Below are 101,530 nucleotides of genomic sequence, written 5' to 3'. Positions count from 1 at the left end.
TGATTTTGTGGTAATGGAGATTTGTTGTTAGCGGGGCTCTTAAGCCCCGCTTTTCTCGGTCGCCATCTTCCCGGAAGTCCTTTGATTCTGTTTATATGATGAATTACATGAATTGATTTTTGTATATTGAACCTGCCTTGCATCCCTGGGATGAACCCTATCTGGTCATGGTGTATGATTTTCTTGATGTGGTTTTGAATGCATGTTGCTAGTATTTTGTCTAATAGTTTTGCATCCAAGTTCATCAGAGAGATAGGCCTGTAGTTTTCCTTCCTTGAACTGTCTTTATTCGGGTTGGGTATTAGTGTGATGTTGGCTTCATAGAATGTATTTGGGAGAGTCCCGGTTTTTTCTATTTTGCGAAATAGTTTGAGAAGTATTGGGGTTAGCTCTTCTATAAAGGTTTTATAAAATTCACTTGGGAAACCATCTGGTCCTGGGCTTTTCTTTGATGGTAGGCTCTTTATCGCTGTTTCAATCTCTTTGATTGTTATTGGTTGGTTTAAGTGTTCTATATCTTCTTGACTCAGTTTAGGAAGGTTGTATTTATCTAGAAGTTGTCGATTTCCTCCAAATTTTCCATTTTGTTGGAGTATAGTTTTTCAAAGTAGTCTCTGATGATCCTCTGGATTTCTATACTGTCAGTAGTAATTTCTCTTTTTTCATCTCTTATCTTCATAATTTGGGTTGATTCTTTTTCTTAGTTAGGTTGGCTAGTGGTTTATCTATCTTGTTAATTTTTTCAAGAAACCAGCTTTTGGTTTTGTTGATTTTTCTGTATTTTTTTATTCTCTATTTCATTAATTTCTGCTCTAATTTTAATAATTTCCCATCTTCTGCTGGCTTTGGGGTTCAATTGTTCCTGCTTTTCAAGGGCTTTGAGGTGTGTCATTAGGTTATTTATTTGAAGGTTTTCTGTTTTTCTTATGTGAGCACTTACTGCAATAAATTTTACTCTTAATACTGCCTTCAAAGTGTCCCAGAGGTTTTGATATGTTGTATCTTTATTTTCATTTGTTTCTAGAAATTTCTTGAAATTTCATCTCTTACATCTTCTATGATCCATTCTTCATTCAGAAGTGTGGTGTTCAGTCTCCACATGTTTATGTCGTTTCTCTGGGTCTTCTTATAGTTGATTTGTAGTTTCATTCCGTTATGGTCTAAAATGGCACAGGGAAGTATGTAACATTTTTTTAATTTGCTAGTGTTCATTTTGTGTCCCAGGATGTGATCTATTTTGGAGAAGGTTCCATGAGCAGCTGAGAAAAATGTAAGCTCCTCTGTAGTTGGGTGAAATATTCTATATGTGTCCAACATGTCCATTTAATGGTGTTCTTTAGTTCTGAGGCATCTTTACTGACCAGTAAAGATCTTTACTTCCAGTCTGGAAGATCGGTCTAGTGTTGTGAGAGGTGTGTTGAAGTCTCCCAGTATTATTGTGTTGGGATTTATGTGTGACTTCATGTCACAAAGAGTTTGATATATGAAAGTAGCTGTACCTATGTTTGGGGCATAGATGTTGATTATTGTTATTTCCTCTTGCTGGATTATTCCTTTTACCAGTAAAATATGACCTTCTTTGTCTCTTCTAATAAGTTTGGGTTTGAAGTCTAACTTGTCTGATATCATAGTTGCTACTCCTGCTTGTCTTTGAGTACCATTAGCATGGATTACCTTGCTCCAGCCCTTTACCTTGAGTTTGTTCCTATCTTTACTTGTAAGGTGTGTTTCTTGTAAGCAGCAGATGGATGGATTCTGGTTTTTAATCCATTTTGCCACTTTATGTCTTTTTATTGGGGAGTTGAGGCCATTTACATTCAGTGTGATTATAGAGAGATAATTTTTAATCTCTAACATGTTAAGATCTTATTTGTGTTTGAGATACTGTTTATTCTTCTTTGCTTAGTTGTCTGCTGGATGGGAAATCTTGTTTCTTTGGTTCTGTCATATATTACCTATTTCTTCTTTGTGGTTAATCTCCTTTAGTATTTTCTCTAGTGCTGGTTTTGAAGACATAAATTCCTTCAGTTTCTGTTTGTCATGGAAGCTTCTTATTTCCCCATCTAATTTGATAGAAAGTTTTGATGGGTAGGAAATTTTTGGCTGGAAGTTGTTTTCTTTCAGAGTTTGGAATATGTTACTCCAAGCCCTTCTGGCTCTCATGACTTGGATTGGGAAGTCTGGAGTGATCTAATTGGTTTGCCTCTGAATGTCACTTGGCCATTTGCTTTTGTTGCCTTTAAGATTCTCTGCTTGGCTTCCACATTGGTCATTTTGAAAATTATGTGGCGTGGGGATCCTCTTCTCTGATCCTGTCTAAAGGGAGTTCTATAAGTTTCCTGGACCTGTGTATCGACCTCTTGCTCTATGTTTGAAAAATTTTCTGTTATTACTTCCTTGAAGAGATTGTTGATCCCTTTGGTTTCACCTTCTTTTCCCTCCTCTATTCCAATTATTCTTAGGTTAGCTCTCTTAAAATGTGCCCATATTTCTTCAATGTCAGATTCCTGCTGTCGGATATTTTTTTCTAAATTAGAAACTATGTGTTCATTTTTGGAGTGATCATCTTCTAGAAGCGAGATTCTATTCTCCATGTGGTCTAATCTGTTGTTTATACTTTGAATTGAGGCCTTTATTTCAATGATTGCATCCTTTATCTCTTTTTGACCCTCTGAATTCTTTTCGAAAGTCCTCTATTATTTCTAATGTTATTTTCCTGAGTTGATCTTCTAGAGATCTCTGAATTTCTGTGTTATCAGGTTCTGATGTTGTGGTGTTGTGGGCATTCATTGCTCCATTGTTATTCCTCTTTCCTATGGTTTTGGAAATTTGTGCCTTCTCTGGGTTCTTCCCTGGGTAACTACGACTTCACTTAGCATGCTCTGGATCTTGAGTCTGTGCTATCTCAGTCACCACTACTCCTTTATTGGGTTGTATCGCAAAGTCAGGGTGTCAATGGAGGCTGCTTGAGACCGTGGGGGTGGGTGCCAGGCTCGACGTTCTCCTGCAGGGAGTTGTGACTATGGTGTGATACCTCTGCCACCACCACTCCCCCACTGGGTTGGACTGGAAAAATCTCCGACCCAGAAAGACTATCTGCACAAGTCCCTGGGAATGCAGTACTGGGATTTCTCCTCTAGGGGCCACAGTTTGACTCACGTTTGTTGAGTGTGCTGATGGAGATGTAGTGGACTCGGTGAATTCACTGCTGCCACTACTGTCAATATGGCACTGCTGTTACGACCTCAGCTGAGAGGCTGGAGTATCCCTTCTCTGGTTTTGAGCTCTGCTCTGAATCTCTGCAGAGTGTGCTCAGCTCACTGTCTTCCCCTCCTCTCTGGAGCCTGGTGGGTTGTTGAGTACGTTGGTCTGAAGCCATTCGGAGCTGCGTTCTGAGTCCCCCTCCTCTCTGGAGCCTGGTGCTGCGAGGAAAGATGGTGTCCACGCGGCTCTGTGCCACGGCTCTGGCCGCAGCACTGCGGACTGGTTTCTTTCTGGTGTCTCGTTTTTCCAGCCCTCTTTTTCTCTGTCCCTTGTATTTACAGTTTTTGTTTCTCTGCTGATGGTGTTTTCTGGTTATGAAAGGTGCTGATTTTGCGGTAATAGAGATCAATTGTTAGCAGGACTCGTAAGCCCCACTTTTCTCCGTTGCCATCTTCCCAGAACTCTGTTTTTTCTAGTAATATCTTACTAAAGGAACAATGACAAAAATCTGAACCCGGACTTCCGGGAAGATGGCGACCGAGAAAAGCAGGGCTTAAGAGCCCCGCTATAAACCAATCTCCATTACCACAAAATCAGCGCCTTTCATAGCCAGAAAACACCATCACCAGAGAAAACAAAAAAATCACCAGGCTCCAGAGAGAAAGCAGACTGAGAACAGAGTTCAGAGCCACAGAGGAGATACACTGGCCTCATGCCTGAGGACGCGGCAGCAGCGGCGAGATCACCGGACGGCTACAGCAAGCCGAGGTGAGCTGCTGCGGAACAGCCAGGCGGGATTTTTCAGCGCAGGGAGCATCTAAAGCTCCCAGTGGCTGAGCTCAGCACACGCTGCAGGGACTCAGAGTGGAACTCAAAACCAAGAAGAAATAAGCCAGCCTCACGGCCGAGGGCGTAGCAACGGCGCCATATTGCCACCGGCGGCAGCAGCAGCGAATTCACCGAGTCCAGTACAGCTACATCTGTGAACTCAAGAACAGTGAGTCAAATTGCGGGCCCCAGAGGAGAAATCCCAGTATTGTACTCCCTGGGACTTGACCCAGTGGGGGAGTGGCGGTGGCAGAGATATCACACCATAGGAGAACGTGCAACCTGGCACCCCCCATAGTTTAAAGCAGCCTCTATCGACTCCCTGGGTCTCAGACTCTGTGATACAACCCAGTAAAGAAGTAGTGGGGTCTGAGATACTACAGACTTGAGATCCAGAGCACCTTAAGTGAAGCCGTAGTGACCCAGGGAAGAACCCAGAGAAGGCACAAACTTCCGAAATCATGGGAAAGAGGAATAACACTGGAGCAATGAATGCCCACAACCCCACAACATCAGAACCCGATAAAACAGAAAATCAGAGATTTCTAGAAGATCAAATCAGGAAAATAACTGTAGAAATAATAGAGGTGCTTCGAAAAGAACTCAGAGAGAGCCAAAAAGAGATAAAGGATGCAATTAATGAAGTAAAGGCCTCAATTCAATATACAAACGACCGATTAGACCACATGGAGAACAGAATCTCGCTCTTAGAAGATGATCATTCCAAAAATGAACGCATAGTTTCTAATCTAGAAAAAAATATCTGACAGCAGGAATCTGACATTGAAGAAATATGGGCACATTTTAAGAGAGCTAACCTAAGAATAATTGGAATAGAGGAGGGAAAAGAAGGTGAAACCAAAGGGATCAACAATCTCTTCAAGGAAGTAATAGCAGAAAATTTTCCAAACATAGAGCAAGAGGTCGATACACAGGTCCAGGAAACTTATAGAACTCCCTGTAGACAGGATCGGAGAAGAGGATCCCCACGCCACATCATTGTCAAAATGACCAATGTGGAAGCCAAGCAGAGAATCTTAAAGGCAACAAAAACAAAGGGCCAAGTGATATTCAGAGGCAAACCAATTAGAATCACTCTAGACTGCCCAAACCAAGTCATGAGAGCCAGAAGGGCTTGGAGTAACATATTACAAACTCTGAAAGAAAACAACTTCCAGCCAAAAATTTCCTACCCAGCAAAACTTTCTATCAAATTAGATGGGGAAATAAGAAGCTTCCATGACAAACAGAAACTGGAGGAATTTATGTCTTCAAAACCAGCGCTAGAGAAAATACTCAAAGAGATTAACTACAAAGAAGAAATAGGTAACACACACCAGAACCAGAGAAACAAGATTTTCCATCCAACAGACAACTAAGATTGGTTATCTGTGGAGATTCATCAGTTATGTTAGTCTGTACCATTGCAATCATATCCAAGAAATCACTGCCATTTTCAATGTTGTGAGGTTTTATGACCCAAATTTTCTTCTAAAAGTTTATAGTCTTAAGATTTATATTTAGGTCTTTTATCTATTTTGAGTTAATATTTGTATATGGGATTAGGTAAGGGTCCAATTTTATTCTTTTCCATGTAATTATTATTTTTCAACAATATTTAGTTAAAAGATTATTATTTCCACCACCAAATGTTCGTGGAAACCTTGTCAAAAATAACTTGACAATATAGGGAAGAATTTAGCTCTAGGCTTGTATTTAACTCCAATGGTTTATATATCTGCCTTTAGAACAGTACTACACTGTTTCAATTATTGTAGCTTTATATGGTTTGAAATCAGAAAATATATATCTTCTAGCTTTGTTCTTTTTCAAGATCGTTTTGGGTATCTAGAATCCTTATTCCATATTAGGATAGATTTTTTTCTGAAAAATAAATATATAAATATATGATAGTTTCACCTAAAAAAATAGAAAAAAATATTCTCTGGTAAGAAAGAAAGCAAAAAGAAATATTGAAATGTTATCTTTTAAGTCATCAAAAGCTTGGTATCAGACAAATGAAACTCTTATGTGAGATTATCATTGTTAATTTTGGGTAAATTGCTATAATACTAGATGTCAACCACTAAGCCAAGCATGGTAGGGAGGGATGGGGAGAGAATGGGGTGGGGATCGCGGAAGGGCTGACTGGGTGATGTGTGCATGTATGTCTACAAAAGTTTGTATCCCACTATGATGTATGAATACAGTGCACCAATAAAAAAATAAAATTAAATTAAAAAAAAAATAGTGGCCACAGATGGCATGTAAGCCAATAGGTACTGTTGTATCCCAGTAAAATCTTACTCTATAAATGGAGGTAGACTAACTTTGGCCAGGGTCATTTGCTAACCCCTGTCCTAGGGAGTCAGGAACTTATGGTTCTAAAAAAAAAAAAAAATCTGAACCCTATAAATCAACAATATTTGGGTGAAAGAAAGACAGAAGGGTGGGCGTGGTGGCACACACTTGTAATCCCTGCGTTTGGGAGGCCGAGACAGGATGATCGCGAAGGTTCGAAGCCACCCGTGCTGGCTTAAGATACCCTGTTTCAAAAATATAAAATAGGTCTGGGAGTGTAGCCTGGAGGTAGAAGGGCTTCCAGGAACCCCAGTACCACCACAAGAAAGAAAGATAGAAGATAACCTCTAAAAGATAAAACAAAGATTTGAGCAAAGATTTTAATAAATTTTTTTTATTGAAAATAAATGGTATACATTTAAACTGTACTTGGTGCCCTCTCCCCACACCCCATTTCCCCTCCCCCCTCCCAACAATGATTGTCCAGGGTAACCATGCTCTATTCATACTTTTACACATGTTTGGATGTAGCTCCCATTAATCAAGTTCAGCTGTCTTCCTCTCCTATCTTTCCATTCAAACTTTGCTGAGATTTCCCTTCCATTATTTGGAGTCCCTCTGGTATCCCCAATGCTCCCTAGTTTGGGCATACTAGAGGAAACATATGTCCCTTCTCCTTCTGTGCTTGGCTGATCTCACTTAACATGATGCTCTCCAGGACTTTTCATCTTCTTGCGAATGACATGATTTTGTTCTTCTTTGTAGCTGAATAGAATTCCATTGTATTTCCCATAATTTTGCAATCTATTCATCTGTTGTTCACTATGTGTGTGTGTGTGTGTGTGTGTGTGTGTGTGTATGTGTTAATGAGGATTGAATCCAGGAGCATTCTACCTCCGAGCTATACCCTCAGCCCAATTTTACTTTTATTTTGAAACAGGGTCTCCTTAGGATGATGAAAGTCTCACTACTTGCTGGGGCTTCATTGAATCTGAGATCTTCCTGTCTCAGCATCTCAAGTACTGAGATTATAAGCGTGTACCACGCCTGGCTGCTCATTTTCTTTCTTTCTTTCTTTTTTTTTTTTTTTTTTTTGCGGTACTGGTGATTGAAACCAGGGGCATCCAACCTCCGAGCTACACTCCCTGCCATATTTTTTATTCTTTATTTTGAAACAGGGTCTCACTGAGTTGTAAAGGACCTCACTAGGTAGCTGAGGCTATCTGCGAACCACGATCCTCCTGTCTCCGTCTCCCAAATGATGGGATTACAAGTGTGTGCCACCATGCCTGATTTCTAATTTTTTATTGTCATCTTCTAGCTGGATTATTAATCCAGAGACATAAACCCATTTTATTGACTTAAATTAAAACACTTTATAGCACTAGGTATGATTTCCTGAGCCAGCAAAGCTCTAGTATTTTCATAATCTGGTCTTTAATACAACCTATGAAGTAGCCCCCTCCATTTAATATATACAATTAAATAGGCAGAGCCAGGCGTGGTGGCAGAGCCTGTAATCCCAGTACTTGGGAGGCTGAGATACGAGGATCACAGGTTCAAGGCACACAGCAAGACTCTCAGCAACCTAGCAGACCATTTCAAAACATAAAATAAAAAAGGCCTGGACATAGCATGCCCCTGGGTTCAATCCTCAGTACCCCCCCACACACACACACTGAAGGAAATAAAGAAAAGCAGAGAAACCTGACTTAGGCAGAAGTGTAACTCATAGTCTCGTTTTCAGCGTCTAAAGCCGCCTCTAGTCTGTTTTGGACTTCATTTCCACAGGGTTCCCATGAAAGATGAGCATGGGCTGCTGCTATTTAGATCATCACAGTGATCAAGAAGACAAGTTCAGTTGTGTGAGTGCATATGGTCCTGCACCCGTTACAGTGTTTAGTGTTCTACCTACTCCAGAGTTGTAGGCAACGGGGCCATCCCTAACAACCCCCTTCCCTTTCTGTTATTCTCTTCAAAGCTCATCTGATAGGATGATGGTATCTTTCTATAATTATACAGAAACCAAACAGAAAACTTCAGAGGCTGGGGCTGTAGCTCAGTGGCAGAGTGAATGCCTGGTTTCTATCCCTAGCACTAGAAAGACAAATGAGTTTGTGGGAAATAGGCAATTATTTCCCTTCTCTAACTTTTCCTGCCTTCTTTCCCTCCCTCTTCCTTCCTTGTAGTGCTGGAGATTGAACCCAGGGCCCCACAAATGCTGGGCAAGCTCTATCACTTGTACTGGGGATGGAACCCAGGGGCATTATACCTCCGAGCTACACCCCCAGCCCTATTTTTTATTCTTAATTTTGAAACAGAGTCTCACTGAGCTGCAAAGCGCCTAAGTAGCTGATAGCTGAGGCTGTCCACGAACCGCAATCCTCCTGTCTCAACTCCCAAATGCTGGGATTATAAGTGTGTGCCACCATGCCCAGCTCTCAAATTCTTAATTTATAATCATTCTAGTATCCTTAGGAAGATCTATTTACCAGTTTACAAAAAGGAAGGGGTAAAAGGCAAAATGTTTAAGAATTAGTAAATGCCAGAAATTAGATATTATTAAAGTCGCAAAACTGAATTACTATCAAAATTGAAATGTGTCATATAAAAAAACATGAGACATCAATAATGCAAAGACATTTATTTATGAATGAATGAATATTCAAATACACTGAGGATGAAGCTCAGGGGCAGTCTACCACTGGATTATACCCTCAGGTCTTTTTATCTTCTGAGACCTGATCTCACTAAGTTGCACCGGCTGGTCATGAACTTGTGATCCTTTTGCCTCAGTCTTCTGAGTCACTGGGATTATAGGCATGTGCCACCTGGTGCATAGACCTTTAAATAAGAAACTGAAATCCAACTTTCAAATATTTTATTTTTAGTATTTTTGAACATTTTAATACAACAAAGATATAAAATTGTATATATATATATATTAGTTAAATCTGGATTTAATTTAGAATCAAGTTATTTATTTATGTACAATACTGTGCTTTAAAGTATGGCAACCACAGGAACTTTCACATCTTCAAGTAATACTAGTTTCTCTGTGGACAGGGAGACTTTTAGGTAGAATTTTCAAAATTAAACTTGCCCACTTTAGTCCAAGCGAACAATGCTTCCCCATTGAATACCAATTTTCATTTGCTTTGTTCCATATCAGAAATACTTCATTGCCCTAATGGCTCATAGATTCTCTGAATAAAATTATTAAAATTAGACATATTAAAGATGACATTACTAGCTGATAATATCCCCTGGCTATGTTCAGCTCTTGCCAGAATCCAGCAGTTCAGACTGAAACAGACTTGAAATCACAGCACTGACTGTATTCTTTCTCCTGCCATATCAGGCAGTTTCCTTACTCTGAGACATGTGATACATCAGTTACTTTACAGTAGAATGTATTCTAAAAACCAAATTACTAGTAGCTGAAATAATGGCTTATAGATTTCAAAGATATTTGCACTGAACTTTTACACAAATTAATAAATCAGGTTAGTTAAGTGAAATTAGTGGTATGTGATCAGAGTGAGGTGAAAACGGGCCCAAAACTTCCAAACTCATTTTAGTCATTCAAACCCACTCAAAAACTTCAAAAACAAGAAACAAAAACCAACTCCCACCTCCTTCCATCCTTACTGGTCACCTAAAGCATTTTCACAATTCTCTGCTATACAGGTCTAGGGGTAATTCAGGTTAAACATTTTACTCACATCCAATATCCAACAGCCAAGTAATGTTTGCACTAAAACTGACTCTGTTGGCTTTGAAATTAAATAAAACCAATACAGTTCAAGAAAGCCATGAATGAACTGTTCTAAAAGAGTTTTCTTATCCTAAATGTCTGAATACCTTAAAGAACTAAAAAATGACTATAATTACTTTTTAGGATGGGACATTAGTCCACAAAGACTATCAATGAGTTGAACATGGTTAACATTCTTAAGCATTCTGGTCTAGAATTCATTAAATTAATGATGAAACTGCCTTCTGGCTGAACACAAAGGTTAGTGTTATGAATATGACTTGGTGAGGGCATGAGTAACACTTTCTAAACAGATTTTCTTAGCAGACTGGTATCAGCTATTACAGAATTTGGCCCCTCCATTCCCCATTTATAATTCTTTAATTCTTAGTCCTAATTCGCAGGCAGGTAAGGAGTAGGGAAGGTCACCACTCACAGAGTCAAGAGCTATGCTGTCAGTGACTCTCTGGGCCAATACTTACTTAACTGACTGGTTCTAAGGTCAAGCTCACTGCTTTCAGATTTGCAAGGATATTAATAAACAAAGTCAGCATATAGAAAGTATATTTTTGTTCTAGCAATTCTGGTCAGAGACAACTATCAAGAAAATGGCCAGGTTGAGAATCTTGCAGCACAATTAAAAAAGCCCCCCCCCCCGCCCAAAAGTTTGATTAAAAGCAAACTTGCCTTCTTCAAAACCTCTAAATCTTTACTAACTTCAATTACTTTTCAATAAACTACTCTATCTGGTCTTTTTTAAAAAAGAAAAAAAGCTGGGTGGGACGGTGCACATTTGTAACCTTAGCACTTAGGAGGCTGAGACGGGAGGATCATAGGCTGGAGGACAGCCTCAGCAACTGAGACCCTCAGCAAATTAACAAGACCCTGTTTCACTCTGTGGGTATAGCTTAGAGGTAGAATGCCCCTGGGTTCAAGCCCCAGTCTCTGTCTGTCTGTCTGTCTGTCTGTCTGTCTCTCTCTCTCTCTCTCACACACACACACACACACGAGACGGGGAGAGAGAGAAAAAGAGAGGAAGACGAGAGGAAGATGAGAGGAGGAGAGGAGAGGAGAGGAGACAGAGAAAGAAAAGGCAACAGTTTCAGGAACATAGGAAGTGTATTGCGGATGTTCAATATAATCTTCAGTTTATTTCCAAACCCAAATATTCGGCTCATTCTGCACTAAACTATGGATGTAAGCCTCTCACAAGTCTGCAACTGCAGAAACAAATTCAAAGTCAAGCTAAAAGGTAAACCTAAGGCATATAGCTTCACCACCCAGCCATATTCATAACCAAAATATAAACATAAATTCTATCTTTACTATAATTAAAATTTGTTTTAACAGGGGAAAAAAAGGCTAAAAATCTGGAAATTTCTGCACATAACAAAACAACTACAATATATCGTTTTCATGTTTTAGAAAAACTGAAAATGACGCCGGGCGTGGTGGTGCACGCTTGTAATCCCCGCGCTTGGGAGGCGGAGACAGGAGGATCGTGCAGGTTTGAAGCCAGCTGCGTTGGCTTAAGAGATCCTGTTTCCAAATAAAAAAATATAAAATAGGTCTGGGAGTGTAGCCCTAAGGTAGAAGGGCTTCCAGGAACCCCAGTACCACCAAAAAAAAAAAAAAAAAGAAAAAAAGAAAGAAAAACTGAAAATGATTTTGTCTTAAAATTTTCCAAGAAAGAGACCTGGAAATTATTAATCTATGTAAACACTGCTGTGTAAGAGTTAAAACAATACATTACATATCTATCTACCTTACTGTCTTCTGCAAGACTGAAATGTTACTCTTCAACCCTCATTTAGTCTTTGTTAGGCTCTCTCAATGTCACTAGCTTTGTAAAGTTAGTTGTCTTTATTGTTCTATTTTGTTCTATAACAGAATCCATAAGAAAGAAGAGTAATATTAGGATATTTGACATTATAAGCTATTTAACATTTTTAAGTTAATGTTGCCACAGACTTTTGAAACATTTTCCCAAAGTCAACATTTGTCCCTCCTGAAGTAAATCCAGTCTTATTCTGCCATTTAGAAAAAATGGCAGTAACATATCTTTTGACCTTAAGTGTCAAACCACTCTGAGCATAGGAAACATCTTTTACTTGTCATGATTATACAATTTCTTTGGATGAACTGTTGGCTTCCCTAATGTATACACCCCCCACTGACTGGGGAGAAAACCCAGGGCTGCATGCAAGCAAAGGGTTCTACTACTGAGTTGTATCCCCAGCCCAGACAATGGCATTTTTAACCACAGCATGTAACAGAATCAGTAACTTTAAGTGTAAGATTCTGAAGATTAAAAAGCATAATAAAACTTGAGTTGCCTTGTGTCATTTCTCAAGTGAGAAATAAAAAAATAATGTTCAGGACAGACAAATTAGGGCCATTCAGGACTAGCTAAATCTGTTTATATAACGTTCCTTTCCTCTCCAATTAATTCAGGCTCCTCTGTAGTCTATACAGGGGTGGGACTATGACTCAAAGTGTAAAAATAAAACATTTCATTTAGATAAGGAAGAAATAGACTTTAGCTCTGGCCTAATTTTAGACCTCATATGTTAGCACCTTTTCTAATTCTTTGTTTAAATGGAATGTAGAAACTATAAAACTAATATTCTAAGTGACTAAGTTCATCAGTTGTGGGTCAATTTCCAATTCCACACCATACTGTCCTAGCTACTATGTAAAGTCACTAAAAATAAAGTGACAAATGTTATCACAGGGTGAAACTACTTAAGATACTGCATCTATATGGTGTTATAAACAGTAGTTAAGTTATATCATTTCCTGACTACCAAATTAAGACTTTATAGAAAGAATGTATGTACACAATTATTTTTAAAAATAAAGAGCAACAATTCTTTTTAGTATCCAAATATGTCTCAGCTATTTACTTCTGATGGCCAAGATTGAGAAATTGAAGTTAACTCTATATCTACCACCTCCTATAAATTTCTTTTCAAAGAAAAAATTCTTTGCATGCACACTTCCCTATTTACTGACATAAGAGCTTTTAACATCTGACAAATATTCCTGTTTGGCTCATTATATAACATCATTAGAAACAAAAAAACAAACATTAAATTGGTGGTCGTCTGTCTAATAATTATAGCACAAAGTTGTTCCAGGTACATATACCACTAGAATTACACCAACCCATTTTTATGAATATAGCTATTTTTCCCTCATAAATACATACTGATTGTCACACTGAACCCTCAGAAGAAAATAGGAACTGCATCTTTTGTTGTATCTTTGGTGAAAAATAGAGCCCTATTTTTGCATTAATGAGAAGGCCAGTGGCAATCCTCAACAACAATGTATCACCCTGTGCGCAGCCCCTTTCATTCTCTTGTTTCAGACATGCTGTTTGCTCAGTATACTTTTATTAAAGATGGTTCAAACAGCAAAGAAATATTTGCTGGTAAAACAAATGACTTTCTAGACCAATATAGAGATTTTTCAAACAACATGTATTGCTCACTTGATAAGGTTTTTTCTTTTGAAAATAAGGAGTGTTAAATTTTTTTAAACTAGAGCCCTAGTGAAAATCAATAAAAATCCTTCAACCAGCAAACTACCTAAATTGATTTGCTTATGCTCAATAAGCAAACATTCAACAGGCAAGGGTAACAGCCTGACTACAATTAAGCACTGAGTCTCCCTAAAGTCTATATACGCTCTCTGTTCAAAGGTAAGGACTCTTGATTGTTCTTTCTCTTTGTATAATCATAATCATAGTCTTGCTCAGAACTTTGTCAACATATAAGTCAAAATGCAACATATCCAGGACAATCTAGGGGAAGAATGTGAAGTTTTTCATTTCAACAACTACTATATGAACAACAAACTCATAACTAAGATACATTCTTCACCCAATTAATCTTTTCATTATTGCTGGTTTTGAAAATGGCCAACAATATTCATTAGGTACTGTGCCGTTAACATTGCATTCAAAAAAAGAAAACATGGGAAACCAGATTCTTGCTCTCCTGCTCTGCTGATATGCTCTGGTATTGGCCAGAGTGTGGTAGTACAAAAAGAGTCTTGTTGTGATATAAAAGGCAATAAACACATCAATGGAATAATGTTCATGGGCAGCCAAGATGAAGAAGATTCCAAAGAGGTTGAGAACCCAGGATAAAGTGTGCAAAAAATTCCAGCTCCTTGGTGTATCTGGAAAAGGACAGAAAGATGATTTTTAAAACCACATTCCCAGCCAGGCAATGGTGGTGCATACTTGTAATCCCAGTACTTGGGAGGCTGAGACAGGACAGCTTCAGCTACTTAGTGAGACCCTCCACAAGTTAGTAAGACCTTATTTCATAATAAATCACTAAAAAAATAGGTATGGGGATACAGATCAGAAGTAGAATGCCCCTAGGTTCAATCTCTGGTACCACACACCTAAATAAATAAATAAATAAATAAATAAATAAAACCATGTTCCTTCTAATGTCGCTTAGTTACGCGTTTCTTAGGCCAGGCTATTTTGCCCATTCTTCATAGGACTGACTACACACTTCTTAAGTGTGTAGTCCTCCTATACAACTAGCTATCAAGATGCATGAAAGTACTAAGAGATACTTACATTCAGTGACAAAGAAATTCAGCATAGTTAGGACAACTGTGTGACCACTGAACATGTAATCTCCACAAGTGTGAACGCCAGTCAGGGTCATACCAAAGCCACTCCAAATGGCAAAGGCTCGGTGTAATTTCTCCCATACACTGCCATATATCTATAAAGAAAGCAATGAAGTGTGCTTTAAATATTTACAGAGGTAAGAGCTTCCCAATATTCATTCCCATTTAAATCCAATTCAGGAATAATTTTGAAATAAGACCTAAGCAAAAACCATTCCCCCATCTAATTAATTTCAGGTACACTCAAGAATGGGTGGTCAAAGTTTTACTGTACTCAGAAAAATTTATCACTGTAATTAAATCTCCTTTATAGTAATTAACACACACACACACACACACACATACACACACACACACACTATTGCTGGGCACTGTGGCACATGCCTATAATCTCATTACTTGAGAGACTCAGACAGGTTCAAGGATAGACTCAGCAACTTAGTGATACTCTCAGCCACTAAGCACAACCCTATTTCAAAACCAAAAATAAAAAAGGCTGGAGGTGAAGCTCAGAGGTAGAATGTCCCTGAGATCAATTTCCAATAACCCCCCAAAAGTCAGTAACGCAAAAATATCCAAGTTCTTTATTTTTATTTTTGTGCTCTTTCTTTTTTTAAGATACAGCTTAAAGTCCTGGTTCTCCAGCCTCAGCTTCAAGAGTAGCGGGGATTACAGATATATACCATAACTTTTATCTTTGAAAAACATTTGTTTTTTGGTGGTACTGGGGATTGAACTTGGGGATACTCTACCACTGAGCCACATCTCCAGCCCTTTTTCTTCAATTTTTATTTTGAGATAGGGCCTTGCTAGTTGTCCAGTCTGGTCTCAAATTTACAATCTTATTGCCTCACCTTCCTGGGTAGCTGAGATTACAGGAATGTACCACTGTGCCCAGCTTTATCTCCCAATTTTTAATCCAACATCACAGTAGTGTTTGTTTGACTATTCTTGCCATTAAGAAACAGTCTATGAAAAACTGGGCATAATGGTATATGCCTTTAATCCCAGTACTTCAGAGTCAAGATAGGAGGATCAAAGGTTTGCCAGCTTCAGCAATTTACCAAGACCCTGTTTCAAAATAAAAAAAATTTTCAAAAGGGCTGAGGGTGTAGCTCAGAGGTAGAATGCCTCTAAATTCAACCCCCAGTACAAGAAAGAAAGAAAGAAAGAAAGAAAGAAAGAAAGAAAGAAAGAAAGAAAGAAAGAAACAAACAAACAAACAAACAAACGCCGGGCGTGGTGGCTTGTAATCCCGTACTTGGGAGGCAGAGGCAGGAGGATCGCAAAGGTTTGAAGCCAGCCTTAGCTGGCTTAGGAAACCCTGTTTCAAAAAAAAAAAAAAAAATGTATGTATGTATGTATGTATGTGTGTGTGTGTGTGTATGTATGTATGTATGTATGTATGTATTTAGGTCTGGGAGTGTTACCCAGAGGTAGAAGGGTTTCCAGGAACCCCAGTACCACCACAAAAAAAAAAAAAAAAGAAAGAAAGAAAAAAAAAAAAAGAAGGAAAGGGAAATAGGTACACATCTGTAAGCCCAGTACTTGGGATGCTGAGACAAGAGGATTGCAGAGGTTCAGGGTCAGTGTGAGGTAATTAGCAAGATCCTGTTTTCAAAATAAAAAGGGCTAGGGGTATAGTTCAGAGGTAGAATATCCCTAGGCTTAGTCCCTAGTACTGTGTGTTGGAGACACACACACACACACACACACACACACACACACACACACTCCCTGACAAAACAAAAAAGTAGGCTACGACAGAGATCAAAATCTACCATTCAATACCTATTTTCCCCGTCTTCATGGTAACAGAAATTCAAAATATATTTATGAGGCCTTGAACTCAGCCAGAACACTGCATCGCCCAGGCTATATACAGTTCAGTGTTGGTCATATGATAGTTATGTATAGTAAGATATAAACAAAAGTGTAAAGAATTTCTGGGGAGGTTATATATAAAGAAAAGAGCACTCAGAGTGATCTTTTCTACCATTACCTTTCTATCTTCTAGCCTACACTCAGACATGACACCTGATACTCTACCTGCCATCCTGGACCACAAAACGGGCTTGAGGATGATGCAAGCCAAGGTTGGGATAAAAGAGCAAGAAGAGAAGAATTACGAGTGTCTGATGCCTCCACAAAGCTATCACACTAGATCTGGAGAACCTTTCAGACTTCTTGTACGAGAGAATAAATCACTGAATTTTTATTATACCACACCCATTTTGAATTTCCTGCCACCAGCAAGCAAAACTAATCACAACTCCCACACATAAATTTTAAAAAGAAATTCATTTTGAGGAAAGGCTTGAGAGACAGCTATTTAAAAAGGATCACTTTAGCCGGGCGTGGTGGCACACGCTTGTAATCCCCGCGCTTGGGAGGCGGAGACAGGAGGATCTTGCAGGTTCGAAGCCAGCCGCGCTGGCTTAAGAGACCCTGTTTTAAAAATATAAAATAGGTCTGAGAATGTAGCCCGGAGGTAGAAGGGCTTCCAGGAACCCCAGTACCACCAAAATAAATAAATAAATAAGGATCACTTTAAAAAAGGGCATTTAAGGCATAACAATGATAAAAGTTGCTAAGATTTTATGTCCACTTACTACATGCATAACAGGCTGCTAAGTTTGTTACATGTTATTGTTAATCTCCACAACAACTAAATAAAATGATTTGCTTTGCAGAGGAGGAATCCAGCTTAGAGAGGTGGTACAACTGATAATTAAAAAGCCAGGACAAAGTCGGGCTTGGTGGTGCACGCTTGTAATCCTAGCATTTGGGAGGCTGAGACATGGGGATCGCAGTTGGCAGAGAGTTTGCAGATAGCCTCAGCTACTTAGTGAGGCCCTTTGCAACTCAGTGAGACTCTGTTTCAAAATAAAGAATAAAAAATAGGGCTGAGGGTGCAGCTTTGGGGGTAGAATGCCTCTGAGTTCCATCCCTAATACCAGCAAAAAAAAAAAAAAAAAAAAAGCAAGCCAAGACATGAACCCAACATGTCCAAGCCTGAAGTTCAGGGTCTTAACCATTCTACTATGGTTAATAACACCAAAAAACAATCCCATCAGCTATCTTAGTACTGGTATTATAAGTGTGCACCACCATACTCAGCTAAATGTTATTTTTGAGGTACTGAGGGTTAAACCGAGGGACATTCTATCTCTAAGTTACATCCCTAACCCTATTTTTTATTCTTTATTTTGAAACAAGGTCCAAGTTGCAGAGAGTCAAACTAAGTGGCTGAGGCTAGCTGAGAACCTGCAATTCTCCTATCTCAGCTACTAGGATTACAAATGTGTGCCACCATGCCCAGATGATTAGGGATAATTAGTTAACTATGCTAACTAATTAAAAAATCTAGAAGAAATGGATATATATTTCTAGACATTTATGATGACCTACTAAAACTGAACAAAGAGAATATAATTTTTGCTAACATTAAACGAGGAACTAATGGAATGCACAGCTCCAGTGGGCTGTGCATCTTTTTTTCTTGGTGGTACTGGGGTTTCTGGAAGCCCTTCTAACTCTGGGCTACACTCCCAGACCTATTTTTTTTTAATATATTTTTATTTGGAAACAGGGTCTCTTAAGCCAGCACGGCTGGCTTCGAACCTACACGATCCTCCCAAGCGTGGGGATTACAAGCATGCGCCACCAAGCCCGGTGGGCTGGCCATCTCTACTCATCCGCTTGAGCCGGGGCTGCCAGCACTGTGGCCCCTTGAGGTCCCCAGCAAAGAAGCCAATGACTTGATATGAAGTAAGTGGCTGCAGATTTTCAGCATCTTAAGCAGTTAGCACCTCGTGTCAGTTATGACAGAGATCCCAGAGATCCAATAACCAACACACTCGGCCAGAACCAGTACCCATGACAGAGTACAACCCACGTTGACCTCCAGAGACCCAGAGTGGCACTCGACATTAAGTTAAATACGTTTCTCAGTGAGAGACCACCCAGTGTGGCTTCAGGGACTCCTGTGGCAAGCGATAGACTCACAAGGTCTGAAACTTGGTGGTCCACCACTGAGAAGGTTAGGTTGGAGGCTGCTGCTGAACACAACAGAGGCACAAGAGAGGCCCCTAGTGCCCAGGGCACAGTACCCACACAGGCTCTTTAGAAACTGCCCCAAGATTACACTGGATACCCACTACCAGTATGGGTAGAGAGAGGCAAGGGCCTGTGGAAAGCAGAGTTCCACACATACACTGGGTCCATTCTCAGTGACATACTCCGCCTGCACAATCAGACAGAGACATAGAAACGAGCCCCTTGGAAAGTGTGGAGACGCAAGCCAACAGCCGTGATGAGAGGCACCAGCAGGGATCAGGCACCTTGCGCCTATACTGACAGAGAGACACCAGCTCAGGGTCCTAATCACTGCAGGAAACCCAAAAGTGGAGCTTCAAATGGACATCACCAACAGAGGTCACTGAGCAAATGAGAGCGCTTGGACCAAGGAGACATTAAATGGCTGAAAACATCCACACAGACCTAGGAGAACTATAGAAGTCAAATCTGCTTTGTACTTGTATATTTGCATGACTGTTATTGCTGTTGTTTTGGTTGGCTGGTTGTTTTGCTATTTTCTCTCTGTTTGCTCTCTTCCCCATTTCTTTTACAAGCTTCCTCCCTCTTTCATATCTACTCTCTTTCCTCCAAACTTTTTTTGTCTTATATTCAATCTATTTTCATATCACTATACCTAAATACTCTATACTGACTACTAGAATCCTCCTACATACTATCTCTCATCTCTACCATATACTACCTTACTACACTTAAACTCTTATTCAATTTGATCATACTCTCTATCCTATTCCCACACCCATCTTTCCAGCTCCTCCCCCTCATCCAACCTTCACTACTGAATACAATACAACTTCCCCTTGTATATACCTGCTGACACCTCTAAACACCTACCGCTAAGATTGAACCAGAGAGGTGAACTGCAGTAAAGAACTGCCAAACACTAAGAATAAACTAACTACAACTGATAGAAGGAAATACCCAACAGCCTGCACATCCAGATCTCCACACTTGGGAGGCGGAAAAAGGAGGATTGCACAGGTTCAAAGCCAGCTGACAGAAAGAATATCTGACAACATCTGAAACCCATCAATGCCACAGCTGGCAGAAGGAACCCCAGAGTAATTGCATCCCAGTATTGATGATCTACAGGTAGAACAACAAGTACGGTGATAGCAGACATAGTCCTTCAAGGTTAGTATCAAAGTGTGAGTAGTGACTGAAAGCATCTCTTCCAGCAGTGATTTAAAGCAGCACCTATCAATAACGACTCACACCCGAAGAAGAAGATGCTAAGAAAACAGAAATACAAACCCAAGAACTCTGAAAATATGAGAACAAGGAATAGTGAGGAAATAATAAATTCCCACAACTCAACAACAAAAAAATCCTAAAATCCATGAGGAAGCACAAAAATATTCAAATGGCCAAAGCAATCTTGATCAAAAGAAGCAAACAGAAGGTAGCACAATATCTGATTTCATGACATACTTGACAAAAATAGCATGGTAAACATAGAGACTCACAGACCAATGGAACAGAATAGAGAACCCAGAAATAAATCCACACATCTAATTCCAACTGATTCTCAAAAACAGGCACCAAAAACACACATGGAAAGGATAGCTTCTTCAACAAATGGTGCTGGAAAAACGATATATCCATGATAATGCAGAAGACTGAAGTTTACCCCCTATCTCTCAACCTGTATAAAAGTCAACTCAAAATGGATCGAGACCTGAATATAAGACGTGAAACTCTGAAACTACTACAGGAAAACAGAATGGAAGCACTTCAAGATATGTACACAGTCAATGATTTCCTGGTTAGTCCAAAAGTATAGTGAACAAGCAAAAACTAACAAATGTCACTACATCAAACTAAAGAACCCTGTACAGCAAAAGAAACAATTAACAGAGTGAAAAGAATTATAGAATGGGAGAAAATGTTTGCCAGCTATTCATTTGAAAGGGACTAATGACTAATATCCAGAACTATAAAAAATAACTTGTAAATCAACTTTAAAAAGTGAGCTAATAATCTCCATTGACACGTCTCAAAAAAAGAAATACCAGGAGGTAAAAATACGTATAAATGCAAAACAAAACTACAATGAGATACTATCCCATCCCAGTTAAAATGGCTATTCTTGTTTAAAATGCTGGAAAGCATGTAAAGAAAAAGAAACCCTAAAAAACAACGTCGGTGGGAATGTAAGTTAATATAGCTACTATGGGAAACAGTTTGGAGGCCCCTCAAAAAACTAAAATTAGAACTACTACATGATCCACCTACCCTCTCCTGGGTATATATCTCAAGAAAATGAAATCAGCATACAAAAGAGATGTTTATTGTGAAACTATTCACAATAGCTAAGATATGAAAGCAGCCTAGATGCCTGTTTATAGATGAATTGATGAAGAAACATGATACACATACACGTGAATATTACCTCACCATAAAGAATGAGATGGAGCTTGATGTGGTGGCACACACTTATAATCTCAGCATTTGGGAGGCTGAGACAGGAGGATCTCTGTTTACGGACAGCCTTAGCTACTTAGTGAGGCCCTTTACAATTTAGCGAGACACTGTTTCAAAATAAAAAATAAACCAGGTGTGGTGGTGCATGCTTATAATCCCAGCACTGGGGAGGCTGAGACCAAAGCATCAAGGTTCATGGATAGCCTCAGATACTTAGTAAGGCCCTCCGCAACTTAGTGAGATCCTGTCTCAAAATAAAGAATAAAAAGTAGGGCAGGGGGTATAGCTCAGAGATCAAATGCCCCTGGGTTCCATCCCTAGACCCCCCACACACAAAATTATAATAAACTAAAATAATCTGGGCGTGGTGGCGCACGTTTGTAATCCCTGCGCTTGGGAGGCAGAGACAGGAGGATCGCACAGGTTCGAAGCCAGCCGCACGTGCTGGCTTAGGAGACCCTGTTTCCATATAAAAATGTAAAATTAGGTCTGGGAGTGTAGCCTGGAGGTAGAAGGGCTTCCAGGAACCCCAGTACCACCAAAAAAAATGATAAAATAAAATAAAATAAAAAGTATTCGTTTAAAAAAATAAATAAGCTGGGCGTTGTGGCGCAGGCTTGTAATCCCCACACTTGGGAGACTGACACAGGAGGATCACATAGGTTCGAAGCCAGCCTCAGGTACTTAGTGAGGCTCTCAGCAATTTAGTAAGACCCTGTTTCAAAATAAAATATAAAATAGGTCTGGGGTCGGGCGTGGTGGCTCATGCTTGTAATTCTCGTGCTTGGGAGGCTGAGACAGGAGGATCACACAGGTTCAAAGCCAGCCTCAGCTGGCTTAACAGACCCTGTTTCCAGATAAAATATAAAATGGGCCTGGGAGTGTAGCCCAGACGTAGAAGGCACTTGGGTTCCATCCTCAGTACCACCAAAAAAATAAACTAAAATAAAATAAGTCTGGGGTATAGTACAGCTCAGAGGTAGGAAGACCCTGGGTTCTACCCCAGTACTATCATAAATAAATAAATAAATAAATAAATAAATAAATAAATAAATAAACAAACTAACTAACTAACCAACTTCCCCATAGTTTATATGCCTTTTCTTCCTCCTCCCTTTTTTTAGTACTGGGGATTGAACCCAGGAAGGACATTCATTCTACTTCTGAGATATACCACCAGCCCTTTGTATTTCTTTATTTTGGAAGAGGGTCGTGTTATTGAGAGTCTTACTATCTTGCTGAGGCTTATCCTTGAATCTGTAATCATCTTTGTCTCAGACTCCAAAGAACAGGTATTACAGGCTGTACTACCATGCCCAGATTATATTTTCTTCTTTTGAATCTCAATCAATTCATATACTATTTGGGGAAAACTATTCTTACTTTATACCATGTACAGAAATAGATTCAAACCCGGCCGTGGTGGTGCACACTTGTAATCCCAGCATTTGGGAGGCTGAGACCAGAGGATCGCAGTTTGCAGCCAGCCTCAGCTACTTAGTGAGGCCCTCTGCAACTCAGTGAGACCCAGTTTCAAAATAAAGAATAAAAAATAGGGCAGGGGCTGTAGCTCGGAGGTCAAATGCCCCTGGGTTTTATCCCCGAGACCTGAAAAAACAAAGGAAGGAAGGAAGGAAGGAAGGAAGGAAGGAAGGAAGGAAGGAAGGGAGGGAGGGAGGGAGGGAGGGATTCAAAATAGATTAACCCATGTAAGGCCCAAGATTTCAGTTCTATATGGGACAATAGGACATAAGAATGTAAAGTTTATTTATCCATTTAGTTTTGGTACTGGGGATGAAACTCAGTGGTATTCTACCTCTGAACTACACCCCTTTTTTTATTCTGAAACAGAGTCTCACTAAAATTGCTGAGGCTGGCCTTGAATATGCAATAGTCCTGTTTCAGCTTCCTGAGTACTACTAGTATTATAAGCACACACCACCATGCCCTGCTTTTTTAACTAAAAAGATCCAATTCTTTTATTAGACGTTACCTCCTATAGCCATTTGCAACACCGCAGTCTTTACCCAAAGGATGTTTACAGTTGTTATGGCCTAAGTTGCAGCATACAATTCAACAATGGAGTTAAGACCATAAACCAGTCAAACAAATCTTGGAGATCTGTCAATATAACCATATACTGACACAAAGAATGGGGTCAATATATGGTTATATTGCCTTCTTGATAAAATATTTAATGTCACTCCATACAACCTACTGAATATATGCTAATATTTTATGCCACTCGATAAACAAATGTTAAATTAGGTTCTAAATGTTTCTTCTCCCTAATTTCCAAAATAAAATTTGAGCCATGAGTGGTTGGTGTATGTCTGTAATTCCAGTACTTGGGAGGCTGAAACAGGATTGAAGGTTTGAAGACAGTCTCAGCAAGTATTGAGACTCTCATCAACCTAGCGAGATTGTGTGTCTTTTCTTTGAAACAAGGTCTCACTAAGTTGTGGAGGGCCTTGCCAAGTAGCTGAGTAGCTGAGACTGGCCACAAACCTGTAGTGCTCCTGTCTCAATCTCCTAAATACAAGGATCACAAACCTGCACCACTACTCACAGTTCAGATCCTATTTCAAAATAAAAATAAAATAAGGCTGGGAGTGTAGCTCAGAGGTAGAATGCCCTTGGGCTCAATCCTGAGTACTACACACACAAAAATAAATAAATAGCCGGGCATGGTGGTGCACGCTTGTAATCCCTGCGCTTGGGAGGCGGAGACAGGAGGATCGCATGGGTTCAAAGCCAGCCGCGCTGGCTTAAGAGACCCTGTTTCCAAAAAAAAAAAAACATAAAAAATATATAAAATATATACATACATACATACATACATACATACATACATACATACATGAGATAGGTCTGGGAGTGTAGCCTGGAGGTAGAAGGGCTTCCAAAAGAGAATGCCCCTGGGTTCTATCCCCAGTACCAAAAAATAATAATAATAAATAAATAAATGTATGTTTGAATTTCTTCATTTTCATGGCTTAAAAGGAACTTAAGAGATGAGAGTCTTACTATGTTGCTAGCTTTGAACTGGCAATTCTCTCAGCCTCCCAAGTACTGAGATTACCGGCATGTGCCACCACACCCAGCTTATGCATTTATTTTTGTGGTGCTGAAGATTGAACCCAGGGGATTTCTGAGCTACACCCCTAACTCTTATTTTATTTTTTTATTTTGAAGCAGGTTATCACTACGTTAACCCGTGCTGTTCTCCGACCTGATATCCTGTCTGATCCTTCTGTATATTAGGATTTGGACATGCACCAATGCACTCAGCTATGAGCTTTTAATTTTTCATTTTTTCATTTTTATTTTTTTGGTGGTACTGGGGTTCCTGGAAGTCCTTCTACCTCCGGGCTACACTCCTAGACCTATTTTTTTAAATAAATTTTTATTTGGAAACAGGGTCTCTTAAGCCAGCACGGCTGGCTTCGAACCTGCGTGATCCTCCTGTCTCTGCCTCCCAAGTGTGGCGATTACAAGCGTGCACCACCATGCCCGGCAGCTATGAGCTTTTAATTTTTAATGTACACATTTCTATATAATTTGAATTTCTACAATAACTTACATAACTTTATAATTTTAAAAATTAGAACTGGGCATGTAATCCCCATGCTTGGAAGGCTGAGACAGGGGGATCGCACAGGTCCAAAGCCAGCCTCAGTTACTGTGTGAGGTTCTCAGCAATTTAGTGAGACCCTGTTTCCAAATAAAATATAAAAATAGGTCTGGGAGTATAGCCCGGAGGTAGAAAGCCCCTGGGTCCCACCCCCAGTATCACACACACACACAAAAAAAACCTTTTCCTTTTGGAAAACAATAACTACAAAAAGCTGCCAAACAGCTCCCCCCCAAAAATATTTTTTTTCCCTTACATTAAATCTTAAGTCCTATTAATCAGTCTCCCTCCCGCTTTCTTATAGCTCATTCTCCTCATTCTTAATACCCGGAGAAAGTCTGTTACCTTTCAGCTCAAGAGTGTTATTTTTAGCTCTTGATCTCCTTTGGCTACTTAATCTTTCCTGATTGTCATGTCAGCTATTTGTATTGTAGTATAGGTACTGACACCTAATTTTGTTTTATAAACATTAAAGTAGCAACAAAAGTGTTAATACATATATATATGAATATTTGGGAACACAGAACTACAACTCAGAGGCTTAGAAAAGTAGGATAATAAATTCTTCTGCCTAAACTTAACCAATCACAACAACCAATGTTGTATATCAAGTATTGGCAGTTTTCAAGTTCTTTATGAAAAATTTTAAAATATTCAAAGCCTCTTTTTTGTTCTTATCAGAATAATTTCTCTTCTCTAAATTTAACCAGAGGGGATGGTGTACAGTATAGCAAAACAACAAGCTACAAAGTACAAAACAAAAACAAAAATTCCACGATTATTTTGTATATCTCAAAAAGAGTTTAGAGTATTTGGTACTCTAAAATGTAAAAAGACATTTTAAGTGGGATATGCTCAAGTTATAGCATGATTTAAAAAGGAATGAGGAGAATAATGAAGGGACCAGAGCATGCCGGGTAAGATGCTGAGGACAGTAGGAAAGGGAAAACGGAAGGGAAAGGATAATTATTTTATTGATTACTGGGGATGGAATCCAGGGGCATTCTACTTCTGAGCTACACCCCCAGATCTATTTTTTATTCTTTATTATTAATTAATTGGGGGAGGTTGTACTGGGGATAGAACCCTTCTACCTCCAGGCTACACTCCCAGACCTATTTTATATTTTTATTTGAAAACAGGGTCTCTTAAGCCAGCACGTCTGGCTTCGAACCTGTGCAATCCTCCTATCTCTGCCTCCCAAGCAGGGGGATTACAAGCGTGTGCCACCACGCCCGGCTTGTTCTTTATTTTGAAACAGGGTCTCACTGAGTTGCAAAGAGCTTAAGTAGGAGCTGAGGCTGTCCATGAACCACAATCCTCCTGTCTCAGCCTCCCAAATGTTGAGATTACAAGTGTATGTCACCACGCCTAGCTGGAAAAGGATTAATTGAAAGAAATCCTGTTCCTATAGCTCCACGATAAGGAAATAGTATCAAAAGACAATAAATAACTGAAAGATGGTCTGGCTTTTTTATTTTGTAGTCTGCAGATTGACCCCAGGGGCATTCTATCTTTAAGCCACACTCCCAGCCCTATTTTATTTACTTGGAAACAGGGCCTCACTAAGTTGGTGAGAGCCTCACTAAGTTGCTGAGGCTAGCTATGAATCTGTGATCCTCCTTTCTCAATCTTCCAAATTCTAGTACAAGCATGTGCCACCATGTCTGGCTTGGCTTAAAATTTTTACCAAATCATCTTTAGAAAGTTATTAGATATTATAAATATCCAAAGCACATGTGAATAGTAATAGCAAAATCTTAGCCCTATTGTATATATTGTGCTAACAACTCAACAAGACAAGAAAGAATGATAAAGGAGGTAGCAGACTACCTTTCCAGTGCACTGCAGGTGCTGTCCTGGCACGGAGAGGGAGGTCACAAACATGGTAAAGCAGCGAAGCAAGAATACAGTGCCCATCAGACTACAGAGCCTTCGCAGAAGGATTGACCTGTGAACAGAGTTACCAAAGGGGGGAGGGGGAGATCAGAAGAAGAAAACCAAAAAACCCCAGGCATCCAGTGTTTACCTAAAGGGAAAGCAAGCAGAAACACCACTAGACTCTGAGGAGAACAGAATTTTAGAGACCATCTAAAGCATCCAACTGAATTCTCTTCAATGATAGAAGTATTCTGTAACTACACAAATAAGCTATCTACTTAAAATAAATATAACTATGGGATTGAATTTATATTGCATGTCATTTGAATTAATTTAAATTTCAAGCCAGGCATGGTGGCGCACACTTATAATCTCAGCATTTGGGAGGCTGAGACAGGAGGATTGCAGTTCAAGGCCAGCCTCAGCTACTTAGTGAGGCCCTTGCAACTCAGTGAGACCCTGTTTCAAAATAAAGAATAAAAAATAAAGCTGTGGATATAGCTCAGAGGTAGAATGCCCCTGGGTTCCATTCCCAGTTCCACAAAAATAAATAAAAATAAACTTCAATAGCCATATGTGGCTATGACTATAACAATACAGACCTAAACTAGAATATCAATTTAATGTTAAAATATGACTAAGAGAAAGAGTTATTCGAGATAGAAGCAACACTAATCAGCTTAGTGCTAATTCTGTTACTCGACAACTGCTCAGATTATTTATAAGAGGTAAAGTTAATTATCTGTTCCAAATCTTTTGACCATTAATACTACTCACTGGTTAATGGCAGTAGCTGATATTCATTCTAATTTTTCCTAAGTTAAATTAGAAAATAATGGTTTTTGTTGTTTTGTCTGCAGTACTGGTCCTCAGTAGAACCCAGGGGCATTCTACCTCTGAGCCATACCCCTAGCCTTTTTTTTTTTTTTTGGTGATACTGGGGTTCCTGGAAACTCTTCTACCTCCGGGCTACACTATATGTGTGTGTGTGTGTGTGTGTGTGTGTGTGTGTGTGTGTGTGTGTGTATTTTTTTTTAATTTTTTTTTTTTTTTTAATTTGGAAACAGGGTCTCTTAAACCAGCGAAGCTGGCTTCCAACCTGCCCAATCCTCCTGTCTCAGTCTCCCAAGTGCGGGGATTACAAGCGTGCACCACCACGTCTGGCACGGCAAGACCCATTTTTTTAGACAAAAAATAAAAAATAAAAAAGGCTCTGGGTGGCCGGGCGTCACGCTTGTAATCCCTGCACTTGGGAGGCGGAGACAGGATGATCGCGCAGGTTTGAAGCCAGCCTTGCTGGCTTAAGAGACCATTTCCAAATAAAATACATATATATAAAGTAGGTCTGGGAGTGCAGCCCTGAGGTAGAAGGCCCCTAGGTTCCATCCCCAGTACCACCAAAAAAAAAAAAAAAAAAAAAAAGGTCTTGCAAGCTGGGCAAGATCGGTGGCTCCCGTTTGTAATCCCAGCATTTGGGAGGCTGAGACAGGAGGATCATGGTTTGTGGACAGTCTCAGCTACTTAGGCCCTTTGCAACTCAGTGAGGTGGGGTGAGGTGGGGAGGGGAGGGGAGTGGGAGGGGAGTGGGAGGGGAGGGGAGAGGAGAGGAGAGGAGAGGAGAGGAGAGGAGAGGAGAGGAGAGGAGAGGGTGTGTGTGTGTTACTGGGGATGGATCCCAGGGGCATTTTACGTCTGAGCTACACCCCCAGCCTTATTTTTTATTATTTATTTTGAAACAGGATCTCATCGAATTGAAAAAGGCCTCACTAAAGTAGCTGAGGTTAGCTGTGAACATGCAATGCTGGGATTACAAGTGTGTGCCACCATGCCCAGCAACCTGTTTCAAAATAATTACAGGAGTGCAAGACCATATCTGGCTAAGGTTAGATATATTTCAAACTTTAGTGTAAACACCTGGAATACCCCAGGAGTCTGCTTTTTTTTTTTTTTTTTTTTTTTTTGTGGTACTAGGGATGGAATTCAGTGGCATTCTACTTCCAAGCTATACCCCTAGCCCGATTTTTTATTCTTTATTTTGAAACAGGACCTCACTAAGTGGCTGAGGCTGGCTATGAACCTGTGATCCTTCTGTCTCAGCCTCTCAAGTACTGGATTACAAGCGTGTGCCACCAAGCCTGGCTAAGGAGTCTGCATTTTAACAAACACCCAGATGAGAATAATGAAAGTAATACAAAAACACTTTGAGAAATACTTTTACTAAGTAAACTTTATCACTTGCATTTAACTTGCCACTACTATGCTAAATCTGCCAAGGCTTCTAATACGGTAAATTCTTTCTTGTTTTGAAGAGTAGATAAATTCAAATCCTTGTTTCTTGTGAGGCAAAGGTGACCAGAAGGCAGTTGTGGTATACATGTTTTTAAATGACCCAAGGTTATAAACAATCCAACACTGCTACAAAAGAGAACAAAATAGGGCAGAAAGAGGCTCAATATGTCTTCAAGGTATGACAAGAATTGCATCTTCACTCTTTCTTTTCACCTTGAAAGCAGTGAAGTAATTGCTGCTTAGGACATAAAGCTTGTGGCTGTGGTTATTTACCTCAAGCACTTCCTGCTGAGAAAGGATCAATTATTACAAGAAAGTATCTTTATTCTGCTCCAATGTTCCAAAGATAAAGGACAGTAGCTAACCACAAATTGTACAATTCTAGAAATCTTTTTCTTCATAGGACATTATTTATAAAGTAACTGCTCCATTAAAGGAGAAAAGGAGCCTCCCTTCCCTTATGCTCCCCCCCCTTTTTGAACACAGAAGCATTTTATCTCTGAGCTATATCTCTAGACCCATTTTATTTCATTTTTTAAATTTTGAAACAGGGTCTTACAAGTTACCAAGGGCTGACTGTGAACCTGTGATCCTCCTGTCTCAGCCTCCCAAACACTGGGATTACAAGTATATGCCACCACACCCAGCAAGGCTGAGACTTTTGTGGATCAAATCTCAGATACTTTTCTTTGTTAAAAACCATAAAGTCACAATTAAGGATATTAACCAGGAAAATGCAAAGGAAGGGACAAAGCTTGATGACCTAACACAAGAGAATCGAGCCCTTTCAGTCTTTCAACAGAGTAAGGAAGGTACCTGTGCTTGTGAAGAAGAAGAACCAGAAGCCAAATATAGCACAGAACCATGCCACAGACTTCTGTCATCGCAAAGGCCCATGGGATTCTAGGAACACTGGAAAAGAAAGAAAAATAAAAAGAGATAGATGGCATCCTTTTCAATAAGACATTCTTTAATAATGAACTTAAAATTGATTTATAAAATGTATTTGTTTCTTAGGAGATATTTGGAGAGCTGGAGGGAAAAAAGTTTTATAAGTGTCCTATTTACCAGAAGCTGCTTATTATCTGACTCCCAGTAATGGCTCTCTTGTAAAGATGAATCCTTCTTTTTTTCTTTCTTTTTTTTTTTGGCATTGGGAATTGAACCCAGGGGCATTCTACCTGAGCTATACTCCCAACCCTCTTTTTTATCCTTTATTTTGAAACAGGGTCTCACTAAGTTGCAGAGGGCTTCACTAAGTAGCTAAGGCTAGCTGTGAACCAGCTGAGGCTGAGCCAGGAGGATCACAGGTTCGAGGACAGCCTCAGCAAGCAGTGAAACTCTCATCAACCTAGCAAGCCCCTGTTTCAAAATAAAAATAGTAAGTAGTGCTAAGAGTGTAGCTTGAATGTAGAATGCCCCTGGGTTCAATCCACAGTACCAATAAATAAATACATACATACATAAAAATAGTTTCTGATTTCTTCTTAATACAAGTGTGTAGACATTCATAACTGAGTCAGCACCAAACTATGATTAAATTTCTTTTTTGAGCCGGGCGTGGTGGCGTATGCTTGTAATTCCAGCATTCGGGAGGCTGAGACTGGAGGATCTTGGTTCACGGCCAGCCTCTGCTATTAGCAAAGCCCTCCACAACTTAGTGAGAGAGACCCTGTTTCAAAATAAAGAATAAAAAATAGGGCAGGGGGTGTAGCTCGGAGGTCGAATGCCGCTGGCTTTCATCTCCAAACCCGCAAAAAAAAAAAACAAAAAAACTTTTTGTACAATTTATTATTTTTTTTTTGGTGGTACTGAGGTTTGAATCAAGGGGCACTCTACCACTGAACGCTTCAACTTTCCCAGGTCTTCTTACTATTTATTTTCAGATAGGATCTCTAGCCTCAGCCTCCTGAGTAGCTAAGATGACAGGTGTGTGCCACTGTGTCCAGCAATACCTCTTTTTTCAGTTTGCTGTTTTCTGTGTGTTTATCATCAGTTCATCCCCAAACTATTTTACCTGGCTCATCAACCAGCAAAATACATTTGAGATTCATCCACGTCATGTCTACGTATACAGTTCTTTAGCCATTCACTGCCTGATGGATATTTATGGTTATTTCCAGCATATAAAGATTAAAGACCACAAATAGAGCTTCCTATGGACATGTTTTCATTTCTCTTGAATAAAAACTTACAAGTGGAACTGTTAGGTCCTATCTTAAGTATATGTTTACTTTCTTAAGAAATAACCAAGCCAATGTTAAGGCATTCCATGTGGTGGCACATGCTTGTGATCCAAGCACCTGGGAGGCTGAGACAGAAGGATTACAGGTCCGTGACCAGCCTTAGCAACTAAGCGAGACCCTGTTTAAAATATAGAGAGATATAGATATAAATCTCTATCTATATATATATCTATGTGTGTGTGGCTGGAGGTATAGCTCAGAGTAGAATGCTCCTGGGCTCAACCCTCAGTACCACACACACAAAAAAAGAAACAAATAACTATTCTCAAAGCTCAAAGCAATTCTACAACTTCCCATGTCTACTAATAATTTATGAGAGTACTAACCTCATCAGGATTGGTAGTGTCAGCTTTTTTATCTTTCTTTTTCCTTTTTAGCAATTCTAATAGGTATGGGATAAGGAAAGTAATTTTGTTGGTGGTGGTGGTGCGTCTAGGGATGGAATCCAGGGGCATTTGACCTCTGACCTACACCCCTTGCCCTATTTTGTATTCTTTATTTTGAAACAGGGCCTGACTAAGTAGCTGAGGCTGTCCACGAACTGCGATCTTCCGGTCTCAGCCTCCAGAATGCTACGATTAAAAGCATGTGCCACCACACCTGGCTCTGGGAAAGTAAATTTTTTGAGACTTGAAAAATTGCAGATATCCTTGTCTAGCTGAGAATTCTAGGTTTCTAGGTTATTTTCTAACAGAATTTTTTTTGTGTGTGTGTGTGTGTGGGGGTACTGGGGATGGAACCCAGGGGCATTTTACCTCTGAGCTACATCCCTAGCCCTATTTTTTAGTCCTTTTATTTTTGAAACAGGGTCTCACTGAATTGCAAAGTGCCTTGCTAAGTAGCTGAGGCCGTCTGGAAACCACAATCCTCCAGTGTCTGCCTACCAAATGCTGGGATTACAAGCTTGGCCTCACAGAATATTAAAGGCATTATTCCACTGTTTTCTAGCTTCCAATGTTGCTAGAAGATTGACGCGATTTGAATTTCCAATTTTTGTATGCTATTTGTTTTAAGAAGACTGTAGAAGCCGGGTGTGGTGGCACACACTTGTAATCCCAGCATTTGGGAGGCTGAGACAGGAGGATCGCGGTTCACGGACAGCCTTGGCTACTTTAGTGAGGCCCTCTTCAACTCAGTGAGGCCTTGTTTCAAAATAAAGAATAAAAATATAGGGCTGGGGGAGTGGCTCAAAGGTAGAATAGTTCCATCCCCCGTACCACACACACACACACACACAAAAGAAGTCTATAGAATATTTCACCTACACCCAGTGCTCTATGGACCTTTCATCTCCTATTTGACACTCTATGCTTTCAATCTAGAAAGTCCCATCCTTTGGTTATGGAAAGTTTCTTTGTATGAGAGCTCAGATGCTGTATTTACATTCATTTTCTGTGTTCTTTCTGGATTCCTATTAGTTGATTGTTGGGCCAATTGGATATATTTCCCCTTTCCTCTATTATTCATTTCTTTTTTCCTATATGCTAGCAATTTCATTAACTCATGTCCCAATATCATATACAGAATTGAAAACTTAGGACTTCATGAGTAAAAACTGATGTTATGACATGACACCTATAATCACAACTATTTGGGAGGCTGATGCAGAAGGATCACAAATTTGAGGCCAGTCTGGGCAATTTGGCAAGACCCTGACTAAAAATAAAAAATTAAAAGGGCTGAGGGTCCAACTGGGTGTGGTGGCACAGGCTTGTAATCCCCGCGCTTGGGAGGCTGAGACAGGAGGATCGCGCAGGTTCGAAGCCAGCCTTAGATGGCTTAAGAGATCCTATTTCCAAATAAAATATAAAATAGGTCTGGGAGTGTAGCCCGGAGGTAGAAGTCCCCTGGGTTCCATCCCCAGTACCACTAAAAAAAAAAAAAAAAAAAAAAAAAAAAAAAGGGCTGAGGGTATAACTCAGTGGTACAGCAACCCTGGGTTTAGTCCCCAGCACTACCAAAAACAAATAGTTTTTTATTATCCTATTGAATTTTAATCTTTCTTTTTTTTTCTTGCTTTGTTTGGTTTTGGTGGTACTGGAAAACTGAACCTAGGGCCTCAACCATGCTAAAAAAGTATTCTACCACCGAGCTATAGCCCCAGCTCTCATTTTTTATTTTCTAAAAGCTTTCTTTTCCTTTGAATTTATTTTAATAGTTTCTCAGTACTACTTCAGAATGCAACAACTCTTCTCTGAGAATATGAATGGTTATTATTTATTTATTTATTTATTTTTGCAGTACTGGGGATGAACCCAGGGGCATTCTACCTCCAAGCTACACCCCACCAGACCTATTTTTTATTCTTTATTTTGAGACAGGGTCTCACTAAGTTGCCGAGGGCCTAAGTAGCTGAGGCTAGCCAAGACCCCACAATCCTCCTGTCTCAGCCTCCCAAGTACTGGTATTACAAGCATGTGCCACCAAGCTCAGCTTGAATGGTTAATTTTTTAAAAGTATCATTTTGCTCCCTACTTTGTGTCACTCAATTTCCTTTTTTCTGTTTGTGTTACTCTGTTTTCCTCAAATCCTTAGTTATTCTTGACTGACCAACTATTCATCTGACAGTGCAGTACTAAAAATATAATTAGATATTTTGTGCAATTATAAATTCTAAGTACATGTGTCAGACTATAGGTTTCACTGTACTGACTGGGCAATGATCTGGTTGATTAAATGAGACTATTACTCTAACTACAGGTATGGTTATCTACTTTTGTTTTTTGTTTCTGTTGTGTGTGTTTAGGGGGGGGGGTTCTTTCTTGTGTAGGTTTTTCCAAAAAGAAGAATGTTATTCTGCCTAGAGGAGCTGAGAGGTAGTAAGGATGGGATACAAATCTTGCTACTTAAGGAAGGGAGCTGAAAATCTCTGTGATTAGTACATAGACTTTTAGCTAATTAATATACAAACATATGGCATCTTTGTTTTCATGATGTCCTTGAATCTACAGTGCCTCATACTCAACTCTCTCAAAGAATATACCATACAGCCGGGCTTAAGAGACCCTGTTTCCAAATAAAAAAATATAAAAATAGGTCTGGGAGTGTAACCTGGAGGTAGAAGGGTTTCCAGGAACCCCAGTACCACACACACACACACAAAAAAAAAAAAAAAAAAAAGGAATATACCATACTAATATTCTGCTAGAGTAGAGCAGGTCTAAAAGCTTCTGAGCTCTCAACAACAACCTCTTCCACATTTAGCTCCTATCTGCACCTATTCTCGGGTGCTGCTTGGTACCCCCTGCCTTGTGAATCTTTCTGGAGTTCTGTTGTACAAACAGACTCAATTCCTTGGGCTGCCACCCTCCGCCCCCAATCTCACAACAGGCACTTAGCTTTCTACTGTCCAGATCTTCATTATTATCACTTTTTTTGCTTTCATGAAATTATACTTTATTATCAATTTTATTGTTATTTAGTGGAGTGTTATGAGGAAATTTTTGATGCAAAGCTTTTAAATATGTATTATACATATATTTGTCTTTTTTCTGAATAGTTGGTAACTCATAGTCATCACTGTGAACATTATTACACGATACGTGGTGATGACCTCGTGGTCTACTGAGAAGGGCAGTTAAATCTTAAATCAATGTGATTTTTCCATTAATGTTTGTTTTTTTATAACACTTCTTTTCTTGCTCTTATGGTTATCAGCCACAAAATGGACAAAATAGATCTATTCATAGAAACAGTGGTTGTCAGGATCTAAAAGGAGGAAGAAAAGTATGAGTGATAATGGGCACAAGTTTCTTTGAGGGTTGATGAAATGTTCTGGAATTGGTGGCAGATTGATGGCTGTACAAACACCACTGGCTTGTGCACGTTAAACTAAATCCTTATTGCTCCACAGACTATTTTCCTTCCCTTCTTCCCTTTTGCCTTACCACAGCCGCTCGCAGAAGCTCAGTGTCTACTCTCTGAGTGCTTGAAGACTGAGCTTCTGGGCACTGTCACTCTCTAATCCCCTCCCGCTGTAATCTGTGTTCTTGCTCACTTCTATTTTCCTTTCTCTTTCTATGATTTTGTCTTTTACCCTACCTTAGAAATTTCAACTAGGTATAAGCTGAACCTTGTCATTACCAAGACTACTCTAATAACCGCAATTTCTAGTTGTCTAATTCTCATGGTGACATAGCTATATAAGTTTTTTGGAGGAAATGGTGATGCTAGGGATCGAAGGCAGGGCCTTTACTAAGCACACATTCTACCATTATGCTATACACCTAGACCCTGTGTAATAAATCGATGTGTTATTTAACAAAAAGAACCCTATACTAACCAATAATGCTGTCTTTCTCGCTTATTCCTCTAGTACCTCAACTTCAGTAATTCTGAGACCTAAAATTCACTGTCCTCCACATACCTCAGGTATCTCACTTCCCTTCTCATCCACCTGAATCCACAGTATCACTCTTGTCTACTTTTCCTTCCTTGAACTACCCAATAAAACTCCTGCTTACCCAATTCTGCCCCTATTCCGCATCTGTACCTGGTGTCGAGTGAGGCTGGTAACAACAAGCAATGCCAAAGTGACCCTGCCCTCCAGCAGGCCCTCGTGCTGCCGCCCCTTACACAAGCCTGTCACTCTCCTGCTCCGCTAGATGACTATTTACCCTCCAGCCTTTTCCTCAAATGTTCACCCTTCTTTCCACTCTGTCTGCAGAAAGAAAATAAGTGACTGTGAGAGCACTTCTTGTGCACCACCATCACATCTAGCAACCTTCTGTTTCCACCTTTCCTAACTACTATCTGTTATGGATTAACAGCCCAATTTTTAAGACCAGCCTGTCCAACCACTATGCCCTATTCCTTATTATCTATCCATCCAGAGACAAGGTCCCAAAAATGTACCTTGCTCTTTGCTCTACCATCAGTATCCTCCTCCCTCAAAGTGGGGTCATTCCTTTCATCAGTGTAACAAGCATGCTACACTGTAGCTCGTCCAAAACAAAAGGAAAAGGCACCTTTGATGCCCTGGCTTCCCTACTCCTCTGCGAGCTACAGATCCACTCCCCTAGAGATCTGATGGGCTCTTCCCCACCCTTCTCATCATTCTGTGTGGAGGGGTGAGGGGTACTGGGAACTGAATCCAAGGACATTCTATATCCCAGCCCTATTTTTTATTCTTTATTTTGAAACAGGGTCTCAGTAAGTTGAGGGGGGTCTAAGTAGCTGAGGCTGGCCACGAACCTGCCATCTTCCTGTCTCAGCCTCCCAAGTACTGGGATTACAGGCATGTATTCCCACAACCCGCTCCCTCTCAATATTTCTTTGACTAATTCTTTTATTTTGAAAAATTCAGATCCTAGTGAAAAGAAAAAGTTAAAATAAGCACTTTATATTCTTCACCTAAATCCCTCAATTATTTATTAATAATTTATATTTTGCCACATTTGCTTTATTTCATTATTTCTATACATACCTATTTACACATATGTAATGGGGGGGGGCAAAGTCCCCCATAGCAAGTTCCAGACATTGTGATACAACTTCCCTAAAACCTTGACATCTACCTCTAAGAACATGGACATCCTTTTTTTTTTTTTTTTTGAGGTACTGGGGATTGAACCCAGGGGCATTCTACCTCCAGGCTACCCCCACAGCCTTATATTTTATTCTTTATTTTGAAACAGGGTCTCACTGAGTTGCAAAGCGCCTGCTCGGATTACAAACATGCACCACCTTAACCAGCTGGACATCCTTTTCAAATCCAACATACTATTATACCCAAGCAATGACAAGTGATTTAATTAGCATTTAATACACAGTCCATGTTAAAATTTTTCTAATTATCCCAAAAATGTTCTTTATAACACTGTTTTTTCTTGATATAAAACCCGTAAGTCCATGCACTGCTCTTGGTTATGTCACTTCAATTTCCCTTATAATTGCTGCTGGTTTTTGTGTGTGATGACCCAGACATTTCTGGAGATTCCAGATAGGATGTTCCGTGTTTTTGGATTTATCTGATTGTCTTACTTGTGATTAGATTTATGTTTAAAAGCTGGGAGAGGGGGTTGGAGGGTGTGACAGCGCATACTTGTAATCCCAGTACCTGGGAGGCTATCACAGGAGGATTGCAGGTTTGAGGATAGCCTCAACAAGTAGTGAGACTCTCATCAACCTAGTGAGACCCTGTTTCAAAACAAATAATATAGCTGGGCTGGGAGTGTAGCTCAGAGGTAGAATGTCCCTGGATTCAATTCCCAGTACCACCAAAAAAGGGGGTAGGGGTTAAACCCAGGGGTATTCTACCTCTGAGCTACATTCCCAGTCTTTTTTATTTTGAAACAGGGTCATGTTAAGTTGTTGACGGTCTCCATAAATAGCTGATGCCTTGAACCTGCGATCCTCCTGTCTCAGTTTTCCAGGTACTGGCATTCCAGGCATGTGCCATCACACTTGCTAACCCCACCAATTTTTAAAACATAAATCTAATCACACGTGAGGCAATGAGATAAATCCAAAACCATGGAACAGTCTATGTGAGAGCTAATCTGGAATCTCTCTTGAGCCCATTATAATCAGACTTTTGCCCACATTAATGCTTGTCAGTCCTGATGACTAAATCTGATGTTCTAAATCTGAAGGTCAATTACTATTTTACCTGACCTCTCTGAATCAGTTACTCCTGCCTACCTTCTTAAAATATGCCCCCCCACCCCTCTTTTGGGCTTTTAGGATACTTCTCTCTGCCTTGACCCTTCTCAGTATTCTTTACTGGTTTTTTCTTACTTACCTGACCTCTAAATGTTAGAATGTTCCTGGGCTTGCCTAATCTTCTATCTCTCTTTTCTCTGGATTCGCTCCCTAGGAAACCTTATTGAGTGTTCCATCCCCCCCCCTTTTTTTAAGTACATTATTGAGAACTCAAACTTTATTCTGAAACAAGGTCTCACTAAATTGCTAAGGCTGGCCTCGAACATGCAATCCTACAATCTCAGCCTCCCAAGTACTGGGATTACAAGTGTGACCCCATACCCAGCTTAGCATCACATCTTTACTTAAGCTGCTAACTTCCTAACCTTGGCGATACATACATATATATACACACGTATGTAATATCTCAGCCTCCTAAGTACTGGGATTACAATCATGCGCCATCACAACTAGCTATATTTTCATCTCTTGACATTTTATTTGTTGTAAAGATATCTTGCTGGGTGTGGTGGCCCACACTTGTAATCCCAGTATTTGGGAGGCTGAGACAGGAGGATCACAGATTTTTGGCCAGCCTCAGCTACTTAGTGAGACCCTGTTTCAAAATAAAGAATAATAATTTTTTTTTAAAGGGCTTGGAGGTATAGCTCAAAGGTAGAATGACCCTGGGTTCAATCTCAAGAACCACCAAAAAAAAATTCAAACTTTATGTGTCTACAACTGAATCCTCAGTCTCAGTCCTCCTCCTCCTCCTCTTCCTTTTTTTTTGGGGGGGGGCAGGTCTAGGGATGGAACCCAGGGGCATTTGATCTCTGAGCTACACCCCCTGCCTTATTTTTTATTCTTTATTTTGAAACAGTGTCTCACTAAGTTACCAGGGCCTCACTAAGTAGCTGAGGCTGTTGGCAAACTGCGATCCTCCAGTCTCAGCCTCTCAAATGCTGGGATTACAAATGTGCACCACCACGCCCAGCTTCTCAGTCTTCTAAGTCAGTTCCTTCCACAACTTCCAATCTCTATAAGTGGCAACTCTATCTTCTGGAGGCTTAGATTAAAATTTGGGGAATAATCCTTGACTTCTCTTATCTCTTAAACCTCATGTCCAATTCTATTAACAAATCCTGCTGGCCCTACTTCCACAATTTATACAGGATTCAACTCTGAGACCACTCTGATATTATTAGCCTTATCCAAGGCAACATCATCTTTGGCTCGGTGATTTTGGTAACTTAACAAGATCATTGCTTTGTCAGGCTATTCTCAATACAATAACAAGAGTAAACATCCCAATCAGTAACTAGAGTAATCTATTAAATGAAAATTAGAGCACTCTATTTCTATATTTTACATCTGTTTTTACTTAGAATGAAAGCTAAAGTTCTTAAATGGTCTGAAGTCCCTACACAATCTGTATTTCTGACTCTTACGGGCCATATTCTCGCTCTCTCTCATTCTCTCTCTCAGTTGTAGGACAGGGATTGAACCCAAGTGCACTCTATCACTGAGCTATACCCACAGCCCATCCAACTTTTCATCTTGAGACAGGGCCTCACTAAGTTGCACAGGTTGGCCTGACATTTGTGATCCTCTTACCTCACCTCCCGAGTCACTGGGATCACAGGCATGCATCGCCACACCCAGCTACTCTGTCATCTTTAGGTGGACATTTTAAAATTATTTTATCTTAAAATACATTATACTAGCCGGGAGTAGTGGCACACACTTGTAATCTCTGCGCTTGGGAGGCAGAGACAGGAGGATCACGCAGGTTCGAAGCCAGTAAAAAAAAAAAAAAAAAAAAAAAAATATATATATATATATATATATATATATATACACATACATACATGTCTGTCTGGGAGTGTAGCCCAGAGGTAGAAGGGTTTCCAGGAACCCCAGTACCACCAAAAAACAAACAAACAAACAAACAAACAAAACAAAACAAAAAACCCATTATACTATAAGGCACTTCCAGAAGGAAAGACATTTTATAAGAACAAATGAGAAGGCCCCATAAAATTTTTTAAAAGATTTTTAAAATCACAAATATAAAATAGTTCTATTTGTAACTCTTATTTTTCATATTATACATACACTATATTCTTTATTATGTATTTAAAAAGAATATTATCAATGAATCCATTTGTACTATTTGGGATAACGCTAATTCATCTGGTAATATAAGAGATTACCCATATTTTCAAAAAAGCAGGATACTGTTCATCATTAATTTAAAAGAAAGAAAGAAAAGAAAAGGCAACCAAGTTTCTACAAAGATCCTTCCAGGAAACTCTTTTAAAATATGAAATGTCCAAGGAATTAAACCTATAGAAATTTAAGCAGCAGTCTTTCCTACTCACCTTTATCCAAACTCTAATTTAAGTGATTTCAAAGCATTTGCCCTTTATTCCACCAACTAAAGCAAATACAACTACAACAATAACATAATTATCATGCATATATCATCACTGCTATTATTACAGCAACCTTCTACAAACTTAGTATCTGGAACAAAACTTACCTGTCTAAGAATATATCTGGGAGTGGTGGATAGGTCTGCATGTCAGGCACTCGCTCATGGACTATAACCATAATGAAAGATGTAAACCCGAATACTATAAAAACATATATACAGCTCAGTATGGTCTTCCAGTACTCTGGGTCCAATCTTCGAACAACATGTTTGTTTTTGCCATTCATGTACTGGTACTGATCAGAATTCAAGTCCGTGATGGGTCCATCACAGTCATGTGAAAGCTCTCCATTACAGAGCCATTCTGCACTCTGAAGAGCACTGATAAACGGGGTTACAGAACCCATGGGACTGTCACTGCTGTAGCCCATCTCTTCTAAAACATCAATATGTACTTTCTGCAATTTTCGGACTGACAGCATTAACCTCTTAATGTCCCCTAGAACTTTGATTTCCAGAGGAGGAGACCGGAGATCATACTCAGTCAGTGTTAGCAATGTGATTCCATCAAGTCGGTGCTTGTTGCATAAAATGTCCACATATTCAAAAAAGCCTTCATCCTTCAGCCACACAGCTACATGCTTGGTAGTCCAACGGCGAATGCAGAGTTGATTAGGACCTGCCATTTCTTCCTGCACTGTCTGTCAAGGGAAAACAGGAAAACAAACAAAAATTTGAGTGTGTCTTAACAACTGTGAAGACCAAATACACATAAACAAAACAGAAATAGTAATTTACCTCCACTGCCCTATTGGCAGTCCTATTGGTTGATTTTTCAATAGATTAATATTCTAATAACTTTGATGTCAACCACTAAGCCAAGCATGGGAAGGAGGGAGGGGGAGGGAATGGTGTGGGGTAGGGGCTAACTGGGTGATGTGTGTACCTATGTCTACACAAGTGTTTTTTTTAATCCCATTATGATGTATGAATACAGTGCACCAATTAAAAAACCTTAAAAAATATTCTAATAACTTTGTATGTATAATCCTAAAAACAGAAGAAAGGCTACTGACCTACTATTTTTTGTTTTGTTTGGCAGTGCTGGGGATCAATCCATGGGCTTCACACATTCTACGTGCTCTATCACTGAGCTATATTCCCAGGCTCAAGACTTAACATTTTACAGAAAGATATTTCACAGTTTCTCTAGACACTATCATATATAACTTAGTTTTTATGGTATGGAAGACTGAACCCAGGGGCATTTTACCTCCAAGATGTACCCAGCTCTTTAAATTTTGTTTTGAAACAGTGTCCCACTAAATTGCTGAGGCTGGTCCTGAATCCACAATCCTTCTGTCTCAGCCTCACGCACTGGGATTACAGGCATGCATTACTACACCCAGTGCTATAACGTAGCTTAAAGGACTACTATTCAGAACAACGAAGAAAAACTTCATTTTAGTACTTCTCAAAAAATGAGATCTATAAAAGATTTGTTATATGCAAATAAATCAAATATGAAATCTCATGCTCATGGAAAAAGTAGCTCCCCACTTGAGGGGAAAATCCCATAAAAGCAAATAAATAATTGTAATTTCAGGAAACTCTTTAGATTTAACATATTTCCATCTACTATACATAAAATGAATTCTTATACAGATATAATCCTTTAAATTAGATGTAAAATTGAGACTAAAGAGCATGCACCACCACATCTAGCTATGTGCTGTAATTTTCTTTTTTTGTGTGTGTGTGTGTGTGTGTGTGGTACTGGGGGTGGAACCCAGGGGCATTCTACCTCCGAGCTACATCCCCAGCCTTATTTTTTATTCTTTATTTTTTAAATAGGGTCTCACTGAGTTGCAAAGGGCCTAAGTAGCTAAGGCTGTCCGTGAACCACAATGCTCCTGTCTCAGTCTCAAATGCTGGGATTCTAAGAGTGGGCCACCCTGTCTGGCTCTATGTACTGTATTGTATTAAAGTACTTATGATGTGCTTGTTTGAATTACTGAGATGGAACCCAAATTTTACCTCTGAGCTACACCCCCAGCTCTATTTTTTATTCTTTACTTTGAAACAAGGTCTCACTAAGCTGTGGAGGGCCTCACTGAGTAGCTGAGGCTGGCTGTGAACCTGCGATCCTCCTGTCTCCACCCCCAAGTACTGGGATTATAAGTATGTGCCACCACACCCAGTACTTATGTGATTTTACTATTTTGATCCTACTTAGCTGTTAATACTCTTTTTCTGTTATAGAACTTCCAAATACCTGGACCTATATCAGGCATAAAGTATTTCTAATACATGAAAGACAAAGGCCTATGCAGGAAATAGAGGAAAAACAACATTACTTCTAAAGTGTACCTTCCCAACAACTAAGACTTGGTTTTCTGACATTTTCTAGATCTCTAAAAACTAGTTTCTTTTTAGATGGTTTTAAAAACATGACAGGCAAGCTTCAACGCATTAAAAAATAAATGTTATAAGAACACTCACATGCCCACAACCCAGTTTGGGGAAAAATAAAAATCTGTTCAAATACTAATATTGTGTGTCTTAATCTGGATGGATACTGGTTATACAAGTATGCTCCTTTTGTGAAAAGTCATCATACCATATGCTTAGGACACCCCCCACCCCCCCGGCCCGGTACTGGCTGCAAACCCTCGATCCCCGTCTTAGCCTCCCAAGTACTGGGATTACAAGCGTGCACCACCATGCCCGGCTATATTAAACTTTGTAAAAAAAAAAAAAAAAAGTTTGCTTTAGGAAGCAAAACTAAACATTAAGATAAATGTCCTTCACAACAGAGGTAGAAGGATAATATTCTACCTCTCCTCCCAGATGATTTGGGTGCTTATCACTGCCTTTGAATGTATTATGGGATACGAAAACCTTTTATACTTCCTCAGGGTGAGGAAAGTAAAAAGTAGATGCTGCCTGCATTCTTCTCCATCCACAGGAATTCTTGCCTTGAAGATAGATATATTTACTTTTTTTAATTTATTTTTTGTAGTCCTGGGGATTGAACCCAGGGCATTCTACCTCTGAGCTACACCCCCAGCTCTATTTTAATTCTTTATTTTGAAACAAGATCTCACACTAAGTTCTGAGGCTGGCCACGAACCTGTGTTCCTCCTGTTCAGCCTCCCAAGCACTGGGATTTACAAGCGTGCACCACCATGCTTGTAGATTTATAATCATTCCTCAGAGGCAGACATTTTAACTAATATGTACCACTTTAATCATCAGAATTATTCAGAATATACTTGATAAAACTTACAGATAAATGCCATAAAAATACCAGTTATTTAACTATTCATTTCTTAATTATTAAAAAATCCCCATTCTTAGAAGGCTTCAACTCAGTTTTTCAGTCTTAAAAATTAATCATCTACAGGGTACATTTTTAAAAAACTTACTATAAAATGAAGAAAAAGAAAACTTTACTCAATTCTTTTTTAGCTATGGTATACCAAAACCACCCCAAAGGTGAATGAATTATGATTTATTCACTTTATACATGGAACTTACACATTGGCATATATTATATATTATTTCATACTATTATACAGTATGTAAAATTCTATCAAATTTTTTATTTCCCTGTTTCAGTTCACATACATAGCTAGATGGCTAATCCTACCTATAATATAATCTTTTCTACTAGGCCTGATCTGACTCAATGAGTTCATCCCTGGATATCTAACAAGCATATGCTACAAACACAGCAGCAGTTATGATACAGCAGATTAAGAGAAGCGTATCTACACAGCAAGGCCAGATTTCATTATCTTTCTCTCCTGCCACCTCTCCCTTCTCTAATAGCTTACCACCAGTGGGTTCCAAGTCACTCCCATCCTTCAGTACAGTTTCATTTCATAATGTGGTCAAAATAATTCTTCTCTTCTTTTGTTTTTTCTCCTTTTTTTTTTAAAATTTTCTCCTTTTTTTAGCTCACCAATTCTTTTCAACCTCCAAACTAACAGGCTTTGAATGCTGTTATGTTATGTTGAAGGCTTTGAATGTCTTACTGCTGGGAAATAGGAGTTCCCATACACAGAGGCCTTGAAGTCATTGAGCCTGCTGTGGGAATGCCATTTAAAAGCATGACACATTTCACTGTTCTGCTTCATCAGGTCAGTGCATGTCCTTTAATTGTATGCTACTACATAATGTTAGAGGACAGCGCTAAAATCACTACTTAGCTAATGCTGTGAAAGCGTGCATTAAAGAGATACAGTAAAAGATGATAAAAAGCTTTAAGGTCCATTTAATATTTATGTTGTGCCACAGAAATTAGAGGGAACAGAAGACTTTATTTATGTACTTAAGTATTTGTGGTACTAGGGATTCAAAACCAGGGCAGTCTACCCTGAGCTATACCCCCAGCCCTATTTTTTATTTCTATTTTGAAACAAGGTCTCACTAAATTGCAGAGAACCTCACTAGGTAGCCGAGGCTGGCCACAAACCTGTGATCCTCCCGTCTCAGCTTCCCAAGTACTGGGATTACAAGCCTGCACCACCATGCCCGGCTGAACAGAAGACTTTAAACAAAGAATATGACCGATAGCAGGCTTCATACAAATCAATAAAAGGAAGAAATGAGGTTAGTAAATATTTAAAAATGTTTTCGGCTTTAACCAATAATTAATATGAACTAAATATCTTAAAGGGGACTTCTGCCTTTGGCCAAGATGTAGTAACAAGGACCAAATTTACCCTCTGATCTAAAACAATGACATCAAACAAAATATATAGAAAAATGTTTCAAGACACTGGACCACAAACAAATCCTTGAGAAACAAGATATAAGTGGCTCTATCACCTAGCTTATTTTTTGAGAGCTTCCAAGCCATAAAAGGCACAGGATAGGAAACCCAAGTAAGGCCTGATAGTCCTTCTGAGTTGAGAAGCTGGAACTCAGTCTGGGGTGATCTATGGGACAGAATCCTAGAAAGAAGAGAGGTAAAACTACAGAACTCCAGAGGTCTGTAGGTCTCCTCACACACTGATTGATTGATGATCAGTGTATGTATGTGAGAAAACCAAGACAGAGAAAAGAATACCCAAAAGGATTTCCAGAACTCACAAAAGACCAAGAGAAATGTCTCTTCCAAACAGTCAGACTGTAAAAAAAAAACTCATGATTTAGGGGCTTTGGGTAGAGTACACAGAAAGATCGGACCACAAAAGGGAGGCGATATTAACTGCAAAACAGTGGTTCTCAAACTAATAAAATTTCCTTAGTCCCCCTTCCTCTCGAGACATTTGGCAGTCCGGAGATATTTTGATTGTCAAAACTGGGGTGAGGCATTGTTACATATATCTAGAAAGTAGAGCCCAGGGCTGCTAATAATTTTTTTTTCCCCCTGTACTGGGGATGGAACCAGGGGCAATCTACCTCCAAGCTACACCCCCAGCCCTATTTCTTAGTCTTTATTTTGAAATAGGGTCTAATTGAGTTGCAAAGGGCCTAAGTCCTGTCTCAGCCTCCCAAATGTGGGATTACAAGCAAACACCACCATGCCTGGCTGCTAATAAAAATTCTATAATGTAAACCAGGTACAGTGGCGCACACTTGTAATCCCAGTATTCAGAGGCTGAGACAGGAGGAGGATCATGGTTTGCAGACAGCCTCAGCTACTTAGTAAGGCCCTTTGCAACTCAGTGAGACCCTGTTTCAAAATAGACTAAACATAAGGCTGGGCCGTATCTTGGAGGTAGACTACGCCTTTGGTTCCATCCCCAGTACAGGAAAATTAATTAATTAATTAAAAATAATTCTACCGCTGGGCGTGGTGGCGCACGCTTGTAATCCCCGCGCTTGGGAGGCAGAGACAGGAGGATCGCGCAGGTTCGAAGCCAGCCGCGCGCGCTGGCTTAGGAGACCCTGTTTCCAAATATAAAAATGTAAAAAGAGGTCTGGGAGTGTAGCCCAGAGGTAGAAGGGCTTCCAGGAACCCCAGTACCACCACCAAAAAAAAAAAAAAAAAAAAAATCTACAATGCACAGGACTCTTTCCCCTCCCAAACAAAGAATTATTTGGCTCAAAAGCCAGACACAATGGTGCATGCCTATAATCCCAGTACTTAGGAGGCTGAGACAGGAAGATTGCAGGTTTGAAGACAGCGATGTAATTTAGCAAACCCTGTTTCAAAATTAAATATAAAAAGGGCTAGAGGTATAGCTCAAAGGTAGAATGTGGGTTAGGTCCATACAACTATACACACAAAACAGCCCTGAGGACTTAAAAAAGGGCCCACTCATTGTCCTGACTGACTCAATTTTGCTCCCGTGATATGTTCTCTGAGTTCTTCCCAACTTAGCTCAAATTCCAGGAGTAGTGAGCCCTGCAGGCCTGGATTCCCTGGAGCAGTAACAACTTCTCAGGTGGCCACCAGGACCCCCAGAACAGGACCTGAGATGATGACCAACCAGACTGCGGTTTAACCAAGACTTGACTTGTAGACTTCTTGCCCTCCTCCACTTTCCATTCTTCCCCTATAAAATCCTTAAATTCTACTACCCCAAAGACAGAAAGAGGATTCTGGTCCTCCTTTTCCTTCTCAGCACTACCATACAGATTAAATTCTCTGCCTGCTTTACCAACACTCAGCTCTCCACCAATCTAGCCAGCTGGGGCCCTGACAATCAGGCTTAAGATTATGATAACAATAAGACACTGCAGAAAGAAACTTGAAGACAAAACAATAGGAACTACTGAAAATCAAACACAGAAAAGAGAATTTGAAAAAAGAATACACTATTCAGCCTTAGAAAGGAAATAAATTCTGAGATATGCTATGACACAGATAAACTGCAGGAACATTGTGCTAGTAAAATAAATCAGGTACAATGCAACAAAACTGTATGATCGCACTTATATCAGATTAATCAAGGTCATAGCTTCAGAAAACAAAATGGCAGTTGCCTCAAGTTTAGGGAAGGGGAATAAGAACAGAATTGTCTAGTGGGTACAGAGTTTCAGTTTGTGAAGACTGAAAAACTTCTAGAGATAGATGGTGGTGATGGCTGCACACATGTGAAAGTACTTACTTATCCTGAACTGTAGACTTTTAAAATGGTTAAAATGATAAATTTGGAATTTTGGGGTGTGTGTGTGTGTGTGTGTGTGCAGTACAAAGAAACCCAGGGACACTCTACCGCCCAGCTACATCCCCAGTCCTTTTCCATCTATTTATTTATGGTACTAGGGATTGAACCCAGGGTATTCTATTTCCACACTATATCCCCAGCCCTATTTTATTATTTTTATTTTGAAACAGAGCCTCACTAAGACACTGTGCACTGGCCTTGAACCTATGATCCTTCTGTTGCAGACTCCCAAGTACTGGGATTATAGGTATGCACCACTGTGCCCGACTTTATTTTTATTTTGAGACATGGTCTCCTAAATTGGTGAGACTGACCTCAAACTTGAGATCTTCCTGCCTCAACTGCCCAAGTCATTAGGATTATAGGCATACTCTACCATGTATGACTGTTATAAAGAAAGAAGAAAAGGAGCTGGGCCTATGTGGTACCTGTAATCCCAGTTAATGTAGAGGATGAGGCAAGAGGATCGATCCCAAGTTCAAGGCCAGCCTAGGCAACCCAGAAAAGAAAAAGGAGGAAAAATGAAAAGAGTATCACCGAGCGTAAAAGTGGGGCCTGGTTCTGACCATGGCAGCTAACAGATGATCTGTTTCAAACCTTTTGTCCTCCCTCTCTCCTTCTTCCCCAACTTACAAAATAAGTACTAAAAGGGAAAAAAAATAAAAAAGCCAACTTTTTTTTGTGTTCTAGAGATTGAACCCCGGGGCACTCTACCTTCAGGTACACCCTCAGCCCTTATTTATTATTATTACTATTATTATTCTGTTTTGATACTGGGGATTGAACTTAGGGACATTCTACCTCTGAGCCACACTCCATCCCTTATTATTTTTATTCTGAAAGAGTCTCACTAAGTAGTTTGAGGCTGGCCTTGAACCTGTGATTTTCCTGTTTCAGCCTTCCAAGTACTGGGATTATAGCCATAAGCGACCACACACAGCTATTTTTACTTTTATTTTGAAACAAAGTTGATGGGGTGTGTCCATACAGCACCTAAGGAGATGCAGCCTCCCTTGGCCTGAGCGGCCTACAGCCTAAGGCAAAACTTTAAGTAAAGTGATTCAGCAGAAAAGGGGCTAAGATGGCGCCTGGAGGAAGCTACAAAGGCCTAGTTTCCCCATTCATTATGGGTGGGGAGACTGAGCAGTTTTTCCCTTTTTAACATGAATGGCTCAAGTACTGGTCTGGTATTGGCTGTGAACTACGTGCTTGTGATCTTTATTCCGATAGGTTAGGCTATTCCTCATGGGAATTCCCCTCGTGGTTTGGTGCTATATATATGAATGCTTGGAGAGAAATAAAGGAGACCTTGCTTGACATATCTCCCGGCTCCATGTGGTGATCGGGCCGTCGGTACTCATCTTCTTGCCAAGCCGCGCCAGTGTCGGGCTGGATCCCGACACAAAGTCTCATTAAGTTGCTGGTGAGGCTGGCCTAGCCTCTGAAGCACTGAAATTACAGGTATGCCACCATTCCTGGCAAAAACCAACCTTTAAATCTATAACCGGTATATCTTTCAAAGGCAAAGGTAAACCTGTAACTCTATACCCAGTGAATAGCTTTCAAAAACAAAGGTGAGCCTGTAATAACACCAAGTTTAAAAAATTTTTTTTCAGAAACAATAGACTGAATGAAACATCTTTTAAAAACAAAGATAATACCTTTTCATATACTCAAAAGGTAACTAATGTTATCAGCAGCAGGCTTGTAATATAAGAAAGTACTTCAGATTTTTTAAAAAATGCTGCCATATAAAAATATGACTTTAGAGCCTGATGTGGTAGCGCATGCTTGTAATCCCAGCGCTTAGAAGGCTGAGACAGGAGAATTGCACAGGTTCAAAGTCAGCCTCAGCTACTTAGTGAGGCTCTCAGCAACTTAGTGAGGCCCTGTTTCCAAATAAAGTAAAATATGTCTGGGAATATAGCCTGGAGGTAGAAAAGCCCCTGAGTTCCACCCCTAGTACCACCACCACAAAAAAAAAAAAAAAAAAAAAAAAGACTTTAGCCAGGTTTTGGTGGCACATGTCTGTAATCCCAATACTTGTGAGGCTGAAACAGTAGGATAGCCGGTTCAAAGCCAGCCTTGGCAATTTAGCCAGGCTCTCAGCAACCCAGTGAAACCCTGTTTCCAAATAAGAAATAAAATCAAGCTGGAGGTGTAGCTTAGAGGTAGAATGCTTCAGAGTTCAATCCCCAATCTCCCCCCGCCCCAAAAAAATATGACTCTAAGCTAGGCCTGGTGATGCATGTTTGTGATCCTAATATTTGGGAGGCTGAGACAGCAGGATTGCAGGTTCACAGCCAGCCTCAGCAATTTAGTGTGGCCCTCTGCAACTTAGTGAGACCCTGTTTCAAAATAAAAAGGAGGCATAAATCAGGAGCTGAGCATGGTGGAACAGGCTTGTAGTCCCAGTACGTGGGAGGCTGAGACAGGAAAGGATTGCAGGTTCGAGAACAGTCCAGGAAGTAATGAGACTCTCATCAAATTAGAGACCCTGTTTCAAAATAAAAATAAAAAATAGGACTGGGGGTGTGACTCAGAGGTAGAATACTCCTGAGTTCAATCCCCAGTACCACAAAAAATAAAAATAAAATAGGGCTGGGATATGGCTCAAAGGTAGAATGCCCCCTAAATTCAATCCCCAGTAACACACACACACACACACACACACACACACACACACACACACACTCTCTCTCTCTCTCTCTCTCTCTCTCTCTCTCTCTTCCTCTCTCTCTACTCAAAGAATGAACACTAAAAACACTAACTGCATGGATGGGTGCATGTGCATGCATATTCTTAAGATAATTTATTAGGCAGGGGTATAAAAAAGGGCAATGGGATATTGGATTACATTACTAAGTAAAATATGTCTACAACAGTACAAAAACTGAGAGAAATAGAAAAATACTAGTGGCTACTATAATAATACAGTAATAGTTAATAAGCAGCCAGGTGTGGTGACGCATACTTGTAATCTCAGCATTTGGGGGCTGAGACAGAAGGATTGTGGTTGGTGGACAGCCTCAGCTACTTAAGTGAGACCCTCTACAACTTAGTGACCCTATTTCAAAATAAAGAATAAAAAATAGGGCAAGAGATGTAAAACTAAAGGTTATAATCTAGATTTCTAAAGGTTATTTTATAATGATAAAGGAGTACCTTTATCAAGAAGACAAATAAATCCTAAGAGTATATATGCCAAACAATAAAGAGCAAAATATGTGAAGTAAAGCTGGCAGAAGTAAAGCTGATAGATGTGCAAGGAGAAATGGGGGAATCCACAATTTTAGTTGGGAGATGTCAATTCTCCTCCCTCCGTAACTAATACAGGAAGCAGATAGAGGTTCACTAAGAAAACAGAAGATTGAACTGATAAGGACTGAGTTAGTACTGACTGCTAATAAAAGTAGTATTAACTGAAAATCCTTTTTCTCTGTCTCTGGGCTGTCAACAAAAGCTACAAGGCTGACCTTGCCAGTTAAAAGCAGGCTGTTTGTTAGCTGGGGCCAGATTGTCATAGCAACTAAGAAAAGATGCAAAACACTGAATACTAAAAATATAGACACCTGTATTTGGAAAGAGTTAAGCAAACCCTCACAAAAGTTTAGACCAAGTTAAAAGATGAAAAAGCAAGCTGCATTGACCTAATATTAATTACTAATAACACAAAATAGTTAAAGCCTTAAAGTCTTTGCATTTTAAAAAGCTACATTCCTGGGTCTTTCTTTTCCTTATTACAAAACAGGCTTTCAACACAGAAAGTAACTGCTAGCAGACAGAGATAAGGGATGCTGAGACTTGCCCAAGGACTTAGATGTCAGTACAGGCTTTAAAATTTAAGAGTAAAAATAAACAAAGTACAATGTGGGCTTCTACCCCTGATCTTCTTAACTAAGTGACACATTTTGATCAGTGATGTCAGATGTGTCTGTCCTTGTGAGGGTGAACAAAGGCTAACAAAAAGTCTAACACAGCAGAGATAACTGGCAGGCCGGCAGGATAGAAAGGATTAAAAAAAATTAATTCCTATATAAATACTGAAAATTTGAAGCCAACAGTGTCTCACTTCTGAGGTACTTCATCATGTCTCTCTGACATGGTGTTTTCCTTGCTCTGTCCTCCCCCTCCCTTTCTTTCCTGTAATAATAAAATCCTGCTTAAGTGTTTGCAATTGAGCCTCTTTGACTCATCACTTTCTGATTCATAACATTCATCTGAATGAGGAAAACAACCCACTGCACCATTACAAACCCATAACGCCATTGGCTACCCAGCTGGAGCTTGACAAGGGGCTTCACAACTGTAACAGAACAATGCAACTAAGATTGAAGAAATAGATAGAAAGGAGACATTTAAAAATATATAACTTTTTTGTGTGTGTCTGGTACTGGGGGTTGGACCCTGGGGCATTCTACTCTGAGCTATACCCCCCACCCCCAGTTGTTGTTGTTTTTTTTTTAAACAAGGTTTCCCTAGGTTGCTGAAAGCCTTATTAACATTGCTGAAGAAAATGTAACTTTAATATAGAAGCCTGTGGCAAGGCCTGTCAGACCTATAATCCTGTTAACTATACTCGGGGGACATATCAAGAGGAATGGCCTTCTGAACTATTCAAGAGAGCAATCTCCTGAGGCATAGCTGGCAGTCCTTGCTTAGTTTAAACTAAATGGAAACCTACTGATAAGACAGTGAAGGTCAGGACCTGGAGGGCGGCCAAAACACCCTAAGTCATCTTGTGACTTCCCAACTTGTTCTCTCATTAGCTTCCTCCTTATGGAAATCTCCTAGAAAAGAGCCCTGCACTCCCAAATAAGTTTCTCTCACTTTTGGAGTGGCTTGCATTTTCCTTTAAGTGTGTATTTTTTACTTTCCTAAATAAATCTATGTCTCCCTCTGACTGGCAAGTGCGGAAATCTATCGGGTAAACCAAAGACCCTGCTGATTCCAACATAAGGAATCACCCCTCCTCCTGTGACATAACCACCTGAGCAAACTGACACTGATAGGACTCCCTAACCAACACAAGTAGAATATAAGCATGGCATGGTGGCAGATGCTTCTAATCCCAGTACTTGGAAGACTGAGACAGGAGATCACAGGTTCATGGCCTGCCTCAGCAACTTAGCGAGGCCCTCCACAACTCAGGAAAACCCTGTTTCAAAATAAAAAATAAAATAGGGTTGGAAGTGTAGCTGAGAGGTAGAATGTTCCTGGGCTCAATCCCCAGTGAGGAGGTAGAAAAGGAGTAGGCAGGTAGGGAAGAGGCCTCCGTAGAAAAACTTAATTTCCTGAGGGGCGACGAATACTAAATAACTTCCAAGGCTCCTAAAAGAGACCAGCTCTTCCAAGGTTCAGAGATAAGAATGACCAAAGCTTGACAAAACCATCTGTTTACTAATCAACAGACCCAGGAGACATCACTGGAGCAAGTCTAACACCTCTACTGAAAGGAGACCCCTCAAAGGACATGCAAATATCCTATGTAAATTTTAAAAACTGCCTCCCAGACTCCAACCAACAGAGGACATGCAGAAATATATAAACCCCTAGACCAGTCACCGGGACAGTTACCCACTTTGGGAACCCCTCCCCTTGGGGAGCTTCTCTCTCTCTCTCTCTCTCTCTCTCTCTCTCTCTCTCTCTCTCTCGCAGGTCGCGTTAGCTTTGAGAAGGTGGGGTGCAATTGAAGGCACTTGGCCCGGGATACACTTGGTAGTGACCTGAAGTCCTCTGCTGGACATCAAGGCCGACCAGGGCCCCTAGGGGTGACCTGCACTTCTTTTCTGGCAGATCGCGTGGACTTTGGGAGAAAGCAGCTTGTAACTGAAGGCATTTGGCTTGGGCTACCCTCAAGTATTGTCCTGAAGTTAACTGCTAGACATCATAGTCCTGACAGCCCTTAGGGGTGTTCGGCAACTTTTCCCTAATCCCTGCTGCTTCCAATAAAACTTTTACTCCCTTCCGGCAGTCTGCAGGTGTCATTCTTTGCAGACAAGAATCTGGTAAGGAAACGCCGAGTTTCTTCTCAAGAAACTCCTGTTAAGTTGGGTCCTGCACTCATGTGACTTTGTGTCACATGACCTCTGCAGGGCAAGGGAGGGGCTGAAACCCCCGCGAGAATTGGGCATTCCCGCGAGTAAACCCCCATCTCGCGAGATGCATGCCTTTAAAAGGAGAGCCCGCGTCCTCTAGCTTCGGACAGGCGCGCGGGCCCCACGGTGCCTCGCCCTGATCCCCGGGAGAGCCGCGCCATTAAAACTTTACATGCCACGTGTACCGGACCTCTCTCGTGTTTTTCACACTCCGCCGTACTCACTTATTTTTATTTTACTCGCATTTAATTTTTTATTTTACTTATCATTTGGTGCCGAACCGGGAGAACCATGGGTCCCTCCCCATTTTTTTTTCTTTTTTTTCCTTTTTTCTCTTTTTATTTTTACTCTCTTTTTGAGCCCTGGACTCTCCGACCCGCCAGCAGCTCGACTGTGAGGTCCCACACCAGCACTCCGCTTGCAGGCGTTGCTCCCACCACTGCCGCTGCTGCCCCGTGCCTGCCCGGACCGTAAGCTTCTTCCCCAGCCCCGCGCTCTCCGGGAGAGCCGGCGGCCTTCTTCCCGCCCCGGGCTCTGCTGAGAGTCTGCGGCCATCTTTCCAGCCCCGAGCTCTGCTGAGAGCCGGTGGCCATCTTTCCAGCTCTGAGCTCTGCTGAGAGCTCGCGGCCATCTTTTCAGCCCCGTGCTCTGCTGAGAGCCGGCGGCCTTCTTCCCACCCCGGGCTCTGCTGAGAGTCCGCGGCCATCTTTCCAGCCCCGAGCTCTGCTGAGAGCTCGCGGCCATCTTTTCAGCCCTGTGCTCTGCTGAGAGCCGGCGGCCTTCTTCCCACCCCAGGCTCTGCTGAGAGTCCGCAGCCATCTTTCTGATCCCGCACTCTGCTGAGAGTCTGCGGCCATCATTCCAGCCCTGTGCTCTGCTGAGAGCCAGTGGCCATCTTTTCCTGCCCACGTGCTCTCTTCTGGAGCGCCGATGGCAATCTTCCACTGCCACTGCGGCCACAGCCACCACTGCCGGGGCGTACAGGCTCCGCCGGCCGCCAGGCTGCCAGTTCCACCCGCCCGGAGCCAGGCTCCTTGGGTGATGCTGGCACCTGCTCTGCTTCTGCCTGCCGCTTGGACCTCCTAAAGCACCGTTCCAGCTTGGTTCTCCGGTCACCGCCGGGACCTCTGGCCGGTTTGCCCCACCCGCCCCGAGCCAGGCTCACTGGCGGTGCTCCTCGGGGCCCAGCCTCAGCGTCTGGCGCGTGCCTGGAAGCCATTTTGTCTCCACGCCGCCTGCCCGGCAAGCCATGCCGCCTGCACACCCCCACTGATCCCACCTGCGCCAGCCGCCAGTGCCGTCCACACCAGCCACCGGCATCCACGCGCCCCAGCTCCACCACGCTCCCAGCAGCTTCTCAGCGCTTCTGTCGCAGCCAGCGCTGGCTGGCAACACTTCACTCCGGTAAACTGCCTCCTTCCCTTGGTTAGCGGGTTCCGGACTTGGGTCTTCCGGTCCACTGGGACCCAAAAATCCAAGCGCTTGGTGACCCATTGTCCCCCGGTCCACTGGGACCACCCTGTGGATGACCAGGTCATCCTCCGGTTTTGAGAAGGAATGAAGACGTTCTTCCCTATCTCTTAACCTCTGTTTCCGAACGATTGAGCAGGGAAATTGGGGACGCCCATTTCCTGTTCTTCGTTTCCGCCTGTGAACCAATTATGGGAAGTCGAACCTTTATACTAGCAGATGCCCTGAGAGCCTGTCTGCCTTGATACAAGTTGGGAAATGGGTTGCGGTGGCCCAGGAACAGTTAGGAACTTTTCTAAGTGGTCTGGTATCCCTCCAAATGCTCTCCCCCATCAGCTTCCATTTATTTTCCTGCCAGCTGCCATTTTGTGATGGCGCGTAGTCACTGCCTGGTGATGTCACAGTCACCATCTTGGCCTGCGCCAGACTGCAATTTTGCTGGGTGGCCCGCTCGGGCGCGCCCTAGGTGCTGCGGGAAACGACAGGCCGGGGCTGGGGCGACACTCTCTGTCTGCCCGTGCGGAGTCCGCGTTGCCATTCTTGCTGGACACCCGTCTCGGGACGTGCTCTTTGTGAGTATAGGTCCGTCGCAGCTGACAGAACCTTAACATGGCATCTAAGTTTTAATTCCGGAGATGGAGCGTACACTCTTGACTTTGCAAAAAAGCAGATCCCTGGTAGCTGCCCTTTGGCTGGCGGTGGCGGCTCAGCCCTCTGGAGCGCCACCTAGGTGTGGAGGACTGCAATGACGACTACCTCCAGGAGCCTGCCTGAAGTGGGGCGAAGCCACGCCCACCAATCAGACTGTGCCCGGCGTGCGGCCAGGAGGGCCACTGGAACAGTGCCCTTGGAAAAGGATGAGCCGCAGCCCTTGCCTGTTCAAGCCTCCTCAAGCGCACATCACTAAGCTGTCCAGGGTAACCTCCAATTCGCACTGCAGCTATGCACCCACCTGCACCCCCTTCTGGGGGACTGAACTCCCGACTCCTCCCGGCCTGGGGCCCCTGACGACGCCCCTTGACAGCAGGAAGAAGCTAGAGGGTCCAATCGTCATCCATTATCCCTACCATCAAAAGGCCGGAATGTTAAGTTGGGTCCTGCACTCATGTGACTTTGTGTCACATGACCTCTGCAGGGCAAGGGAGGGGCTGAAACCCCCGCGAGAATTGGGCATTCCCGCGAGTAAACCCCCATCTCGCGAGATGCATGCCTTTAAAAGGAGAGCCCGCGTCCTCTAGCTTCGGACAGGCGCGCGGGCCCCACGGTGCCTCGCCCTGATCCCCGGGAGAGCCGCGCCATTAAAACTTTACATGCCACGTGTACCGGACCTCTCTCGTGTTTTTCACACTCCGCCGTACTCACTTATTTTTATTTTACTCGCATTTAATTTTTTATTTTACTTATCAACTCCATTTCATCTTAAGGAAACACCGTGTTTCTTCTCAAGAAACCCTGTTTCACCAGTAAAAAAAACACACACACAAAGAAGCAGAATATATATTCTATCCATGTGCAGAAAAGACACTGATCAAGACAGACTACATTATAGGCCATAAAGTATATTCTCTGAAAACAATAGAATTAAAAATCATTGACAGAGCCGGGTGTGGTGGCACACGCTTGTAATCCCCACATTTGGGAGGCGGAGACAGGAGGATTGTGCAGGTTTGAAGCCAGCCATGCTGGCTTAATAGACCCTGTTTCCAAATAAAAATATAAAAATAGGTCTGGGAGTGTAGCCCAGAGGTAGAAGGGTTTCCAGGAACCCCAGTACCACCAAAAAAAAAAAAAAAAAAAAAAAAAAAAAAAAAAAATTGACAGAAAGATTTCCTAATATCTGAAAAGGAAATAATATACTTCTAAATAATTTTTAGGTCAAAGGAGAATTCAAAAGGAAAAACGTGAATTGAATGAAAACTAAAACACAGTAATATTTAATATTTATAGGCTGCTACTAAACCAGTGTTTGAGGAATTTTCATAGAACTAAATAACTACATAGAAAAGAAAAATGGAGCCAGGCATGGTGGTGCTTGCCTATAATCACAATATTTGGGACAGAAAGGAAAAAGACAAGTTTGAAGGCAGCTTCAGCAACTTAGTAAGACCCTGTTTCAAAATAAAAAATAAAAAGGGCTAGAAGTGTAGCTCATAGGTAGAATATCCCTGGGTTCAATCAAGTACCAGATGACCTACAATTCCTTCCTTCTTTCTTCCCTCCCTCCCTCCCTCTCTTCCTTCATACTGGGGGTACTTCTGAGCTATACCCCCAGCCCTTTTTTATATTTTGTATGTATGTATGTATGTATGTATGTATGTATGTATGTATGTATGTAATTTATTGTAGTACTAAGGATTGAATCCAGGGGCATTCTACCTCTAGGCCACACTTTCAGACCTATTTTACTTTGAAACAGAATTTTACTAAGTTACTAAAGCTGTCCTCAAACCTGTGATGCTCCTATCTCAGCCTTCTAAGTACTGGGATTACAGGCATGAGACACTATGCCTGGTTTGTACTTTTTGTTTTAAGACAAGTTCTCGCTAACTTGTGATGGCTGATCCCAAACCTTTGATCCTGTTTCTGCCTCTTGTTTTTTATTCCTGCATAACAAATTACTGTAAACTTTGAAATATCATAAACTTCAAGGCCATCCACATTCCTTGCCAGATCCTGAAAAACAGAAACTTTTTTTTTTTTTTTTTTTTTTGGTGGTACTGGGGTTCCTGGAAGCCCTTTTACCTCCGGGCTAAACTCCCAGACCTATTTTTACATTTTATTTGGAAACAGGGTCTCCTAAGCCAGCGCGATCTTCAAACCTGCGCGATCCTCCTGTCTCCGCCTCCCAAGCGCGGGGATTACAAGCGAGCGCCACCACGCCTGGCCAGAAACTTCTGTGCTGAATTACCTTTATGCTTGGAAACGCCTTAATAATCTCCCATTTAATCAATGGTAGAATATAACTTAATCACTAGGGTGATATCCCATCATGCTTAGAGGTTCCTCCTATTATACAAGGACAAAGGCCTTTGGGAGTCATCATAGAATTATGCCTATCATAGTATCCTAAACAAGATAAAGTGGTATTAGCATAAAGATAAACAAATCAATGGAACACTAAAAAACAGGCTAGAGATAGACCCTTACATATATGTGACTTTCTACAAATGTGCAAAGGCAATTCAGTGGAAAAAGGATAGCCTTTTCTTCAAATGGTGCTGGAACAAATTAATATTGGCTTGCATAAAACATCAATCCATATCTTCCACCACATATAAAAATTAACTCAATGGATCATACACCTAATGTAAAACCTAAAACAAGAAAACTCCTTGAAGAAAACATAGAAGAAAATCTTTCTGACTCTGAGTTAGGTAAGGATCTCTTAGATATGCCATTCAAAGCAAAATTCACAAAAGAACAAACTGATATACTGGACTTTATGTTTCCATGTACATAAAAGAGGATGGCTTTTAGTCTATAAATTTTGCACTGCTTGAATCTTTTATAAAAATGCATTTCTATAGTAAAAGGACAGAGAATTATATACAGTACATATTCATCAATACATTTAAAAATAATTTTTAAATATTTTTATTGGTGCATTGTAATCATATATCACATTGGAATACAAGACTTGAGAGGATATACAAGCACACATCATCCAATTAGCCCTCATCCAGTCCCCATCCCATTCCCTCCCCCTCCCTCAATCCCATGCTTGTTTGGTGATTAACTTTGATACATTTGTTTATGTACCTCCTGCATTTTAAAGAGGCTCCATCCTCCCCTAAAAATAATTTAAAATTACTCCCTAGCAAACTACAGCTTATAATCTGTTAAGCTTTAACACAAAATGTTCTATGCAGAGAAGTCTTAACATGCACGCAATGTGCTTTTACTTATTATTGCGTGATCCATCTAATATTATGAAATATTCTTTAACAACAGTTTTGTGACATTTCACTATATTGTTAGACATTAAATTGACCATTTCACTGTTAGCAATTATTCACAACTTTATTCTATTAAAGCTTGATTCACACTGAAAGGTACATGCTATGCTTTGGATCTGAAATGTCCCCCAATGCAGTAATGATTAGAGGGGATCTGGAGAAGTGAGTGGAACATCAGGGCTCTGACCTCACGAGTGGACTAATCTGCTGACATCAGAATGGATCACTAGGAGGGGATGACATATGTAAGTAGGAGAGTATGCTTGGAGGAAGTAGGTCACTGGGGGAATGCCCTTGAAGAGTATTTCTTATACCCGGAGCCTTTCCTTCTGCTTCCTGGTTGCCAGGAGGTAAACAGCATTCCCCTGCCATGCCCTTCTGCCATGATGTTCTATCTCACAATGTACCCATAGCAATAAAGCCAGCTGGACAGAAATCTCTAAAACTGAGAGCCAAGATAAATCTCCTTTAAGTTGTTTTTTTCAGTCACAGTGAGAAATGCTGACTAATGCAGTACTTAATCAAATTTTTCTTTCTTTTTTGCCCTTTGTGTGTGTGTGGCAGTGCTAGGAACGAAAACCAGGACTCCACCCATGACAAGCAAGTACTCTTATCATGGAGCTACATCCCTAGCCTTGAGATGTCAATACTTACCCAGGTATGGTGGCACACACTTGTAACCCTAGTCCTTGGGTGACTGAGACAGGAGGGTCTCAGGTTCGAAGCCAGCCTTAGATACTTAGTGAAGCCCTCTAAAACTTAGTGAGACCCTGTTTCAAAATAATTAGCTGAGACTAGAAGGCTCACAGTTCATGGACAGCCTCAGCTACTTAGTGAGGCCCTCTGCAACTTAGTTGAGACCCTGTTTCAAAATAAAAACTAAAAATAAAAATCAGGCTTGGGGTGTAGCTAGGAGGTAGAATACCCCTGAGTTCCATCCCCAGTACTGCAAAAAAAAAAAAAAAAAAAGAGAGATAGAAAGAAAGAAAGAAACAAACAAACAAAGAAAATAAAAGAAAAAAAAACTAAAAGTTAAAGTAGGGCTGGGGCCTATGGAGGTAGAATACCCCCAGGCTCCAACCCTAGTACCACCAAAAAAAAAAAAAAAAAGCCAGGCATGGTGGCACACACTTGTAATCTCAGCATTTGGGAGGCTGATACAGGAAGATCGTGGTTCATGGACAGCCTCAACTATGCAACTCAGTGAGAACCTGTTTCCAAATAAAGAATAAAAAATAGCCGGGCGCGGTGGCGCATGCTTGTAATCCCCGCACTTGGAAGGCTGAGGCAGGAGGATCGCGCAAGTTCGAAGCCAGCCTCAGCTACTTACTGAGGCTTTCAGCAACTTAGTAGGACCCTGTTTCTAAATAAAATATATATTTTTAAAAAAGGTCTGGGAGTATATAGCCTGGAGGTAGAAAGCCTCTGGGCTCTACCCCCAGTACCACCAAATAAAGAGTAAAAAATAGAGCTGTGAGTATAGCTAAGAGGTAGAATATCCCTGGGTTCCACCCCCAGAACTGCAAAAAAAAAAAAAAAGTCAATACTTTTATATAAAAGAAATATTTCCATTTGAGATGAAATCTAAAAGTATATTCTTTTTTTTTTTTTTTTTTTTGGTGGTACTGGGGTTCCTGGAAGCCCTTCTACCTCCGGGCTACACTCCCAGACCTATTTTTACATTTTCATTTTGGAAACAGGGTCTCTTAAGCCAGCGCGCGTGGCTGGCTTCAAACCTGCGCGATCCTCCTGTCTCCGCCTCCCAAGCGCAGGGATTACAAGCATGCGCCACCAAGCCTGGCGGTAAAAGTATATTCTGAAATGAGCAATTAAAGTGCTTAAGCATCAAAGGTCAATATCATATTATCAAGACAGTGAAAAATAGCTCACTTCTGCAGAATGTGAGTGGACATTAGTCAAAGTTCTAAGTTACAGATAATAGAAAAACAAAAGAAGCTGGTTGTTTGGTACTGTGTGGAATAAAAGATACCCATCTTTTGGGTGGACTCTGGTTAGAATTAGAATTGTGTGTGTGTGTGGTACTGGGGGTGGAACCCAGGGTGTTTTCTACCTCTGGACTATACTCCCAGACCTATTTTATACTTTATTTGGAAACAGGGTCTCACTAAGTTCCTGAGAGCCTCACTAAGTAGCTAAGGCTGGCTTCGAACCTGTGTGATCCTCCTGTCTCAGCCTCCCAAGCGCTGAGATTACAAACATGAGCCACCATACCTGGCTGGTTCTCTCCAAACAAGTTTAGAGATTTTAGCAGCCTAAGAGCAAACAAGTTCAATATCATTTTATGCCTATGTAAACTCAGGGCTGGGGTGTAACTCAGCGGTAGAATGCCCCTAGGTCCAATCTCCAGGAATGAATGAATGAGAGGAAAGGAGGAGAAAAAAAGAAGAGAAGGGGGGAGGGAGGGAAAGGAGGAGGAAGAGAAGGAAAAGAAATCTCAAGAAATCTCAAATTATCTACATACTTACACTTGATGAATGAAAAAGGCTCACAATAAACATAATAACTTTAAATGGGTACTCCTTAATATCAGCATAGGTAGTCTTTAATCAATGAGTTGTTAGTACTTTCCATTTCTTCACAATATAAATATCTCAGTTGGGTTCTACCATACTAAATACTGTATTTGTAGGCTTAAAAAACTAAACACAATCAACTATAACTATAAAGGGAGGTAATGACTCATGATGAACACATTTCTACTCTGCCTTATTAGAACTATTTGTTTTGCCCCACCCTCTTTCCTATTTCTATGACTAACCAGCTGCATGACAACCTGGCCACTACTGGAAATGGAGACTTCACTAAGGGAACATTACCATCTATGACTCACCACTCAATCAGTGTCTGTGGCAGACATGATAAATTAGCACTTAGCATCCTTTCTGATCTGTCTCTAGTTGCTCTCTCCTTACTATAGAGCTTAAAAAGCTAAACTTATTCTTATAACTAGGGTTCTTAATGTGAATTAGGTTCAACTAATCAAAAGCTCTTTCCTGATGTAGAAAGCAAAAAATGATGAAATGGACCATTCTGTTGAAGTTTTGACTATCCACAAAAAAATACTGATTTGTATGTGTGCGCAGTTTTTAGTTTTCAGCTACTACCTATTTGAGTGTCAAGAACTAGCTGCAATTATGGGGCAGCAGTATTAGCTTCCTAATACCTGTTACACAGATATGATGTTCCTCAAACATGAATTTATAATCCCAAAGTAGATGGGATTACAGGCATCTACCACCATCCCCAGCATGTATTATTCCTTAAAAAAAGAACGTGTATCCTGATGGGCATGGTGGCACAGTCTGGAATCCCAGCAAATAGGAGGCTGAGGTAAAAGGATCCCAAATTCAAGGCCAGCCAAGGCAACTTAGATCCTCTCTCAAACAAAAAATAAAAAGGGTTGGGGATATAGTTCACTTGCAAAGTGTCCCTGGTTCAATACCCAGTACCACAACCACAAAAACAAATGAAACCCAGTCTACCCTAATCCACAAATTCCTTAAATTCTGAATTGTGTTCAACATGTTTTTAGAAATAATCACAAGTAATATTTAGCTAACACAAGTAATAATTAGCTAACAATGGCATTTACAGCATCCTAGAAATGCTTATAAGTTTTAATTTTATGTTCAAATAAACCTTACAACCATTTAAAGCAGGTGCTATCAATTTACTCATTTCATAGATGAGATAACTGATATAAATGGGCTAAGTAACTTGCCCAAGACCAAGTTGTATTGGTAGGTAGAACAGGTAAGTTTTCAATCCAAGCATATCACTTTAAATTTCAGGTTCTTATTACATGCACAGCCTATGTAAACTCAGGGCTGGGGTGAAACTCAGAGGTAGAATGTCCCTAGGTCCAATCTCCAGGAATGAATGAATGAAAGGAAAGAAGGAGAAAAAAAGAAGAGAAGGGGGGGAAGGAAGGAAAGGAGGAGGAAAAGAAGGAAAAGAAATCTCAATACTTGGATGGCTGAGACAGGAGGGTCACAGGTTCAAGACCAGCCTTAGCAACTTAAGGAAACCTTGCTTCAAAACAAAAAATAAAAAGAGCTGGAGGTACAGCTCAAAGGTAGAATGCCACTAGGAGAGGGGGGGGAGGAGGGAGAGGACGAGGAGGAGAAGGAGGAGCAGAAGCAGCAGCAGCAGCAGCCGCCTCTGCCTCTGCCTCTGCCTCTGCCGCAGCTGCCAGGTATAGTGGCACATGCTTGTAATTCCAGTACTCCAGAGGCTGACACAGGAGGGACTCGGGTTTAAGGACAGCCTCAGCAACATAGTGAAACCTTCCGCAACTTAGTGAGACCCTGTTTCCAAAAAAATAAAAATAAAATAGGGCTGGGTGTGTAACTCAGAGGTAGAATGCTCCTGGGTTCAATCTCTAATATTAAATAAACAAACAGATGAATAAGCAAACAAGTCCTATTAATCCTTGAATTCTATATAAATATAAAAGCCTAAATGAACGCATAGTTTCTAATCTAGGAAAAAATATCCGACAGCAGGAATCTGATATTGAAGAAATATGGGCCCATTTTAAGAGAGCTAACCTAAGAATAATTGGAATAGAGGAGGGGAAAAAAAGTGAAACCAAAGGGATCAACAATCTCTTCAAGGAAGTAATAGCAGAAAATTTTCCAAACATAGAGCAAGAGGTTGATACACAGGTCCAGGAAACTTATAGAACTCCCTTTAGACAGGATCGGAGAAGAGGATCCCCACGCCACATCATTGTCAAAATGACCAATGTGGAAGCCAAGCAGAGAATCTTAAAGGCAACAAAAACAAAGGGCCAAGTGACATTCAGAGGCAAACCAATTAGAATCACTCCAGACTTCCCAAACCAAGTCATGAGAGCCAGAAGGGCTTGGAGTAACATATTCCAAACTCTGAAAGAAAACAACTTCCGGCCAAAAATTTCCTACCCAGCAAAACTTTCTATCAAAATAGATGGGGAAATAAGAAGCTTCCATGACAAACAGAAACTGAAGGAATTTATGTCTTCAAAACCAGCACTAGAGAAAATACTCAAAGAGATTAACTACAAAGAAGAAATAGGTAACACACACCAGAACCAGAGAAACAAGAGTTTCCATCCAACAGACAACTAAGACTGGTTATCTGTGGAGATTCATTACTTATGTTAGTCTTTTACCTATCTCTAAATGGTATTGTTTGCCTTTATTGTTGTTAATTTTTAGGATTTCTAGTTGGAATATTAATATACCTTCAGATATAGCATTTGGAAATATTTTATCCCATTCTATTAGTAACTGTTAACTCTGTTTACATTGTCTTTGGATATACAATATTTTTTTTTATTTTTTAGGGAGTTTGTATACTCTTCTGTTGCCTGTGCCATTGAAATCATATCCAAGAAATCACTGCCAATTTCAATGTTGTGAGGTTTTATGACCCAGATTTTCTTCTAAAAGTTTATAGTCTTAAGATTTATATTTAGGTCTTTTATCTATTTTGAGTTAATATTTGTATATGGGATTAGGTAAGGGTCCAACTTTATTCTTTTCCATGTAATTATTATGTTTCAACAATATTTAGTTAAAAGATTATTATTTCCACCACCAAATGTTCGTGGAAACCTTGTCAAAAATATTTGACAATATAGGGAAGAATTTAGCTCTAGGCTTTTAACTCCAATGGTTTATATATCTGCCTTTAGAATAGTACTACACTGTTTCAATTATTGTAGCTTTATATGGTTTGAAATCAAAATATATATCTTCTAGCTTTGTTCTTTTTCAAGATCGTTTTGGGTATCTAGAGTCCATTTTCCATATTAGGATAGATTTATTTTTTTGAAAAATAAATATATAAATATAGGATAGTTTCACCTAAAAAAAAATAGAAAAAAAATATTCTCTGGTAAGAAAGAAAGTAAAAAGAAATATTGAAATGTTATCTTTAAGTCATCAAAAGCTTGGTATCAGACAAATGAAACTGTTATGTGAGATTATCATTTTTAATTTTGGATAAATTGCTATAATACTAGATGTCAACCACTAAGCCAAGCATGGGAAGGAGGGATAGGGAGAGAATGGGGTGGGGTTCGGGTGGGGGCTGACTGGGCGATGTGTGCATGTATGTCTACAAAAGTTTGTATCCCACTATGATGTATGAATACAGTGCACCAATAAAAAAAAATAAAAATAAATAAATAAATAAATAAATAAATATAAAAGCCTAAAAAATAGAGAAAATTAACACTAGCTAGGCACTTTGCAACCTGAACAACAACACAGCGTTGAGTTCCACTCATATTTTTAGTTGTTTACTTATTTCTGGCCACCAGAAAATCCAGCAACTTGGGAAGCCAACAGGTACTAAAGAACCTCAAGCAAAGCCTCTTTTCTCTAGCCAAAGGACTAGAAAAGCAGCCTCCTGGCAGGACAGAAGCCTTTTAGAGAATAACCACTATAGTATAGCCAAACATCACAGAAAAAAACTGCAGCTCCATTTCTACCCCACTGAAGGCCAAGTGGAGAGCCGACCTTGTCCACCAGACCTTTCCTCCACATCAGGGTTTTATCAGAGAAGGTTGAGTAGGAAGGAGTAGGAAGCGGAGCCTGTTGTCACGCCTCCCCCTACCCTAAAACCTGAGCAGAGTCCTGGTGGCATACAGTACTTGAGAGGCTGAGACAGGAGGATCATTGTTCCAGAAGAACAGCTATTTAGTCAAGCCTTCTGTAACTTACTGAGACCTTGTTTCAAAATGAAGAATAAAAATTAGGGCTAGAGGTGTAGCTCAGAGGTAGAATGCCCCTGGGTTCCATTCCCAGTACCGCAAAAAATAAATAGGTCCGGGCCTCTGGCCCCGACCCTGGGCGGGTGGGCAGGCACTGGCGGGGAACCCCTAGGCGACCCCCTCTTCACCCGGAAGGACCCTGTGGTCCGGGCCTGTGGCCCCCGACCTTGGGCAGGTGGGCAGGCGCTGGTGGGGCACCCCTAGGCGACCCCCTCTCCACCCGGAAGGACCTTGTGGTCCAGGCCTCTGGCCCCAACCCTGGGCGGGTGGGCAGGTGCTGGTGGGGCACCCCTAGGCGACCCCCTTTCCACCCAAAAGGACCCTGTAAAAAAGGAAAAGAAAAAGAAAATATTGGACAGGGGTCAAGGAGGCCGTGGCGGATGCCAGGATACTGGAGATACAGACAAAACTTATCCAAATGAACTGGAATTGTTGGAAAAATTCCCCGCTAAGGAGGACTGCTTCTTTTCTACATTGTTAAGAATCTTGGACATCATCTATAAGGAGAGAGACTTTAGCGGAGACCAAGGAGAAAGGCGGTGCTGAAAGCGGTCTCCGTGTTGGCGGTGGAGACTTGTATTTAGGAGAAGCAGAAATCGGATCCTACCAACCTTGTTTTTTTTTTTGTTTTTTTTTTTTTGGAGAAATTACACCAAAGGTCGAATGCTACCATCGCGCATGCTCAGAACACTGGACAACATTCAGAGTGGAAAAAGAGCTTGGGAAAGATTTGAAATGGTGGAGGCAGTGGCCAGTACTCAGGGGAGGCAGAGATCTGATGCATTACACCTGGAACCTTTGAAGTAATGACCCTAGAGGCAGAATGCTACCACCACACACCCTCGAAAACGTGGGACAAATGGTTGGGCGAAGAGGGTGCTCGGATTAGAGCCTGCTGAGGGGTGAGACTGGTAACCAACACAGCAAAGCTAGGATTGGAGCCTGTCATGAGGCAAGGCCGGTGCTGGAGCCTCCGAGGCCAGGATCAGAGCCTGCCGAGGGGTTAGGCTGGTGCCGGGGCCTCCGAGGCCGGGATTGGAGCCTGCCGAGGGGTCAGGCCGGTGCCAGGGCCAGTATGGCCGGGATTGGAGTCTGCCGTGTGGCAAGGCCGGTGCTGGGGCCTCCAAGGCCGGGATCAGAGCCTGCTAAGGGGTTAGGCTGGTGCCGGGGCCAGCGGCTGGCATCAGAGCCTTCCGTGAGGCAAGGCCGCTATTGAGGCCTCTGAGGCCGGGATTGGAACCTGCCGAGGGGTTAGGCCGGTGCTGGGGCCAACGAGGCCGGGATCAGAGCCTGCCGTGAGGCAAGGCCGGTGCAGGGGCCTCCGAGGCCAGGATCAGAGCCTGCTGAGGGGTTAGGCCGGTGCAGGAGCTAGCGAGGCCGACATCGGAGCCTGCGGTGACACAAGGCTGGTGCTGGGGGCTCCGAGGCCAGGATCAGAGCCAGCTGAGGGGTTAGGCCAGTGTCGGGGCCAGTGAGACCAGAACCAGGGCCTCCCATGAGGCAAGGCCGCTGCTTGAGCCAGCGAGGTCTGGATCAGTCCACCGGGTAGCCAGGCCACAACTGGGGCTGTCAAGAGTGGGATCAGCACTTGCAACACAGCATGCACAGAGAAATATGGCAGAAAATTAAAACCAGATGCTTCCCCTAATCAGCAATAAGTAGGAGGAAAGGGGCAACAGGAAGTGGTCGAGCTATAGAAAGGGCCCTATAGTGAAGCAATTAAGGTGACCAATCAGAGGGTATGGAATAGGGGAGGATGGAGCCTCTTTAAAAAGCAGGAGGTACATAAACATATGTATCAAAGTTAATCACCAAACAAGCATGGGATCGAGGGAGGGGGAGGAAATGGGATGGGGACTGGATGAGGGCTAATTGGATGATGTGTGCTTGTATATCCTCTCAAGTCTTGTATTCCAATGTGATGTATGATTACAATGCACCAATAAAAATAAATTTAAAAAATTAATAATAAATAAATAAGTAAAATTTTAAAAAATTAAAAATCTGGTATCAGAGGAGATCATACAAAAAGCCTGGACCGTTAGCTCACCTATCACTGATGAGGCCTTCCCCTCCCCCTCCTGGCTGAGGTGCTGTCAGAGCCGCCTGGCGGGGAGACAGGACTGCTACTGCTGTTCAGTGGCAATAAGGCCATCTCACCCCATCCCTTCAACTCCTCCAACCTCTGTTCAGGAGGCAATAATAAAGTGCTCCTTTCCTTCCCAGCCAAAAGAGCAGAAAGTTTTAACCTCTCTCCCTGGGCACTAATGAGGTAATGTCTATAGAAAACTAAAATATGAGGGCCAACATCCCTCATGAAAATAGTTGCAAATATCCCTAACAGAGTATTAGCAAGTAGAATTCAGCTATGTATAAAACGAATTACATACCTTAACCAAATAGGGTTTATTTCTAGGATGCAAAGCTGGTTCAATCTTTGAAAATCAAATAATTTAAACAGCCAAAGAAAAAGTACAAGGGGATATTAAGACAAGAGGGTGCCAGGCGTGATTATACCAATAATCCCAACACTTGGGAGGCTGAGAAAGAAGAATTACAGGTTCAAGGCCAGCTTTAACAACTTAGTGAGGCTTTCAGCAACTTAAACCCTGTTTCAAAACAAAAAATAAAAATAGGGCTGGGGATAGAGCTCAGAGGTAAAATGCCCCTGGGTTCAATCCTCAGTATCACACAAATACAAAAAGCTATTGATAGAAACAATAACTTGGCTGAGTCTCAAGGGAAATAAGTTGAGAGAAAAAAGCCAATTTCTAAAGGTCACATATTGTATGATTCCATTTATGTAACATTTTCAAATTGACAAAATTATACAAATAATTTTGGAATATAGATTAGTGGTTGTCTGGGGTTAGATATCGTGTTAGCCAGAGGCTAGAGGGTAACTATAATGGAGTAACAGTGAAACGTTTGTAGTGATGAAATCGTTCTGAATCCTGGGGCAATGATTATACAATTTCTGCATAATAAAATAACAAAATTATACACTCACACTGCACCAATGTCAATTTCCTGGTTTTGACACTATATATGGTAATTATGTAAGATGTAGCTATTGCAGGAAACTGGGTGAAGGCACATGAGATCTCTCTGTAATATCTTTGTAACTTCCTATAAATCTGCATTTCAAAAAAAAAAAAAAAAAACCTAAGCCCTGAATGGTGGTGCAGGCTTGTAATCCCTGTACTTGGGAGGCTGAGACAGGAGGATCATGCAGGTTCAAAGCGAGCTTCAGGGACTTAGGCTCTCAGCAGCTGAGATCCTAGTTCTAAATAAAATATTTAAAAAATAGGTCTGGGAGTGTAGCCTGGAGGTAGAAAGCTCCTGGGTTCCATACCCAGTACCACAAAAAAAAAATAAATAAAAATAAAAAAAATAAAAAGTTTTAGAACTGTTTTAAAGGAGTAGATTTAAAAAAAAAAAAAAGCATAGCATGTGTGTATAGTTTTTTTGTGTGTCTTGTTTTGGTTTTGGTGGTACTATTGAACCCAAAGGCATTCTACCTCTGAACTATACCCCTTGCCCTTCTTTTTATTTTTTGTTTTGAAACAGGCTTTTCTAAGGGATCAAGAGAGTATGAATAGAATGTTATCTGAAGCAGTGATCCTTGCAAAATTACCGGGGCGTGGTGTATTACACCTGTAATCCCTGTACTTGGGAGGCTGAGACAGAAGGAATGCAGGTTCAAGGACAGCCTCAAAAAGTAGTGAGAGACCCTGTTTCCAAATAAGAAATAAAATCGGGCTAGGGGTGTAGCTCAAAGGTAGAATGCCTCTGGGTTCAGTCCCCAGTACAACAACAACAACAACAACAAAACAACAACAAATTCCTTGCAGTGTTAAAATTGGAAGTGACCTAACAAATCTAGTAGAATTTCTTAATTCATAGCTGAATAAACTAAGAGTGGGGAATTAAATAAATTTCAGAGATCTATTTGCCAGAATCTGATATAAAACTCAGAAAGTATAGCAATTAAGAATGCTGGCTCTGGAATAAAACTGCCTAGGTTCAAACTGTGGATTTACCATTCGTAGCTATGTGACCCTGCAGAAGTTTTACAACCTACTTGAATCTTATGGCCTTAGTCTATGAAATGAGGTAAATATTAGTTCCTACTTTATAGGCTTGCTCTGAAGATTACAAGGAACAGTATATACAATGCGATTAACAATAATGTTTAGCAAACAGAAGCTGCTGAATAAATGTCAGGTATATTGACATCATCATCAATTCCTCTTTCTGCTATATGGTAGTGCCACGGACATAAAATTAAATTATAAATATAGCCCTCCATCAATAAATACCCAAAGGCCAGGTGTGGTGGCCCGGCCTGTAAGCCCAGTACTCTGAGAGGCTTAGACAAGAGGACTGCTGGTTCCAGACCGCCTCAGCAACTTAATGAGACCGTGTGTGTGTGTGTGTGTGTGTGTGTGTGTGTGTGTGTGTGTGTGTTTTTTACTGGAAATTGAACCCAGGCACATTCTGCCTCTGAGCTACACCCCAGCCCAATTTACTTTTTATTTTTAAACACAGTCTTTCTTTTTGCCATGGCTGGCCAGGAACGTGAGATCCTCCTACCTCAGCCTCCCAAGTACTAGGATTATGCATGTACCACCACACTCAATTTAAAGACTTACTTAATATGATTTTTAAGGAAATAAAGACATATGAATAGGACTCTATCACTCACCAACAATGGGAGGGGGGTTAGGAGAGGAAGGCAGTGTTAGGGATTGAGGCCATGGCCGCATGCATGACAGGCACCCTCAATCCTCACCAAGATTGATTGATTGATTGATTGATTGATTGATTGATTTTGGTGGTACTGGGGTTCCTGGAAACCCTTCTACCTCCGGGCTACACTCCCACACCTATTTTTATATTTTTATTTGGAAACAGGGTCTCTAAGTCAGCAAGGCTGGCTTCAAACCTGTGTGATCCTCCTGTCTCCCGCCTCCCAAGTGGGGATTGCAAACGTGCACCACCACGCCCGGCCTCACCAAGATTTTTTATTAAAGTATTTCTTTTCTTTTTTTTTTTTTTCAGGTCTGGGGATGGAACCCAGGGGCATTTGACCTCCGAGCTACAACCCCTGCCCTAATTTTTTTATTCTTTATTTTGAAACCGGGTCTCACTGAGTTGCAGAGGGTCTCACTAAGTAGCTGAGGCTGTTCACAAACCACAATCCTCCTGTCTTGGCCTCCAGAATGCTGAGATTACAAGCGTGCGCCACACACCCAGCTTAAAGTATTTCATATAAGACTCCCTAAACCAGTTGAGGTAGCACATGCTTGTAATCCCAGTACTTGGGAGACTGAGACAGGAGGATCACAGGTTTGCAGACAGCCTCAGCTACTTAGCGAGGCTAAGCTGCAGCAGCCCTCTGCAACTTAGTAAGACTGATTCAAAATAAAGAATAAAAAATAAGTTTAGGGATGTAGCTCAGAGGTAGAATGTCCCTGGGTTCAATCCCCTGCATCACACACACACACACACACACACACACACACACACACACACTTCAAAAGCACAGGCAACAAAAGCAAAAATATACAATGGGGTTACATGAAACTAAGAAGCTTTTGCAAAGCAAAGGAAACAATCAATAATCAACAGAGTGAGTGAAACCTAAAGAATGGGGAAAATTTACCAACTATTCATCTGACAAAGGATTATATCTAGAATATATAAGGAACTCAAAAACCTCAGTAACAAAAAAAATCCATTGTAAAAATGAGCAAGTAACATGATTAGACACTTCTCAAAAGAAATTAATATGACCAATTTTATGAAAAAATGTTCAACATCATTAACCCCCAGGGAAATGCCAGCAAAACTACAATGAGGTATCAGCCTACTCCAGATAGATGGCTTATATTGAAAAGACAAAAATAACAAATGCTGGTGAGGACATGGAGAAAACAGACCTCTTACATATTATAGGTGGGAATGTAAACATTATGGAAAGCTGGCCATGGTGGTGCACACTTGTAATCCCCAGTACTTGGGAGGCTGAGACAGGAAGATTGCAGGTTCGAGGACAGCCTCAGCAAGTAGTGAGTTGAGACTCATTAACGTAGTGAGACCCTGTTTCCAAATAAAATTTAAAAATCAGGCTGGGGGTGTAGCTTGAAGGTAGAATGCCTCTGAGTTCAACCCCCTGTACACCACACACACACACACACACACAAAAAAAAAAAAAAAAAAAAAAAACCTGAAATTTTTCTTCCTTTCTTTCTTCTGGTTAACAAATAACCCGCTCTTGTCCCAATTATTTGATCTGGTAGATAGACTGGAACAAGTAACAAACCTTCGGTTACAAAAGTATAAACTACAATATAAAAGGATAAGGTTTACTCTGGACATTTATATCCAGACTTGGCAATTAAAAACTCAGTAGCCAGCCAGGCTACAGGCATGGTGGTACATACCTGTAAACCTAATAATTGGGAGACTGAGACAAGAAGATGGAAGGTTTGAGGACAGGTTTAGCAATCTATGGAAGCCCTCAGCAACTGAGATACTGTTTCAAAATAAAAAATAAAATAGGAATAGGAGTGTGGCTCAGAGGTAGGATACCCCTTAGTTTAACTCTCAGTACCACAAAAAGCAAAACAAAACAAAAAAAGCAAAACAAGCTGGGAGTGGTAGCCCATGCCTGTAATCCTGGTACTTGGGAGGCTGAGGCAAGGAGACCAGCCTCAACAACTTAGTGACACCTTATTTCAAAATAAAAGAATTAAAAAGGACTGGGAAGGTAGCCCAGAGGTAGGCTGCCCCTGAGTTCAATACCCAGTACACACACACACACACACACACACACACACACACACACATGTATATACATATATATATATATACATGTATGTATACATGTATATATATATATGTTATACATGTATTATCTCCTAAACTAAAACATCTATGAACAGATGAATTATTCTTTTCTCTTTGTAGTTGCCCAAAGATATTTTACTTTTTCTTAGCATATAACACTATTCCCAAAACATCTATGGAATCTGCAATAATCACAAAATAGTTCTAAGCTATTAGTGACTTTCTTCTGTTTTTTGTTACATCCACTTTTGAGCAACAGAATTTGGGGCAGCACATTTAAAAACATTAAACTGCCTCCTCAGTTACATCATCATCATCTTGACTACACTTCAGTTCTGAGACTCTTTTTTCTGCCTTGACCATGCACTCTTTTTTCTGCCCTAACCATACACTACTCAAAAGTTGTCATGTAACCGAGCATGGTGGCGCATGCCTGTAATCTCAGCACTTGGGAGGCTGAGACAGGAAGATCGTGCAGGTTTGATGCCAGCCTCAGCTACTTAGTGAGGCTCTCAGCAATTTAGTGAGTCCCTGTTTCCAAATAAAATATAAAACTGATCTGGGAGGTTAGCCCAGAGTTAGAATGCCCCCCTGGACTCCATCCCCAGTAACTATCACACACACACACACACACACACACACACACACACACACACACACACATTGTATCTCCCCCCCCCCCCCCGGTACTGGGAATGGAACCCAGGAGCTTTCTACCTCTGAGCTACATCCCCAGCCCTATTTTTTAGTCTTTATTTTGAAACATGGTCTCACTACATTACAGAGGGCCCCACCAAGTAGCTGAAGCTGGCCACGCATCTGCAATTTTCCTGTCTCAGCCTTTCAAGAACTGGGATTATAAGCATACACCATCACAACTGGCTGTCATATATATCAAAGAACACAAATCTTAGCCAGGAGAGGTGGTGTTCTCCTGTAACCCCAGTACATGCAAGACTGAAATGGGAATATATAGGTTCAAAGCCAAGCCTCTTCATTAGACCCTGTTTCAAAATAAAAGTGAGCCAGAAGCTGGGCATGGGAGGCTGAAACAGGAGGATCACAGGTTCACAGCCAGCCTTAGCTAATTGAGACACTTTTTCAAAATAAAGAATAAAAAAGTAAGCTGGGCATGGTGGCGAATGCTTGTAATCTCAGAACTTGAGAGACTGAAACAGGAGTATCACAGGTTCTTGGCTGACCTCGGCTACCTAACGAGGCCCTCTGCAACTTAGTGAGACCGTTTCAAAAGAAAAAAAAAAAATGAAAAAAAAAAAAGGCTGGGTATGGTGGCACATGCTTATAATCCCAGCATTTGGGAGACTGAGACAGGAGGATCATGGTTTGCGGACAGTCTCAGCTACTTAGGCCCTTTGCAACTCAGTGAGACCCTGTTTCAAAATAAAGAATAAAAACAGGGCTGGTAGCCAGGCATGGTGGCACATGCTTGTAATCCCAGCATTAGGAGGCGGACAGCCTCAACTACTTATCGAGGCTCTTCACAACTCAGTGAGACCTTGTTTCAAAAAATAAAAGACTAAAAAGTAGGACTGGGGGTGTAGCTTGGAGGTAGAATACCCTTGGGTTCAATCCCCAATATAGGAAAAAAAATATTTCCTGGCTCCAATGTATCTTTAAGCTAAGACTTCCATTATCAGGCTACAGCACATCCAGAACTGAGCTCAATGAATAAGAATCTGACAGACCTCATTATCCATTCTGTATCCTTGGTTATACCAAAAGGTTTTATGCAACAATCAAAATTAAGTAGTAAGTGAAAGGGTTCCTTTCTTGTGTGGCACTGGGTATTGGACTCAAGGGGCATTCTACCTCCAAACAACACCCCCAGACCTCTTTTATGTTTTATTTTGAAACAGGGTCTCACTCAGTTGATGAGTGCCTCACTAATTGCTGAAGCTGTCCTCAAACTTGGGATCCTTCTGTCTCAGCCTCCCAAGTACTGGGATTACAGGTGTGTGCCACCACACCCAGCTAGCAAAGGGTTCCTGACCTGGCACTTTGCCACAGCATACCAGTGAAGAAGCCAAGTATACTATTCAAGAGGCTGGAGCAAAAGGATTGCAAACTCAAGGCCAGTCTAGGCAACTTAGTGAGATCCTGTCTCAAAATAAAAAAAATAAAAAGGGCTAGGATTGCAGCTCAGTGGTAGAAGACACCTCAGTTCAATCCCCAGTACTGGAGGTAACAGGGAAAGGAAGAAACAAAAATTCTAACTCTTATTCTAATCAGTATTCCAATAATTGGGCAGTCTAGTGGCCTGACATTTAGACTGGCAAAATCTTTATTTTTAAGTATGCTACATTCCAAAATTCAATCAACATAAAAGAAAATGAGACACTGGCTCAAGACTTCATATTCTACTCTACACTATGAAAATTGATTTGGACTCATTTTAATGTATGGTTTTGGCAATCTCTGCTTTCATGCCTATATTATATTGATGAAACTGACATCAATTTAATTCAATCTCAAAGTTCCAAACTAGGACCAATTTGCAAGCATTTCAAATAACTCATAGACAGTGTTTAACCTGGGGAAAGACCCTAAACCACAATTCATGGTTCTCACATTCCAGTATAATTTTTTTTTTCTCGGTACTGGAGATGGAACCCAAGGGCATTCTACCTTTGAGCCACATCCCCAGCTCTATTTTTTATTCTTTATTTTGAAACAGGGTCTCACTGAATTGCAAAGGGCCTCACTAAGTAGGTGAGGCTGGCTGCAAACTGCAATCCTCCTGTCTGTCTCAGCCTCCCAAATGCTGGGATTACAAACATGTGCCACCACACCCAGCCAGTATAACTTAAAAGAAAAAAAAATTCAATAGGTACTATGTCATTACCCCCTTTCTTGACCCTGCCCCAAATCATAAACTTAAATAAACCCATAATAAAAACTTAAGACAAGTACAAGTATAATTCACTGCCCTCAAAACATCACTCTTTTCGGGGACAGATAAAGCACTATTTTGTTGCTAAACATTTTTATAACCAGGTTTTATTAGTTAATAGACTCACACTGAAGTACTGAAGTGATTATTGGGAGGGCCCAGTGTACAGTGAAAATATAGATTTTTTTCAATATGAAAGCAAAAAGTCACTAAACAGAGCTAGAAAGTTAGGCTTAAGATCTGGTTCAAGACTGTTATTCAATTTTCTGCACAAAGGAAAAAAAATACCTGGTGATACAAGAGTAAGAGGTAAAGGATTCTCCAAGTGTACCTGACCCATGCTATGCTGTTTTTAGTTAACTTATTGATTTCTCAAGACCAAGAGAACCACAAGATCTAAAGAAGGAATCCTGTTATAACTATAATCGAGTGGCTCTTTCTGTTCTTGCCCTATGATTCCCTCTGAAGTGCTGTATCAGACTATTAGAGAAAAACAAAAACAAATACTAGGTTCCAAAAGAATGTTCAAAACCACATTTTCAAAACAATGAAAGGTTTATATATTTTATACAAATACAAAGAAATGAGGAAAAAGTGAAAAAAAATTCTAGGTTTCTCTTCCCATTTTCTCTGCCAAAAAAATAAAAACAAATCTGGGAATGAAGGGTATAGTTCCCTTCAGTAACCTAAATCCATTCCAAGCACTAAAACTAGATCATAACATATTTATCCAATGAATATCACAATCTTTTATGGGAGGTGGGATGCTAGGGATTGAACCCAGAAGCTTTCTCCCTTTGAGCTATATTGCTTATTTATTTATTTATTTATTTATTTATTTATTTATTTATTTTGGTGGTACTGGGGGTGGAACCCAGAGGCTTTCTACCTCTGGGCTATACTCCCAGACCTATTTTATATTTTATTTGGAAACAGGGTCTCGCTAAGTTGCTGAGAGCCTCACTAAGTAGCTGAGGCTGGCTTCGAACCCGTGCAATCCTCCTGTCTCAGCCTCCCAAGCATGGGGATTACAAACATGCGCCACCATGCCCGGCTATATCACTTTTTAAGTTTTTGTTTTGAAACAGAGTTTTGCTAGGTAGGTTGCTGAAGGTCTTGTCACGTTGCTAAGTTGTCCTTGAACCTACAATCCTCCTGTCTTAGCCTCCCAAGTACTAGAATTACAGGGTCATACCACCACAACCAGTCAAATACCACAATCTTTCAATAAAACCTTCACAGGAGGGGTGGGGGTGTAGCTCAGAGGTAAAATGTCCCTGGGTTCCATCTCCAGTACCGAGAGAGAGAAAAAAAAAAAAAAAAAAACCTTCACAGGTAATTTAGCAGAATATGATTGTATTTATATGAGTCAGTTAGGTGCCCCAAAAAAATAAAACTACAGAAGCTATACATTTAAAAGTTAATTCAAGCAGGACATGGTGGCGCAAGCTTGTAATCCCCGCACTTGGGAAGCTGAGACAGGAAGATTACAGGTTCGAAGCCAGCCTCAGCTACTTAGTGAGGCTCTCGGCAACTTAGTGAGACCCTGTTTCCAAATCAAATATAGAATAGGTCTGGAAGTATAGCCCGGAGATAGAAAGCCCCTGGGCTCAACCCCCATTACCACCAAAAAAATAAATAAATGAACAAATAAAAAAGTGAATTCAACCTTTGCTAATAATATATTATCATATGAAGAACGAAAGGGGTAGAATTGGAAGACAGGAATGATTCCATCTATTAAGTTAATGGCAATACTAAATACCCACAATTATTAACATCACATTACATCAAAGTTGGAAGTAATAATTATGAAAGAGCTAATCAATACAGAATTTTTTTCCTCTTGTACCAGGGACTCAATCCAAGGGCATTCTACCTCTGAGCTTCACCCCCAGCCCTATTTTTTATTCTTTATTTTGAAACAGGATCCCATTAAATTAGAAGTGTCTCACTAAGTAGCTGAGCCTGGCTACAAACCTGCAAACCTATATCAACCTCCCAAGTACTGGGATTACAAATGTGCCAGCACACCGTATTCAATACAGGGTTTTTATAAGACAAAGTAATAACATAACATTCATTAAAACATCTAACAGTTGCTCAAATACAGTTCAAATTTCAATTCTCAGAAAAGCCATGAAAATGTCTCGATCAATTATGACAAAGTTTTAAAGAGGTATTTAGGATCTGGCAATTAACCAAAAAAAAAAAAAAAAAACATGTTTACAAGCAATTGTGTAGTGTAAGTCTCTGCTGCATGAGTGTGCTACTGAAATTAAAATTGATTAATCTAAGTATGCTGCAAGTTCTGCCACTGTAGTCTTGATGACTGTTTCTCCTTACTGACTCTGCTTCCCCATAAAACTGATTTTCTTTACAACTAAATGGCTGTAAGAACTGACAAAGAGAAACAAAAATAAAATAATCAGACATGCCATTTTTGTGTGTATGTGGTACTGGGGATTGAACTCAGGGCATGTTACCAATCCAAGCTACACCCCCAGACCTATTTTATTCTTTATTTTGAAACAGGGTCTCACTAAGTTGCAGGGGGCCTCACTAAGTAGTTGAGGCTGGTTGCGAACCTGCAATCCTCCTGTCTGTCTCCCATGTACTGGGATTATTATGCCACCATACCCAGTTGCTTGTTATCTATCTATACATACATACACACACACACCATATATATATATATATATATAGTGTGTGTGTGTGATACTGGGGGTAGAACTGAGGGGCTTTTCTACCTCTGGGCTATACTCCCAGACCTATTTTATACTTTATTTGGAAACAGGGTCTCACTAAGTTGCTGAGAGCCTAAGTAGCTGAGGCTGGCTTCGAACCTGTGCAATCCTCCTGGCTCAGCCTCCCAAGCGCTGGGATTACAAGCATGTACCACCACACCCGGCTCTGATATCTATACTAATTGTATGATTCCACCTAACCATTTCTCTCCTAAATTTTGCAGTAACATTGAGATTTTACCTTAATAGAGTTCTTTTATTTCAGTTCTGCAAACTTTTACATGCCAAGACTTTACCCAGAGATAAGTATGAAGACATGTTCCCTAAAGGATCTCAGTCTGGTGAGGATAAGCAGAAGTATAAACGATACTATGAAAGCTTCTTCAACTAAAGATGATTTTTACTCAGTTAAAGAAAAGAAACGGAAATTAATCACTTGACAACCTCAGCTAAAAGCAAACCTAAGAATTTTCCTCTCTTCTGAAGAACTAATTACTGTTCCATTGAGCATTTGGAGATATGACATATAGTCTATACAAAACTAATTTAAAGCTTGTTGCAATCAGTAAATTATCATCTCATGGAGATTAAACAGTACTTGACTAAAAGTTTGTTTTGAGCCAGGTGTGATGGTACATGCCTGTAATCCTTCAGTACTTAGGAGGCTGAGACGGAGGGTGGGAGAACAGGTTCAAGTACAGACTCAGAATCTTGGCAAGGCTCTCAGCAACCTAGCAAGACTGTTTCAAATTTTTAAAAAATAGGGTTGGGAGCATCTCATAGGTAGAATGCTCCTGAGCTCAATCCCCAATACCATACAAAAATAAAAATGTTTTGAAATGGCCCACAACAGCTGGGCATGGTGGTGCACACTTGGAATCTCAGTACTTGGGAGGCTGATACAGGAGGACTGTAGGATCATGGCCAGCCTCACCTATTTAGTGAGACCCTCTTTCAAAATAAAATAATATAAAATAAGGCTAGGAGCCAGGCATGGTGGCACACCCTTGTAATCCCAGTACTTGGGAGGCTGAGACAGGAGGACTGAGGTTTGTGGACGGCCTCAGCTACTTAGGTCCTCTGCAATTTAGTGAGACCTTGTTTCAAAATAAAGAATAAAAAACAGGGAGTCAGCTTGATGGTGCACACTTGTAATCCCAGTACTTGGGCGGCTTAGACAGGAGAATCACAGGCTCGCTGCCAGCCTCAGCTACTTAGTGAGGCTCTCAGCAACTTAGTGAGACCTTGTTGTAAAGTAAAAAATAAAAAATAGGGCTGGGGATGTAGCTCAGAGGTATATGTCCCCTGGGTTCAATCCCCAGTAACTGGGCTGGGCATGGTGACACATGCTTATAATCCCAGGACTTGGGAGGCTGAGACTGGAGGATTACACAGGTCAAAGCCAGCCTCAGCTACTTAGTGAGGCTCTCGGCAACTTGGTGAGACCCTGTTTCCAAATAAAAAATAAAACAGGGCCAGGTGTAGTGGCGCACGATTGTAATCCCAGCATTTGGGAGGCTGAGACTGGAGGATCACGGTTCGCAGTCAGCCTCAGCTACTTAGTGAGGCCCTCTGCAACTCAGTGAGAACCTGTTTCAAAATAAAGAATAAAAAATTGGGCAGGGGGTGTAGCTCGGAGGTCAAATGCCTCTGGGTTCCATCCCCAATACCCAAAAATTAAAAAATTAAATATAGGGCTGGGGATGTAGCTCAAAGGTAGACTGTCCCATGGATCAATCCCCAGTACAGCAAAAATGAAATGGCCAACAACTGTGTAAAATCTATAATTGGATAAAAAGTTGTAAAATATTTTATGTATGAGACATGTGGCTAGAGTAAAAAAACGACTCATAGTTTAACAATTAGAAATAAAATTCACTTATTTCTACTAAAGTGAAAATAAATTTTGAAATCATTATTCTGGCACACTGTTTTTAGTACTGTCTCCTATAAATCGCAACTGTGTTCACATGTCTGAATTCTGTTAGCTCTTGACAAGTCAATCCTCTAACCTATTTCTCCAGATTACTTGAATATTGGTCCTCCTCATTTGTCAAATTTTCAAGAGATGATTCCAATACTGGAGTTACCAGTGAGAGGAAGATCTAGTAGGATCCTGGTTTGTGGTGATTGCATTTCTGGTTTTAGGTGCCCTCTTAACCCAGAAAGTGGCAATAGCTCTATTTTTTATCCTGTGGTAAGTAACTGACAGGTCAATTCAAGCCGTGAAAGTGACCAATTCACACTATTTGTAAAACCAAAGCGTCCAAATTCTTCTTTCAAGTTTGACTTTTAAATTTAAGGGTAATGTATTGTCATTTTTTTAGAATTGAAATTTGTCTGCATTTAAACACAGAAGTACAAAGAAAAAAAAGTACACCACGACTGTTAAATCCAGAATCACTACGTTCTTCAAACATCACTTTCTATTGCTTTCCCGATTCCAGTAGGAAATCAGAGATGATTACCACCCTCTGCGCTCCAGATTATTAGAAGGACCCACTGCCCACAAAGAAAGCCCTACAATCCCAGTACACCGCCCTAGTGATCTCGACGCCTTGAAAGACACCTACCTGTAAAAATGCCAAAGCCCTAAATTAGATCCCCAAGGGCTTCTTTTTCTTCCTTGACCATATTTCTCCTTTGCAATGCCTCGGCCTTTTAGGTCAGAGGACTTCCCAGCCAAGGGCTCTCCCTCTTCCAGTCACACCAACCCCCTGCCCTCCATTTCCACCATCCCCACCCTGGCCAGGGGCCGCCGTCCCCCGCGCCGACCCGCCCCCCGACCTTCGCCCACCGCCCAGCCCAGAGCATCTCTTCTCCGCCATCCTCCTGCCCCTGCACACTCCGGGGCCCCCTTCGACCTTCCGCTCCCCCAGGCCGGAGCCCTCGCCCCTCCGCGCCCTCGGCTCGCAGACGTCGTCACCCTCGGGCTCAACAACCTCCATTTCCTCTGATTCCATCGAGCGCGGCTCTGCGGGCTCCCAACCGCCCGCGCCGGGCCCCACTCACCCGGGGCTGCAGGCGACCCCCAGTCTCCCTCTCCTCCGCCTCGGCGCCGGGAGCCGGGCTGCCGGGACCCGCGTCCGAGTCGGCGTCCGAGGCGCCGCCCGAGTCCGGGGCGCGGGGCGCCGCGCCGGGGCGGAGCGCCGGGAGCGGCGGGGGCGGGGCGCGGGGCGGGGAGCCGGCGGGCGGGCGGGCGCCGTGGCGGCTGCGGGCGGGCATCGCTCCGGCCCCGTCACGCCGCTCGGCAGCCGCGCCGCGCCTGACCGGAAGTGCTGAGGGGGCGGGGCCGCGGGGCGGGGCCAAGGCCGGAAGGACGCGGCGGGGCGGGGCGGGGCGGGGCGGGGCGGGGCGGGGCGGCGCGAGCCCGAGAGCACGTGCGCCGGCTCCGAGGCCGCGGGAGGCGCAGCGCTGGGGCGCACGTGGTGGTGCTGGCAGCAGGGCTGGGGCCCAGGAGGTAGTTATCTTGATTCCTTTGGAGATGCCCTCGCAGTCGTGGCGCGCTGCCTCACGTTTGTAATCCCAGGCCTTGTGGGAGGCCGAGACAGGAAGATTACAGATTGACGGCCAGCCAGCCTCAGCAATTCAGTGAGACCCTGATTCAAAATAAAATAGGCCTGGAGGGGCCAGCTCCTGGTCAAGAGCCAATTCTCAATGACTGTGGTTAATATATACTGCTCCTTTACTCTCTGACCTTCGGCGTATATGCCAAATGCTATATAAATACCTCATTTAGTCTTGTTTTGTTTTTTCGGTACTGGGGATGGAACCCAGGAGCATTCTACCTCCGAGCTACACCCCCCAGCCCTATTTTAATATTTTATTATTTTTTATTTTGAAAAAAGTTCTCACTAAATTGCGGAGGGCCAAGTAACTGAGGTTTCCGCGAACTGCGATCCTCCTTTCTCAGCCTCCCAGGTACTGGGATGACACCTCATTTAGACTTAATCATTGTTTCACCTCTACAAGGTAGATCGTACAATACCGAAAGGCCAAGAAACCCAGTGCCTGACATATCACAGTTAATATGTGTCCTGGCTGGTATTCCAACCCACACCTAACATAGGACCTTGTTCTTACTCCACTATTCTACCCCACACTGAAGGAAGGCTCCCTCCCAACCCAGGCCTAGCATGACAGAAACCAAGTCCAAAGCCACTTGCATCTGGGCTCAAGTCTCTTCTTGGACCTGTCTCCCGAAAAAGTGCTGGACCAAATGGAGTGGAAACAGGTTTGGGGTGGACAGTGCAGACTACTTCCATGGCTAGCCTTTCCCCTCCAGCTGGACTACAGACCAGGAGTAGCTGGGAACCTGCCTGCCACAGCTCATACCTCTTCCAGCCACATCAGGTCTTCCTTGAAGTCATATGAGAGAGCACATAACATCTCATATCTATTGCTGATAACCAGTTTTAGCTCAAAGTTCAACCTTTTCTCAGTTTCTGTACTGGAGCCAAAAGTAGTTTAATCTCCTCCCACCCTCAAAATGTTTCTGAAGAGCCAGGCATGGTGATGAACACTTGTAATCCCAGTACTTGGGAGGCTGAAACAGGAGGATCATAGCTTCACAGCCAGCCCCAGAAACATAGTGTGGCTCTCTGCAACTTAATGAGACCCTGTTTCAAATTTTTTTTAAAAAAAAGGACTGGGGTATAGCTGAGAGGTAGAATGCCCCTGGACTCAATCCCCAGCACCAAAATAAAAGTGTTTCTCATGACAGGCCCCCTGGGTTTCAGAGTCTTACAGAATATAAGTAAGAATACAAATATTAAGCCTTTCCCCATGAATCCATGGATACCCTTTATATGCTGTCCTCCATGTCTTCTCCCCACATTTCTCTGACCCTACAACTCTGAAAACTGCCCTGAGCTCCATAATCCAAAAACTTGTCCAACAGATATCCAACACCCACCCAGTCTCAGGCCTACCCAGAACTGATGAGATTGTTTTTTGTTTTTTGTTTTTTTGGTGGTACTGGAGTTCCTGGAAGCCCTTCTACCTCCTGGCTACACTCCCAGACCTATTTTTTTATATTTTTTATTTGGAAACAGGGTCTCCTAAGCCAGCAGGCTGGCTTCGAACCTGCGCAATCCTCCTGTCTCTGCCTCCCAAGCGTGGGGATTACAAGCGTGTGCCACCACGCCCGGCATGTTTTTGTTTTTCTATCCTTCCTCCTTGGAGCCAGCTACCTCCTCTCCACCCTGGATATCTTTTTAACTCAGTCCTCAGAACCTAATACTTTATATGTAGGGCTCTAAAACTTTTAAGTCAACTAATGTTGCAAAGCATCTACTATGTGTTAGATACAGCACATCCTTTGATTAACCCTTTCAACAATTCTCTGGAGCAGATGTGATTATCTTTATTTTACAGATGAAGAAACTGAGGTTAAGACTTGCAGAGGTCTGATCCATGCTCTCAGGAGGTTTGGGGGTAGACGCTGGCTTGGGAGGTACAGATCCTCTCTGGATGGATGGCACTTGCTGAGTCACTCACTCCTGCCCCACCTGCTCCCGCCAATCTCCAGGAAGGAGAAATGACATAGGAGAAGCAGAGAGGAGTGACCGCAAAAGCAGAGGGGTAGGAGGGCCGGCCCATGGCGGAGGCCTCGCTCCTGGAGCTGGGGGGAAATGCTGAAGCCACGCCTTGCCCTACTGTTCTGGAGCTGGAGGAGCTCCTGAGGGGAGGGAAGGCCTCTTGCAGCCGGGTGGACGAAGTTTGGCCCAACCTTTTCATAGGAGATGCGTGAGTGGTCACTGGCAGCAGGCGGTGGAGGTGGGGACAAGGAGTAGCAGTTCATAAGCTCTTTACCTGACATGGGGGGGTAGTTCTGTTCCCACCATCCCAAGGTGGGGGCTTTCCCGGGGACTCCCACCTGCTGGGCCACCAAGGGAAGCAGAGATACTGTCTACTGGCAAGGCGGGAGCTCCCCAGAGGTCCTGGAGCCTCTTGGCATATCCGGGACAATCACCTAGTCTAAAGGGTAGACACCTGGGGAAAAGAATTTGGAGTATGAGATGGGGTAGACAGAGATCGCTCTTTCTGGTCCCAGCCTCCCTCCTCTGGACACAGATCAGGTGGGAGACTGACTGAAGGTGAATCAGGGAGGGTGTCACCTCTAGACATCTACAGATTAGGGGCAGGTATAAGGTGGTAACCGAGAGGCCAGATGTGTATGTGTGTGGGAGGATGTGGGGCAAGAGGGAGAGGCAGACAGTTCTCAGGGCTGAAGTAATCCCTTCCTGCCCTGGCTAGGAGGAAGCAAAGGGGATCTACAGAGAACTTCCTGCACCACCAGTTCTCTTTTGAAAAAGCTCTGGGGGTGGGGCGTGAGCCGCAGACCCCAGCTTGGGCTTGCTGTGCTTCTGCTCCCTTTGGACATTAGGGTTTCACCTTTGGAAGCTGGGCCATGCAAAGCCTCCTTCCTGGACCCCACGGCTCAGCCAGCATCCAGCCCCTTTCCTCCTTCCTCCCAGGGCCACAGCAAATAACCGCTTTGAACTGTGGAAGTTGGGCATCACCCATGTGCTGAACGCCGCCTACGGGGGGCTCTACTGTCAGGGCAGCCCTGACTTCTACGGCAGCAGCGTGAGCTACCTGGGGGTGCCAGCCCACGACCTCCCTGATTTTGACATCAGCACCTACTTCTCCTCTGCAGCTGACTTCATCCACCGTGCCCTCAACACACCTGGTGGTAGGACGTGGGGTCTGACCCCACATCTCACCCTGATGGGGAGGCTCCACACTCCCTCACTTATCCCTGTGCGCCCAGCCCTGGTTTTACAGAGCCCTCCATCCACTGCTCCAGCAGTTTATCTAAGCCCAGCTTCATCGATGGGGAATTAAAGCCAAAACAGAAGGCACCCAGGAATTAGAAGGAGTCCTAGGGCTGGAGCTAGCTAGGTATCCTAAATAGCAGAGCAGTTCTTTCTCTGTAGCACTTAGCCTTAGGAAATCACCAGCTAATCCCTAGATATCTGCTACAGAGTACTTTCAAATGAACAAAGCAAAACAAATAGCTGGGTGTGGTAGTTTGTAATCTCACCCTGAGGAGGCTGAGACAGGAGGATCACAGATTCATGGCCAGCCTCAGCCACTTAGTGAGGCCCTCTGCAACTTAGTGAAACCTTATTTCAAAATAATAAAATAGAGGAGGAGGTATATCTCAGAGGTAGATAACCCTGGGTTCAATCCCCAGTACCAAAAACAACAAAAAACAAAACAAAAAAACCAAGTAACCAGGGCACAACAAAGGAGCCTGAAGAGGCTGTGGCCTGTTTTGTGTTCATCCTGTCAGCTGTGCCCCTTTCTATATTGTCCGAGCCAGTGACAGTGACCTTCTCTGGACTTGCGTTTCCTACCTGAGTGGTGGGAATGACAAGACTACAGCTCATATCACATCTTAGCATCCAAAGCACGTTGAGATTCTTTTGCTCTTTATCCGTTCATCCTTCAGCTATTCAGTGAGTATTTGCTATATGTCAGGCACTAAACTAAATTCTGGGCATGCAGACTTAAGGCAGAGTCCCTGCCCTCGTGGAACTTGCCCGTCAAAGTGAAGTGTTATGAGTGCTACTGATAGATACAGGAGGGAAAATGGGAAGAGCTAAGACAGCCAGGCCGGCCGCCCAGCCCAGGATCAGCGAGGCAGGGGCTCCCCGCTACAGCAGGACCCCCCTGGCCGCCCAGCCCAGGATCAGCGAGGCAGGGGCTCCCCGCTACAGCAGGACCCCCCCGGCCACATGTGCAGATGATGAGCCTTGCTGACCAAAGCAATGCCTGGAGTGGTGAGGAGAGCCTGTGGGAGGCAGCCATGCCCGAGCTGAAACTGATGAGTGAGTAGTAGTTAGTCAGACCAAGATGGGTGACTGTTGTCCCAGGAGTGGGAATCACACGTGCTCGGGGCCTGAGGGCAGAGACCAGAACAGCTTCAAGGAACTGAAAGTCACCCTGTGTTCCTGGAGAAGAGCTGGGGAGGGTCCCACGGAGATGCGCCTGCAGGGTGAGGAAGGGCCAGCCCCGGAGCCCTGCTACAGAGTCCTATATTCTATGTTAAGGATTTGGACTGCATCCCAAGGCTGGGCAAAAGAGGTGTTGCTCTGGCCATTTGGGTCTTCACCAGGATGTCTCCCTCAGCCAAGGTCCTGGTGCACTGTGTGGTGGGCGTGAGCCGCTCCGCCACACTGGTCCTGGCCTACCTCATGCTGCACCAGCAGCTGTCCCTGCGCCAGGCGGTGATCACCGTGAGGGAGCACCGATGGGTCTTCCCCAACCGCGGCTTCCTCCACCAGCTCTGCCAGCTGGACCAGAAGCTGCGGGGTGCAGGCCGGAGCTGAGGGGCCAGGTGAGGAGGGACAGGGGGCGAAGCCCTGAGAGGCTATAGTGAGATGTCAGGTAAGGCCTGGGCAGGGCACATGGGGTGGGGTGGCTGGGAATTTGGTAGAAGGGGGCCTGGCCCACGTACCAAGTGCAGGGCTTCCCTCGCCCATCCAAGGAAGGCCTCAGCAGATGGTAGGCAGTCCTCCTGTGGGACCCTCCCCCAGTCTCCCTTGGCTCACCCAGAGACGTTAGGCCCCAGAAAGAAGAAAACGACAAGGAAGGAAGGGGACAAGAGGCATTACATAGAAGAGGTACCCCTTCCTACTTGCCCTGAGCTGCTCGCCCCACCGGGGCCGAGAGCCTGTGGGAACTCATCAGATCCCACCAAGAGTGGGGCATGGTGGCACACGCTGCCATCCCAGTACTTGGGAGGCTGTGATGAGGTTCATGGAATAGCAGACAGCCTCTGCAATGTAGCAAGACCCTCAGCAACCTAGGGAGACCCTGTTTCAAAACAAAAAAAAGGACTGGGGGTATAGCTCAGAGGTAGAATGACTCTAGGTTCAGTCCTCAATACCAAAAACAAACAAAAAAAGCCCTCCAGGGCAGGTGCAAGCCAGGCTGGGTAGTCTCTCATCTCCATAGGACGTTCTGTAGGGTGAGAGCCAAGAGGGGCCATGTCCCCCATGGGAATGGCATATTCCCAGTCTTCTCTCTCTCCTCTAGACAGGACTCACAAACCTGGTAGAGCAGCACATCTCTGATCATGTCTGATTATCACACTTTCTCAACCTGGGCCTTCAAAACCCTGACCTGAGCCAGGTGTGGTGGCACACGCTTGTACTCCCAGCATTCAGGAGGCTGAGACAGGAGGACTGCGGTTCGCGGACAGCCTCAGCTACTTAGTGAGGCCCTCTGCAACTCAGACCCTGTTTCAAAATGAAGAATAAAAAATAGGGCTGGGTGTGTAGCTGGAAGGTACAATGCCCTGGGTCCCATCCCCAGTACCACACACACACACACACACACAGACCTGTGACCTCACTGTCACCACTGGGGCTGGGGCCCCTAAAGAGGAGGGTGGTGAGAGCCAAACCTACCTCATCTGTCCTTGCACCTGCACCCACTTGACCTTCCACAAAAGGCAAGGCAGAAGAAGGCTTAGCGGGCAGCTCTTGCTGTGCTAACAAGTCCCAGCCAGCTTTGGTTTTCCTGCCTGCAATACAAAGCTTACCTTTCCCCCAGAGCTAGTCCCTGCTCTCTGCCACAGGGCTTCACCGCTTCGCAGCCCTGGCACTGGACTGCTGGTGCTGCTGGTGACTCTGTCCCAGGGGCATGCCCAGAAGATGGCCAGAGCCCGGCATGGGAACCAGCCTTGAGCCTGCCACTCCATACACCCTCTCCGGTATTCACACTCATCTCAGCCGCTGCCTTCAGTCCCCACAGGTAGGAATGGGCTGTCCTCTGCCAGACTACAAGCTCCCTGGTGGGAGGCAGGGAGGAGGATTCTAAGTGTTCCTCATCTCCGTGGCCATGGCCACCTCCCCCAGCTCTCCCCAGCACTCAGGGAGCCCCAGCAAGGCCACGCCTACCTCCCTGGAATTCAGACTCCAGAGGTGCAGTTTATGGCTGAAGGGGCGTGTGTGTGTGTGTGTGTGTGTGTGTGTGTGTGTGTGTGTGTTCAATCAGGTACGCTGAGGGTCTCTGGATAACATGGCAGTTCCCAATAGGCCCAAATCCAAGGTCTCTAAATGACCACAGTCAGCCTCAGAGGGACCTTAAAGGCCATCTTGCTGACCTGAGCAGGGAGAGGATGGCAAAGGATGAGAGCAGCTAGTGGACCAATCTGGCCTAGACCTGTTCTGGGCCCCACTTACACTTTTGCCAGCCTGCACTGCCGCCTGAGTCTGCCCAATCTTGATCCTGGGTCCCATCTTCAGCAGCCCCCAGCTAAGGTACCCCTGTCGGCAATCCTACCAGCTCCTCTGTGCTTTTGCCTAGTCTCCTCTCTGTCCTCCTCCACAGATCCTTGGAGCTCCCACTTTCTGCCCCTACTCTACACTGGCCTTGAAGGCCAGGGCCACTTTCCTTCATTGTAGAGGATCAAGCCCACAGCCTCATACTGCTAGGCAGGTGCTGCATCACTGAGCTTTGACTGCTCAAAGGGAGCTGTTAAGATGGTTTATTTGCTTTTCCTCCTCTCTGCCCAGCTATCCCCATGTGTGCGCGCGCGCTGAAGCACCTCTAGTCCCAGCAGGACCCAGGCTAAAGCCCGTGCCTGGAGGAGGTGCCTGGCCAGACTTAGCACTGACCATGCCATGAGGCCAGTGGATGAATTGGGAGTGGCAGGGGGAGGCCAGAAATGGAGTGCAGACAGCATGCTTTATAATTAGACTCAAATTAAAAAATAGAAACAGCATCAAGTGTGCAGAGACAGGCAGCTAGAAGCCGGCAGCACAAACTGCCTGTCAGAGACCACCAGCCTGGGCCAGACGCTCCTGAAGGTGGGTGAGTGCCCCTAAGCCAGAGCCTGTCCATGCTGGGCAACGGGGGCCAGGGCCCTGTGTGTGTCAGGAGAGGCTGGGCTGAAGGACCAAGCTGGTCAGAGACAGAGGAACAGACAAAGCACAGGAGAGCCCGAAAGACCTGGGCTTGAATCCTGCCTCCCACACCTATTGGCTGTGTAACGTTGGGGATATTACTCTCTGAGCCTCCATTTTCTCACCTGTGAAAGGGGTGATAATATCATCTGCTTCATAAGGTCACTGTGAGGATTCCGTGAAAAAATTTAAGTTCTTAACCCTGTCTGGTATGTAGTACATCCTTCCTTAATAAGTGGTAAATGTAAGGCGGCGTGGTGGCACATGCTTGTAATCCCAGCATTTGGGAGGCTGAGACCGCAGGATCATGGTTCAAGGACAGCCTCAGCTACTTAGTGAGGCCCTTCACAACTCAGTGAGACCCTGTTTCAAAAATAACGAATGAAAAATAGGGCTGAGGGCGTAGGTCAGAGGTAGAATGCCCCTGGGTCCCTTCCCCAGTACCGCCAAAAAAAAAAAAAAAAAAAAAGTGGTAAATGTGTAATTATTCCTGGATGAAAAGAAAATAAAGACCAAACTTCACCATCCCATAAGGAAGTTGCCCTCTACCTAGGATATGGCTGAGACTTGGAAAGGTGAGATTAATTATAGTAATGATAATAATAGTAAAGTGCCCCATTTGTGGGGCATTTGCCATGAGCCTGACCCTGTGGGAGGTGCTTTGCATTTATGATTTCATGGGATTCTTGCAATAGCCCCATGGAAGATACTGGCTTAGAGAAACCACACAGATATGAGAGTTCTGCCCAGGTCAGTCCTCCGAGGCTGCACTCTAGGCACACAGCAGCCCCCCTTGCAGCGGCCTGCAGGCCTCCCTCCCAGAGGATTCCTCCTCAGTCTCCTCCCGGTCCTGCCCTGAGACCTCCAGCCCCACCCTGCCTGGGCCCCGCTGAAGGTGAGGAAGGCCAGAGCAGCGCTCCTGGAGCCTCACCCAAAGAGGCTGAGGAGAGAGCAGGGACTGTTGGCAGGGCCTCCGCAGTCCAGGGCTGGGGCAGCAGGAGCCAGGGCAGCTGAAGACACGACCCCCCCATCCTTAGGAAGCATGAAGGATGGGTCACTAGGTGAACAGCCGGGACTGCTGAACCTGACCCTGGCAACGTGGGCTGGCTCCCCCGGTGGGACAGAGTGGCTGGGCAGGGCTACACCTGGAGCGGCAGGAGTATGGCCCTGGGTGGAACCTGTCCAGCAGAGGTCCTAAGTCCACACACAGAAGAGCTCCATTCTCCAGACCCGAGCTAGAGTCTGCTAGGTGACCTGCCTAAGCTCTGCCCTCAGGCCCTGACCACTTCAGAGCCTCCAGGAGTTCACAGCCCCTGCTCCCTGACACCATTGGGTGCGTGGCGTGTGCTGACCACCAGGGGGCGGCCTTACCCCATGTCAAAGTATTCCATACCCCAGAGCAGTGCCTGCCTCCTTCCCAGAGCGTCAGTTGGTCCTGTCTGGGGCTGACCCAGACTAGTGTGGATGTTAGACTCCCCCAGAGTTTGCTCCCCAACACTGCCCTCTTTCCTGTAGTTATTTCAGATACAGACCTCTCTCTTTCTCAGGACAGAACCCCCCAAAATCCTGAGAAGTCCAAGATCAAAATCTTTAGCTTGAGAAAGAAAAAGTGTGGCCCAGACGCCAATGAAGACTTGCTTGGGGCCACAGAACCCTTTGTGGCCAATTCCGCAGAGAGGTCAATCTCTGTTCTCTCCCTTGGAAGTTCTTTTGCCACCATTTCTGGCAGCCTCCCCTCTTCAGGGGTTCTGGAGCCAAGAGCCTTGCCCCCCCAGACAGGTGGAGGAGAGGAGCCTGGAGCTATCTGCCCCACCCCCACAGCTCTGAGGCCAGCACCTGGAATTCTAGCCGCTTCACAGCGTCTGTGTTCTGGGCGGAACCTACCCCAACCCTGTTCCGCTCACATGCTGAGTCCTGCCCCTGAACCCCATTCCTGGTCCCAGACCATGCCCTAGGTAGGTGGCAGCCACCAGCCTGCCTGAGAGGTCGCAGCGGGAGATGAGGGGGAAAGCCGGGTCTTCACTTCCGCCCTGCCCACAAGCCACACACTGGATGATCCTGGCCAAGCCAGTGGCTTCCTGGGTGCCCGTTTCTCTCTCTGGTCCTGGCAACACTTACCACAGGGAAAAGGTGTTTCTCCCAGTTCGCACCTTCCCTAGGTACTGGTTGAGGGGATCAGGGACACTTGGCCAAGATAGGCCCTCCCTCCCAGCGCAGCACCAGGCCCAGGTCCTGGTGCCCCTGACATCCCAGCTCTGCAGGGTCCCGGACGCCCTGAGCCAGCTGCCTTCAGACACAGCCCACCCGAGCCGGGTGAGGCCTGCCGAGCTGCGCTGGCCTGAGTCGAGGGGGTAAGGAGGAAAGCCGCGGTCCAGAGCAGATGAGTAGCGCAGCAACACCAGGCTCCTCTCAGGAGAGGGCGGGTTGGGGACCACTCTCTGGAGACATCAGAGATGGCAACTGAAAGGCTCAGGGGTGGAACTGAAGGCGCACACATCTGCGTTGAAACCCCAGCCTTGCTACTACTCATCAGCCATAAGGCGTTGGGTGTCACTTAAAAAAACACTCTGAGCTTCAGTGACCTCTTATGTAAAACAGGACATACCGCAAGTGACATTAGACATGGAAGAGGGGCCAGCTCATTCAGTGTGGAATGCCAACAAATACCAGTTCACAGCCCCAGCTCTCAGACTGGAGGGGCTTTGATCTCGAGCACCTGCAAGTGGGAGGTGATGGAGGCGCAAGGAGCAGCCCTGGAAGTGGCAGGGGCGAGGGCTGGAGATGAGCCGCCCAGGTTGCGGGGCCTCCCTGGCTATCCTGAGAGCCACAGCTATTAGGGCTTTCCATCCTACAAAATCCCAGCTGCCTAGTTGCTTAAGAGATGAGATCTGGTTAGTATCACCTAGAGGGAACCCGAAGGCCCCAAGGCCAAAACTTCCAACACCCGTGGCCTCAGAAGAGGGCAGGAGAGAGCCCTGCGGGTGCCCCAGCAGTAAAAAGGCCTTGTTCTAAGTCCCAGCCCACCTGAGCCAGTTAATGACCTTACCCAAAGCAGCCGAGGCCTTCCCCAGCACCCATGCCAGGGGCACCTGGTGCCGCCCACAGGCCTCCCTCTCTGCTGAACCCCCCTGGCAGAGCCTGTCTCCAGACACTGGGGTGTGTACTCTGTTTCAGGATGGACTCGCTGCAGAAGCAGGACCTCCGGAGGCCCAAGATCCACGGGGCAGTCCGGACGTCTCCCTATCAGCCGCCCACACTGGCCTCACTGCAGCGCTTGCTGTGGGTCCGAAGGGCCGCCATATTGAAGCACATCAACGAGGTCTGGCCCAACCTCTTCTTGGGAGACGCGTGAGTGCGCCATGGGAAGGGGGGGCGGGAGGGCTGAGGTCCACGAGGGAGCAGGCAGAGCCTCTCCCGAGCCCTGCAGGAGCAGAGGTGGTGCCGCTGCCCCCACAGGAGGTGGGGCAGGAGGGCTGAGGTCCACGAGGGAGCAGGCAGGAGCCCCCCAGGGGAGGTGGCAGGAGGGCTGAGGTCCACGAGCAGGCAGGAGCCTCTCCCGAGCCCTGCAGGAGCCACCACCATCTCACCTGCCTCCTGCCATCTCACCACACTTTTCTTTCCTTTTATATTTTTTTCTTTTGCACTGGGAATTGAATCCTGGGGGGGTTCTTCTCTGAGCTATACCCCAGCCCCTCTTTTTTTTGTGTGTGGTACTAGGGTGAAACTCAGGGGCTTTCTACCTCTGGGCTACACTCCCAAACCTATTTTATATTTATCTGGAAACAGGGTCTCACTAAGTAGCTGAGGCTGGCTTCAAACCTGTGTGATCCTCCTGTCTCAGCTTCCCAAGCTCTGGGATTACAAGCGTGTGCCACCACACCTGGCTCTCATTTTTTATTTTGAAACAGGGTTTCACTAAGTTACAGAGGTGGGCCTGGAACCTGTGATCCTCCTATCTCAGTACCCCCTCCCAGATTATGCGCACATACCTCCATGCCCAGAATTATTGCTCTTAATTATGAGAATAAACACACATAAGAAAAGTACACAGAGAGCCGGGTGTGGTGGTGCACGGTTGTAATCCCAGCATTTGGGAGGCTGACACAGGAGGATCGTGTTTCATGGACAGCCTCAGCTACTTAGTGAGGCCCTCTGCAACTCAGTGAGACCTAAAGAATAAAAAATAGGGCTTGGGATGTAGCTTGGAGGTAGAATGCCCCTGGGTTCCATCTTCGCTACCGCAAAAAAAAAAAAAAAAAAGTAAGGTGGATGTGGTGGTGCACACTTGTAATCCTCGTACTTGGGAGGCTGAGCAGGAGGATCACAGATTCACAGCCAGCCTCGGGAATTTAGTGAGGCCCTCTGTAACTTAGAACGTTTCAAAATAAAAAAGAAAATAGAACTGAGGGTGTCACTTAGAGGTAAAATACTCTTGAGTTCAATCCTCAGTGCCAAAAAATTTTTAAAATGGGGCTGGGGATGTAACTCAGACGTAGAATGCCCCTGCGTTCCATCCCCAGTACAAAAAGAAAGAAAGAAAGAAAGAGAAAAAATAGAAAGAGAAAGAAAAAGAAAAAGAAAGAAAAGAAAGTACAGAAAGCATATGAACCCTATTTCTTGCCCCAGAATCTCCTACTGAATCCTTCTTCTTATAAAATATCTCTTTTCCAGTGGATAACAATGCTTTAAGTATCAGAGCATTGTTTCCTTATTTTTCTTTAAAGTTTTACTACCTATCTACCTAAATAACATAGGTCTACCTTTTAAAGTTACAGGAAGCTGTGTGGGGTGGCACACACCTGTAATCCCAGTACTTGGGAGGCTAAGACAGGAGGGTCACAGGTTCAAGGACAGCCTCAGCAACCTGAGAGACTCTGTTTCAAAATCAAAATAAGATACGGCTGAGGGAGTACCTTGGAGGTAGAATAACCCGGGTTCAATTCCCAGTACCACAAAAATTAATTAATTAATTAAAATTACATGAATATAATTTTGTGTATTTTGTGACCAGCACCACTTCCTTCAAATTGTGAGGCACCTATGTTATTAGATGGAGCTATAGTTCATTCATTTTTTTTTTACTAGTGTACAATATTTTATTGTATCATTATACCACAATCTGTACATTCTATTGTATACAGAATTTTCTACACTTTTTGGCTATTATATCCCTAATGATCCCAGGGATAGTTAGGTACATGTTTCCTAGCCAGGCATAGTGGCATGCACCTGCAATCCCAGTACATGGGAAGATGAGACAGAAGGATCACAAGTTTAATCCCAGCCTTAGCAACTTAATAAGATTTCAGCAACATAAAAAAATAAAAAGGGCTGGGAGTATAACTCAGCGGTAGACCACCCTGAGTTTACTCCCCAGTGCCATTAAAAAAAAAAAGTACATGTATCTTGGGAGAAAACATGAGTTTCTCTAGGTTGTATATGAGAGTAAAACTGAAGTATTTTATTAAATTTTAGAAAATATAGACAAAATATATAGAGCATTTAGATTTTTTTCCTTAATATTTAGAAAATATGCCTTTGGAATCAATATCTTGTTTTTTATCTCAGACAGATAAAATCCTTTCAGACTTAAAAATAATGTATGCACACATACATGCTTTTTTCTAGTTCTTTTTTATAAAAATTATTATCACTTTATAATACTGTTTTATGTCCTGCTTTATAAAGATAACTTTCTAAATGAAATCACACTGCATTTATTTTCATGGTACTGGAGATGGAACCCAGGGCCATTCTACCTCCAAGCTACACCCCCAACCCTATTTTTTATTCTTTATTTTGAAACTGGGTCTCACTGAGTTGCAAAGGGCCTCATTATGTAGCTGAGGCTGTCCTTAAACCATGATCCTCCTGTCTCAGCCTCCCAAATGCTGGGATTACAAGCATGCGCCACAACGCTCAGCTAATCACACTACATTTTTAAAATGTCCACAACATTCTGTCCTGTATACCCTATTTTCACAGGCTCTTGATAAAGCATAGGTGTCTTTACTTATATATCTGCATCTACCACATTTCAATGGCTGTATAATATTTCACTATTTAGATGGAGGGGATATGTTCTAAGCTCCTCAGTGGACAACTGAAACTGAAGATAATACAAACCCTATCTATATATACTGTGCTTTATTCTTATTCATACACAACTATGAAAGCTTAACTTATAAGTTAGGTACAATAAAAGAGAAAAATGTAACTAATAATAAAATAAAAGAGAACCACTGCTATGTTAACTAAAATAAGGGTTACTTGAACACAAGCACTGCAGTACCATGGCAGTCTAACAGCTGAAACAGCTACTAAGTGACTAAGGGGAGGGTAGTATATACAGTGTGGATACACTGGACAAAAGTATGATTCATGTCCTGGGCCAGACAGTGCAAGATTTCACACACTCACAGAACAGTACAAAATTTAAAATTTATGAATTATTTCTGGAATTGCCCATTTAATGTTTTGGGCCATGGTTGAATTGGGTAAATTAAACTGTGGAAAGAATAACCTTGGATAAGAAAGGGCTATCATACCATACTTAATTTAATATCCTATTATGGGATTCATGGGAGTATTTTTCCTCGTTTTTTATTATCTTAAATATCACTAGATTCAGTTTACAAATGTCTGAGCACGCTTTTTGTTCTCTTGTATTCTTTATTTTAAATTGACATTTTAGAACAGTAAATTGTCTTTCATAGCAGTGCTGCCTGGTCTGATGATACAATGCCCACTTCTGTATGTAAAGATTTAAAATAAATCAAAATGAACATTAAGGCATACAAATGGCTACTTTTAAGTCTTGTGAGCACATTTTAAATTCTTTCTTTTATTATGTTCCTGGAAGGAGAAGTGCTGGGGCCAAGTATATGTACACTTCTAAGGCTTTTGATGTGTGTAGCCAAACCAAACCATATTCCAGAAAAGTTGTCCTGAATGAAAAGGAGTCTAAAACTCCAACTAGAAGCTAGGCGTGGTGGCTCATGCTTGTAGTCTCAGTGCTTGGGAGGTGGAGACAGGAGGATCACAGGTTGGAGGACACCCTCAGCTACTTAGTGAGACCTTCTGCAACTTAGTGAGACTCTGTTTCAAAATAAAGACTAAAAAATAGGGCTAGGGGTGCCACTCAGGGTAGACTGTCCCTCAGTTCAATCCCTAGTACTGCAAAACAAAACAAAACAAAAACTCCAACTAGAAGAGTTCCTTTATCGGCGTAGTTCACTGGCTCTAATCTCTTTCCTTGGAGGTAACAGTGGTGTGAGGAGCAAGTTCTCTCCCAGCCAGAGCCAGCCAAGCAAGATCTATCCCCATCCTCCTGACCCCCATATCCCCCTCCAGGTATGCTGCCCGGGACAAGAGCCAGCTGCTCCAGCTGGGTATCACCCACGTTGTGAATGCTGCTGCAGGCAAGTTTCAAGTGGATACAGGTGCCAAGTTCTACCACGGAATGCCCTTGGAGTACTATGGCATCGAGGCCGATGACAATCCCTTCTTCGACCTCAGCATCTACTTTCTTCCTGTTGCTCAGTATATTCGAGCTGCCCTCAACAATCCTCGAGGTGAGCTGCTGGGGTGGGGGTTAGGGTGTGATCTCCAATAGCACGGATGGGTGGAAAGTCCAGAGCACAAACCTACCAGCAGCCCTACCCTCACCACTGAGTGAGCATTCCCTTCAGAGACACCCTGGAAACTAACAGACATGACTAAGACCCACCACGGTCAGGAGTGTGAGCACCTTCCTCAGTAGGAGGTGAGGCAGGGGACATAAGGTACGATGCCTGGGAAAGGCTCTGGAGCAGGCCTGCTAAGATGAGGGGAGGCAGGCATAACTGGATGGAGAGGAGATAGGAGGACATCCCATCATAGATGTAAATCCAGGGACCCCAGGAGTCCAGGGACCCCCGCCCCAACCTAGAGTTGCAGAGGGTGTCAGAGAAAGTACCCTGCACAGAAGGGATCCCAGCTGCACACTGTAGCACTGCCACTAGCCTGCTATGTGGTCTTGAGCCAGTCTCCTCCCCTCTCTGGGCCTCAGTTGCACCATCCAACAGTGAGGAGAATGTCAGTTCTCCAGGGTGTTGTGGCAGGTGGGTTGAAAGGATGGTCAGAGGGGTCTCTTCTTCCCAGGGTTGGGCAGCTGATGCTAGGCTGGGTCTCTCCGCAGGCCGCGTGCTAGTACACTGTGCCATGGGGGTAAGCCGATCTGCCACACTTGTCCTGGCCTTCCTCATGATCTGCGAGAACATGACGCTTGTAGAGGCCATCCAGAAGGTGCAGGCCCACCGAGATATCTGCCCCAACTCGGGCTTCCTCCGGCAACTCCAGGTTCTGGACAACCGGCTGGGGCGGGAGACGGGGCGGCTTTGAGCTGGTGAGCAGCCTGTAGCCCTGACCCTCCGTCCAGCACCACCCGGCCTGACCAGCATGGCCCTGCTGTTTCCAGAGACCCTGAGATGTTGACAGCAAGTGGGGGCTTAGCTGAGGCAGAGGCGGGAGAGCTGGGCGGTGACCTTTAGCATGTAGATTCCCCTGACCCAATTCAGAGATTCTTTATGCAAAAGAGAATTCAGTCTGTCTCTATAATAAAAGGTTCATCATAATAAAGACAAGAGACCTCCTGGTGGTTTGTAAGACAATGGCTTCCTCTCACAAGGGCCATGAAGGTCCAGATAGCTTGCCAGCTGTGACCCAAAGGCTTAATGAGGGAGGAAGGCAGGGGATCGGTGAGCGCTGCTGGCCCTGGGTGCGACAGAGAAGAGTCAGGTGCACGTACTCATGATGAGATGACTTCCTCTCAATCCTTGCCTAGGGTTCTGTTAAAGTTTTGTGTGTCACGTCCTCTCCACGCCCACCTTACCCAGAGCCAGCAGCCAGAACTTGCTGTCGGGTCTGGGGTGCGGCTCCTGGAGCCTTGGGTTCCAACCCCAGGACTCGAAAAACATTTTTTTTGTGTGTGCACAAATAGCATCTTTTGGAGCCAATTGATCTTTTTATTTGCACCCCACTTCTAAAAGGACAATTGTAGATTCTAATAAATAAAAGCATTAGAGGAACATGGGCAGAGAGGAGACAGAGCAGAAATCCTAGGCAAAGGATGGCTGTATGATGGAACAAAAACATTTAGCTCGGGTTTCTTCGTTCTCATCCTCTAATAATAAGGCAGTATGGAAAGCGTCTCTCTAGCATCCTTGCCCATATCTGTACATCGAGAGGTCTTATGGAGATGACCTAGCTGGCTCCCTCTTCCTCTCCGGCTGCTCCCGTTGGCCCTTGCTTCCTCGGGCTGACCCTTGAAGGCTTCTCAGGGTTCTGCCCTCTCCTCTTGTTTCTGTCTTGCTCTCTTGGGGCTCCTCTGCTCCCACAGCCTTGGTGAGTACCTTGAGACTAATGATCCTACACATATATGGCCTGATTCGCTTTCCTGGGCTCAAAACCTCTGCATCCCAATGGCCACCTTGCCTCCAACTCAGCTGAACTTTTCCTCATGCTGCACCCAGACCCCCTCCTCTTCCTAGTTTCCTGTTTCAGAGAAGGGTTCCCCAGCGGTGTTCCCAAGCCAGTGGCAGTCATCCTGGACTCCTGACTACTTCCAAGATTTCCCACTTAGCTTCTTCTTCCATACGAATGCTCAAGTACAAGCTCTTTCTTCTGGATTCTGGCAACACCCTGTTAATGGTCTCTGTGGCTCCAGCCTTGCCCCTCCAAGGAGACATCTTCCTAGAATAAAGACCTGACCATGCCACCCTTCTACTAAAACCCTCAAAGTTACTAACACTTTGACGAAGTACAAAGGTGCTTCGTTACCATCTCACATCTCCAACCATATTCTAATTCCATTCCTGTACATACTCTGCAACCAAAAATCAGTAAATCCGCGTGCACTTCCCAGAATGCAACTCACTCTCTTACCTCTGTGCTTATTGCTCTTTGGCATCTTTGATTTCCTCTCACTCCCCAGCAAGGCCCTCCAGGGCCAGCCCTGGCCTCCCCTGGAGGCTAACGGGGCTTTTGCCCTTTTCTGCCATCTGCTCAATTCCTGGAAGGGAAGCGCTTTTCTCTTGAACAAATCTGGAAAAGGTATCTTCCCTGAGCACACCAAACTTCCAAGCAGAAGCATCAGGGAAACCAGCTTAGAGAAGGAGAATGTGTCCCTTCGTCCCATGCAGACAGAGCCCCAAGTCAGGGTGCCCAGCTCAAGGAGCTGATTACTGCCCGGATTTTAGCTGCCCGCCGCTGCTGCCACCGCCGCCTCCTCCTCCTCCTCCTCCTCCTCCTCCTCCTCCTCCTCCTCTCCTTCCTCCTCCTCCTCCTTCTTCTCCTCCTCCTCCTCCTTCTCCTCCTCCTCCTCCTTCTCCTCCTCCTCCTTCTCCTTCTCCTCCTCCTCCTCCTCCTTCTTCTCCTCCTCCTCCTTCTTCTCCTCCTCCTCCTCCTCCTTCTCCTCCTCCTCCTTCTTCTCCTCTTCCTTCTCCTTCTTCTCCTTCTCCTCCTCCTCCTCCTCCTCCTTCTCCTTCTCCTCCTCCTCCTCCTCCTCCTCCTCCTCCTCCTCCTCCTCCTCCTCCTCGTAGTAGTAGTACTGATTGAACCTGAGGCATTCTACTTCTGAGCTACACCCCTATCCCTTTTAATTTTTTATTTGAAACAGGGTCTTCCTAAGTTGCTGAGGCTGGCCTCAAATCTGTGATCCTTTTATATCAGCTTCCCAAGTACTGGGATTACAGGCCAGGCCTAGTGGGTTTTAATGTCTATGTACCTCTTTTCAATTCATAATCACATGAATGTGTGCCAAATGTATACGTAGGGAAAAATTCATATTCTCATTTTATAGATTAATAAACTGAGTCTCAGAGGAGTGAGATAGGATTGGATGCATCCTCCTGGATCCAGGATCTCTGGGCTTTGGCTCTAGGGCAGGTGCCACCCACCCAGATCCTTGTGGCATTGGCTCCCGGTCCCAGCAAGCTGCTGGCAGCCACAGGGGCTCTCCGGGCCTTTCCCTGAAGGTGCTTCTGCATCTGGCTTAGTCACTGGCCCAGCCAACCAGACAGGGCTCCTGCCCACTCTAAGGGTGGAAAGCTGTTCTCTGAGCATCCTTGGGTTGGGGGCCTATAATTCTCAAGAGCAGACAAAGCCAGTCTCAGCTTGGCAGCCCACCCAGCCCAGTCTCTCAGATCCCGCCACCTGACCACTCAGTCCTTGTTGCTATTTCTTGCTCATGCACCGTCAGCAGGACCCAAAATAGTGGCTCCAGAAGCCAGTCTCTAAATCACTATCCTGGTCTGTGTGCACGGGCAGGCTGGCCCTGCTGGCTTGGAGGGGGCTAGAGGTGGGAACAGAGCCTCACCCTGGGCCGAGGCCTGGCTCCCAGCAGATTACCTCGGAGCTCAGCATACTGGGCTCAGAACTTGGGACTGCTGGGGCAGAAGGGGGAAAGCCAGGAGGAGGCAGCGGCGGGAAGGCCAAATGTTCCCCAAGGCCCAGAGTGAACAGAAGCTGGCTCAGGCAGCGCCTCCCCGTGCAGGCCTTTCTGCCTGCCACACTCACTGGGCAAGTCTGTGACCATGGCCATTCGCCCTCTTCTCTAGAACAAACGTGTAAAGCAGGAGTGGCGCATACAGCCTGACCTTGGAGCCAGACACCCCAGGTCCCAGCCTACCTCTGCCCCGTAGCACATGTGTGGCCTCCGCTCTCCTCTCCACACTTGGGCTCTCCAGCCACCGCATGAGAGCAACACCAGCCACCACAGGGGAGTGTAGTGATGTTTGAGTGGGGCGTAGAGAAAGTGCTGTGATAGTGACAGCTAGAGGCTGGGCATGTAGCCCACCCTAGGTTCAATTCCCAGCACAGAAAACAGAGAGGGGCGGGGGGGCAGGCAGTGTTCTTAGTATAGTGAGTAAATGACTACAAATTTTCTAGCCTACATGCATCATGGTATCCTGGACTGAATCCTGGAACAGAAAAAAAAAAAAAAAAAAAAAAAGGAATAAGTGGAAAACTTGCTGAAAGCAGAATAAAGTATGTACTTTAGTTTTTTGGTTTTTTTTTCTTGTCTTTTTTATATGGTACTAGGGATAGAACCCAGGGGCCTTCTACCTTCAGGCTACACTCCCAGGCCTATTTTTTATATTTTTATTTGGAAACAGGGTCTCACTAAGTTGCTGAGAGCCTCACTAAGTAGCTGAGGCTGGCTTCGAACCTGTGTGAACCTCCTGTCTCAGCCTCCCAAGTACTGGGATTATAAGCGTGCGCCA

The 101,530-nt window shown here is 43.2% G+C and overlaps 2 protein-coding genes across 4 annotated transcripts; one reads left to right on the top strand and one right to left on the bottom strand.

Moving 5' to 3' along the window:
- Positions 1-13,973: 13,973 nt before the first annotated feature.
- On the bottom strand, positions 13,974-81,570 carry SAMD8 (sterile alpha motif domain containing 8; the record flags this gene model as incomplete). The annotated part of the gene is made up of 6 exons (XM_080694479.1): positions 13,974-14,278; positions 14,694-14,844; positions 26,739-26,856; positions 29,892-29,987; positions 40,506-41,098; positions 81,397-81,570. 6 exons carry the CDS (start codon positions 81,568-81,570, stop codon positions 13,974-13,976), a joined length of 1,437 nt encoding a protein of 478 aa, XP_080550605.1.
- A 2,374-nt stretch (positions 81,571-83,944) lies between these two features.
- DUSP13A (dual specificity phosphatase 13A) lies at positions 83,945-97,649 on the top strand (the record flags this gene model as incomplete). 3 transcript variants are annotated; one of them, XM_080694477.1, is made up of 4 exons in its annotated part: positions 83,945-84,093; positions 92,442-92,615; positions 96,621-96,841; positions 97,447-97,649. In XM_080694477.1, the coding sequence occupies 4 exons, from the start codon at positions 83,945-83,947 to the stop codon at positions 97,647-97,649; spliced, it is 747 nt and encodes a 248-aa protein (XP_080550603.1). The 3 variants fall into 3 exon arrangements, with proteins under 3 accessions (XP_080550603.1, XP_080550604.1, XP_080550602.1); XM_080694476.1 differs by lacking the exon at positions 83,945-84,093 and adding an exon at positions 91,266-91,618; XM_080694478.1 differs by lacking the exons at positions 92,442-92,615; positions 96,621-96,841; positions 97,447-97,649 and adding exons at positions 84,825-85,042; positions 86,485-86,684.
- Positions 97,650-101,530: the final 3,881 nt, after the last annotated feature.

This window comes from Muscardinus avellanarius (genome assembly GCF_963383645.1).
Source record: "Muscardinus avellanarius genome assembly, chromosome: 4".
Lineage (NCBI taxonomy): Eukaryota > Metazoa > Chordata > Mammalia > Rodentia > Gliridae > Muscardinus > Muscardinus avellanarius.
Note: the sequence above shows the minus strand (reverse complement) of the source record. Positions and strands in the feature narration are given on the sequence as shown.